Raw genomic sequence first — 123302 nt, forward strand, 5'->3', positions numbered from 1 at the left:
AATCAGAGACTTTGTCAGGTCTGATGGTTGTAGCTGATCGAGACAGAGCCTCTCACTGAGCGTGTGCAGGATGTTAATTAGATATACATTTTCAGGTTTTAACCACACAGGAAGTGATACTCATTTACAATCATTTATTATTGTAGTTTGTAATAAGCACAGGTCAGGTCATACATATATCTGTTCCTGACACTGAATTAAGATTATTTCACTCAGCTTTGATTTACCTGACACATTAAAGTAGAAACTCTTGTTTTATCTGATGTTTTCAGTTTAAATAAAATCACCTCTGAAGATTTCATTTGATGCGTCCACACCCTCGCTCATCGGCATGAGAAAAACGAGTCTATTAAAGTCATTTATTGATGTTAATGTCCAACAGCAGCTCTGACCTCTGCAGCCTCAGGAAACGACGACACAGATACACTGGACAGAAACAGACGTGTCTGATCTCAGGTTAACACCAGGTGACTCAGACCAGCCTGTGTGAGTCCATGTGGGAGGTCGGAGGTGTAATTTATAATCATCCAGCTGCCTGCAGTCTGAGAGCTCTTAACTCTGTCAGCCGCTCTGATTTATATCAGCTAATAACAGCTGCAGCGCTCCTGTTTCTGAGAGGACGACATCGTGTTGTGATTCATGCGGCTCGTTGTTTTATCGCTGCCAGAGTTCAGTTAGGACAGTGTTTGGACTTTATTAAGAGATTTTGTGGAGTTTATTATTCTGACACTGAACATAAACCCACCTCTGATCTGCAGCAGCCGTTTGAGTGGAGGAGGATCAGTTTGAGCAGCGCTCCCTGATTAATCTCCTCAGAGCTGGAGGTTACTCCACCACAGACAGAGATGGTTAACAGAAATAATCAGCAGCTGTTTTCAGAGGAGATTATCATTTATTTTTCAAGCAGAAGTGTCAAACAGGTCTTTGGAATTGGTGCAGTTTTAAGCAGAAAAACATCATATTTCCATACCAGACTCCATTGACAAAAAGACGAATTTTACCAAGCAGAACACAGGAGCTGCTGGAATAGCCACTGCCTCCATCTGTTAGTGTGTCTGTGTTACTGTGTGACTTTCAGTGGTGGAAGAAGTAATCAGATACTTTACTGAAGTAAAAGTACCACTCAGTAACACAGACACACTAACAGATGGAGGCAGTGGTATTCCAGCAGCTCCTGGTTAAATCCCTGTTTTTCTCTATGGAGTCTGGTAGAGATATATGGTGATGTTTCTGGTTAAACTAAAAGCAGCTGGGTGCATGGGTCAGAGAGATCTTTGAAGGATGTTTTGCAGCAGTCCAGTGTCTCCAGAATAAAGAAGTGACATCTCAGTTTATTCCTTTCATTTTGTGACTTCACTTTAAATCACAGGAATCAGAACAGAAAGTAGATCTCAGCACAGCTCAGATGACACAGGCTGTCTGACTCTGTGTGTTAGTCATATGTCCATATGGACGCACATGTGGACATATGTTCATATGGACAGTGTGACACCCCCCCCCCCCCCCCCCAAGGACCAGCTCTGTCCCCCAGAAACCAGGACGCCTCAACATGTGTTAAACCAGGAGGAAGAGTCACTTTCTGGATTTCATGTGATCAGAAGCATTGTGTGTGTGTGTGTGTGTGTGTGTGTGTGTGTGTGTGTGTGTGTGTGTGTTTCTGCCCTCAGTAATGACTGTCAGGCAGGAAATCACAGCAGGGGATTCCCAGCAGTTTGGTGGAGATGCTGGACGCTGATTAGGGACCAGAGTTTTATTAGGGCAGGCAGTGGTATTCCAGCAGCTCCTGGTTAAATCCCTGTTTTTGTCAATGGAGTCTGGTAGAGATATATAGAGATGTTTCTGTTGCTCAGTGTTTCTGTTATTGTTTCCTTCTTCCTCCTTCAGACCAGCTGAAGTCGGTCATGGAGCAGGTCCTGGACTTCGCCGTGCGCGAGCTGACGAAGATCGTAGAGGCCTCGTTCGACGACCTCCTGCTGGAGATCACCAAGATGGAGAGAGAGCAGCAGCTCCTGGAGGAGAAACTGGGCAAGACCTCTGACAGAGGGGGAGGAGAGAAGGGGAGAGAGAGGGGAGAGGAGGGGGAGGAGGGGGAGAGAAGGGGAGAGGAGGGGGAGGAGGTGGTGGTGGGGGGAGGAGGAGAGGATCAGAGAACGACTCTGTGTCACCCAGCGGGTCGGAGGACGCCCGGGAGGAGCTGGGTGAGGTCACGGTGTCCAAGGAGACGACAGAGACAGAAGGTGAGTGAGGAGCGGGAGACATGTTTGTTTTCCTGGTTAAATTTCATCTGCTTCACCTGCTGCAATAACAATAAGAAACCCAGAAACATCTCTGTATATCACCACCAGACTCCATTGACAAAAACAGGGATTTAACCAGGAGCTGCTGGAATACCACTGCCTCCATCTGTTAGTGTGTCTGTGTTACTGTGTGGTACTTTTACTTCAGTAAAGTATCTGATTACTTCTTCCACCACTGAAAGTCACACAGTAACACAGACACACTAACAGATGGAGGCAGTGGTATTCCAGCAGCTCCTGGTTAAATCCCTGTTTTTCTCTATGGAGTCTGGTAGTGGAGTTCTCCTTGAAGGCAGCAGCGGCACAGATGTGTGTATTACACATGCAGGTAACTTGACAGTGATTGGAGCTACAAGGTCATGTGACCACTCATTAGATTAGTCTCACTGTGATCTGTCAGGAGGTCTGAAGTTATTTTGGGTTTATGCATCAGTTTGACCAACAGAGGGCGCAAAACTTTGAAATCCTCAATAAGGTTTACACCCATCTCTTCCTCGTTCTCTTATCCTCTTTCCTCCTTTTCTCTCCTCACCTGTTCTTTCCTCTCTTCCCTCCTCCTCATCTCCCTCACCTCCTCACCTCTGCCCTTCCTTTCCCTTCCTTCCTCACCACCTTTTTCCCTTCTCATCTTCTTCCTCACCTCCCCTCCTTCCTTCCCCTGCTTCTCCCCTCCTTACTCACCTCCTCCCTATCACCCCCCCCCACAGGCCCAGAGCGTCCTCCAGTCCTCTCGGTCTCTCAGGACTGGGTTCCGATCCTGGACAAGGTCTTCGGTCAGAAGTGGTGCAGCGACGTCTGGCAGATTAAGGAGCTCGCCGGGGGAGGAGGTGAAGGAGGAGGAGGAGGGAGGGGTCAGGGTGAAGGACAGGTGGAGCAGGTGGAGCCTCTCCCCGCCCCCTCGGTGACCCTGGAGCCCTCCCCCTCCTCCCCCCAGCAGGACCCCCGCTGGACTCCTCTGGAGGACATGGAAGTTTTTTCTCCTGATGACGACTCTGCAGAGAGGAGCACCGCTAGACCCCCACCTGGACCCCCACCTGGACCCCCACCTGGACCGCCCCTCAGCCCCACAGGTGAGGGGAGTGTCAAGAACTCTGCACACTCAAATGATAGAAAAAAAAACATGAGAAATAAAATACAAAGAAAATAACACAAATGAAATGAGAAGAAATGTGAAAAATATTTAAGATAAAGAAGTAAGTAAAACTAAAATATGGATGACAGTTCTGGAAAAAAAACCCAAATAAAAATATAAGAAACAAAAAACCTGGAAAAAATGAAATGAAATGTAAAAATATCCAAATGTGAAAAATACTGACTAGAGCTGAATAAAAATTTGAAGGAATAATAAGAATATAAACAAAACTATAACTTTAATCTGTGTTGGTGTGAACACTGCCCTCTACTGGACAATCCTCACTGATATGACGACACATCTGCAGCTGATGGTTGTTTTTAAGTGTTTTTATTTTAATGTTCAGAATTTTGAAATGTCTTATTTTTAGATTTCAGTGACTTCAGGCTCTCAGAGACTGTAACTGTGATCATTTTATTATTGACGTATCTGTTGGTTGCTTTTTAGAGTTATGTGTGTATATGTTAAAAAACTGATTAAAGTGTCACAGCTTCCTAACGTCCAACATGTTCTGTTGTCCAGTGTTCTGAATCATGTCTTCCCCCTCCCTCCCCCTTCTCCCCCCCTGCCAGGGTCCTCAGGTCGTCGCTCCTCGGCCTCCATGCTCCACCGTCTCCTGACTCTGCCGTCTCAGCTGCTGGAAGAGGACGAGGACGCCGCCGGTAAAGAAACGCTTGCTGCTCTGGCGACCGATGGCGCCAACGACTGCCGAGACGGCATCGAACCGCCGGGCCAGACCTGCCCGTCACCCCTGACGACCAGGGAGGAGGATGAGGAAGAGGAGGAGGAGGAGGAGGACAAAGGGAGGAAGGTGAGGCAGGAAAAGCTTGAATAATACATTTTAATAAACACCAAAACATGTTTCAGTGATGATTAAATAAAACTTCTTCCTGATCGATCGATTGATGGATTGATTGATTTGTTCTGGTCTCCCTGCAGAAGAAGAGGCGGAGGGTTTGGTCGGAATGTGAGGAGTGTGGGCGGAGGTTCAGTCGGATGTCCCTCCTGAAGGCTCACCGTCAGACTCACGTTGCCGAGAACGCGGCCGCTGAAGCCTCGTCGCCCTCGTCCCCGCCCGGCAGCGCCGGTCACCGCTCCCGCTTTACACTGCTCAGAGTGCGGCAAGAGGTTCTCCTCGGCGACCCGCCTCCACAGCCACATCCGGACCCAGCACTCTGCGAACCGGTCCTGAAACCTCAGCAGGTCTCCCTGGGGCTGAACTGGAAACAGAAACAGGATCATCAGAGACCGACAGAAGCTGAAACCAGAGGAGTTGCAGACCTGAGATCAGATCAGAACCAGAGCTGGAAACAAAGCAAATAAAACGACTCATCTGAAGTGACCTTCACTGTTCTCAGATGAAGCTCAAAGGTGAAGACGGAACAACGAACAGGGGTAGACCGATTTTAGTTCCTTAAAGAAACCTAGAACAGGCAGTTGGTCCTTTTATAGAAGAAGCTTTTAGACATTTACTTATAACTACTGAGCGACTTCAGTATCTCCCAGTTGTGACTTCTTAGTCTTGTAAATATGAAATCCATATTACAATTGCAAAAAAAAATTGCGTGAATATAAGATTTTGTAATTACTGGATGTTTATGCCACAAGAAGTCATAATTATGAGAAACTGAAAACATTAGCGTGAAATAAATAAGTCGTGTCTAATTTCTTTTTCTTTTAATTGATGCAGTGTAACTTTTTATTTATATATAAAAAAAAAATCCCCATTAATCACATTTTAAAATTTTTCTTTTCGTGGTTGCTCAGATTTTAACATCGTAAATTAGGTTTTCACACAAACAAAAAATGTGAACTTATAATAACAAAATAGCGATACCAGGTTTAAGGTACAGACCAGGATTTCAAAACAGGGATAATAACAAATGCTGTGTCTCACTTCGTGTACATTTTAGGTGGTCGCCATCTTGGCTACATAACTGGAGGGAAATGACAGTGACATATGTTAAACTGTGAAAATGGCCGCTAAGGAAGGAACACATCGTCTGTGCAAATTAGATGTTGCATTAAATGGGCAACACACAAGAAAGTAAAATGCTTATTTTCAAGTTATTGAATCAGGTGGAGGATATTTGGCGACAATCGCAATCAGATGTTGCGATCATCTTTTTGGATAAGTGCACGACAGCCATGTTTGATTTGAGACGCAGCAGGAGACTGTAAGGCAATAACGATAAAATTAGTCGGAAAAAAACAAATTACTTTAAAAAATCGGTCTATCCCTCATCATCGGTACTCAACAGAACCAGTCAGAGCATCGCTGGAGGAAGGTCACACGATCAGTCATTGTCCAGGACCAGATGGAGTTCGGGTCAGATAGCCAGTTCTGTTTGGATCCAGTTCCAGGTCTAAGAAAATGTGTGGATTCATGAAGTTCAGACACTATCGAATCTCGTATTAGCTCAACGTTCTCAAAGTTTCAGCTTCCCCCCAAGTTACGATTTTGTTTGTAACTTCAAAAGCTTCAAATACAGAACTCAACCAAACCTTAAAGGCCCTGAAAACCAGTTCAGTCTCCTAGCCTCGTATTGTGAGCAGATGGGTTCGACATGAAGACGCAAACAAATGATAATTCTGAATATTTTTTCCCCATGAATTTAAAAAAACTTCAGATTTAAAAACAAGTCTTCAGGGGATTTAAAATTATTTGAACTTTAGCTGAAATGGATTCATTAAGGGATTCGTAAGGATTTGAATTCAACAAAATAATAATATGGAATCAGAAGCCCTGGACCGGATCACTGGACCGGATCACTTCTCTGAGAGGAGACACTTCAGAGAAAACAAAATAACAAAAATCTGATCCAGGATATGAAACGGGAGTAAAACTGAACCCAGAAACAAGCACTTGATGAGGAGGTCTCAGATCGGAGGTGACGAAGGGAAAAACGACGACATGTTAAAAACGCACATGAACATCTCCTCCTGCTGTACATCACCCTCCTGTAAAATATCCTCAAGCCTGCTCCTGGACGGGAAATGAGCTCCAGCTGCTGCAGGGCAGTTTCACTGAATTATTATTTTATTTGTTATTATTTGCAATAAGCTCGTCTCCTCAGCAGTCGGACAGTCGGAGCGCCATTTCCTGCGTCCTGATCATGATGATGGTGGTTTTTGTTTTTTGGTGTCTGACCTGTACAGCGTGGTGGATGGTCACTCCTGCAAGAAGCAACCTGTACAGCATGGTGGTCACACCCACATGAGGAAGTGACCTGTACATTGTGGTAGACAGTCACTCCCGCAGAAGTAATACATTGTGGTGGATGGTCACTCCCACAAGAACTGACCTATACATCATGGTGGTCACTCCCTGCAGGAAGAAGTGACCTTTGATTTTCTACCTGTTTGTTTTTAAAGTGCCCTTTATTGTTTTTCTTCTCTTTTTTTTAAAAAAAAAACAAACAAACAAACAATTTTTGATTATCGTCAAGTGCATTTTTGTCGTCATATTTTACATTTTGTAGACGATCTCTGAGGATTTCTTGCGTCACTACCTGTACAGGGAAACAAACAGAGGAAGATAAACTTCATCCGTGTTTGGACTCGTTGAATGTGAATCTCAGCAGTTTGTACCCTTTTTACGTTATGCTGTACAGTTTTTACTTTTCAGAAAAAACTGATGATAAAATGAGAGGAGAGCAAGAGGAAGGTTTTTAAATCTTACATCCTTCCTTCCCTCCCTTCTTCCCTTCCTTCATCCCTCCTTCGGCTTACGGTTCAGTTTGGTTCAGTAACCTCATGTTAACACACAGATACCTCCTGATGGACAAACAACCACACAAGGTTTCCTGCTGGGAATTACACTACTCACAATAAGTTAGGGTTATTGTTATTTACATGAGTGCCCCAATATGTAAGGCACATTACGTGGAAAACACAAAATGAGGTGTGTCTATCACCCCAATACAATTGCCTCCCTATCCCAAAAATATCTGAAGTGTATGTATGACATCCACTGAGTCTGTCACAATATCCCTAACTTATGGTGAGTAGTATATGTTTTTCAAAATTTTGCTACAAATGACATTTCCCTGGCTTCAGCCAACAATTATTTTCTCTTCTTTACTTTGACTAATCCGATCTGTATGGAGGCCCATTTCTGGCAAAAAGACAAAAAAGTAAAGTATCAGAAAAACAACAGAAAATCTTGAATCTTTTAATAATGAATTAGAAATCAGAATAGACATTTTAATTTACTAATTTTTTAAAATTATAAATTTAAATCTCAAATTTGATTTAAAAAATCAGGTTTTGAGATCCCAAGTTAAAACTTTTAATTTTAGTGAATCAGGTAAATGATACTTTTATTTCTTGATTACTTGACTCTTTTTTTTTTTTTTAATCATTCCTAACATTTCACAAATGTTTTTCTTTTCCTGGCAGAAATGAGCTTCCAAAAATACTGACAAAAATTGATCTGGTGTCTTCAGACTATTTACTCAGTCGATTCAAAAACTCAAAGAAAATAACGATTCGACAGTAAAAACTGTTATTTACCTTGTAAAAACTGGAACTAAATAATATTTAATATATATAAATTGACTGAACAATTTTAACAATTAATTTTCTGTTGACAAATTAATCATAAAGTTAACATTCACAAGTGTAATTTGATGCAGCAGCATTCATAGACCAGCTTCCTGAGCCACTTGTTATTCATGAAATTTGGACATTTAACCTTTAAATTTGATAGTTTCTAATAATTTTGCACAAAGTTTGATATCCTCCACTGCTGTCGAATTTTTTTTTAGAAATTTAGAAATGTTTTTTTTTTTTATTTGAACTTATTTTAATCAAACAACTTCGGTGAGTTAAAAACAAGACTGAAAACATAATATTTATGTTGTGACCATTTAATGTTCTTTTCCTCTTCTTGTCTGTTACAGAATAATAATAATTAGAGCCTTTGGATCAATAAGTTCTGCTCACAGATCACTTATGTTGATGCCAGTGGCAGGAATGCATCTGAAGGCAGGAACACACCTCCACTGTGTCAAAATTATCAGACATCTGAAGGCAGGAAAAAAGAAAAGCTGCTTGTGGCGGATTTTATTTGAAACAATGTATGTTTTTAAAGTGATTAATCAATTTGGTAAAGGACAATCCTGGTATTTTTGAATCTGGGTCTCATTTTCCATGTTTTTTGGTGTGATAGGGACAAAAAAAATTTGGAAGACCCATTTTCAGAAACAATGGAGGTATCCTTTAAAAACGAACACACCAGACTCTACTCAGACTAGTGATAGTTTTTATTTGAATCACTATCTGCGTCTATTTGAACTTTTTCATCTGTTTCTTTGCTGTTAAAAGGCTCAACACTGGCTTTAAACCTTTGTAGCATTCACACGACAGGAAGAGACGGAGGGATGATGGATTGCGAGTATAAATATATATCCTGGTATAATTTTCGTGTATCGATGTTGTTTCTGCTCCGCGAAGCTTCAGCACGAACAATCAGCTGTTTCCATCGTTTTTACGCTTTGTAAATGTGCAAACTGAGACTTTTTCTAGTGAGACGGTGATTCTGTTTTTACTCATTTAAACAACAACAACAACAACAACAAAATATATATATAATTAAGCAATATGAAGCCCAGACTCTGCTGAGCGGGCGGAGTTTGATGTGTCGAAGAACTGATGGAGGGAACCTGTTCACAGCTGTTGGTGAATGTTCATCAGCAAAAAACAAAAAACCAAACAACAAAAAAAGGAAACAAGGCAACATGAAACAAAAATCATCAAAAAATATCTTGAATGAAAAACTTTTGTTGGATCATGAACCCAGCTGTTCTTGGGTAAAAATCTTACTTTAATTTGATAATATGATAATTAATGCTTTACTGTTTAATTTCCTGTCTTTGCCTCTGAACGCTGCTTAAATAACTAAAGCTTGTTGTCTGCTTCGCTAACATCTGAATTACTCAACCGCTTTTCTGCAAACTCCGATCTTTGTCTTTTTTATCTGATTCATTGCACTTTCAGCCTCCATATGTGTTCACATACCTCATTTTTCTTGTAAAAATGTTTTATTTCCACCTCTTTCCACACAGACCTCATTACCTCAGCAGATGTACAGCGATATTGATATTTGATTACAATAACGTGTATGTTTGATTTTTTTCCGTTTCATTTTGGGTGCGTCTCTTAGAAAAAAACGGAGCCTGAAGCTGTCAGGTAAAACCAACACAACTGCAAACACACAAACTCCTCAGGTTTTAATACAGAAATCTGTTTTTAACTATTTTGCCTCCCATGTTGGTTTGAGCCCTGATATACTTTTTATATAAATATAACAAAAACGTGTATTGTCTTTTGGCACCTCAGTAGCTCTGTACTTTTGAATCTCATAAGTTTTCTCAGGCTGCCCTGAGATATGGAAGCTTATTTACGCCAAGACAAGGAAAATGGACAAAAAAGAAAAAGAAATAATAAAAATGAAAATACTTTATCATAATTTATGAGATAGTACCTTTCCCTGAGTATATTTTTTGTTAATCTTGTTAATCTTTATTTTTTTTCTTCTCTTGGTAGAAATGGGCCTCCATATTGAGATAATATTTCTGATTATTTAGAGAAACATTTGCTTCTTTAAAATGTATACATCATTAGCCCCAAAAAATTGTTGAAACATTTGGTTTCATTCTGTTTTTAGTTTGTGTTCTTGATCGACGTTATCAGGATAGTATTAGCACTTTTAAATTATTAGTTATAAATCTCTTAATATGGAAAAAGAACAGCGATGAGTTAAGTGTTAATAATAAAGGCGGGTGCAAATAAAAATAACATAAAACATAAACATGGGAGGATAAAAAAGTTAAAGGAAATGAAAATATAAAAGTGCAACAAAACACAAGCAACACAAAATAAGCACAAGTAAAATAATCAGTTACATGTTTTTTTTCATCTAATGCTTTGGTGCATTTTTTTTTATAAAATACGCACAACAAATGAGTCTGCAGATGTTCAGTTATGTGGTTTTTACAGGACAGCAGCTGCTTCACTGCACTGTGTACAGATGAAATGCATACAGCTGCTGTCAGAGGAAAACCTTATATCTCCAAACTAGCTGGAAAAGAAAGAAAAAATGACTATAAAGGTGAAAATTAGATGCATGGTGATTATGGGGTTTTCTTGCGACAGCAGCAGCAGCATCATGTAACCTGTTTAACCAATCACTGCTCCTCCTGTCATTGTTTACAAAGCCATAAAAACAGAGAAATGCATCTGGTTGAAAACACTAAAAAAGGGAAACTGGATTATAATGAAGTTTAGTAGAAATTAAAATGATTTCATTAAGAAGCTCTCAAGTAATTTTTTTATTGTTTATAGCATTATCTATTAAATAGATATTTAAGTGTTTACTGCAGTTTGTCTGACTACGTAGTAGATTTTGGTTACGATACAAATTTTTAAGGGACATTCTCTCAAAATAAGCGACAGAAATCTTCTCTTCTGTAAAAACCTTTAACTTGAACATTTCAACACAATGAAACAAGAGCTTTGAAGCTGGTTTTATTAAATGTTCAGATTTCGGTTTTGGAAATTGTAGTGTATCTATACAGTAGTGTACTGGATACACTACTGTATAGATATTTAAAAAATAATTACAAGATATGTTCTTGTAATGATGTACAGATATCATGAAAAATTTAAAAACTAAGATTCAATATCTGATAATTACCAGAAACTGTCTTCAATTTGCATCTGTTTTAATGATAGTCAGTGAATTATTTCGTGACTTTCTAAATAATTTCAACCAGATGCGTTTCTCTTCATAGATTGTTTTTAAAGGAGGTTGTTCAAATAAATTAACGTGTCAAGCATCATATCATTTATTCGCACTGAGACGCATTCAGACGCCATTCGTATGTGTACATATCACAGAGCACGTCACAATTCCTGTGATTTATATTTTTTATTTGTTGGCAGTTTTCTGAAAAGTGGTTGTGTGGTTCCCATGTGGAGAGAAGACGATCTTATTTTCATTCCAGCCTCTTTGTTAAAACTCCAGGCTGTGAATGAAGGGAATTGACTCTGTGGGGAAAAAAGGTAAAATAAGTTTAGCAGATGAGTTTCACTGGGAGCCAGAGGGACCTTAATCTTTTTAAAAAATGTAATCTGAAAGGGTTCCTGAAAGAAACCCTTTTCGGTCAGTTTGTAGAAGTACAGCTGGAGTGAAACTTCACGCTGGGGTTCCTCAGGGAACGATCTAAGGTCCTCTTGTTGTTTGATGCAAACGTAAGAATGAGATGATGAAAGGGATGTTTTTAGTGTTTTTGTTATTTTCATTTTAAATTGTTTTACTTTTATGGCACAGGGAAACATATTGATCAAATCCTTGAGGGTTGGGTTTTTTTTTTTAATTATTTTAATTTTAATTCTGTTTTTACTCCCTGTATAATCTTGATGAACTGACTTGCTTCATCTCCATGTTTGGATTTTATGCAATACTTTTGATAAAATGTGCCCTTTTTTGTAATTCAGCACTCTAATTATAAAACCAAATCTAAATGAGTTTCCTATTTAAAATTTTAAAAAGTGCTGGAGTCAAGTGATCAGAGAGTCGGGACAGTTCAAATGGAAAAATCTCATTTCCATAGTCAATGTGAAAATGAACTCAGAATTGATATGACCTTTTTGTGACCAGTGTCAGTTTTGAGTGAATTATTGCCAACGTTTTACATCTTAGTGAATATTCACTGATGTGTTTGGCTGTTTTACCTTGTGCCCCATGTTGATCACAGCTGCACCGTCTGAATGTCATTTATGCCAAGTTACAACTGTCTGCCAGGACGATGAAGGCGATGGTGATGGCGTTTTTTTTTTTCTTTAATTTTTATTACCCGTTTTAGTCAATGACAGCGGGTACTTTTTAGTGTTAAAATTCCAACAAAACCAATAAATGTTCACAACTACCCAGCTTTGTCTGATGAGTCTTATTTAGTCTGCTGAACAGTCCGACATCTTGGACGATCATCTTGTTAGCTTTGTGTTGGTTATAATGGACTGCATTGGTGACAAGATTTCACAACAGAAAACTGAATGAAAATATCCATAGGATGTTCAGATCACTTCTGACTATGTGTTTCAGTTGCTTGAAGTCAGAATTCGATTTTGTCGATTTCACTGTACGTGAAGTCGATTTCAACTCAGAAAGTGACAACAACTGACTTAAGAATTCAATGATACTGTTTCACATTAAGTCAGTTTTGTGTTTTGGTAACAGAATGACAAACGTAATCAATGATATCTCGTGTTCTTCAGGTGGAGCAGATTTGTTTTGATTCTCCAACAGAGCGTCCACGTTTTTCTGACTTCTCAACTGGAGTGAGGTCACCTCGGAGGTGACGTTACTCCCAGTTCTATAAATTTCGAGGTTGTCACAGCTGCCTATCTGATGAAAGGATAACGCCAGGTTTTTTTTTGCCTTTATTCACAGGACAGTGAGAGAGAGACCGGAAACAGGGAGAGAGTGGGGGAATGACATGCAGTGAAGGTCCAGCCCGATCAGGAGTCAAACCAGGGTCTGCCTGCTCAGACCACTAAGGCCCACTTGGTACGCGCCCTAACCATTCCGCTATGAGGCGCACTCAGGTATTTTTTTTAACCTGGGTTTTATTTTCTGTGTGTTTGGATGTAAATGATTGATGACCATCTTTAACCAGCAGCTCCTCCACAAACCTCAGATCAGCCCCTTTACTTTGAGTTTGAAACTCTTCCCTGAAATAAACTAAAGCTAAATTTGCACATATAATTTTATATAACATTTCCATATTATATACATTTTAATTTTTAGCACTTCAGCAACTGGTATTTTAGAGGTTGTTTTGTAGTTTTTGCGCTTTCTACTGGAGATATTTTAGTATATTTATGTATTATGTATTTTTGTACTGTCTTTGTTCTGATTTGTTTCAATCATTACACCAAAAATGTGAAATTAGAGGCACTGGTTCACTGGGCCACTAATACTTTTTAAGAATTTTTAGAACTCTTAAATTAATTTTGACTGGTACAATCAAAGTTGTATTTATCTTGAAACATAATTTCTACTTGAGTTTTTTGTGGAGATCTTTAATTATTATTCAGAATAGTGAGAATACAGTTTTGACTGGGAGACTGAAAAAAATCATTATTAAAGTGACTTATTAATGTAATGTAATGACCCTCCGATGCTCATTCAGTCCCGGGCTGACGTCAGTAAACTGCCACTTGACCGCATTGACCCGGCGCAGCGGGGCGCGTGCTGCCCGTTCATTCATTCAGTTATGTTACTACAGCGGCGCGTGGAGCTGATCAAAGGAGAAAAAGCTGAGAACAGAACGAGCTCGAGGTGATGATGATGATTCTGTAACAATGTAGCGAGCGCGTACCCGCTCTGCGCGCGACGCTGCAAGCTGTACCCACCTACTACTGTTACCGTAGTTACCTACATACCCGCCTGACGGGTACGTGCACGAGCGAGCGGTGGGCAGGCAGGAAGGAAGGGAAGAAGGAAGGTAAGGAAGGAAGGAGGAGTACCGAAGGGGGGAAAGAAGCGAGAGAGGAAGGAGGGAGGAAAGGAAGGTAAGAAGGAGGGAGGGAAGGAGGGAGCGGAATTAGTCAGTGATAGAGGGGAGGAGAGGAGGAGAGGCGGCGGGTTGTTCTGCCGAAGTGGACGTGGCGGGTCCGGCGGAGTTAGCTACAAGTGACGGACAGCGGACCGAACCGAGGCGGCCATGAATCGGACCACCCGCAGGTAACGCACCGCTCTCCCCGCCGTTATTACCCGCCCGCTCGGCTCCGGTGAGCTGCTTTTCTCGTCCTCGCGGCTCGCCGCCGCTGCGCTCGGTTTCCTGCCTGTTAAACGGGCTCTCTGACAGATAATGCCCGCGAGCGTCTCCGTCGGCCGCCGCGCGGGTTTCGCCGTTGGACACAGTTTGTTTTCTCCTTTTGTGTCGGGGCTGTCAGCCGCTCCCCGCTGCGCCCGGTCAGCGCGTGAGACCGCTGCTCCCCCCTCTCCTCCCCGCCTCACTCTCACTTTCTCCCCCGTGCTAACATCAGCTAGCCCCGCTAGTTAGCTTAGCAGGCTGCAAACGACGTTAGTGTGATAAACAAGATGGCCACTGGCTAGCTTTGCTAGCTAGCAAGACATGGCAGCTTGCCCTGTCTTTGTACGCCTGAAAACCCGCTTTAAACGCGTCTCTCTCCTCTGTCACGAGGCGTTTTCACCCTGAGCGCGAGAATCCGTGAAACTAAAAGTTGTTGGACTCGAGTCGGAGGCTGTGGTGAGAATGTGGAGCGGACAGAAACATCCCGAGAAAAAAATCACCGCCAGATTTTTGGAGTCAGTTCGTGCAGAGGCTGCGTGGCGAGTTGAAAAGGCTACCTGAGTGTCTGTGGACTCAGGTAACCGCCGCGAGACCAACTTTTGCTGCCCCGCGAGAGCCGCCCGGTGCGAGTCCAGCCCGGAGTCTGTAGGACTCAGGACCGTGCAGGACTGTGCAGGGCTGAGCCGCTCCGGCCTCTTTGTGTTGTACTGTCGTACTTTGACGTGCAGAGCTGCCAGCGCTGATACCAGCCAGACCGACTCCAAACTTTTAAGTGTGCGTGTGCGGGGAGGCCGCTGCAGCCAGGACTGCAGTATCTGTAGTAGTAGTAGTAGTAGTAGTAGTAGTAGTAATCCGTGTCATGCACGTTCAGGTGTCCACATGTAGTTTAATATCAGACATCAAACCGTCTGCTGCTGCAGCTGAGTTCAAACTTTACATTTCAGACAAAGAGCTGCGTCTCCTCCCTCTGCTGGACTAAAACTTCTCCTTTAAACAAATAATAGAAGGTTTAGATTTTTAAAGCTTCAGTTTGCAAAGTCCTGATTGTCTGAAAAATAAAGTTTGAGCAAAGATCAAGAAGAACAAAGATTCTCTTCTTTCATTCATCTTTTCTTTGACATAAAACTCTGTAAACTGATCATCTGTCGTCACCTTTGTCTCCTTTGATTGTTTGAGTATCAAACAATCAGTTAATTGTAAAAATAACAGTTGTTTGCAGTCGTCTGTGATACGATGCAGCACCACCTGGAAAACAAACTCCAGCAGAAATAATAAATGACATTGGTGATGTTTCTGAGCTGAAATCCCAGTTTGTTTTTACAGATCTTTAAGTGAAGAACAAACTGTCCTGCTCATGTGATTACGAGCTCCTCGTCACAGTGTCACATCAGACAGAATGAGAGTTTAGTGAATATTAGGGATGGAATAACAGTCGAGCCATGTTAGGATGATTAGTCGTGACGTCATCGTTAAAATGCCCTTCACCCAAACCAAAATAATAATAAAGACACTGACCGGGCACGGTGTGTTCAGGTTCCACGAGCCTTTGAAAGCTCCACTCCTTCGACGACACTCAGAGGAAATGAAATGATTGAAGTCACCAGAGCAGTTATTTGTTCCTGTCGTTTACTGTCACACGAGCGTAAACTTTAGTTCAGCGTCTTTATGAAGTAAAACAGAAATCTCCTCCCACCACCCAAATAACACGTCGATTCTTTAAAAAAAGGTGTCGACTGTTGATTCCTAGTAAATATACAGAATACTGAATAAAAAAATGTATCTATTGCTTTTAAGTGATAAAAGACAACCCACTCAAGTCTCTGTCAGTTTCCGTGTTGATTTTAAAATTCTTTTGTTTTTAAAGCACTTCATGGTCTTGCATTGGCATACAGTACGCCCCCTCAGGTCCTCGGGCACAAATCTGTTAATTGTTCCTAAGTTCAGGACACAAACTGACTTTTACTTTTATCCTTTTATTCATTTTTGCTTCTTTATAATATTTATCTGCTTATCTATTTAGTGTTATTTCTCTTAACCAAATTTTAGGACAGTTTTAGTTAAGTCTGCTTTTATAGTTTTAAAATTCTATTCAACTGTTTTTAATGTTCAGCATTGTATTTGTTTTGTCTTTTATAATTTGTTCTGTGAAGCACTTTGTACTGCACTAACCTGCATGAAAGGTGATATACAAATAAAGTTTGATTGATTGAGCTCTAATAGTGAATTCTGAACTGAAGCTTGGTTTTTGAAAATTATATTGCAAACCAAATCGTATTTCTGTCAGAAAAATTTGACATTTTCCAAAAATCGTTCAGCCCTTTGTGAAAGTGTTTTTGTCGGCTTTAATCTGATGCCTCTCCTTAGTCTAACAATAACCAAGAAGTTTGACGGTGACTCGAAAATGTGTTTGATAAGGGTTCAAGCAGAGTGTCAGTAAACGTCACCTGTACTCTCACCTGTGTCTCTGCAGGCTGGTCCCAGTCAGGTGTGGGTGGTGACGCCGTTGGACTCCCAGAGGAGGCTCTCAGGGACACACCCCCTACCTCCTGGCCCCTCCTCTCTCAGGACAGGTAGATCTCTTCAGCGGCAGAGGGGGGAGCGGAGGAAGGAGTCAGGGAGGAGGAAGTGGAGGAGGATCTCAGCGATACTTCAGGTGTTGGAACAGAGTGAGGTGAGGAGGGTTATCTCCGCCCTCCACCATGACGGACTTGGAGACCGAGTGTCTGAGCCTCAGCCTGCCCCCCGAGTGCGGCTCCCCTCCGCCGCCCCTGGACCCCTCCCTGCAGGTGGACTGCGGCCCGGGGCCCGCCTCCTCGGCCCCGACGCCCACCCTGGCCCTCCTCTCCTCCGACTGCCCGACGCCGACGCTCAGCTCACTGGCGGCGGAGATCGCCGAGCCACTGGTGATGTTGCCATGTGTGAAGAGCGAGCCGGAGGATGGGGACCTGGAACCCATCAGGACCGTGGACCTGTCAGAGATCCAGCCGCTGTCCACTGCTGAGCTGGGCCAGGACCAGATCAAGATGGAGATCAGCGGCCTCGACTACATCAAGTCCGAGCACCATGGTCACCACGGCAACCATCACCTGGGCCCATTTCACCACGGCGATGTCACAGAGCTGGACTACAAGTCGCACTATGAGCCCAGCTCTGTGTTCGACTACATCTCCCAGGTAAAAGATGGACCCTGGTCACACCTGGTCACAGGTAGATTCAGATGTGTTTCACAGCTGAAGTTAGCATCACCCTGGTTCCCAACGCAAAAAGCCAATTGGATTTTTTCATCGGGTCTTGGATTATTAAAGGATGGGTTTTCATGTTAACATCCCCGACAACCTCTGTAGTCTCATTTAGACACTCGTTAGCAACCGCCTTTTTTAAGACACGTAAAAGCTTCAAACATCAGGAGTGGGGGATTTACTGACCCATTTTATGTCGGAGAATAAAACCTGAAAATGTCTTGAGCTTGTGTTAAAACCACAGACCTTATTTCAGACATTTAACCAGAAACACACTGACTTTGGGACGAAGGTACTATTGCCAAATGAGTCCTAAAGTGTAAACCTTTTTCTGGGCTTCAGAACTCATTCCTGCAGCTCTCTGTAAAGTCTGTGGTTTTTATTCTCGTTTTATTCTCCGACATAAAATGGGTCAGTAAATCCCCCACTCCTGATGTTTGAAGCTTTTACGTGTCTTAAAAAAGGCGGTTGCTAACGAGTGTCTAAATGAGACTACAGAGGTTGTCGGGGACGTTAACATGAAAACCCATCTACTCACCAGTCCACCTTTACAGCCTCGTTGTGTTTCTACTCACGCTCTTTCAAACTCTCACTAACTTTCTAAGAAGAAAGGCTTTTGTAGAAGAGCTCAGAGCTAAATGAAATGACCAGTTGGAAGCTTAGTGGTGGAGACGTTGACGTCATGTGACCGTGGTGGTAGTTGGTTTATAGCCTAACATTAGCTTCTTACTTCTGAGATGATTAGCTTCAAACATCAGAACAGTGGTATTCATCTGTGAAGATTATCTGATCAACTAAACCTGAAGGATCAGAAACTTTATTTTATTTTCTGCAGTAATCAAAACCAGCGGTAAAATCCCATTGGTTTTTTGTGGAAGGAACCAGGTTGATGCTAACTTCAGGGTTGGAGTATAAATACATTGTCCCTCAAAAACTCAGTCACGGTGGTTGTACCACAAGTTGTTCTGACGTCACGCTGGTAAGGATATGTAACAGATATATATTAAAAATTGCAGTATAAGAAGCATTGAATAGATTCTGCTAAAGACGTTAATCTGAGATTGTATTTACTCGTTTCTCTGTCTTGATGCTTCAGTCTGGATCTGATCCTGATGGAGGATCAGCTCCTGCTGAGTTCAGTGTGTCTCCAGATCTTAAGATCATTAACTGACGGCTGCAAATCCTTTTCAAACAAATACCTGCTTACAACTGAACTGGTTCACACAGTCAGCTCTCTGCTCTCAGTCAGCTTGAAACACTGTAATCTACTACACCACACTCTCTGCCACAGTTGCACATTCTTTAGTTTTCCTGAACAAGATATAACCGGACTCTGAGGGTCTGAAGGCTGCTGGGTTTCACACTGGGTCGATACCACGGTGAGGATCAGACATTTAGTTTAGTTTCAGATTCTTGGGTCAAGAAAAAGTGAATATAATACATTTGGTTACTTAATTCACTACAGTTAATTGCTAAAGACAGAAATAAACATCAAACACAACAGATTGTCGACACTAGAGGAGGTGTTTGTATCTGTCAGTCTAATTTCAGCAATCTTGTCTCATGATTGTGCAGGTGAGGTAGAAGAGAGTTCTGAGTTCAGAATCTGTTTGGTCCTGAAGAAAATTATGATTCCAGAGCTGGATAAATGTCTGAGACCTAGTTTGGATTTTGTTCAGGTTTTGGAATCAGTTCATGGTGATAATTCAACTTGAACAACTGTTTATGATTCTGGAGTCTGGGTTGTCGATTTAATCTTTAAAATGTCTGGAAATATTACAGAGTCCAAGTCCAGTTTACTGTCTCATCAAGCTTGTTGTTTGGTCCATACTAGAAATTGGCATTTGAAGAAATTTCCTCGATCGATCATCAATCATCAATTGTTGATTAATTATTATTATTTTAATTATTTTTAATACTGAAAATGCCCATGACAGAAAATAGGCTGCTAAAGAAACTGTGTTTTTCAAGAAGATAGTCCAACAACAATCATCTTAAACAAAGTCTTTAAGTTGAACTAACGTAAGATCTGCAAATTTTGCCCATCCCTTGTCCAAACCAAAACAGCAGGTGTGAAAGGTTCCTCAGACGGCAGTCTGGACCAAAGGACCTAAATTTGGTTCGACCAACAGAGGTGGTTTCATTTGGGATCAAACTTGAACCATGATTTGGGTCGTTTGCAGCGTGAAAACACGTTTTTCGGTGGTTCAGACTTCAGACTAATTACAGGAAATTGAGACTCATCACCTGTTAAGCATTAGAAGAAAAAAATAACCTGAAGCAAAAATGAGCCTTGGAAAGGAGGAAAAGAAATATTTACTTCTAGTTTGGTCCAACCACAAAATCAAAAGTCAACTTGCAAAAAATGCATAAAAATGCCCACATTTTTTAAGGATATTTTCTGCAAGGATGAGTTGGACTGGCGATCTGGGACCAGAGGTATCTGTTGGGGTTGGAGAGTTTTGCTTAAGGACAAGGGCACAGAGGCTTTCTGACCTGTTAGACTGTAGTTGTTCTTACATGTGGCAGTGCTTTGCTTAAGGACACTTCAGCACAATGTGCCATGGTTTTTGTTTTTGTATTCTCATGCTGCCCAAACTGCTGTAGACATTAGGTTTCTCTGCAGCGTATAAGCCACAGATGAGCTGTTAACGATCAGTTTTAGTCTTAGTTCTAATGGCTGGTTTGTGGTTTTTATGTTAACAGAGGATGTGACCAGTGATGTTGACGCTTAAATTTGAATTACAAAAAAATAACTTTTGCCACATTTAGAGAATAGAAGAAGCTGGAGGTCCAACAACAGCCAGTAGGTCCTGGTTCAGTAGGTCAGTCAGTGTGATTGGATTCAGCTGCCGTGAGCTTTCTCTGTGGTGGAGAATAAAACTGAAGACTTCTTGCTCTGACTGAATCTGCCTGTTTTCTCATTCCAGGTGACAGATACTTTGGAGTACATTAAATCGGACCACCATGTGGACCTGCAGTGTTACTACACCACTGAGTTGAGCTCCCTGAAGTCAGAGTACCCAGAGTCCAACACCATGTCCACTCACCTGCAGCACAATGGCCTGGAGTCCATCCACATGGCCGAGCTCCGCACCGAGCTCAACAAGCTCCGGCCCGATGCCCTGTTGATGGATGGCATGGGCAAACTGGACCCTGAATTTGGAGGGGGGGCACTGTATGAGCTGCAGCCAGCTGAGGACAGGAAGACGTCCACCGAGGCGACAGCAACTGGGCAGTCTGGAGCGAGTCTGGTTATCACAACCAAAACCCAGTGCCCGACGGTGAGGAAACCTCGTAACATGCAGGGGGAGAAGCCTTTCTCCTGCACACAGTGCGGGAAGAACTTCAGCACGCTGGGAAACCTCAAAACCCACCAGCGCATCCACACCGGGGAGCGACCGTACACCTGCTCGCAGTGTGGCAAGAGCTTCGGCCAGGCGGGAAACCTCAAACGACACCAGCTGATCCACACGGGCCAGAAGCCGTACGTCTGCGCCCACTGCCCCAAAGGCTTCACCAAGGCAGACGACCTGCGATCGCACCAGCGGCTGCACACCGGCGAGCGCCCGTTCATCTGCATCACCTGCGGGAAGAGCTTCGGCCAGTCGAAGGAGCTGAAGGCTCACCAGCTGAGCCACACGGGTGAGCGGCCATACTGCTGCCAGCACTGCGGCAAGAGCTTCACCAAGGAGACCAGCTACCGCAACCACGTGCAGATCCACACGGGCGAGAAACCCTTCACCTGCTCGCAGTGCGGAAAGACTTTCAGCAACTCCGGCGTCTTAAAAACCCACGAGAAGATCCACACGGGCGAGCGGCCATTTGGCTGCACGCAGTGCGGGAAGAGCTTCGGCCGCCTCGGGCACCTGAAGGCTCACCAGCAGATCCACACGGGGGAGAGGCCGTACGCCTGCCCCCACTGCGGGAAGACTTTCAGCCAGTCGGGTCACCTCAAAGCACACGAGCAAATCCACAAACGGGAGCGAGCGGACACGGCCAGCACCAGCAGCAGCAGCAGCAGCACCATGGGCAGTGACAGTAGCTAAAACAAACTCCATACCCTTTAACCTCGCGGAAAAACAAAGTATTATTCCTTTTTTATAAATACTATCTATAAATTTTTTTCCTTATGAATTTTTTCTTACATTTTCATACCTTTTGTGCTCTTTTTGCATTATATATGTGGGCAGGGTGGACTCTGACTGATTTGCTCTTATGCAAGTGTCTGTGTGTGTGCACATGTTATGTACTGTGTGTCTGTGGGTGGGTGTGATACTGAGGGGCTTGTAGATAATCTTTAAACTGGTCTGTCTGAGCTGTACTGAGGGTAGACTCTCTCTCTCTCTCTCTCTCTCTCTCTCTCTCTCTCTCTCTCTCTCTCTCTCTCTCTCTCTCTCTCTCGAGGACCAAGTACCAGTACTTATTTTTTGAGTACTTACTGATACACAAGCACAAATACTTCAGTGGCCAAGTTTGAGTACTTTCTTAGTTTTTTATTACTGAGACTGACCAGGAGCCTGTTTACTGATAATGATCCATCTCAAACTTTATTCTTTTTTTCCAATGCTTTAAAATGTTTGCACGAGTTTCCTGACGTGTTACCTCAGAGCGAGCGCAGGTACAAGAGGAAGAGCTTCATTGACGTCAGCTGAGTACACTTTAAAATATTTGTTATACTTTATGTATTAAACATACATATGTCAGAAAGCAGAAGAGTTTGAAACAACATAAAGACATTTTTGCTTTATCAGAGAATAAACAGAGTATCTTTAGAGTTTCGTAGATTGAACGATTGATCGGTTAATCATGAACATGATCAGCAGGTTAATCAATGATGAAAGTAATCATTATTTTACAGACCTGATTCTCTTTGATGTGCTGAAAGGCACTTGTGATCTTTTATAAATGCTAAATTGTATACGCTGATATATCCATAGGGATGGGTTCTAGCGTTCTGATGCTCAGCATCAAGATAATATTAGACTGTTGGTGAAGATGATTATTTTGGCACTGCTAAAGGAAAAAAAAGAATCTTTCATTGTGAAATTAGTGATTTGATTAAATTTGAGATAAAATGTAATTTAACAGAAGACAGCAGTGTAGACTTAAACATGAACAAAAAACAGAACTTTAGTAAAACATCAAGTTTTGTTTATTCCTTCATTTTAAGAAGCTCTGAACCTGCTGTGATCGTTAACGCCGTTGGGAAACTCGTTAGCTTAAGAAGGTTGATCAGATGGATGTTTTTGGTGAACGGCGCCTGGTTCGGATTGCTCAGTAGTAAAAGTACTTCAACTCTGGGGACATTTCAGTCTTTTGCCAACAAAGTGCAAGTACTTTTTGAGTACTTGCTTCCAGTTTACTAGTATTTTACTTACAGGTGTGGGTACTCGCAGGCATACACTCTGTTACTGTATTGTTAAAAATCTGATGATATAATTTTGATATTTGTTATTGACCAGTATTGATTGATCAGGACATACCACAGTGACTCTCTTTGTTGTTTGATAATCGGCTGATACGACATCCCTTTAGTTTTTGTAGCAGAAAAATTGAAATCATTCCAGCTCCAACAGGACCAAACACATCAGCACAAAGGAACCCAACCCCCAAACCCCCCGTCCAGATCGCTCACTGTGTACAAATCTTCTATTGATAATGTCATTCCTAAAAAAATTAATAAAATTATTCAGAAAAACAAACAGGAGCAAAAAAAGACAAAGGTGATGCAGCATCTTGTACTGGAAGAAGAATTATTAAAGAAACTAATGGCACGTCCTGCTCTCTGGGGTTTCTGTCTTTTTCTTTTTCTTTGGTGGTTTTGTTTTTGTTTTTTTCAAACCCCAAGACTGAAATGTACAAATGCAAATAAGAAAAAAAGCTCAAATTCTGCCTTAAATCCCAGAAGTTTTCTCTTTACCAAATACCAAATTATTCTGTCTTTAATTTTCCTTTTGTGTTTATAAATCATGTTACGTATTCACTCTAAGCTACAGTTTCTCTTCAGGCAGTGATCGATGGTTCACTTGTGCTGTTTTAACAATATGTGGAAGTTGCTTGTTAGAACAAGAAATTAGATCATCATGTTAAAATGAGAAATGTTAAATTTGAACAAGATACTGTGAGTGGGTTTTGTGAAATAATGAAGTTTAAAAGTTTCTTGTGCAAAGGGAATTATTGTCTGTAGTAATTAACTTTGACTTTGAAATATGTAACAGGAAAACTATGACCTGAAAAATTTGATTTATTTCAGACCTGAACCCAAGCTGAGCACGAAGCCTCATGCAACAGTTTGGGCCAAACCAATAAGGCAGATTTAAACATAATTACTGGATATTATGTCATGATAGTTATGTCTTTATATAATTTGGATATGGTTAACGTTTTAGATCAGTGACCTTAAATCCTCAGTGATCTCTAGTGTTGGTCAGGTGATTTCCACAGCAGCTGGTTTGGACTAAGCCTCTGAGTTTAAGTCAGGTGTTCCTAACTGTTATTGAACTCTGGACTGTTTCTGTATTTTGCTGAATCTGTTTCCTCTTTAGCCTTGTGACAAATGTCCTGAGGTGACTTCAACTCATGCTTCCCTCTCAGTAGGTTGATGCTTCCTGCAGCAGGTTCTTCAGACAGGTGTAGCAGAGGTAAGAGGTCAAGAGACCTTGTAATTTTGACCCTTCCTGTACTAGTTTCTGTTTGTTGTTGTCTGTTTTCTCAGTGAATGTGGTTCAGGTGACCAGTCTGGGATGGAGGAGCATCTGCTGCTGAGTGATCTCTGAACTCTTCATCCCACAGTGTAGGATACTGTTCAGTGTAAACAGTGGTGGGTAAAGGTTGCACCGTACAACAGAGTCCTGCTGCCACCTTGAGAAAAAAATACTCAATTTGTAGATTTCCCATTTTGAAGTATTAAAGTTTGTCATTGTAACAACATATTCCAAGGCAGGCACACTGTTATAAAGTATATACCAATGTAATGTAAAGAAAAGTGAGAATAGATTAATATAATAACTATGATGATAATTTAACTCCCACATAAAGGACAGCCTTATTACATCTGCGTAATTTTGCCAAAATCAGGCACCTCCTGTCTCAAAAGGATGCAGAAAAACTAGTCCATGTTTTTGTCACTTCAAGGTTGGACTATTGTAATTCATGATTGTTTGGCTGCCCCAACAAGTCTCTAAAGACTCGATTACTAACAGGACCTAGGAAAACAGATCATATTACTCCTGTGTTAGCTTCTCTACATTGGCTCCCTGTTAAATTCTTCTCCTCACCTACAAAGCCCTTAATGGTCAAACACCATCGTATCTTAAAGACCCTATAGTTCCCACTAGAACTCTGTGCTCCCAGAATGCTGGTTTACTGGTGGTTCCCAGAGTTTCTAACAGTTGAATTTGAGAGGCAGAGCCTTCAGTTAACAGGCTACTCTACTGTGGAACCAGGAGGCAGAAACATCCTCTGTACCTTTTAAGAGTTAGTGTCAACCACTTCTCTTTGATAAAGCTGATAGAGTTGGATCAGACCTGAACCTGGACCTAGTTATGCTTATATAGGCCTAAACTGCTGGGGGCTTCCAAAGGGCTTGTAAATTGCCCTTGAATAATATTAATTATCCAGTTTAATAGGAAACAAATGCCTTGATGCTGGGTTCTTGTTTCCAAAGCTTTCAACCACACCTCAAGGTCTTTCTCAGCAGGTGGAGTTACTCAGTTGTCATTCAGGCCACTGAGAAGGTCATGAGATGTGGTTGAAAGATCTGGGAACAGGAATGTCTGAACTTGTGTTGGGATGTATTTATTTTTTGTCAAAATTAAGCTGAAGTTCAACAATTTTCCAGCTTTGTTTTCTCCTCAGAAACATTCAGACACATCACAGTTTGGTGAGTTAAGTTGAGTTTTATTCCTTGAAACATCAGACTGAAGTTTTGGCGGCACGGCAGTAAAACCGTCTCCAAACCAAACCAATCAAGGAAGTTTAAAGTTTCCCCTCACAGCTCCACAATCTGTGACCGATCGTGAATTAACTACAGTAGAAAACAAGTGTGAAGTGATAAGACTAGAAACATCTCTCCGTCAGGTGGAGGTGTTCTCTGTTTAAGCGTGCAGACAGGTGATAGGCTGAGATGTGACTTCGCCCCGGGTCAGACAGACATGATTGGTGTTAGATGGTCTCCTCAATGACCTTTGTGATGACTTTGGTGGTGGTGGTGACGGTGGAGGAGGAGGAAGAAGAGGATGACAATGAAGCTCTGAGAGACAGAAACAAAAGATTGGAGAAAAATGGTTTTAGTCCTGGTTTAACTTTTACTGAGGTGGGACGATTGATTCACGATTTATTAACTTTCTCAGAAGTACGACTGGTTTTAGTCGTAGTTGAATTTCCTCTGAGACAAGACAAGATTTAGTCTGGTTTAAGTTTCTCTAATGTAGGATTGGTTTTAGCCGTAGTCTGATTTTTCTGTGAGGAAGTTCTGGATTATGTCCTGGTCTAGCTTTCTCTGAGGTAGGACTGGTTTTCATCCCAGTTAAATGCTCAATAAAGACAAGCCCAGATATCCACCACGTTGGACTGAATCTGTGGTCTTACCCGACTCCCTCTCCGTCCAGCAGCCTCCTGTACTCTGCGATCTCCATCTCCAGTCTGGTCTTGATGTCCAGCAGCATCTGGTACTCCTGTCCCTGTCTCTCCAGGTCAGCCCTCAGCTGTACCAGCTGCTCCTCCATACCGCTCACCTGCACAGTCACACAGGTGAACTCTGCCTCAGTGCTGATGCTTTAATGGAGCAAACAGACTTTGATATGACCTCCGTCAGTCTGAACCACTCACCATCATCTGGAATCCGTTCATCTGGGAGGCGTAGCGGGCCTGGATCTCAGCGAGCTGGGCTTCAAGAGATGCTTTCTGCAGGGAGGGAGACGGGTTAGAGGAAAGAAGGTAACTAAGTACAATTTTCACGATACTTGTACTTTGAGTATTTCCATTGTATGCTACTGCTACTCCACTACATTCATCTGACTTTTCAGTTTACAATTTAACGATAAAAACACAAGTCTATAAAATTATTTATTAAAGATAAAACTAGTGGTCTCCAACCTTTTTGGCTTCTGATCTCTCATACAAAATCAGTGCAGTCAGGTCTATAAGCTGTTAACACTTCAACTAAAGGTTATTTCTCCTTAGACACAAAAACATAAAACGATCAAGCAGAGAAACGACTTGTCGACTCAGCTCCTGAATGAACAGTTTGAGGTGTCCAAATATATGGTTTTAACACAAGAAACATTTCTTTGACCCTGGTGAGTTCCTCAGGGATCAGTCCTGGGTCCTGTTTTATCAGTCTTCAGTTCGGCTGCGTTTCTTGATATAATATGTGATGATATCCAGCTTTATGTAGATATATATTTGACTTAATAGAATTTTTTGATGTCTCTGGTCTTTGCACCAAATCACAGCAGCTGTTATCAGTTATTGTGATTTTCAGCTTTCATTCCAAAGGCTGCAACAAATTACCCAAATTATTTTAATAAAGTGGATTTATATGATGTCTCACCAAGCTCATCTGTGACTGGAGCTCGATCTCCAGAGCCTGAAGCTGACTCTTCACCTCCTTCACCTCTGAGGTCGAAGACTTCAATGTCATTTCTGTGGTTGCCACCTCCTTATGGAGAGCCTCCGTCTGAGAGGATGAAGAGGAGGAAGATAACAGGTTATTAACACATCCAGGTTTGTTTGTTCCTCCTGTAACCAACAGTTTTCCTCCTCACCTTGGTCTGGAACCAGGACTCCAGGTCTCTGCGGTTCTTGGCGGCGACGCCCTCGTAGTGCTCCCTGATCTCCTCCATGACTTTGGTGAGGTCCTCCTGAGGAGCGGCGTCAACCTCCACGTTCACCTGACCGGTCATCTGAGTGCGCATGGACAGCAGGTCCTGCAGAGAGAGAGCCACAGGTTTCAGACTGGATCAGGACTCATTAATAAGTGTTTCCTGGTTGGATTCACTTCTTTTCACAGTGTCTTGTTACCTCTTCGTGGTTCTTCTTCATGGACACCAGCTCGTCGTTCAGGCTTTCGATCTGCATGCTCAGGTCGGTCTTGGCCACTCCCAGCTCTCCCAGCAGCATCTTGAGCCCAGCGATGTCGGCCTCCACTGACTGACGCATGGACAGCTCGTTCTCAAACCTGAACAAAAACAGTTTAGGGTCAATAGGGATCAATAAAACTTAAAATAACTTCAGAACTTGTAGTTTTATGTGAGTCTTTATAAACAAATCTGTGCAGTATAACACTGAATTAAAAAACAAAACAGGATAAAACTACAGTTCGACTCAAAGAAAAGGCTTTATGATAAAAGTGAATTTGTAATTATTGATGGAAAGATGCTACAGCTTGAATTTCATCCCTAAAATTCATCATCTTTCAAACTGTTTTTTGAGCTTTAAACTCTCCAACACTGTCACTATATTTTTATTTTTAATGTTTGCAGTGGAGGCTCTCAGTTGAGTTTTCTCTGTGAATCCACCTGCTGCAGTTCCAACAGCAGCCAGCAGAGGGAGGGATGCTGCAGAAAATAACACTTTGAAGTGAAGTAACAGTTACTGACTTCATTCTGAAGTCGTCCTGAGCCAGCCTGGCGTTGTCGATGCTCAGCAGCACGGTTCCTTTGGCGAGGATGGCGGCCTGGATCTGAAAACAAACAAAAACCAGATCAGGAAAAAAAAAAAAAAACTCAGAGGGAAACTCAGATTTCTTATTGTAGTGACATTTTTCATGTGTGTTTCACCTGGATCTGTTACACACAGGTGTGGTCGACCTATTTCTATTGAGTCTGCCGCAGCCAGTCAGATTGTCAGACATATTTCACACCTGTATGACTCCACACAGTCACAGCAGGTAGAGTTTAAAAGCTGCAAATAACTGTTATTCTAAGTATCAGTTAATAAACAAAACTGTGTGTAGTGGTTTGCACACCTGGCAGGATTGTCATGTCATGTTTGTGTGCAGCAGCTGGGTGGTGTTTCAGAGGTGTGGAAGCTTCACCTGGGTAACTTACACACAGGTGTGGTTGACCTGTTTCTGTAGACACATCCGTCCAGTCGCTGATACTCACTGTCTCAGGTCACTGAATTATGTCTTTCATTGTTTAAATGCTTTTCTTAAATTACTGTTATTTTTTCCCCTTCACTGAATTTATTTAGTTATTATTTTCTCTGAATTTTTATTTTCTCACTTGAAAAGTATCAAAAAATATAAAACAGTGAATCATGAGATGTCACTATTTAGCCTTGTTTTGTTGTCCTTCATTATGGAAGCCGGGAGCTGCCTTGGTCAATATTAAATATTTTTCTTGTTCCCTTGAGAAAACTATCTTTTCAATTTTTCTGAAGTTTTCCAAAAAACTTGAACTTGAGATGACTGACCCACATGGTATTTAATTCACAATGTTATTTATTTAATCAGCTCACAAGTTTATTTTATCACTAAGATCATAAAATAAAAAACAATTATAGAGAAGATATATTTTAATTAATTCCCGATTTTACCTTTTTTTCAAAATATTTGTCCCTTTGTCACAGGAAAATCTAAATTATTGCAACTTTGGCAGCTTTTGTCTTCCACACACTTTTGTTTTTTCACTGTATTGGATGTTTTTGATGGTTAGATTGTAGAGAGAGCTAAAACTACAGACCCCACCCTGAACACCATCACCCATGATGCCCCTCTTCCTCACCTTTCCCTGCAGGTCTGCAATGGTGACAAAGAAGGCGCTGTAGTCTCTGGTGGTGGGTCCGACCTTGCTCTCCACAAACTGTCTGATCTTCAGCTCCAGCTCGGCGTTGGCCTTCTCCAGGGCTGCCACCTTGGCCAGGTAGGTGGCCAGGCGGTCATTCAGGTTCTGCATGGTGAACTTCTCGTTTCCAATCAGGCTGTTGTCCATCCCTGCTCCTCCACCAAAGCCTGCACCACTGCCGAAACCTGCACCACTGCCGAAGCCCAAGCTTCCAGCAGCACCAAAACCTGCACCTGATCCACTGCCGAGGCCGAAGCCACCGCCGGCAGAGAAGGTCCTGCTGGCCTGGGAGACCCTAATGCCAGAACCTCCTGCTCCTCCTGACATGCTGTAGGAGCTCATGCCGCCGCCGCCAATCATGGACCTCCGTGTGGACATTGTGGACATCATTGTTATGATGCGTAGAAGAAGAAGAGGGGGTGTTGCAGGTCTGTCTTCTCCGGAGCAGGGAGTAGTTGAGGAGAGAAGTGAGGAGAGATGGATCAGTTTGCTCTTTTTAAAAGTGGCTCAGGTGGGCTGAGCTGCTGCAGGTGAGGGGCGGGGTCGAACATCCACACCCACTGAGGTGGAATGTAACTCAGTACATTTACTCCTGTATGTTGTTCATGTCCTCAGGTGTAATTTGGAGGTATTTGCACTTCACTTGAGGAATTTTTCCTCCTTTTTTGCCATTTTCTGCTCCTTCAAACTTTGACTATAGATGCAGCTCAGTCGTCCGTGCCTTCAGACCTTCCTCTTTAGACCAATGAAATGCACATTTTTAGGTTTATCTTCAATTAAGACACATTTTAAAGTTGTTTTTATTCTCTTGCCACTAGATATGTTTTGTCTTTTAATTTGTCTTCTGACCAAGACCACCGAGTTCACAAAGGGTAACACATCGGACACAAGTTAAGACCACCGAGTCCCACAAAAGATTAGAAATCAAGACTACCAAGTTCAAAAACAGGTCTCTGTACAAGACCACCGAGTTCCATAACAGCTTGTAAGAAAAGACCACAAGTTTCCAAAAAAGTCACGAATCAAGACCACTGAGTCCTTAAACAGATCACAAGTCAAGATCATGAGTCCAACGACAGGACAGGAGACAAGGCCACTGAGTTCAAAAAGAGGTCGCAAGTCAAGACCAACAAGTAAGTGCAGTAGTTATTGCTCAGTAAAAGTAATACCACAGTATAGAAATACTCTGTTAGAAATAAAAGTCTTTTACTTAAGTAAAAGTTCAGTTCAAGTTCAGTTTCATTAATAGAATTAATAGAAACATCCAAATACCAAAAGTAGACGTTCTCATTATGCAGAATGACTCATTTCAGGATACATATATTTATATTATAGAATCATCTGTTAGATATTGATTTATTGTTGTGTTCATCTCTTTAGTGTTGCAGGTCATAGTAATAAAATGGAATACAACTATAGAGTATTAAAGTTATATAACACCTCGTCTCTGGGTGGTGTTATATAACTGTGCATCCAGTCCCTGTAGGCGTTAACACTCTGCACCTCTCAGTACAAAGAGCTCACAGTTTGATGGTGGTGGAGGGAGGGGTGGGGTTGAGGGTGGCGGTGGTAGCTGAAACACCCCCTGGCATCGAGTGTTCACCTGCCATCTGACAGCGTCCTTCTTCAGGTTTACACTGTGGGAAAACGCCTGTGGCTGACAGACGGCGTTGGTTTGTTGTAGTTGACCTGCAGATCAGCTCCAACAGTAAAATGCAAAACTCCTGCTACACAGAGTTTATAAGCTTCGATATCTGCCAACTTAAGTGTAAATGCCATCAACTGGCATGTGAGTCACTGTAAATGCAAGTTTCTCCCAGTAAATATCTGCACAGAAACCGTCACAAACAACACTCAGGCGTCTGTTTTAACAAAGTAAGCACATCGAGCATCTGCATCTAGGGTGTGTCCAAATCTTTCTAGTTTAACAGCACAGGAAGCGTCGGGCGCATGGTTCAAAAGAGTTGTATACAGACCATACAAAGATTTGTTTTGGGCGTAACAGTCGTTTTCCGCTGCCTCAAAATAGAAACCCAACAACAAGCCTGACCACAATTCATTTTACGACTGAATGCGAATGAATGCATCTGTTATTTAAACAACATAGGCACCTGGCGTCATGTAAGATCAATCCCTAAGAATCTGGTGATGTCTTGTATATGAACCATGTTTCCATCAGGTTCATCACCAGCTGTAAAGTTTGGACTCTCCACTGTGAGTTACTCTCTGTGGTAGGACGTCCTGCTCTGCACTCGTACACTCTGTCATTGGTTCACCATTATATATAAGGAAATTTTGGACCTGCTCCCAAGTTACACAGGGCTACAACTAACAGTTTGACCAACTGTCCAAAACTCACAGATTCAGTTACTTTGATGTAAAAAATAGAAAAACTGCAAATTTAAGACAATTTGAGCTGAAACCACAGAGTGACTGTTTTCGCTCTAAACTTTTTATTGAAATGATCATTCACTTTTCAAAGTGGTTGTTTGAGCTCTTGTGATGTTTATCTGTGGTTTATAAAACAAGATCTAAAGGTAGTATAATCCTCAATTTTTCATGATTTCATTGCTGATTTATGGACACATACGGTGTGACTCAGGCACACAGAGTTAATCTGCTGATCTGGCAGCAGAGAGTTTTGAACTGAGGAATGAAAAGATCTGATTGATGTGCAGCACTTTGCTGTCACATGTAAAAGCCTTAAACCCTGCAGCCAGTGAGGAACTTACAACCCTGAATGGTGAGAGTGATTTGCAGGTGTGTATGTCTCTGCATGCCAACGTGCAGGCATTAATAACTCCTATATGGACATTTACACCTGCAGGTAGAAGTCAACTCTTCTCTCTGCTGCTTCTCAAAATTCAAACTGTCAACTGAAGATTAATTTCAATGCAGTTAAAAATCACAGTGCATTATTTTAGTGGGGTTCACTCTGCAGAGGATTAAAGTTTATCTGCAGATGTCACCAAGAATTGGACGTGCGTCCTTCCCAGGGCTGCAGTGATTAAATGCATATTTATGTGGGAATATGCATCATGAAGGAATAATGTTATTGAAATATTAAAGGTATTATGACTAGATCCAACCTGAAGTTAGCTTCAGCCTGGTTCCCTCCACAAAAAGCCAATGGGATTTTTTCATAGTGTTTTGGATTATTCCAGAAAATAAACAGTGAGCAGCTAAAGTTTCTGATCCTTCAGGTTTAGTTGATCAGATCATCTTCACAGATGAACACCACTGTTCTGATGTTTGAAGTAAGAAGCTAATGTTAGGCTATAAACCAACTCCACCACGGTCACATGACGTCAACGTCTCCACCACTAAGCTTCCAACTGGTCATTTCATTTAGCTCTGAGCTCTTCTACAAAAGCCTTTCTTCTTAGAAAGTTAGTGAGAGTTTGAAAGAGCGTGAGTAGAAACACAACGAGGCTGTAAAGGTGGACTGGTGAGTAAAGGTGGACTGGTGAGTAGATGGGTTTTCATGTTAACGTCCCCGACAACCTCTGTAGTCTCATTTAGACACTCGTTAGCAACCGCCTTTTTTAAGACACGTAAAAGCTTCAAACATCAGGAGTGGGGGATTTACTGACCCATTTTATGTCGGAGAATAAAACCTGAAAATGTCTGGAGCTTGTGTTAAAACCACAGACCTTATTCCAGACATTTAACCAGAAACACACTGACTCTGGGACGAGGGAACAGGAAGTGCTAACATGCTAACATGCTAACTGACTTCCTGGTTTCAGGATCATTCCTATTGCTCTGTATATGTTCAATAGTTGTTGATATAGTTCACTTAAAATCATAAATGTTGACCTCACAGTGGCGCAAGAGAAAAAGTCACCAAAGTCATTAGGGTTCATCCTCTAGGACCACAAATGTCTGTTAAATACAGTCCATCCAGTGGCATTCAGCTTCACATTAACTCAGTTCAGTAACACAGTTGCATTCTGGGGCCACTCCGAGTTCAATAATTTGCTCAAGGGCACTTTGATACAGTAGATTCTGGTTGGATTACTCCTCAGTTCTCCCACTTACGCTAGTTTATCCCTGTTGGCGTCAGGCTGTCCTCTGTGACCACACCTCAGCCTCAAATAAAGCTTAAGCTCTGCAAACCATCTGCCAATCAACATCAACAATAAGCTTTATTTTCCCTCCAAGGTTCAGGAATCTGAACCATGAGTTAAAAAGATGAGTCAAAGTCAACAGATGACTTGATGCCTCTGTTGTTTCAACCTGTTCTCACGGTTCACAGTTCATGAGATAGTGACAGAATATGATCTATTGATTTTGTCTATGTGGACACGAATTTGCCATTTTTTTTGTGACAGTGAGCGCAACTTTTAAATTCAGGTTGTTCGCTAACATAGCTAACATTAGCATTAACAGCTGTTTACTTCAGCCATCTTTGTGTTTATAAGACAAGAGGTTAGAATACATCTTCTGGGCAGAGCTACTTCTTCATCCTCTCATGTTGGACTGAAGAAATACTACTATGTTTCTTGTAGATCGGTGAGTAAACAGCTGCTAATGCTAACGTTGGCTATGTAGCGAAAGCAAAAACTTGCATATAGCACCTTTAAGCCAGTGACTATCACTCAGTTAGAAGGAGATCGTACCTGCTCACCAAAGAGCAACAACGAGTGACCAACAATGATCTCTAAGCTGAGATTTTAAGGTTAGATCACATCATGTTGAAACTACTCCACTACCACTGGTATTCCACTACCTTCAGAGAAGAATTTGCAATGGGCATGCTGTCATATCGTAAAAATGATCATATTTCTGACAGGTATAGGTCGACAGAGTTATATAACAACAGAAGGGAGTTAACAGGAGGCCTGAGGCAGGGAGCGGCTGAACGGTAAATGTCAGGGATATAAATGTCAATCAAATGACTGATTGTCCATCTAACCCTCTGAGCTCTGATGTGTTCTGATTTTCACTTTGCTCATAAAACATTTGTAAAAACCTGTTCTTAGTGTTATGAAACATTTTTTTTCCATTTTATTTATTATCATATTTCTCTTGGAATTAAGCTGCAAGCCAGTGTTTTAATATGAGGGAAGACTAAACTCTGTGAGGGCGGTAGAAGTACTAAAATAACTCATAAAGCCTGAGGATCATTGAAACTGCTTCTACTCTTTACTCTGTTTAACGATTTGGCATTTGAGATTTAGACATTTCTAATGCTGCAGACACACCTTGACTGGACACTTGTCCTTCTGTGGTCTTGTAGTTAAACTTTCTTTAGGTAGTTTGGACATTTTAGGGGGAAGTGTGAACATTTTGTCTATTTTCATTTCTACAAAGAGCTGTTGTTTGAGGGTCAAGATTTAGGTTTAGGGTTGAAGGATAACTCAAACCTGGGCCTTATTCTCCATGTTTTTGGGTGTAAATGATTGATAGGGACCAAAGTCTTTGGAGTTGGTGCAGTATTGATCAAGAACAGAAAGCTGCTGCAATTTAATCCAATGGACAATCGTCCACGTCAAAGTCCGTCCACTAAAGTTCTTGTTTTGGTCACATTGTTGTTCTAAGTGTCTGACAACATGATGAGAGGATTCCTACAGAGACAGAGCTTTTTAATTAAAGAGGAAGATCCTTTTACTTTAACCAGAAACATCTCTATATCTCTACCAGACTCCATAGAGAAAAACAGGGATTTAACCAGGAGCTGCTGGAATACCACTGCCTCCATCTGTTAGTGTGTCTGTGTTACTGTGTGACTTTCAGTGGTGGAAGAAGTAATCAGATACTTTACTGAAATAAAAGTACCACACAGTAACACAGACACACTAACAGATGGAGGCAGTGGTATTCCAGCAGCTCCCAGTTAAATCCCTGTTTTTGTCAATGGAGTCTGGTAGTGATATATAGAGATGTTTCTAGAGGTTATCATCTGATTATAAATGCCAAATATTTGGACTTAAAGTAAATATGTTTTTGTTTAATCAGAAACATCTCTTTATATCACTACCATAATGTGGTGTCTCCACCACTGGTGATTTTCCATTTAGGATGAACATATAGGAGTCCTCCAGAGAATCAGTGTAAGTCAACAGAATGTCCTCACAAGTGCAGTCATACCAGCCCTCTGTAGACATCCAGCTCCTCTGCTGTAGGGCATAAACGGCTTTTACTCATAAGTTTCAGCGAAGACTCGATTCACACAGAGAATCTTAGAATCAAGTCGGTTCCTGTTTTTCAGAGAAAAACAAAACAGGCGTTCAGCAATAACACAAACAGTAAGGAAAAAAAATAAGAAATGAAAAAGAGACTGTTCATCCTAAGCTTCCTGCCAACATTGGAGGGGTCAAATAAAGAGGATATAAAATGAGGCCCAGAAGGATGATAAGGAATATCTCACCTCTGATGAAAAGTTGAAATCAAATCTATCTTGATCCTGGGCGTGAAGCGGCCTGCAGAGTTGTTGCCGCCGCTGCTGCCAAAAACCCTGAAGAAGTTTTTATGAATAGAAACTTCAGGAGAGGTTGAAAGACAAACAGTGACAAGAGAAGTGACACAAGAGGAAAAGAATTACAGTTTAAGCCGAGAGGGATTCATGTCCCTGGTTTGACCAGCAGGTGGTAGCATCGTCAGTCTTCTGGGTTCAACTCCAACTGAGAGGTCAGAGTTCCTGAGTCATTTCACCTCCTTAGGCCTGAGCATTGATTTTGTCTGCATGTTTAACTTCTCCTGGCTTTGTGGGATCAGTAGGACACTGCATCGTCACTGCAGGACTCTGTTAAAACAAGCTGCCGTGATGAGAAGATTTTCTGTCTTGTTTACAGAGGCAGAGATTAGTTATGTTATTGTGTCGTTTCCTTCCTTTGTTGTTCGAAAACAACCTTTAAAAAACTATGAAAACCTGATTATTTTTCTTCATATTTTACTTTTCATGTCATGCAATCTTACAGAAGCCCAGAGGGGCCATTCAGTTACTACTTGAATTACTTAATTACTACTTAATTTGTCATGTTTCTTCTAATCTGTCAGATCTGACAGAGACAGCTGTGACTGGAGGCTTCGTGTTTTCATGTCGTTCGTCTCATCCTCCTGAACGTGATTTCTCAGAAACACAGATGGAATTTCTTTAAATTTGGTACAAACGTTCACTAGGACTGTTACCTGCAAGTTAATTTGCTTCCTGTTTAGGTGATTGTAATCATCTGTTTATAAAAGGGTGAAATTGTGTGCTGGGTTTTACACTTTGAAGAAGGCTGTTTGTGGGTTTTCAGCTTTTTAAAATATGTATGTGTCTGTTATTTTATGAATTTCATCATATAGTAGCATCTGTCTTTTAACTTGTGCCTTGGATTTTGTTCACACTGATGAAGACACAGTTGTGTTACTGTCTTTGCAGTTAGAAGCTGTGAATGAATCACTTAGTTTCTGATTCACCTGCACACATATTCATGAAGCTGTTTTCATTTCCATCATGTTTTCGAATCATCTCATTATCTCAGGATCAAGAGATTAAACTGCATTTTATTGTTACTCACTCTACTCAAAGCTACCAGACTCCATTGACAAAAACAGGAGTTTCACTGGGAGCTGCTGGAATACCACTGCCTCCATCTGTTAGTGTGTCTGTGTTACTGTGTGGTACTTTTACTGCAGTAAAGTATCTGATTACTTCTTCCACCACTGAAAGTCACACAGTAACACAGACACACTAACAGATGGAGGCAGTGGGATTCCAGCAGCTCCTGGTTAAATCCCTGTTTTTGTCAATGGAGTCTGGTAGAGATATATAGAGATGTTTCTGGTTAAACTAAAAGGATCTTCCTCTTTAATAAAAACTTATCTGACAGAGAGACAGACAGTGATTTAATGTGGACTCTCTTTTTATTGTTCAAACATCAGATTCTCTCATGAACATCTGTGAATGTCAATGACGATGGAGGTGACCTGCCGTCGTCCTGTGCAGCAGCTCAGCGGACCAGGGCGGAGGAGGCTGTGGAGGAGACCACCTTCCCATCAACCACCTCCTCTACAACTGTCACCACCTTCTTGGTGATGGTGGTTGTGGAAGACGAGGAGCTGACACTGTGGAAACAGAAGACAGAGGAGTGAGACTGGCGGCTGAGGAGTGAAGTGAATCGTCAGGTGTGATTGAGTGTCACCTGCTGGCGGCCTCTCCGTCCAGCAGCCTCCTGTACTCGGCGATCTCCATCTCCAGTCTGGTCTTGATGTCCAGCAGCATCTGGTACTCGTGTCCCTGACGTTCCAGGTCGGCTCTGAGCTGCACCAGCTGCTCCTCCAGGGACGAAACCTGGAAGAAGAAGAGGATTTGCAGGTTTGAGTCGTAATCACGCCGTCCGACTGAACCCTGGTTCAGATAGACCAGGTAGGACTGTTCCTGTCTCACCTGCATCTGGTACCCGGAGAGTTGCATGGAGTAGCGGTTCTGTGTCTCAGCCAGAGTTGCCTCCAGTGACGTTTTCTGCAGAGGAGACACAGAAGAACTCAGAACCAGGTGTTTTACTGAACCCACTTCATCTGTGTTCGCTTTGTTCTGGTGGTCATGTGACCCTCACCATGCCCAACATGGACTGCAGCTCAATCTCCAGCGACTGTAGCGTGCGTTTGACCTCTGTGACCTCTGACCTGGACGTCTGGAGTGTGGCCGTCTGAGTGATGACCTCTTTGTTCAGAGCCTCCGACTGCACAGGAAAACACAGACAGGTCAGATCTACACACCACCTCAACGTAAACACCTCAGAGAGCGATGCCGGGACCTCACCTTGGTCTGGAACCAGTTCTCCAGGTCCCTCTGGTTCTTGGCAGTGATGGCCTCATAGTGCTCTCTGATCTCAGCCATGACTTTGTTGAGGTCTTCTGATGGAGCGGCATCAACCTCCACGTGGACCTGACCGCTCATCTGGGTTCTCATCGCCAGCAGCTCCTGCAGACAAACACCAGGAAGAGGTGAGTTTACTGTCGTCTCTCTTCTTCAGTCTTCATATTAACGGCTCCTGGCTGTTCTCACTTAGATTAAAATACTCCTTCGGTCAACGCTGCACTTCCACTAAATATTATTTTGTTGACTGCAGATGTACAAGTCCTAAATAAATGATTCCTTAGTTTTCAAAAACCTAATTTATAATGGAGTCTTGGTGGACTTGTAGTTAGGACTAGAGCTGCAGTGATTGATTTGATTCATCGACAGAAAATTAATCTACAATAATTTAGATCCAAATCAGTTTTCTCTGTTTTATTTCATATTAAACAGAATATTTTGGACTGTAGTCGCCTTCAGATCTGCAACTTCCTGACATTATATCCACTTGTTAAGTCTGATGTCACGACCGACTAAAGCTAAGGTGAATAAAGCTGGACTTAGCTAGCTATCTTCACTATTTTTGGGCAGCACTTTGGACTACCTGGTCCCTACCGGGTACCTGCTTTTATGTTAGCTAAGTTAGCTAGCTAATGTTAGCACCCGCTGGCGTCAAACTTTTTTTTCTTGATTCGTTACTACAGCCGTTTCCTTTTCTCTGTCTTGTCTCAAGGAAAGCAGTAGAATAAGTTGGACCTGTAAACAGACTCTACAATCAATATATTAATAAAAGATGAACAGTTTTAAAGAGAATAATCTGAGCTGAGATGGAATTATTTTACTCTTCCCCCTCGTTTATAAAATCTGTCAGATCCAGCCTTTATGAAAACGGCAATAAAAACAAATTTAGGTTGCACACGTCTTTTCCCACCGACCTCCTCGTGGTTCTTCTTGAGGAAGATGAGCTCCTCCTTCAGACCTTCGATCTGCATGCTCAGGTCGGACTTGGCCAGGTTCAGCTCGTCCAGGACTCTCCTCAGTCCGGCGATGTCGGCCTCCACCGACATGCGCATCGACAGCTCGTTCTCAAACCTGCAGGAGGAGGAGGAGGAGGGTGGATGATGACTGTGACGCTCGTATAAACATCATAGAGTCTGTAATTACCTGTCACATAAATTACAACAACATAAACAGGTATACAGGTACACACCTGTCAGGTCAATGTCACTGTTATCATGTGTATCGAGCATTAAGGTAAATATTTACAGTGCGTACGTGCAGGTGTATTTACCACTGATATTCACTTTATATCACTACCAGACTCCAGACTGAGCAGAACACAGGAGCTGCTGGAATACCACTGCCTCCATCTGTCAGTGTGTCTGTGTTACTGTGTGGTACTTTTACTGCAGTAAAGTATCTGATTACTTCTTCCACCACTGAAAGTCACACAGTAACACAGACACACTAACAGATGGAGGCAGTGGTATTCCAGCAGCTCCTGGTTAAATCCCTGTTTTTGTCAATGGAGTCTGGTAGTGAAAGAAAGTGAATATCAGTGGTGCGAACAGGTCGACTGTGTCACTGTGAAACAAACAGACTTGGTGTTTTGTTTTCCTGAAGTGTGTCAGAGTTTTAATAGGAACAGGTTTGTGAGTGTGACTGAAGCCCTGAGGGACGAGTTGTTACCTGCACGATCAAACATGAACATCACCTCCATTATCTCACCTGTCAACACCTGACACTGTTCATCATCACTGCTACTGTTCACTGCTCACAGCATTTATACTGCTACTACTACTACATCCAGTACTCGTCTACTTTCACTGATTCATCCAACCTTTACTACTACTACTACATCCAGTACTCGTCTACTTTCACTGATTCATCCAACCTTTACTACTACTACATCCAGCATGCCACTTATACTACTATTACTACTTTTACTACTACCACCTTACCAAGTAATTATTATAGTATTGATCATAGTGATTTTTTTCCCTTAATGTTTTTATCATTTATTATTATTATCGTTGAATTATATTATTATTTATTTTCATTCAGCTCATAGTTTCTTGGAGAATGAGGTTCTGGGTTGTGTTGGTGGGGGTCGGGGGGGAGTTTGGACTCACTTGGTCCTGAAGTCGTCGCCAGCCAGGCGGGCGTTGTCAATGCTGAGGTGGACGGCTCCGTTCACTTTGATGCCGTTCTGAATCTGGAGACACACAGGTTTCATCAACACAGGGCGAGTAACTGAGTACAGTTACTGAAGTATTTCCTTTGCTGCTTCTTGATTCATCTACTCTGCCTCATTTCAGAGAAACTGTCTGTTAATTTAGCTCTAATTAATTCAGTTTGCAGATTCAGATTAATGATCAAAGTGATGAACACATTAATTAGTCAGTAACTAGAATCTAATACACGATTACTTTTGTACTTCATGTTAATGTATTTTTATTTATGTAGAATTTAGAACGCAGGACATTTATCAGATTATCTTTTACTATAATAAAAGTAGTAATAGTACAATGCAAAAATATTCTGTTACAAATAAAAGTCCTGCCTCAAAATGTACTAAAAGTAGGAGCAGCTCAAAAATGTCATACGTAAAAAAAATCCAAAAAAGACAGTTTTATTACCGTAAAACTAATTATTAAAAAAACTTTTTTGGTTTGTAATTTAAATCAGCCGTTGTGTGTATAGTTTTCTGTCAGCTGAAATATGAAAAACAAATGTATTTAAAAAAAAACAGGTGAAAATATTATTTTATTCCGGTAATGTCTTCACCAGGATTTATTACCTGACCATATGTCATTCTATAAATTTAAACCTGAAGTTGCAGTAAAGAAGTACAACAGTATTTAGAGGACTCCACTGTGAAAAACCTAAATTTACAACATCAATATCTGTTTGTTTTTAGGATGTAGTTCTGTCATCTGAGAAATGGTTAATCGATCGACAGAAGACTAGTCAGAGACTGTGGTGATGATCGATTAATCACTTCAGCTCTCTCTGGACTACCTGATTACATCCCTCCACCTGCACAGGTGACCTCTGAGGATGAGTCTCACCTTTCCCTGCAGGTCTGCGATGGTGGACGAAGAAGGCGCTGTAGTCTCTGGTGGTGGGTCCGACCTTGCTCTCCACGAACTGCTTGATCTTCAGCTCCAGCTCGGCGTTGGCCTTCTCCAGGGAGCGCACCTTGGCCAGGTAGGTGGCCAGGCGGTCGTTCAGGTTCTGCATGGTGAACTTCTCGTTGCCGATGAGGCTGTCGTTGGTGCCGGACACGCTGTAGCTGACAGAGGACGAGTAACCGCCGCCGCCGCCACCCATCATGCCGCTGAGGCGTCCACCCATGGAGGAGGAGGAGGAGATGCGGACGTCGCAGCCTCCAGCTCCACCGTACACGCTGCCGCTCCTCATAGACATCCGTCCACTGCCGCCACCGAGGCCGATCATGGAGCCGCCGGAGCTCCCCATGGAGGTCCTCACCGACCTGGAGGAAGAAACGAAGGTGGAGTTCATGATGGATGCTGTGCTTCTGCTGCGACACAGAGAGTGAAGAGCTGCAGGACTCTCGCCTCCTATTTAAACCTCCTGTCGTCAAGGAGCCATCAGTCACTCAGAAAATACTTGGATGACAGGTGAGGGAAAGAAGCCAGGTATGTTCCTGATCTGGGTGTGACAGGGGATGGTCAGGGAAAAATGTAACCTTCAAGCCCAGTTACATGCCTGACAATCATGTGTTTATCTTTGCCAGACTGTAAGGTCTCAGGAAGCTCCAGGGTTTGTCCGACCTTTAGATTTAGATTATTAGGCAGAGCAGAGCTGCAGCAACAGGCAGGAAAACCAAAGTTCAGTCAATCAGAAGTCAAGTATTCTGCTGTAAAACTTTTCTAAATGACACCTGATCCTTCTGTGGAGCAAGTGGGTGGTGGAGATAATTACACAGTAAACTCAGCTTAAAGTTAATGACAGCTTACAAAGTCACATATCCACTGTTATTATAATCAAACTAAAGCTATTTTATCACACAAAGAAAATGTGTGTTCACACGATGTTTTCCAAAGTAGTACATTTGTTTGTATGCAGGGAAGCAAGTCTGTGAATCTACATGACAAGTTTTCCTGGAAATGTGTGTAATGACTGAGAAAATTCAGTTTAAAGAGAATTATAATCATGTGGTTTGGACAAAGCATGAGGAGCTAAAACCAAACAGGAGCAGCCTAACTGATCCATGGGCAGGGCGATTTATAACCATGTCCAAAACTCTTTTGTTCACAAAATGAAATCATGTTCATTCACACACAGTAGTAGCCATCTTGGCTTTGTAGCAGAAGAGGAACCAGTGACGTATTTTCAATCTTGTGAAAATCGTTGGTGCATGAGATGGAAAAAACACAAGAGATTAAAATGTTTATTTTTAAATCAAGTGAGCGAATCAGCCGGCAACACCTGTGGTCATATGACGCAATCACCATTTCCTGTCAGTGCACAGCAGCCATGTTTGATTTGAGCCAACACTACCCTGTTGAAGTTCACACTCTGCTCCACTGAGTACACAGAGTACACAGAGTACACAGTACATGTAAGAGTACGACTGCATGACGGCCCATGACGAGCTGAAACAGAAAACACAAAGATACAAACTTCAGACTTTTCGCAGAATCAGTCCCTTTTGTCAATGGAGTCTGGTAGTGATATACAGTACAGCTGCACTATAGTTATATATTTACAGTTTATATACTGATCATGAGGTAGAATCACTGTTTAACCTGGTGAAAAAAGTTTCCTCTCACCTTTCATGGTGTCAGAGCAGTTTCTTTTTTCCACCTCAAGAAAAGTCTCAATGACTGTTGTAAGGCAGCTCCCTGACCCCCACCTGAACTATACTTCATCTGTTTTCCTCCATTAAATAACTTGTGTTTGCACAGTTTAACTATTTAAACCCTCACTCTCTGTTTATTACCACCTCTCCTCTTTCCAACCTTTGTCAAACCACACACCCAGCTCACAGCGTCCTATCTTTCATCACAGAGGCTCAAAAGAGTCATTCACACCCTGATCAACACCGCAAACAATCCACATTTCACACACCAAACAAGGGAAAATAAAATAATAGCAAAACTGGCTGCAACGCTTGGTTTGCAGCACTCAGTGCATCTTAGAAGTCGTATGTTAACAAACCTGTTTCTACACCCTGCACCTGACCTTGAACCCCTCATCGGTTTCTGATGCATGACTTTCACTGCTCGATGACACAATGACAGCAGGTGCAGCAGAGCCATCACTCACACCTGGGTACATGTTACCTCTGACTCTCCTCTGCAGGTTCATTGAGTCTCTCTGTAAACGTAACCCAGGTCAGAGCTCGTTTCCAGCTCGGCTCACCTGCCAAAACTATGATGCTTCAGGTTATTCAGGTGTGTCAGTTGTACAGAAAGTTTGATTCTACTACTTGAAAAGATTGACACTTTCAATAACGAGATGATAGACAGTCACAGTTTACTGCAGTACAAAGTACAAACTAGTTCTTACTCAGTTCTTACATAACTAGTTTCGTTGAGATGTTCGTACACTTTCTGCGAATCTGATGGCCTTCTTAAAAGTTTCTACTCGCTAAATAAACGGATATAAAAGTAACATTTTTGAAATTAATAAATCAAAGTAGAAAAGGTAAGTTAATACTAGCTGCCAGGGCTAATGTTAATTTGACAGGGAAAGTTAAAGTTAGTTACACAGACAAGCTCCTTGAGTTAGCATTTGTTTCACAAACATGAGAACTGAATGTAAGCTGTTTTTTCAGCTAGCTTGTTAGTGTATCATGAACTTGTGGGGGGAAAGCTAACTAGCTACTGGAGCTAACATTAAACTGTCTGGACAAACTGTTGTTAGATGGAGTCAACATTAGCTACACTTACTGACAGGATCTGCTTTTAGTTTCAAAGACTGACAGGGGAAGCTAATGCTAACTGCTAGAGCTAATGTTAATTTGACAGGAAAACTTAATGTTAGCTTTTTCAGCTATTTCAGCTAGCTAGTAAGTCATATCGTGGAGGAAAAGCTAATACTAGCTACTGGAGATAACCTTAAATTGTCAGGACAAGCTACTGTTAGATGGAGCTAATGCTAGTTCCGCTGACTGACAGGATCTGCTGTTAAAGATCTGACAGGGGTAAGCTAATGCTAACTGCTAGAGCTAAGAGACTGTCTCTAATGGATGGATGGATGATAAATAAAGGAGGAGTAATCTGCATACAAGAGTACAACAAATACAATGATCTAATCTGAAAAATGAACTTTTCATCTCTTTCAGCAGATTTTATCTCAATGAGGCCAAAATAAAGGGATGGGTTACAAACTTCAAATTTAACTTCCACTTTAAGGCTCCTAGATATTTCCTGCCTTTTCACTAACTTTCTGCCTGAGCGTGTCATTGTGACAGTTTCTATTTTGAGGGCCTGTCCTAGTCAGCATATTAAATACATTTACCTCAGCTCTATTCACAAGGACCTGCACTGAGCATTAGCATCTGACAGCGCGCCCATTTTTACCACACAAGGAACAATTTCTCAGTTAATTTTCTGAACAGACCAGCATCACAGTAACTGTCACTGATTTATTGCTTCTCAATCACTGACACAAAGCCTGTCATTGAGGAGTTGGCTGTGAACCAGTCTCTAATCCTCAGGCCATTTGGATCTATACCAGAATGTGTCTTTATCATTGTGTCACAGATGAACTGCAAATTGCAGGGGAAACTGGAAATTAGGTTTAATTTTAAGGGAGTGGCATGAAAACATCCTCACAGAGGAGAAAGAAGGAACAATTTTAACAGCCACAAGAAAGTTAAAGGACAATATTTCAGGCCTCGCTCAAAGTCAGATGAAAAGATCAATATGTGTTTGGTTGTGTTCAGTACAGGACTGATTGGATGGATGAAAAAAATGTTTGAAGATGTTTTGAAAGGAAACAGAAGCTTTCTGTTTAAATCTTTTTGTTTCATTCACATATTTCACAGGGAAACGTCATTCTGTTAGCGGTTCAGGGTTCAACGGTTCAACCTGTAAGCGGGAAGCGCGTCAGCTAATTGACAAGAAGGTAGCAGCAGAGGCTAAATAATGTTTAGCAAGCTAAAACAAAACCAAAAAACAGAAGGGAAAAGAGGCAACAGGATAAGTGTAGATAAACCTGGGATAAACTGACGAAATTAGATTTTTATTCGTTCTTCATCGGAGGCTAATGTTGGCTCGACATTGCTATCTAGCTCCACACATGAAGCAGCACGGATGAACCTGCAGTGGGTGAGAGCAGGTGTCTGTTTGTTTTGAGGCAGGATCATGGGTTTAAATCTGTAGCAGTGTAACTGCCACCTCTCACCTGTTGGATAATGTGCACCTGTTGTAACCGTCTCTGTGATGACATTAGCTGCTGTGACACTGATGATGAATTAATTCTATAAATGCAGGTGGTTGTGTGATCAGATGCCGTCATTCATTCATAGTGTGCAGGCCTGTAATGAGCCGCTGTGCTTCTGTTGGTGTTAGTGTTGATTTGTTAGCCACTAGTTGCTTTGACGCCATTTTGTTTGTTTATGTTAGACCTTAGCAAGCTAAATGTCTTAATTATTTCATATATAATTTAAGTTGACAATTTTGTTGTGAGGACGTGGTATCGCTGACTTTACAGTTCACAACAATACACAGTTTCACAAACACCGCCTCTGATTGGATGATTTTAATCAAAGCTAACGCACCACAGCAGACCTCGGTAGAGTTCGGTGAGGGTGTTATTCCACGTTTGACCGCGCACACCGACTGACGTTGACCAGGCGTTACAACCCAGAGGGGCGCTGTTTGACTCATTTAAACTATAAGTACATAAGTAGATTTAAAGTATAAAAAGTAAAATTATACATGTATAATATATCAATAGTATAGAGTATTAATACTCTATGAATTGATATATTAGGCGTTTTAATGTTACTATTTTGTCCACTCCACAGTCTGAACCTCTAATAATATTTCAAATTAAAGATAATTTCAAGGTAAAATTCTCCATTCCTCACATCAGAGAATATTTGACATCTCTGAATGAAAATTAACTGTACATGTCAGTGTCATTATTTCTCTGGAAACTGATCAGTGTAAGTGATTAACTGAAATTTATTGGCAACATTTTTTTTTTAGAACTGGTTAAACATTTGAATAATTTTTAAAGCAAAAAAGCCAAAAAAAAAAAAAAAAAAAGTTTCTCAAATGTGAATATTTATTAGTTTTCTCTGATAGTGAAAACACATCATCGAATGACGTTTCACTTTTGTGTGACTTGTGATAGGAATAATTAATTGATTACTACTTGTTGCAGTCTGACAGGTCTCTTATGATAAAATAATACAACCTTTCTGTCTGTTAATGACTCAACACAGCTTTACAATAAAATATAAATTGAAACAGTTCAGAGTTTGAAACTAGAGTCTCTCTATAAGACCGGGGCTACGTGATGGATGATGAACGACCTGTTATAGTTGATATTCTACGAACAATCCTGATAAATTTACAAATGTAGACACAGATACTTTGGAATAAACCTGGGGCTTTGGGGATAGAAAAGTATGTCAGAGTTTTAATGAAATACAGCTCTTGTTTGTTTTGGTTGATGGAGCTGCAGTTTCTGACTCTGGCCACATGAGGTCAGTGTTCACCAACTCAACGTGTTACTGTAACCAAGCAGGTCTGATGTCACCGCTCACCTGTCAGTCACTGAAACAGGAGTGTTGAGTTTGTTTCACTGGTGATTTAACACTCAGACTGTGGCTTCCTCAGGATTTATTCTAGGTTTAACAGTTTTCACTTTCATCTTTTACTTTATTACTCACATAAATTCTTGTGTTTGTGATTCCGAGCTCATTAAAAAGACGACATCAGTATTTTATATCTCCTGACACTGTTATAATAATGGAAACTCATGACATTACCGTCTTTATTATTGTATGTAATGCTCTTATATTACTTGGAATCCAGTGTTTAAACCTCTGATCTAAAGTGCTTGGTCTGTCAGAGACAGAGCTCTTTCTTAATGTTTTCATGTTAGTTTGAGCCATAGTTTTAGTGTAAATTGTGGGATACTACCTGTTCACATAAGTATTTTGTTACGTACAGTGAGGCTGTGAATTTCCCGTCCTTGTACATATCGCTCTAGATTTTTTCATTTGCCTCTAAGCCCTCAGCACACCAATAAATTATTGGTCTAATCTGAGCTGCATGAAAATACTCCCAAAGGTTTGGCAGTGCTGTACCTCCTTTACAAATCTGACAATTTAATTCAGTTTAAATATAACTCTCTATTTATTTTAATTTCTTTGTTCATCTCTTTTTATTTATTTTTTATTTTTCCTACGTTTGACTTTTCCTCCATTTTTTGTTTTATCTTCTTTCTGTAACTTTATCAAATTGTTTTGTTGTTTGTGTTTGTTTCTTTACTTCTGTCGGTAAAATAAAATCACACGAGCCACAGAGACGATGTCAGACTTTATTTTTATTGTATCAGTCATAGATTCAGCTTCCAGATTCCAGACTCTGACTGGTTGAAGGTGTTACTGGTTTTATTGTTGGTCTAACTGCTGCTGGTGGACACCACCTTTCCTGAGGAGTCGACTTCCTGCACGATGGTCACCACCCGGGTCGTCTTGGTGGTGGTGCTGCTGCTGCTGCTGCAGAAACACAGAAGAAAAAAAATCAGTATATTTAATTTGTATGTATGAAAGTAAAATGATGTGTCATAGTTTTGGAGATGGTGTGTTTTTATTTCTATCACTCCGTACCTGACTGTCTCTCCATCCAGCAGCCTCCTGTACTCGGCGATCTCCAGCTCCAGTCTGGTCTTGATGTCCAGCAGTTCGGCGTACAGGACCCCCTGGCGCTCCAGGTCGGCCCTCAGCTGGGCCAGCTGCTCCTCCAGAGCCACCACCTGCCTCTGGTAGCCGGCCAGCATGTTGGCGTACCGGCTGTTGGTCTCGGCCAGAGTCCCTTCCAGAGCTCCTTTCTGTTAAGGAGGAATGACGGTGGGTCAGTCAGTTTGATTTTACTGTAAAATAACCCTTTTAAAGAGATGATGATTTAGTGTATTTAGTGTTTTCTCACCTTGCTGATCTGAGCCTGCAGTTTGATCTCCAGAGTCTGAACGGTTCGTCTCAGCTCTCCGACCTCAGACTTTGTTGTCTGCAGAGTCTCAGTCCTCACAGCCACCTCTTTGCTTATCTCAGTCGTCTGTCGATCACAAGTATTGATACTATTGAAGGAACATCTTTGACTTTTGGTCCAGTGGTCAGACCGAACAAGACATCTAAAGAGTTTTCACTCTTTGCTTCAGTTGACATTTTAAATAAGCAGCAGATTAAGTGATAATTGAAATAACTTTTAGTTGCAGCCTCAGTTCAACCAATAACTCTCAAAAACTAAAACTCATTAAACTTAAAAGGTAAAACTTTTAATTGAAATAAGTCAAACCAAAATTAAAAAGGCAAAACTAAAAAGTTAATAAATAGTTTATAATTGAAAAAGCTCAGTGAAATTTATGAAATGTAAAAGTTTAAAATAAGTTATAAATGTACAAACTGAAACTTTTAGAATTAATAAATTAAAAAGTTACAACTTTTAAAACTGATATACAAACTGAAATAAAAAACTTAAAACTTTTAAAAACTAAAAACTTTAAAACTTTTTAACAAGTTAAAAGTGGTCTTGGTCTGTAGGGGGCAGCCTTGATCACATTAAGAGGAGGAAACAGATCTCTGTGGTCTCACCTTGGCCTGGAACCAGGTCTCCAGGTCTTTGCGGTTCTTGTTGGCGACGCCCTCATAGTGATCTCTGATTCCGGCCATGACGGTGGACAGGTCCTCCTGAGGAGCGGCGTCCACCTCCACGTTCACCTGACAGCTCACCTGAGACCTCAGAGCGAGCAGGTCCTGCAGGAGGATGACAGTGTCATACCTTTGTGTCTTTATCTGTCTCAGAGTCATGTTTTAATGTTTCTGGTTTCACTGGGCTCACCTCCTCGTGATTCCTCTTCAGCTGGATCAACTCGTCCTTCAGACCTTCGATCTGCATCTCCAGGTCGGCCCGGCTCAGAGTCAGCTCATCCAGGACCTTCCTCAGACCGGCAATGTCGGCCTCCACCGACTGACGCATGGCCAGCTCGTTATCGTACCTGAAAAGTCACCAAAATGAGGTCATGGTCGGTCTGAATCTTTAAATCATGGTGAAGACCAAGCTCACAAAAAGACCAATGAGTCACTATTGTGTGTTTCTCGTCCTCACTCACTTCACTTTGAAGTCATCGGTGGCCAGTTTGGCGTTGTCGATGGCGAGGACGAGGGCGGCATTTCCACGAGTAGCTAAGTAGATCTGAGCAGAGAAAAGAAAACCTCTGAATTAAAGCAGTTTTTGGGAAATACTTAACTAGATCTTTATTAAAGGCTTTATGCCTTTAAAAAACAACAACAAAAAAAAAACATTAGTGAATGCATGGGGCCCTGAGGCCACCAGGAGCTCCAGCAAATTACAAGTAGAAAGTAAAGCATAGTTTATGCAGGGTGGATCAGGGTGTTTTAGAGGTCCCTAAAAAACGAGTTTGGTGGGACTTGCCTGTGAGGATGTGCTGCCTGACAGACTGAACTCAGGGTAAAGAGGCCCCAGAGAAAGAGATTTTCTGTGTTTGTGTCCTCACCTTTTCCTGCAGCTCTTTGATGCGCAGGTGCAAGGCAGTGCAGTCATGACCCTCCGGTGTGACCCTGCTCTCCAGGTACTTTCTGATCTTCAGCTCCAGCTCGGCGTTGGCCTTCTCCAGAGAGCGCACCTTGTCCAGGTAGGAGGCCAGCCGGTCGTTGAGGTTCTGCATGGTGGCCTTCTTGTCGGCGGAGATGTCATCGGCCATGCTAGCGGCACCTGCGCCAGCAGCAGAGGATAGGGAGAAGGAGGAGGCCTTGGAGACACGGACTCCAGATCCTCCGGCTCCTCCATACACACTGCCGGCCGCCATGCTGCCGACCCGGCGGGAGGAGGAGGAGGAGCCCAACATGATGGGGTTCCTCATGGAAGAGGACACGTAGCTGCTGCGAGTGGAGAAGGAGGTCATGGCTGCTGGTCGGCTGGATGTCGGCTGCTGGTAGGCTGCTGGGACGTCGGCTCCTTTTAAGCCTCCAGATGAAGCTAGGTGTGGTGGTTGGACAGGTTAAGATGCCAAACATGCCGGGGGGTGCAGCGTCGTCCCCGGGGCCCGGAGAGCCAGTGAGCAGGTGAGGTCCAGCAGGTCGGGTTGGTTCAGAGACAATAGAGAAAGTCTCAACACTTTCTCCGGGGGGCTCCGGTGGCCAGGGCCCCTGTGCCTCCAGGTGACACCTCAGAGGCCTCTTCACCTGATGGACCGGTCCTGTCAGTCCACATGGAGCCCTGAGGACCAGACATCCAGTCAGACCTCAAACGCCTCACAGGTTTGTCCAGAGATGGGAGTGTCAGAAGGTTTGTCTTTCATCTCACTCTACATATCTGCATATCAAGAAATCCAAGATGTTTTCAGGCCTAAAGAGGTAAAACTGTCTAGTGACAGTAAAATAACGATAGAACAAAAGGCAAATGTCTGAATAAAGAAGTCAGTAAAAACAGCTGTAAAAACCTTTTAACACAATTAAACAAGAATTTTGAACCTGGTTCAGATGTTCTGGAATTTAATCCAAATTAATTCATTTTTCATTTAGAAAAACACCTTATTTACATATTTAAACAGACAATTTCCAAATTCTTGTGATACAAAAAATAATTGTCTTAATGTGAGTCATTAAGTTTTATGGTGTTTTTCTTTTTTCTATTTTAACCTTTCAAATGATTAAGTCATGGTGTTTCACAGGCCAGAGGAGGTGAAAGAGCTAAATTTCATGTTGAAGAGGTGGATTTTTTTAGTTTTTGCCTTTGTTCCTAAAACTCCTGTGTTTTTATAAAATATTCACATTGAACAACTTGTAATCGTCTTTAACACAGAACCCAGCAGAGTTATAAACATGCAGAGAACCAAACCGTGTTTATTTTCTTAACAAAGTAAAGTCTGTCATTCTTTGCTCTGTAACCTGTCGGACTGGTTCCAACCAACATCATGCACCTTTGTAGCAGACTTACGAGGACCAACCACTATCTGACAAATGTGCTGCCTGAGGCAGCGACGAGTGTTCACTCACATGAACATGTAAAGAATGAAAGAAAATCGATGTTTGTTTTAAAGTTAAAGGCTCTCAAACCAAACAACTCATGCAGGATTCTTCAGGTTTAGTGGGACAACAGGCCTGATACAATGAACTTTATTTATATAGCATCTTTCGCAGACCAGCTACAAAGTGCTTTACAAGACAAAATGCAAAATGAAGACAAAGGAAAACAAAACCGTTTAAAATTATACAGCAGTTTTAGAGGGAAAAAATAGCAGAAGTGCTACAAATTGGAATAAATTCTGATGAAAAGAACATAATGGTTAAAAATAATCAAGGAAGATAAAAAATAAAAATAAGAATCAAGAGTATGACAATCTATAAAAAGGTTTTTAAAGAAGTGGCTTAAAAGCTTTTAGCCCTGAGAAGGCACATAAAGTTTTAAAGACACCACCTCTTTTTAGATGAGTTAAAATGGAGTATAGATAAATATCACTACATTCTTCAATAAGTACAGATCATTTAATACAATTATTGAGAGTATATAAGCATGATTGATTAAGTTTTGGGGTCAGGGGCTGGACATAAGACAGGTTTTCTATGATAACTGAGGCAGGATGCGAGTCCCTATAAAAACAACGCCGATTTCTGCGTCTGCCCAGTGTTGCTAACCTTGGCTTTTGGTACAGTTTTCTTTGAGTTATCACGATCACTTTTTATATTTTTCTGCTGCTCAACAACAAACCAAGACACTGAGAGCCCAGGTGAGAGGGTATAAACTCAATGCTCCCTCTGTTTGTTAGAAGCTCTGTTACAACCCGGATACCTCTGGTCCTTTGTTGTGATTGGCTGAGCTGCATTCAAAGCCGTTGTTTATGCTCTGTGAACACTCACATATGTTACTGCTTTTTATTTTATAAAATTTTGCCCAACATACGTTACTGTGCAAGTCTTAGGCCACCACTAGCTTTGTTGTTTATCAAAGTTTTAATGACCATCCATATTTATTTTTCAGTCTCTTTATTAAGATACAAACAGGAGATATATGTACACAGTAAAATATTAACAACAAAATGGCTTCTACAGGCAAAAATCTATTTATTGGCACTACTCCCTTGGCACTAAGCACATCTTGAACTCATCTTGGAAGTTCTCTGAGCTAATCTTCTGGTATATTATACCAGGCTTCTATCAGCACTTCCCAGAGTTGTTCTTTAGATTTGGCTGTCTTTCTCTGTCCAGGTGATCCCACACTTCCTCTAGTGAGCTTGGGATCATTATCATAGGGGCAGCTGTGGCTCAGGTAGAGCAGTTGCCCACCAATCAGAAGGTTCGATTCCCGGCTCCTCCAGTCCGCCTGCCGAAGTATCCTTGGGTAAGATACTGAACCCCAAATTGCCTCTGTCATCGGTGTGTGAATGTGTGTGTCTGTGCTAGAAAGCACTATTGTATAGAACAATTGCTGTATGAATGTGTGTGAATGGGGTGAATGTGATCTGTAGTGTAAAGTGCTTTGAGTGGTTGAAAAGACTAGAAAAGTGCGATATAAGTACAGTCCATTTACCATTTATCATACTGAAAAATAAAACCATTCTCAATCAGACGCTTTCCAGAAGAAATGGCATGATGAATTATAACCCGTCTGTACTTTCAGCATTCATGATCCCATCAATTCGAACAATAGCGCCAACAACACTTTTTCTTCCATCTCTCTCCAACTTAAACTTGGATTTGTCACTCCATAATACTCTTTTCCACTGGGCCACGCCCTCTGAGGGGTTATTGCTGTATTTGAAAACCAGAATGACACTGACAGTCTGTAGTTGGTTAACAAAGCTAAAAAAATATTTATTGCTTTATTGTGAAGCCAGTATGTTCTTGCAGGAATGACGACTCAGTTTTGTGATCTGATCTGAGCTGGATAACCCCCAGTCAGGTTTTGGTGGTTGAGTTTTTGTTGACCTAAGAGAATGTAATGTAATAATGTAAAGTTCACCTACATGACCTCAGTGTCCTCACTACAGTATAATAACATATATATAATATATAGACAAGATAATAGAATAATAATAAAGAAAACAGATACACACTCAAATGGCTCAGTTCATCAGAAGTATTTTATTTGTGTATTTCTGAGAACAGTTGGTGTTGTGTTGACAGATGTTGTTGTCTCACAGTGTCTCAGACTTAGAGCTGACCTCTTCACCGTCTACGACCTCTGTGGTGACGATCACCACCTTACGAGTTGTAGAGGTTGTAGAGGAAGAAGTGCTGCAGGAAAACACAGAAACAGGAGCTGTGTTAACTTCGATCAACAGGCTAACGAAACTTCTTACATGTACCGTTATAATTTTATCTACAGTATGGACTGGTCAGCTCACCTCATCAGCTCTCCATCCAGCAGCCTCCGGTACTCTGCAATCTCCAGCTCCAGCCTGGTCTTGGTGTCCAGGAGCATCTGGTACTCCTGTCCCTGACGCTCCAGGTCGGCTCTGAGCTGGGCCAGCTGTTCCTCCAGAGAGGACACCTGCCTCTGGTAACCTGCCAACATACTGGCGTACCTGCTCTGGGTTTCTGCGAGGGTGCTTTCTAGAGACGCTTTCTAACGGGGAGAAAAGATGGCGTCAAAGATTTATAGACTCAGTCGAGTCTAAATTAAAAATGACCAAGAGATGTTAGAAACCCACCATGCTGAGCTGTGATTGGAGCTCGATCTCCAGACTCTGCAGTGTGCGTTTGACCTCTGTGATCTCAGAGCGTGACGACTGGAGAGACTCTGTGCTGACGGCGACAGCCTTATTGACCTCCTCTGTCTGTAACAAGAAAAAAATGTGACTGTTTAAAACAACGTCTCATAGATCAGTATGCAGATGATACTCTACTGTTTTTTTGTGCACTGAACATTGCCAGTTCTTTGATAATGAGAGGTCCCAGGTGTTGCCTAGGTTTTGCTCGATGAACATATTTTATTAAGGAGGTGCTCCCTGTCTGTTGAGGTAGTTCAGACTTCTTGCTTCCTGTTTCACTAGAAGGTAGTTATTTTTCTAATTAAATGCTGGATGAACAGTTTGTCAGCAGTAAACTAATGTTTTACTGTAAATAATAACACTATCTTATATCATAAAGCCAGTGTCTATCTAATCTAATCAAGATTTACTTGACACCAGCAGGTTTCTAAAGCTCACCTTGGCCTGGAACCAGGACCTCCAGGTCTTTGCGGTTCTTGTTGGCGACACCCTCGTAGTGTTCTCTGATTCCAGCCATGACGGCGGACAGGTCCTGCTGAGGAGCAGCGTCCACCTCCACGTTCACCTGTCCTCCCATCTGAGACCGCAGGGCCAGCAGGTCCTGCAGAAGAACATCCAGATCAACGAAAAGTTAGTTGATGATTAGATTTTTTTTATTTAAATATTTTTTAAATAAAACTTTGGACACTGATAAGTTGAGACTGGCATTTCTTGGAGAGTTTGAGCCTTCAAGAAAAAGTTTCAACATCTTCTGAATTTTCTTTAATCGTACTGCTTTGATAAAGGCATCCTCTATGTCACTGGTTGAAGTACTTCATAATGTATCTTAAATCAGAGTGAGCTTGCAGTTTCACACCCACCTCCTCGTGGTTCTTCTTGAGCTGGATGAGTTCTTCCCTCAGTGCCTCGATCTGCATCTCCAGGTCGGATCTTCCCAGAGTCAGCTCGTCCAGGACCCTCCTCAGCCCGACGATGTCGGCCTCCACACCCTGACGCATGGCCAGCTCGTTCTCAAACCTGTAACGGCAGCAGCATCGGTCACATCAGCTGCTTCATCCAAAACACGAACATCACAATATCAGACACAATACTAATGAGAAGTCAATTCAAGTCAAGTCAAATTTATTTATATAGCGCAATTCACAACAGAAGTTATCTCGAGACGCTGAGAAGTTATCTCGAGACGCTGATTAAATTAAATATTCCCATAATCTGGGGGCTGTAAGCAGCAGCTGATTACTTGTAGCTCCATCAGTAAATTCTGTTCAAGGAGATTTCTGGGTGTGGAAGGCAACAGAAAAATAAGACTTCATCTTACAGCTGTGAGTCATACTGATCTGAACTGCAGCTACTGGTGTTTGGATACTCACTTGACCTTGAAGTCATCAGCAGCCAGTTTGGCATTATCGATTGACAGGTAGAGAGATCCGTTTATGCGGGTGGCGTCAAAGATCTGAAAACAGAAGGAGTACAGATTTAGGATGTTTTTCATTTAATTCACTGATATCAACAAGTCTCTAAAGGGTGAACACAAAGTTTTGTGAGGCAGCTGCACATCTGATTAAAAAAAAAAGAAGATAAGACTATGTAAGTAAAAGTCAAATTTCCCCCTCTTGTTTTAGTGGTTTTCTGTTCATGCAAAACCAGATGCAGAGCCTGAGTGCTGCGGTTGCAGGTGGCCTCGGTGTAGTTTGGGTGTGGCTGCACCTGTATTCATCCCTACAGGAAACAACGAGTCATGTCCGTGTGCGGCTGCAACTGTGCACCTGCCTCAGGGTGTTTCATGTCAGTAAGGACGGAGCTTTTGTGCCGGAGAAGATTTACTTTTAAGCATAAAAAGCTTTCAGACAAAAGGAGCATCTTCAGTTTCATGCAGAGTTCTTATCTTGATATTTTCACATGATCTCATATTTCTAGTCTTTCTTTCTTGTCTCTGCTATAGTCTTAGACAAATCTGAGTACAGAATCAGAACCTGGTCTCACCTGGTCTTGCAGCCCACTGATGACAGCCTTGTATGCAGAGCAGTCGTGGCCCTCAGGTTTGGTCTTGCTCTCCAGGAACTGTCTGATCTTCAGCTCCAGCTCGGCGTTGGCCTTCTCCAGGTTGCGCACCTTCTCCAGGTAGGAGGCCAGACGGTCGTTCAGGTTCTGCATGGCCATCTTCTTATTGTCACTGATGTCGATGGCGTCAGCCAGGTTGAAGCCTCCTGCAGCAGCACCACCGCCAGCAGCAGAAGAGAAGCTCCTGGCAGCACTTGTGCTGGAGATGCGGACCCCATGGCCTCCAGAGCCACCGTACACGCTTGGGGCCTTCATGGACCCGAGGAGGCTGCCCCTGGTTGAGCTGGTGCGATAAATGCTGGCCATGGTAGAGGAGTTTGCCTGCTCTGGATGGAGAGGAGAGAATGCAGGAGAGATGGGACACAGCTCCTTTTATGCCTCCCTGAAAGTGAGGGAGGGGTTCAGAGTCCAGCCCCCATCACATGCCTCAGGGCAAGACACACATGTCGAACCAGCAGAAGGATGTCAAACAACCGCAGCAGCCACAAACCAGTCACAGCAGGAATTTAAAGTATAGGCCTGTTGTACAACAATATCACATCCGCAACCATGTGTTTGCTCTGCTATCTGTATCTGAAATGTCTTTCAGGTGACTCAGTAATGTCGTTTGTTCAGGTGTATCTTCTTCACTGCAAACCTGATGAAATCTAATCTGCTTCAGACTTTTGCACATTTCAAACCTTCAACCCTTGACTCCTCTCTGCATGTCCAAACCTGTCTGCTGTCCCTAAGCTGCTTGTGTTTCTTTGGACCATACAGGACTATAAACAGGCTCCCTTCTCTCTCCTGTTATTGTACAAGCAAACAATGAAATGCTTTGTGTCAGCTCCTCATTCAGCCTCGGTTTGCTGTGACAAAACGCAGCAGGAAATGAGCCGTTATTTACCCTGCGGCTGGTTCACAGTAAAATTAGTTTATGAGAAGTTTTGTCTGAAAAAGAGTCGAAACTCAGATCCAGAAAAACCACTGACAACCTCCATCATGTAATTTGTTAATTAATCTTCATTTAACCAGACAGAATCACGTAAATCATGTTTGTGAAAACATATGACAATCTCATAAAATATTATGCCAAGGGTTTCCAACCTTTTTGGTTTGTGCCCTCATGTCATGTTTCAGATTTCCTAAAACATTTTCCCTTTAAACTGCTCATATAGTTTCTCTGCAGTAACAGTTTGGTAAAGTGTCCAATATTTCACAACCCAACTCCAAAACCTGAGAACAGATCAGTGAATTCAGAATTTTTTTTTATTTCCTCTCTCCTCATATTTATTTGTTGTCCCTTTTTGGGGGTTCGACCCCTATGTTGGGAATCACTGGACTGTACTATAAATCTAACTGCAGCCACTGGGAACATTTTACTGCACAGAACCGGTACTTTTACTTTGGTACTGTCAGTACATTTTGCTATTAAGAAATTTTTGATTGTCCATTTACTTAAGTGTTATTTTGAATCCAGTGCTTATAAGTACAATGAAGTATTTTTATTTTGCAGCCAGCATTGAGAGCTGTAGAAGAAGAATTAGAATACTATTTATTAAAGTTACACTAGAAAGTGTAAAGTAAAAGTCCTGTAATTGAACTTTACAAAGTATAATGAGTGAAATATTGTGTAGAAATCTTGTTAGAGAGGTTGTATTATTTTTATTAATGTGTAAATTACATTGTTGGATTTTTGTTTTTTATTATGTAGCTGTGTATGCTTTGCATGTAAAATGGGAGCATAACAACATATACATTTTGCCATTTTAAATCCCAGTGTGTTAGAGCCATAAAACAAAATCATCCAAAAATGTCCTCACTTAAAAAAATGTCTCAATTTCCAAATAAATCTAAAATTTCTTTTAAAAAAATCTTACTTTTTCTCTGAAAACATTTTCATGTCATGTCCTAAGTTTCATAAAATGTCTCCACTTAAAATATCCTCAGTTTTCAATGACTTGAAATATGCTTCACTCCTGTGTTTATTTTTGTTTTATTTTATCTTGAGTAAATATTTGCTGTTTCTTTTAACTTCTGACTTTAAATTATTTGTTTGTCTTGGATTCTGAGCAGGTTTCCTGAGTTCTTTATCAAGTTTTGTTGGAATAGTTTTCAGTGTAAACCTGTAACACTGAGCAGGTTAAAATGACTCACTCCATCTGAATGCTCGTCCTCTGGTAGTAAAACCAGCCAGTGTGTTTTTACAAGCATTTCAAACTGGCACGCACAACACAGGCAAATCTTCAATGAGTGTCACCATGGTTACCTGGCCTCCTTCAGTGTTGATGTAATGAGAGTAAATACGCCGGTGGCTGTTTTAAAGTGGAAGATCAACTCCAGCTGATTACAGCTTTACAGGCTGCAGACTTCTGTAGGGACTTAGTTTGTGTGTAAAGTTGTGTTTTTGTAAGGACCAGCTTTTTTTTTTTTTGAAAGTTAAGACATTTTTTAAAAGATCAGGACATTCCTTGGAAGTGAGGACACGTTTTTGGAAAGTGGGTATTTTTTTTAGTGAAACTGAGGACATTTTTTTCATGTCCTCAGTTTGCACTTGATTTTAGGGTTAACATTAGATTTAGGTTTAATTCAGATTTATTTTTCGTTGGACAGTGCCCCTGCTACAGTCAAACTGTAAAAAATGTCCCCATAGGTCAGCTGTGCCAGCGGTTTATCACATCCCATAGTTGTTTATTGTTCACCGACCTCTAGTGCCTATTATAATAATGACAGGAGAAAAGGAGGATGTCAGGTATTGTAATATAAAGGCCGACAAAGCACAATGAAGGTCCTCTCATTTTAACCTCTTTGCCTAAAATTAATCAAGTAGTTTTTGTACCTAAACCCAACCAAACCATGACTGTTCCTTAAGTTTTGTGTTTTGTTTTCTTCTGACGACAAAGGCGCAGTATGCCTTCAACAGGTCGTATCGGGGTTATGGACAAATGATTTATATGGTTGTGTTCAGACAGTGATGGCCTCCACTCTTCTTTTATAAATTAGAGCCAGAGGCTGTGTTGATTAGATAAACAACAATCCTCACAATCAGGGATGTAGCCAGGATTTTAGAGATACTGTAGTCATGGGTACAAACTGAAACAAACAACCTCATCCACCTGATAAAGTTTTGGCTTGTCACCAACCAAACTCAATTAAATTTTCTAAGCATTGAAAGAAAATTCTCCACATTTTGCATTTTTGCCTGTTTTCTTTCAGTCTCCAGTTGTGCTCCTTATGATTTGTGGTCTCTCTCAAAACTACTATGTTAAAAAAAACAGTGACATTTACATAGGTTTAAAAAAAACAAAGACCAATGAAGTTATTTTTCCACATTATGGTGAGTAAGATAAACTCCTGCAAACCTTTAATACTATTTCTCTCTCAAGTCTTTTGGACTTACATTTTTACTAGAATCAGTTAGGGATGGGATAATATATGATTTTACCACCCGTTGCGGCTTTTAAAATACAACAAATTCATTGTTGTAAATTTCCACCATCGGAATAATTGTGAATGGGTATGATTGTTAATATCATGACGAATTACTTTTTTAAAAATCTGTTTAGCCAACATACAGTCCTGTAGTGATTTTTGAATTGCCACAAGGGGGAGCTGCATCTTTCCAGTCGTTACAAAATACTAAGCCTGTCACCATGAAGGCTCGGCTCGCCCACTGTATCCCCCGCAACAGAAAGTTAAATTGGGTCGAACAACCTCCAGTTTGAGCTCCTATCTGTATGACAACCATCTATCCATCAGTGTTGATGTTTATCTAAATGTTTGTTACATAATGATACTGTTTTCATCACCAGTGAATTAAGCTAATGTTAGCCAGGTAATGTTAGCTATGTAGCTAAACAGCAAATAGTGGAGTTGCGGTCTCTGGAGAATTGACTGCCGTTTACCACAGCTTTTCTTTTATTGTCAACCGTAACATTAATTTGACCACAGCCTATAAGGAACAGTTAAAATCATTCTAAGAGTTGGGGCACCCCCATAGCTGAATGGTTGGGACATGTACCGCATGGGCCTTAGTGCTTTGAGCAGCTGGTCCCCGGTTTGACTCCCAATCTGGTTGGATCTTTGCTGCATGTCATTCACGTTTCCTGTCTCTCTCTCACAGTCCTATCTAATCAAATCTAAGAATTTAAAGTATATTTTAATGATTATTGCAATAATATCTATCACAACTATGCTGGCCAGGATAATCGTGACATGCCTAGAATCAGTGTCCTTTTAAATTGTCATGGGCTGTTTACTGCAGGGAAAGAGATGTTTATATTTTACATTACGTTTTTTGACAGAGCTGTGGCCCCGTGCACAGGTATCTCATATTTGTTTTATTGTTAGTGAGACGGTTGATATTTTGATGACATAATATCTTAAAGAGTGAACTATACCTAATCGGGTAAAGGAAAATAATCACATTTTAATGGTAAACTAAATTTTTTTTTTGTTTTTTAATTATCTTATTCCTGCACATTGTTAACGCCTGGGGTGCCAACTTCTTGATGCTGCACCTAGCGGTCATTAGAGGAACTGCAGCCCCTTTAGGTGAAAAACAAAAACACAATAGAAGAGGTTTTATTTTGAAAGCGCCTCAGCAGACTTTTATTTGCATGTTTATGTCTGTGTGAGAGCAGAGAGAGCGCCTCCTGCTGGTGCTCACAGGGCCTCGGAGATGGTCTCTTTGGAGCTCACCACCATTCCATCCACCAGCTCCTCTACGACAGTGATGATTTTCTGTTTGGTGACAGAGGTGGAGACGGGGGCTGCGGAGGCGGAGGCGGAGGCGGAGGTGGAGGAGGACATGGAGGAGGACATGGAGGAGGAAAAGGCAGATGAGGAAGAGGCGCTGCAGGAAAGAGAAACAGGAGTCAGATTTTGCGGTTTTGTCAGATTTTTTCTAGACATTCATTCTCAGTTAATTTCTACAGCTGCAAAAAGTCTTTACGGACACTGATGCACAACAACTAGCATCATTTCACAAAATCCTTTTGGTGCTTATTTGAGCCTGTAATCTTGGGATATCTCAAACCTGGAAATAATAATGAAGAAATATAAAATGTACTTTGTCCCTGCTTCATTTTATTTTTGGGGCAGTTTGTCAATTTTAATGACTTAGTAATCAATTACTGAGCTTTAGTGTCCTTAGTGCCTTAGAGAGGTTGGATATGAGAACAAAGTCATTCTCAGAGAGCTAAAGATGTCTCACCTGCCGCCGCCCTCTCCGTCCAGCAGCCTCCTGTACTCAGCAATCTCCATCTCCAGTCTGGTCTTGATGTCCAGCAGCATCTGGTACTCGTTGGCTTGTCTCTCCAGGTCAGCCTTCAGCTGCACCAGCTGCTCCTCCATCATGATCACCTGGTTCTGGTAACCCGCCAGCTGCATGGCGTACCGGTTCTGAGTCTCAGCCAGGGTGCCCTCCAACCCGGCTTTCTGCAGAAGAAAGAGTGAGAGGATGGTTCAGTTTGTTTATTGCCTCAGAAAAAATCTTAAATGATGACAAGAAAACGTGTCCTGAGATTCAATGCTCACCATGCTGAGCTGCGACTGAAGCTCGATCTCTAGGCTCTGTAGCAACCGTTTGAGGTCTGTTATCTCTGATTTGGATGTCTGGATGGTTTCTGTGCTGGCTGCTACTTCTTTGTTTAGTGTTTCTGTCTGTAGAGAGGGAAAAGACAACAGCATGGTCATAACATGTTTACTGGCAGAAATATTCATTTACTACTCAAATATTTCAGTTTGGACCAACAAATGTGACAGAACATCACATTCTCACCTTTTGTTGGAACCAGGCCTCGAGGTCTTTGCGGTTCTTGGCGGCGATGGACTCGTAGTGTTCTCTGATCTCTTCCATGATTGCCGTGAGATCCTGCTGAGGACCGGCGTCCACCTCCACGTTGACCTGACCGCTCATCTGATTTCTCATTGCCATTAGTTCCTACAAACCAACAACAATACGGTGGAAGTGAGGATTCAGTGCTCACAAAACCTTTATCCGACTGCAGCAATCCTTCTTCCGCTAAGATGTTTCTAGTGTCTGAGGGAACTGTTTAATAATCTCTGAGAGGACACCAACCTCCTCGTGGTTCTTCTTGAGGAAGATCAGCTCCTCCTTCAGACCTTCGATCTGCATCTCCAGGTCGGACCTGGCCAGAGTCAGCTCGTCCAGGACTCTCCTCAGCCCAGCAATGTCGGCCTCCACCGACTGACGCATGGCCAGCTCGTTCTCGAACCTGAGCAACAAACATGAGGTTCATTTCTAAATCTATACCACTCTCACTGGATCAGAGATACAACTTTTCTTTGTTATTGATTATTTATTGGTCATTGGTCATGCCAAACTTCGCCAGAGTTGTACAGATTTATTTTGCCTCCTCTGATCTCAAGATCTGCATCAAGTTTTGCAGTTTTAAATCTTGATGTCACTGGCCTTTAATGCTAATTTCAGATTCACTTGTAGCCAAACAATAATGAATGAATTCACTCACTTGAGCCTGAAGTCATCGGCAGCCAGCTTGGCATTATCAATGGAGAGGTAGATGCCACCGTTGATTTTGGTAGAGTCCTGGATCTGGGGGATGAAAGAGGAAAGAGATGCTGTTAGATTTCAGTCTTCGCTCTTAAAGTTCTCTGTTCAGGTTGGTGGACAAAGTAGCAGCAGACAAAAAACATGATATTTGATCTCAGTTGGAGCAGAGGTTAAAGGTACATTTTCAGATTTCTTTTCAGTCAGCAAGTGTTGACTGTTGTTTATCTCACCATTAAACCTGAGCTCTGATGCTGTGACATTTCCTAAATCATTTCTCTCAATGTTGTTTCTACAGGAAGTTCCTGTTCAACAGACTTTGATGGTGAGCCTACCTTTCCCTGCAGGTCTGCGATGGTAGCAAAGTAGGCACTGTAGTCTCTGGCGGAGGGGGAGGCCTTGCTCTCCAGGAACTGCCTGATCTTCAGCTCCAGCTCGGCGTTGGCCGCCTCCAGCTTGCGGACTTTCTCCAAGTAGGTAGCCAGACGGTCATTCAGATTCTGCATGGTGGCCTTCTCGTTGGTGGAGATGTCCATGCTGTTGGCGTCACCGCCGCCGAATCCAAAACCACCAGCTCCACCTCCTCCGCCACTTCCTGCACTGTAGCTGTAGCCAAAGCTAGCTCCACCACCGCCGCCTCCGCCATGCATGGACATGGAGGAGCCACCGGTGGAGATCCGGACATAATTGCCACCAGCACCGCCGTGCATGGACCTACTGCTGCTCATGTAGGCGCCGCCGCCAACAGATCTGGTGCCTCTGTGGAGGGCCATGACTGTGTCTGGTGATGAGGATGAAGGAGGCTGTCTTTCTGCTTCAGCTAGAGAGGAGAAAGTGGAGAGCTGAGAGAGAGGCAGATTTTTTATACCATTAGATGGATAGGGGAGGAGGAGGAGGGTGGCAGAGGGCAGGATGGAGAGCTGGTGCCAAGCCGGGGAGGAGACACATGTTTTTGTTTGACACATAAACACAGTTAATGGGCGGCGGGTGTGTCTGAGAAATGTGGAATCCACCCATCACCTGTACAATCACCTGCTAATTTACTTTACATGCAGAGAGATCCTCATGTCAACTCAACACTCATCAAAAGAAATAAAAGGTTGGGGCAAGTTTAGACCTGGAAGACTTTTAGATACAACCACAGATTTAAAGTTTACTCCCTGCATGAAAATTCATGTCCATCTGTCTGTGCAGCTGTAAAAGATTGAGTGACCTTCCTCAGATTTTCCACATTCTGCTGTTTTACGAGTGTTGGATGAGTAGATGGTGGAGACAGAGCCAGACTGGATTAAAGAGTAAACCACTTGTTTGATCAGGATGAGTCGTCGTCAACCGTCTAATCTTGAATAAACAGAGCTGACTATAAACTGAGGCAGAGGAGCAGCTGATTATCTATTGTTAGGAACAATAAAAGAACCAAAGCTGAGGGTTAAAACTCAAGTGGCAAAGATCCAATGACGAGTCTGTAAAAATCAGGAAATGTTAAGTTAAACCACAGAGATTAAGAGAGATTATTGTACTTAAAGATGTTGTGAAGGGTTTTAACAAAACAAAATCATCACCGCAAACAACAGAAATATTTACCAAGATGAGCTTTGACACAGGAAAAGAAAGGACAGATGATACCAGTGTTTCTGAGCCTGTTTCCAAAGACGACCATTGACCAGTTCATTGCATTGATCTGATGGAAGAAGTCCAGTTGTTTGGAAATATACAGCAACTAAGTGCTTAAGCAAATTTAAGGTACTTATACACTACTTGGGTATCTCATCTTTTCTACTTTATATTTCTACCCTACTGCATTTATCCAACAGCTTTTTATAGAAAATCGGTGCCTGGTTGTGTCTCCTTGTCCTGGTCCAGATGTCTTCAGATGAGTTGTTAACAACTTCACCAAAGTCTTTTCACCTCTAAACCTCTCACATGCATTTTTTTCTATAACTGTTAATGATCCACAGATCAAAGTAAAATCCATAAACTGAAAACTAGGGCTGTTCTGACGATTAAGATATTTAATCACAGTTGATTGTCCATAGTTAACTTGCCATTAATTGCAAATTAATCACACATTTTTCCTATTTTCTATTCTTAATGTACCTTAAAGGGATATTTTTCAAGTTTTGAATACTTAATAAAATACGGGAGTAGACACATATGCTTGCTTTATGCAAATGTATGTTTATTATTTTTGCAGCAATCCAAAACAATGACAAATACTGTCCAGAATATTCTCCATCAGTTAGTATTTGAGACTCGACATGCTCTGGTGGTAACTCACTTCACACTGATAGTAAATGTAAATAACTTTGGTCTTGTGGAGAGAAACATCTGGCAGGGCTTTGACCATAAACTTGTCATTCAAAAAACCCTTTTCTTTATCCGTTTCTGCTCAGGGTTTGTTTCTGCTCGCCAGCCACAACGTTACTGCTCCTGATTTCTTAAACTACTGGGCAGGTTATGAATCAGAACTTTTCTTCTCTCCTCTCATCTTCTCATAAACCCAGGTGTCTATCTGGTGACCCTGTGGCGGGGCCAGACCCCCAGGTTGGAAACCACAGAACTAAACTATCTAACTTAAAGTAGTTAAAACCAGCTCCAGGCAGACGGTGATTGACAACTCACTCTCTTCATGTGTTGAATCAACAGAAACTCAAACATTAGAGCAAAAGGTGAACAAATAAGTAAATATGTTTAAGAAAAATCTCTGGTTCAAAGGCACAAGAAGCCTGTGGATGTAATAACTGGAGGAGAGAGGCCAACTGCAATTCCCAGGGTGCATTTCACTGTCAACATCTTATGCAATCTGCAGCATCTTATTTTGAACTCTGAATCAGTCTTGGATGAATAGATTTCTGCAGTGATGATGTGTTTCTGTAGTCCAGCCCTGGAGTTAGCATCAGCCTGGTTCCTCCACAAAAAGCCAATGGTCCAGGTTTAGTTGATCAGATCATCTTCTCAGATGAACACCACTGTTCTGATGTTTGAAGTAAGAAGCTAATGTTAGGCTATAAACCAACTACACCACGGTCACATGACGTCAACGTCTCCACCACTAAGCTTCCAACTGGTCATTTCATTTAGCTCTGAGCTCTTCTCCAAAAGCCTTTCTTCTTAGAAAGTTAGTGAGAGTTTGAAAGAGCGTGAGTAGAAACACAACGAGGCTGTAAAGGTGGACTGGTGAGTAGATGGGTTTTCATGTTAACGTCCCCGACAACCTCTGTAGTCTCATTTAGACACTCGTTAGCAACCGCCTTTTTTAAGACACGTAAAAGCTTCAAACATCAGGAGTGGGGGATTTACTGACCCATTTTATGTCGGAGAATAAAACCTGAAAACGTCTTGAGCTTATTTCAGACATTAAAAAACCCAGAAGTGCAGAACTGCAAACTTATTTCCAGGTTTTAGGCTCATTCCTCCAACTGCAGCTACAAATCTGTGCTCTTGGATTTGTAATCTGTGCCCACAGATTTGCAATGAAAACAGATTAATGTGTGTATCTACCTGTGATTCAAAAACCTAATCACAAAAACCTAAAACCTCAGATACATCGAGTAAAATGAGCTAAAATTCCTCTGTGCTGTAGGGAATATATTTGTTGCAGAGACTTTGGGGACTTTAAACATCTTCAGAAGCATAAAGTTTCATTTAATTTTGTTGAAAGCAGCAGTTTATTTCCACATAATCATCAGTGTCATTGTCATGTTGTGTAATAGACATTTTTACAAACTGGAGCAGCCACATCAGTAGATTAACTGGATGTGTTAATGCGTCCTGGAGCAAAGTCATTTAGTTTTAATAATTTACCTGCAAAATGTTTTCTGTGCAGTGTGGGTGTAGCTGCATGGTATTCTGCTGCAGGCGTGTTCCCATCATCTGCAGCTGTTACTCTCAGGCTGCAGGGGAAACTGACAGGTATGTACAACACCCAGTCCTTTTCTCCTTAACTCATTAGAGCTAATCATTTGATTTCACCTGAATTCTGAACATGTTTGTTTAAGAGGCGTATAAACTTTTGTCTGGCTCTGAAAGGAAGAAAAATAACAGTTGGACAAGACAAACATAAGGACGATATTTAATTGTGACAACTGTCAGCAGGGGATACCGCCAAAATAAAAGCACATAAAATATAAGTCATATAAGCAACATAACAGATAATAAATGTCTGAATAAGACTGAAAATCAGTCTTCAGCTGTGCAGACTCATTGGGAGAAAACCTTTGTTTGAAGTTGTAGTTTTTAAAGTTTCTTGTAGTTTACCTGCAGGGTGGTTATTATCTGCTGCTTTAGGATTTGGGTCTTTAAATTTTATTGTTTGGACAGAAAAAAAAATTACAGTTTGAGGAAGTTTATCTGTGGGTGTTAAACCCGGAAACAGACCTGTTATCAGATATTTGATCACTGATAGCTAACGTTAAATAGGCTTTGTGCCCTGATGCCTGTGGTTGGATCACAAGTACCTATAAGCCCTTTCAAAGTCACTTTAGCTTTTAGCTATAGCTCAGAGTCTCTACAGCTGTCTCAGATTAATGCAATGTTAGCTGATATTTGATCACTGAAAGTTCAACTGTGCAAATTTTCTCGTCTCTTGTACTTTTTTGTCAGTGTGAGGGCTTAAAAATCCTGGATTTAAGAGCAATAAACCTTTCACAATTGTTATGCTATCTTACCTGTTAACTCATGTCTACTTGCTGATGTTCTTACTAGTGTGTTCTACTTAAGTTGGTTGAGCTAAGCTACTAATCATGCTATTGCTGATAGCTCAGCCCTACTATTTATGGTGTGCTCCAGTTGTTCTTGAAAGTCAAAATTTCCAAGGAAACCAGCAAAGTATGTTAGGAACATGATACCTAGGAGACAGTGTTGGATATTCACACTGCAGGAATGTTCATTTTCATTTTCTTTGGTTGAGATTCCCACTATATTTGGATGGAAACTCTCTGGGCAGATTTTCATAAATAAGATGATCTGGTTTGATGCAGCATGTCTGGGTTTTGCAGAAGAATCCGGGATCAGTATCTGTCTCATGATCGGAGTGAGCGTAGACCCTGTTCTGCTGCATAATGTCAGAAGATATTCAGGACCACAAATCATCCGCTAACACACAGTGACAGGTGAATGGCATCAGCCCTGACATCTATTGTCTTATAACACACAACCCTCCCTCTCCTGCCTCAGGGAAACCTGCCCGGCCCACTGAGCCTGTTCCAGCTCGCCCCCTCCCACCATCAACCTGTCAGCCTTCACCTGAATCCTCCGCCTGCAGCTCCAACCTTACATAACAGGTAACCTGAGAGGACCCGCCCTCACCTGATACTGGGGGCGGAGCTTATATAAGGTGTTGTCACCTGCGGGTACACACAGGAATGTCTCTCTGACACTGTAGGTTAATGAAAAAAATAAGGTCAGTGCATGAGATATAAGTAAAAGAAAATGGGATGAACAGTTGTGTTCTTGGTTGATTTATGCTCTTTATGATTCTTAATTTTAATGTTCATCATTTATTAGTGTGTTGTTAAGTTTTGTTTTTGTGTATTAATTAGAATTCAGACTTAAAACCAGCCTCTGCAGCTGAATTGTATGCATCAAAGCCTAAAATAAAATGTCAAAGGTTTCTTACCGTTAGTGTTCAGCTTTTACTCCTGTTCAAAGTCACATTCATGTTAAATACCAACATGAAACATAACATGAGGTGAGGAGATCTTTCCCAGAGCAACAAAATCTCTTGAATTATAAATAATTGTAGGAATTTTCTGGCATTTTCAGTCTATAAAGAAAGTTTATTTCTGTAGAGGAATCTGACCTCTCTGCTGCTGCTGGTGGTGGTGGTGGTGGTGGTGGTGGTTTACACATTCAACATTAAGAGTGGCTGTTTGACACGTGTCAACACTGTAAACACAACTGGTATTATCTGACTTCTAGTGCAAAACTTTCACACTTTATGTTCAGTGAGATGACACAGATGTAGATGCAGCACACGTCAGAATATAACTGATCGCCTCAACAGTTATTATTGGAGTGATGTGATAATTAATAACCTCAGCTGCAAGTTTGTGTCATCTAGAGCCTTTATTTACAGATATAGTAACCACACAGACACATACTAGGGTTGTAACCCATTCTGTATAATACAGGAAGTGGGAAATAAAATGCTTTGTGTCTTACTGGATCAATATGAGATTGAGTTAGGAAGGTGGCACTCATAGTAGAAAATGAGATCTTTAACTGCTTCTGTATCAGTTACATTACATTACATTACATTACATTGACCAGACACTGACAGACAACAATGGATATATTTCAGTTTTTTGATTAAAGTTATTGTTATTACACCTTCTTGGCTGCAGGATAAAACCAATGTTAAACTTTCTGTATCTGATGACCACTGCGTAGAGTCTGAACATCAACTGCACGTGAATCCTTCAAGCAGACTAGAAAGAGAATAATAAGAATGACTACATGTTCGTAGTATCATGTCTGCAGAGGAGTGCAACTGCCAACCAACCAGAGCTGGATGGACTTGCTGGGTGGGGGCCTGGGGCAAAAACCTGCTGGCCTTGATTTACCCCCGTACTTCCACCCTCCAGCCACTATTCCCACATTTATTACTTTATGTATGTAGCCTGTCATCTCTAGGTTGTCAGGTATTTATGGTTATCAGGGATATGTACATGAGTGCGATATATAGAGAATGTATGGAGGACGATGGGTCCAAATCAGGATAAAATAAACAGCTGCTGCTGTTACTGATCGTTTTCTCACAGGTGAATCTCAGTGTCTGATAGAGGAATTTAAAAGTCTTGGCTGGGAGGCATCTTTGTGCTTACTTTGTGTGTTTACTGGGAGGGGGCAGTACCTCAGGTCGGGATCTCAGGTGTCTTTCTGAAAGCAGCCGGAGTCTAAATGTGGGGCAGAGTGTTTTTTATTCTGTTCTTGTACGAGCACTGGCCACCACAGTCTGATAGAAGCTGCAGGAACTAATGTTAAAGGATCACAGCTTTCTTAAGAAGTACAGTCTGCTCTGTCCATTTTTTTACTCATTTAATGTACATACTTCTTCCCCTGAAGAAGGGAGGTGAGGACGTGCACTGCTCCAGAAAACATACATATCTCAAACAGAGACAAAAATCAAAATTCAACCCACTTTAGCTTCATCAATCAATGAAGCATGAGTGCACAGTGTCTATGATCCACACAGATATCATACACACTGAGCTGGGTGTGGTGTCCACATGTGAAAGTTGCTCTGTTTGTGGATAAACTTTACTAAAGAAGTAAAACCTGATGATGTTTTTCTTCTTGGAAGTTATTTCTTTAAGGCTGAGACTCAGACCCAATAGATTTATGTTAGATAACAACCAAAGATTCTTCTTCCTCCTGCTGCTGCTGCTGCTCAGGGTGTGACAGCGCCTGAATTCTTCCCGTCAATCAGCCCGGGGCTTTCTCTCCATCTCATAAATTTTCTTCTTCCTCTCTCTCCTTCTGCCATTATCCGACCATCAATCATTCACTCGCCTGTCATCGTCAACATTCCTCGTCAAATTGTTCGTCAGCACTTTGCACAGAGACCCCTGCTTCAGTCACGCTCTGCCGCTTTGATGCCGCTCTGCAGATACAACAACTGCAGGTTAAGAACCTAAATCCTGCGGCTTTTGATGATAAGCCTCAGTATTTAAAACATTAAATCCTCATGTTCTCACAAACCTCGTCTAACAAAACACAACTGAAGAAAACTACAAAATGCTGAAGAATACTGGACTACATGCATATCTTGATTTGCTCAGTTTAATCCTATGTTGTCAGCTTTCCTGCTTTTTGTGTGATTCTTTGTCCTTAAATGCCTCTTTTTAATTCTCAGTTTGTCTCTTTACATCTCCGACAGCTGACACTCTGCAAATATCTTTATGATTTGTTCCAACCTGCCCACTTCTCTGTTCTCCGACCTCCACCAGCACATTTTTTTTTTTTTACCATAAAAGGAAATGTTAAAGTTATTTTTACCTGTGGCTGTTTTTCTTTCTTTGGTCTCAAGTTAAGTTGAAGTTCAGGTGAACCGGAGTCTGATTTGTGGCAGACATGGTAGTCTCCTTTTGAGGATTCAAACTAGAAATGACTGAAACTTCTGGAGTAAATGAACGTATCCCAGGAGGAAACCCTCAGTCTCCTAGAAATTCTCCTGCCTGTGGTTTAGACTAAAATGAATTGACCTTTACGTTGGCTTTGCCCATCTGTGTGGTGTGAGGATAGGTGTAAGCAGGTGGGAGGTTCATTCAAACAAGGCAGGTATTGTGAATTGTGTGTATTTTGGTGGAGGTTGGTGGATTGCTCCCACGGGTGGAGGAAGAGTTGTTGCCCCAACCGAAGTATCTCAAGGTCTTGTTCAGGAGTGAGGGGAGGATGAAGCGGGAGATCGACAGGTGGATTGGTGCAGCATTTGAAGTAATGTGAACATTGTACCAGTAGAGCCAGAGCCAGCCACAAAGCTTTCAATGTACCAGTCGATCTACGTTCCAGTCCTCACCTATGATCACGAAATCTGGGTAGTGACGGAAAGAACCAAGTCGTGGATACAAGCAGCCAAAATGAGTTTCCTCCGTAGGGTGTCGACTTAGAGACAGGGTGAGGAGCTCGGAGTAGAGTCAAAAGGAGCCAGTTGAGGTGGTTCAGGCATCTGGTTAGGATGCGCCTTCCTTTGGAGGTTTTCTGGGTATGTCCAACCAGAAGGAGACTCTGGGGTAGACCCAGAACTCTATGGAGAGATTATATATCTCATCTGGTCTGGGAACACCTCAGGATCCTCCAGGAGGAGCTGGAAAGCATTGCTAGGGAGATGGAGGTCTGGAATAATGTTAGTCTGCTGCCACCGTGACTTGATCCTGGATAATCAGAAGAAAATGGATGGATGGATGGTGGAGGGCTGTCTAACTGTCTTTTATTAAGGTTATGATGCAGATGCTGTTGCATCACATTTTATGGTACAATGTGTGAGATCGAGTAGAAAAAACGGAATAGTGTTGGATTGATGCTGCTGCTGATTTTCTCCCTCTCGCCTCAACCGGGTATTACTGCTGTCTCCACTTCCTGGGACTGTTGTTTCAAATTAAAAGCCCTCTGAAGAGTCCTGTAATTGCAACTTCATGACATTCCAGTGGTGACAATAATTTTCCTGCCACTACAAACTGTAAACAGCAGATATAGAGTTGGCATCTTGTCCACAGCTCAGTTATGAAATCCTCCTGCTCCATGTCTCTCCTGTCTTTTATTCACCAAGACCTGTCTCCAGAGACGGCAACTAACACCAGTGTCACATCACTTCTTTTCTTCTGCTGGCATTAGCATGCTGACCAGTTAGCCCCAGCCTGTCCCATCTCATAACACCACTTTGCGATAGTTAGTAGCTGTAGTGTCAGGTTTGTCCCGAGGCCTTTCACTAACCAAAACAAAACAATGACTGAAGCTGTTGGCGAGTAAACAGCTGTTAATGCTAACGGCTATGTAGCAATAGCAAAAACTTACCTATAGCACCTTTAATTTTTATTAACCACATCTTGTCTTAAGTCACTTTTTCTATGTTAAACCAGACTCCTAAACTTTAACCAAGTGTTGCCAGAGCTTGAACATAACCATTAGAAAGTGTAATAACGCTGTAGTCAGGTATTTTATATTTTGTGTCTCAGAAACGTTATTGAATATTGCTTCAGGTGATGACTCAGTAATGAGACCAATTTTAATGATTATAATTACAGTGGATCAGTTTACCACAGACATGACCACCAGAGGCGAAAACTGAAGGGAAGGAGAAAATATAAGAGGATGAAGTTTCTTAATGTGTAACAGGTACATGTTGTACCATCAAACACTTTAGACACACAAACCTGAATACAATAAGGCCTGACAGCAGATCTGTTTCTGTTCATCTGCTGCCAAGTTTCTGTTCTGACGATGATGAGAATCTGTTGTGTTATTTAACTGTTCCTGCCAACATCATCCAGTTCTTCCACTGCTCTGTATGTTTTACCTCTAAGTCTTTGTGAAATACACCCTGGTATGTTAATCTGCTGTCGTCTGCTGCTCATACCATGGAGGTTTTCTGCAGACTGCACATCCAGAAAGTCTGTAAAAATATACTAAACTAAAATCTGTTCAAAGATTCAGAAACTGTAGCATTGTTGCACCAAACTCCAGTCAGTTTTTACTGGATTTTAATGAAACCTGTTTTTCACCAGCCAGAAATACAAACATGTTTAAGTCCTGGAGTCCTGTAATATTTGATTTAGAAACTTTTGCATTCATACACCAAACTCCAGTCAATATTTACTGAATTTTAGTGAAGCCTAGTCTAGGCTAGTCTGGGACAACATGGCAGAACGCTGCTAACCTAAAACACTTTCTGTCTCCAGGTTTTGGATGAACGGCAGCTGGAGAGATAATTGGTTTCATGATGTGTTTGATCCAGGTCCAGGTGTTGTAACTGTGTATTAAGGTTGTCATAGGTGTGCCGTTGGCATGGCGACACACTCTTTGGCTGAGATTAAAACAAACTGCAGCGACCAACTGGAATCAAAGCAGATCAATGCAGATTAAAGACAGTTAGAAGATGAATTTATGAGATTATTTTGATCAGTAACGTGTTAGTACGTTGATGCATGTATGAACCTGTCTGTGTGTTCTCACAGGTATTTCCCAGAAGCCTGTTGGAACAGAGCCGTCAACATGTGAGGTATGGAGGGAAAAAACACACACATACCTGTGGAGTATGTGGTTGTGCAACAGCACAGTGACCTTCACTACAGAGCCTCAGCTGAGACCGAAGAAGAGTCATGGGTAAATCTGTTTGTCATGATGAGCTGAGTTGATGAACTGCTGAGTTCACTGAATTTATTGAGTTAAAGTGTGAAGAAACACAACAGATTTCCCAGCATCAGGGCTCCAGACTGCAACCATTTTGCATCCATTTTTGGAGACAGTGCGACTAGATTTTACACTGGAAGACCTGTAATTACCCTACACAGCATTGCCCATCTTGGAGTTATCTTCGATCAGGATATGTCCTTTAACTCACACGTAAAACATAATGTGTAATATCACAAAAATCAGACATTTTCTGTCTCAAAAAGATGCAGAAAAACTAGTTGGTGGATCTGTTAATTCCAGGCTGGACTACTGTAATTCATTATTATCAGGCTGCCCCAACAAGTCTCTAAAGACTCTGCAGTACTGACAGGAACTAGGAAAACAGATCATATTTCTCCTGTGTTAGACTCTCTACATTGGCTCTTTGTTAAATCCTCCTCCTCTCCTACAAAGCCCTTAATGGTCAGACACCATCATATCTTAAAAATCTCATAGTCCCCTACAATCCCACTAGAACCCTGTTCTCCCAAAATGCTGGTTTACTGGTTCCCAGAGTTTGCAGCAGTAGAATTGGAGGCAGAGCCTTCAGTTATCAGACTCCTCTACTGACTCCTCTACCATATTCTTATCTCATAACTAGATGTTAATAACTCAGTATCTTCCCTTTCCCATAGTTTCGTGCTCACTTTACATGTCTACATAGAATCTGCATGAAGCTACGTTCATCTTTCCCTGTAAAGGTCAGTAAGTCCTTTATCACACCATCTGTTCAACAAGCCTTAAGAAATTGTCCAGTCTCCTGACGTGTTTAATAACATGGTGCGCTGGTTAATCTGAAGGAAAGCTGCCTGTCTGTGGTCTGATGTTTTATCACCAACAATATTTATTAATTTCAACAACAAAAAACATCCACAATTTACAGCCTCCACATGATTATAAAGAAGGTTAAATCAGTATCTATCTCTGCCTTTAAGCAGATAGCTCCTCTGTAGGTAAAGTTGAGTCTGATTATCTCGGTTTGCTGTGGATGATAAAATGACATTGAAGAAAAGAGAGAGAATTAAAAGATCTGGACTGAGAAAACCCTAACACACCTCTCACTGTCACTCACATGAATGTGTAGGATTATTTTATTTTCTGTCGTATTAAAAAGCAAGTTGAATCATTCCTGTAGATTTAAAAAAACATTTTTCTTTAAAATAAAGCAGCATGTTGTTATTTCTAAAACATCAGTGTCACAGTTAAAATGAAAATATGTTTTCATTTTCAGTCTAAACTCATCTGTTTTGATTAAAGCTGGATCGATCAGCTTCTTAAATTCCTCACTCCTCTGAACATGCCTCGCCTCGTTTCTGTCCAAGTGTTTATCTCTGTAGGCTGAGAGTGACCTTTGACCTTGACATATCCAAGGAAGGAGAGGCTGCGGTGGCTGCATGTTGGAAATCATTGATCAGTGATTGATCCCATGTGACAGAGTTTACAGGCACTGCGTAAGAAACAGTGTAATTGTTGGGGACTACTTTCAGCGGCGGATTAATCCACATCAGAGATCAGTGAGTATTTGGGGCAGTGGGATAATGTGAGTGTGTGTGTTTCTCTGCTCTTATTTCTGCAGTGTGGAGGAGAGAAGGTGATAATGATCTGAGAGAAGCTTTAGGGCATTTTGTCTCCTCAGTCGTCGTCTGATGGGAGGTTCCACTCTGTCCTCTGAGGATCCGCCCACATTCACTCTCTCTGGCTTCTCTTTAAACTTTCCTGTTTCCTGTTTTCCTGAAACGAATGTGGACAATTTTTATTAACAGGCTTTTTATTCTGACAATAAACAGTCAGTACATGTTCTTTAAATACTTAACACATTGTTCTATTAATGTCAGATTTCTAATCAATTTTATTTATGTTACAGTACTTGCCTTTTACTTCTACTTTCATACCTCTCTTACTGAGTTTATTGTCACTTACTCTTCAATAAAGATGATTCCGGTCTGTTTTCATTAATCAGCACATTTACAATGATTTTGAAGGAGGAGAACATTTTTAACAAAACATGTTTGTAAAGCAGCTCAGTATTTGCTGAAACATGTCTGACATTTTGTTTTCTTTGCAGTGTGTAACATGTATGATTAAAGTTTACCCACGTGTTAATGTCCAGCTGGAGTGTCTTCATCCTGAAACCACAGGACTCACTTCTCTTCAGTCCTGGATGCTTCACTGGGCACAAACACCTGTCTGTGCCACTTGCACCTGGACAGGTGAGGGAACATGTTGGAAATATCAAGCTCACATAAAGCCACCATTACTGCCCCCAACTGACCATCTGTGGAAGGTACACATCATTGTTTTTTATCAGTGAGCTTCAGAATCAGATGCTGCACAATCACCTCCTGCTTAAACAAATTACTCGATTCACTGAGTCCAACAGATGTTACAACATCATTTACATGACTGAACTCAGTCATCCCAGCTGGTCAATCTCTCCATCACAAGATCAACATTAAGATCTTCTCTTTATCTCTTACCCCAACAAGTCAGGAGAGATCTGGTGTCATGTTTGATGATCAGCTCTCCTTCTCTGACCATGATACATCTGTCTCTTGGTTGTGTCTCGCTGCACTATACAACATAAGAAAACTCTTGGTACAGGCCACGATTACCATCTAGTCTCTCATCTTCTGTCCAGGCTTCTGCTCCTTCTCAGACATTGTGTTCCTCCAAGGATCATCATCTGGCGTCACCATCCCTGCGCACAACGTGTTCTCAGTCCAGACTGTTCTGGTCTGTGGTTCCCTGATGGTGGAACCAGCTCCCAGATCCTGTCAGAGCAGGAGTGTCCCTCTCTGTCTTCAACAATCTCTGAAGACTCATCTCTGTTGAGAGTTCCTCCTCTCCTAACACCTCTAACATCCCGACACGACCAACTAACACTGTCAACTTTTTTACTTTATTTAGCTCTCAGTTCTTACTTCAAGGTCTTCTACTGCTCTGAAGCTTCAGTGGCCTAAGTTGTGGACTGTAATTTTGTTTTAACCTCAGAGAGGAACACTCCTTGAACAAGCAGAGTTGCAGCTCTGTGAGTTTTTGGACCATGAAACTAATGTAATATCATTCTCTCTCTGCTGCCACCTGCTGGCCAAACAGGGCTCCTTTAAAACAACAACAAGCCTCATGTTTGCTCAAAATAAGACCGTTGGGGTTTTATCCAAATGATTTTTTCCCAGATATTTATCAGACATTTTTTCTTACATTAGACAAAAGAATAAATAAATGAAGTTAGGTTTCACTTGTAATTATAACTCAATTGTAACCATTGCTGGTCCAAGGTTTATGATTTTATTATTTGATAAATTTAGGACTGCCATGGATAAAATACGTTCTCGAAGCAACAGCAGACAAGGGCTTATCATTTTAAAATAAGAAATATGGCAAAAAATGACTCAGGTGATTTATCATTTTTATTTCCAGGATTAAAATTTACAAATCAGATATGAAATTTAATAGAAACCAACAGATGCAAACAGAAAAATCAAACACCACAGAGTTAGATGACCAGAGATATAAAATGTGAACATTTCCAATAAACCTAGCTTCTGGTTTTTAAAGTTTTTATGAACTGACATGTAAATTATAAAGGTAAATACCAATCAAACAAAGTGATGATTATTGAAGGAGGTGATTCATAATGTGAACAGGACCCACTGATGCCGATACACCAAAACAACGGCTGTAAACCAGATATAAAACCAGGATGTTTTAAAGTTAAACACAATTAAAAAAGTTCTTGATATATGTAGTCAGATTTTCCAACAACAGATCAGGAAATACTTTGAATGAAAGAATGAAGAGAAAAATGTGAAGAAAAATAAACTAAACTGCTGATTTTACACACCAGTCTCTCAAAGACAAAAAATTAATTAAACCAGATAGTTTTGATGCAGATGTTATTGTAACGGTATCTGACGTTCAGAGTGTCAAACAGTTCTCTAAATTTGAAACAAACACAATTTATTCCTATTTTTAAAAAATAAAAACTGAATATAACAAATGTATTTGTTGGCTGTTTATTCAAAAGAAGATATTTGGAATCTTCTTGTTGTTACTTTTGTTTGTGTGCAGGTGTGATGTCACTAAATTCCACCACAGATAACCAATCAGAGACGCATGATGTCATCAAGGCCATCAGGATCGGCGCTTGTCACCCCAACGCCTGTGGTCAACCAACGCTGGACGAGAGGAGAGGTAGCTGCAAGGACGAGCAAAGAGCAGATTAAACCAAATTCATGTGTATTTATGTACTCATTGGTGTGTTTTTGTTTCTGACATGTTGTTATTGTTGTAAATTCTCACCTGCAGCCTGTTGCTGTTGTTGAGACCTCTGAGTTTGTTTTCGTTTCTCCTGACTTCTCTCCCTTCCCGCTGCTGAGATCGTCAGTGCTGCCATCTTACAAACACTGATTCTCTCCTTGGTGCCTCCGGCTCCGCTGCCAGTGCTCCTGATTGGCCGGTCACTGCTGCTGATGACCCTTCCCCCTGTGCTATTGGTCCTCCCTGACCTGGAGGAGCTGCTGATCCTTCCTCCAGTTTGGCTACTGATTTTGTCGTTGCTACCTGGGCCGCTGAGTTTAGACCCACTCCCGGCGCTGCTGATGCGATTCCCACCTGCCCCTGAACTGTTCAGCCACCCACCACTACCCCCGCTGACAGTCATCCTCCCTCCGGGGCTTGGGGCTCTTTGGCTGCTGGATTTCCTACCTCCACCTGATTGCCCTGCACTCCCTGCACTGCTCCTGCGTCCACTAGCTGAGCTGTAAACAGGTTTCCATTCACCACTGCCAGTGCTACCCATTCTCCCAGAGCTGCTAATCCTGTGGGTGCTAGGTGAGCTGCTGAGTCTGCCACCGCTACCTGAGCTACTTAACTTGCCACCACTTCCTACACTGTTGCTGCGCCTAACAACACTACTTAAGCTGAGTCTACCACCACTTCCAGCACTACTACGTCTTGGTCCACTACTTGTGTAACTACTTGGTGGGCTGATTACTCGACCATCATTACTGATGATCCTGCCACTGCTCCCAGCACTACTAAATCTTGGTCCACTACCTGTGTAGCTACTTGGTGGACTGATCACTCGGCTGTCAGTAGCGCTGATCCTTTCACTGCTACCAGCACTACTCAGACGTCCAATACTCCCGCCATAAACTCTCCATTCCCCACTCCCTCCACTGGCAAACCTCCCTCCTCCTTGTGCAACTGGCGGGCTTGTTGCTAGTTGTGTAGCCACTGACACACTCTCTTTGCTCTCTGATTTGACCATGCTATCGCTGCCAGCCAGGCTGCTCACACGTCCAGTACTCCCACCATAAACTCTCCATTCTCCACTCCCTCTGCTGCCAAATCTCCCTCTTTCTGGTGGGTTTGTTGCCAGGATCATGGCAGTTGGCAGACATTCTTCAGTCCCTGTCCTGGCTAAGCTGTCATTGCTAGCTACACTGCACGTATGTTTAAGACTGCCGCTGTAAACCATCCACTCTCCGTTCCCTCTACTGCCAAACCGCCCTGTTTCTGGTGGGTTTGTAGCTGATTCCGTGGTCACTGTTGGGCTCTCTTTGTTACCTTCGCTGGGTAAGGTAATGCTACCATCCAGGCTGCTTTTACGTCTGAGACTGCCTCCGTAAACCAGCCACTCCCCACTTCCTCTACTACCAAACCTTCCTGTTTCTGGTTGGCTTTTTGAGTCGGTGGCTACTGATGGGCTTTCCTTACTCCCTGTGCTGGGTATGCTCGTTCTTGTATGTCCCAGACTCCCACCATAAACCATCCAGTCTCTACTGCCACCCCTAAATCTTCCCTGTTCGCCTGCTGTAGCAGCAGATTCTGCATTACTACTGACTGTACCTGAAGAATTAGCAGCTGTGCCACTAAAAGTAGCTGCAAGATCACTAACCACACCACTGTTGCTAGCAGGTATACCTTCTGAATTGCTAGCCACACCGCTTGCATCTTTTACACTTTTCCGATACAGGCCTCCAAAACCAAGCTGTTCTTCTTTGTCTGCTATGATGCTACGACCACCTGGACGTCCAAGCTTCTCACTTCCTTGACTGGTTGGTCTAGACGTGATGGTTGTACCAGTGAGAGTACCCCTACTACCCTCGTCACCTTCAAATGATCCAAAACACAAACTCTCCCCATCTTTCACTGAAATGGTGACTCTTCTATTTATGCCCTTTTCTGGCAAAGATTGTTCTTCACAAAATGATAAGGACTGGCTTTCCTCCTTTGTTGAGAGAATGTATTTTTCAACTGGTCTTACATGTGCATTTGCCTCAGTTAGATTCAGGCACACTTCCTCGTCTTCTTCTTCACCATTTGGACTTAGACACCCCTTAATCTCAACTGGACTCAAACACGTTTCTGTGTCGTCTGGGCTGAGATACATTTCTGGGTCATTTGGACTCAGAACTAAATTGGGACTTTTGATGCGGTCTTCTAGATCAACTGGGCAAAATATCTGATCTGCCATGCTCAATAACACTTCTGTCTCGACTGGACTTAGGCATATTTCTGGACTCAAGCGTGCAAATGTTTTTGTTGGGCTCAGGAATACATCCGTTATCCTTGGACTTAAAAGCTCGTCAGGGTCAGATGAACTCAAAGCCACACCAGAATCTGTTAGACTCGCAGACTGTTTTGGCTCTGTGACACTCAACAAATCTTCTTGACCTGCTAGAGTAACTGACTCAGGAGGGGCCACCTTTACCTCACTGGTATCATGGAAACCGTTGACTATCTCTTCCTTGTTCATTTCTAATTCTATTGTCTTCAGAATATCTGTTCTTGTAGTTTTGCTCTCAAAGTTGTTGTTGCTGTCTGAGCCACTGGATGAAGAAGTTATGATAGTGAATCCTGTATCTGCTGTATCTGCATCCTCCTCAACTTTGTTTTGTTTTGTTGACTCACAACACTGGGATCCAGACACCTCGAATGGTGTGAGGACAACATAATCTGTATCTCTGTCAGTTTCTGATTGAGTCTTGAACTTTGAAGACATAACCTGTGCAGGTTCTGGTTCCTTATCTTGGGTGTAGTTGTCAATGTGATTCATTTGAGTTAGAATATTAGTTTCTGTCTCTTTCTTTAATTCTGCAGCAGTTTGTTTGCTGTGATCAGACATGACTGTCTGTGATCCTTGCTCTATTTCTGTCTCTACATTAGGAATGGTTTTGGTGATCTCTGTTTGAATGTGTGTCTCTATTTTATTAGCTTGTGGACTAGCTTCTTCAGTAGTTTGTTTGGAAGTAAAAGTCTTTTCCTTATTAATTTCTATTTCTGTTGTCTTCAAAATCTCTGTACTCTCAAGGTTTTTGTTGCTGACCAGGCTACTGGATGAAGAAGTTGTAATGGTGAACCCTGTATTTGCATCCTCCTTGACTTTGTTTTGTTTGGTGTTGGACATATTGGACAGTGCTGAATTTTGATCGGATCTTGGAACAAACAAAGCGTCTCCTACTCCTAGTCTTTCTTTGTCTTCCTTCTTTTCTTGCTTCTCTATGTCCTTTTCATCCATCAGGGCCTTCTCCTCTGAGACCTCACTGGGAGCCTCCTCAAAAGACATGACCTGTGCAGGCTCTGGTTCCTTAGCTTGCGTGTAGTCCTCAGTGTGATCCATTTGAGCTGAAATATTAGTTTCTGTCTCTGCAGCAGTTTGTTTGCTGAAATCAGACGTGGTTGTCTGTGTTACAAAATGTGGTCCTCGCTTAATTTCTATTTCTGCACCAGGAATGGTTGTGGTTATCTCTGTTTGAATGTGTGTTTCTGTTTCATCAACCTGCGGACTAGCTTGTTCGGTAGTTTGTTTGGCGGTACAGGTGTCTGGTGTAGTCTGAACACCAGATTGTATGTCAGGAACCAACATGGTGATGCATGTTGTTGCAGAATTTATCTCAGTTTTCAAGGCCTTGACAACACACCCTTTGTCCAAACTCTGACTAATCTGATCCACATGACTGGATTCCCTCCCAGTCTTTTCGGGAATAGCTACTGTTCTCAAGTTTTTGCAGTTGTGCAACAAGTCAGTCAGATTTGTGTTAATCGATATCACTGGTGAGTTCTTTGGGTGCTTACTGTAGACCCTGATTGACTGGTTGGTGGTCACTGTTTCTGAAAATGGGGAAACCACAGATGTTTGTCTGACAGTGCAGATGTTGCCTCTAGAGACGGTCTGAACGTCCATCTTCCGAAGATTTCCTCCCTGAACACTGACTACTCTGTCTGATGCAAATTTTCTGGAGGCAGCAGGACTGGTTGAAGCATGGAAAGACGTGATGGTTGGCTTGGACTTAAAGTGAAGACTTGAAACTCTGTGAGAACATATAAACACAAAAGGAAGAGCAAGAACAGAGCACAAAGGCATGAAACAAACGGGTAATGCATCCATTTCTTAAAATGTCGCAGGAAGTTTTCTGGCAAGGACTTTGGTGATTCTAATGAACAGTTAAACCTGATGTGCCCTACAGTAGGCTGAGGGTAATGTGCAATATGACAGGAAATTAACTGAAATTAACTGAAAAAAAGTTTTAGCTCTTCCGCTACCAATTACCGTATGTATTCTCAACTTTTTTGATTTAATTCTTGAAAGGTGTTGCAAACTGTTGTTCTGTTCTGTGTCTGTTGGGAATAATGTTTATTTGTTTTATTATAACGAGCACTAGTAACTAATCAGTCTGTGTTTACTATTTCCACCCTGATAAAGACCTTGTGAGGTTTGAAACATTTTAAAACAATATGTCAAACAAAATACTTTTCTCTCTCCTCTGCCTGAAAAATATTTATTTTCAAAAACTCTGGAGGTTAAAGAATTAAAATGTGGATTTAAAGAAGCTAAACCACTGGTATGGACCTGTAAGGCTGATGATGTGCATTACATTAGACACAGAAAAGCTCAGCATCTATTTATTAGATTTCATTGTTAGCTCGTACCCCTCTCGACTCAGCCCGTTCAGCAGCCTCCTGTACTCTTGTATCTCAGTCTCCAGCTTGTTCTTGGTGTCCAGCAGGGCCTGATGGTCTTCAGCTTGCTGAGCTGCAGCCTGCAGCACTGAGTCCAGATCTGTGCACAGACCATCTGCTTTCTGCTGCAGGACCTCGAGCTGCAGGACAAAGGACTCAGTCTGCTCCTGACCAGAGTTCTCCAAAAGGATGTTCTGTATGGACAGAAAGACAAATGATACATGTTGGTGTTGTGCGGAGGATAGTCCTTCTTTAGAGAACTAAACATCAAGATCTGTTTTTAAAAGTGCATTTAAAGAGTTGTGTATTTCAGCCACAGACATAACTACACAATGAGTCTTTAATGAAAATCGCTGTGAGCAGGGTTTGAACCTGCGTAGGGAACCCCCATTGGATTTCGAGTCCAACGCCTTAACCACTCGGCCATCACAGCTGCTCACTGAGTCTGAGCTGAGATCATACTTCATCTATAAAATGAAAGGTAACTTTTCAAAAACTTAAAAAAATGTCATCTAAGCTGGTGAGCAAATACCTTTTTATTTTTAAAGCCACTGTCTGTAGAGTTTCAATATCCCTTACTTTGGCGCCATCTGCTGGTAGAATCAAGAACAACCCAAGATGGACTTAACGAGACAAAGGGAGCACCATGGGTTTAAACAAATTTAAAGGTCTGTTTAGTCTTCTGAAGAAATTTAAAACACTCAAATCATCTCAGCGCTGCGAGCAGGGTTCGAACCTGCGCGGGGAAACCCCATTGGATTTCAAGTCCAACGCCTTAACCACTCGGCCATCACAGCTGCCTGTTGCCTGGACTGTAATCAGTCCATCGGATAGACCAGAAGCAACCATTATCAGACCAAAACCAAGAGGAAGAAACATGTACAGAGTGTAATGAAGACTTAAGAAACTGAGACAAAAATAATGTTGTAAAACCTGTAAAACAGTGTTGAGACTGAGATTTCGGGGCCCAGATGTTTGTGTTACACTGCCTTATTTAAGCATAACAATGGAAAGAAATTGTGTCTTTCTGTTGTATAATACAGGAGAACTTCAGTAGCTGTATCTAACCAGGGCCTGCAGTCGCTTCAGCTCTTCGTCCAGACTGGCTGCTGTTCTCCTCAGCTCCACCACCTCGGTCTGGACGATCTCTGAAGGGTCAAAGGTCATCTCTGGAGAACTCAACATGGACACCTGAACACAACACACCCAGAGAGATGTTTTACATGTTCAAAATACACTTTTCAAAATAAGAATGTGCTGTGGATGTTTGTCTACCTGGTTGTCAAGCCAGGTCTCACTCTGGTTCTTCTCCAGCAGCATCACACTTGTCTGTCTCAGGTGGTCCAGCTGCTGGATCAGGTCTGACAACTCAGGTCTGTGCATCTCTACAGTGACTCCCCCTGACACCTGGACCAGGAAACCCTGCATATCCTGCACAGGTGGACAGGAAGTGTGACGTAGCTGCAAGTATGTGTGAATAATCCAGGTGGGTGTTTTATTATTTTACCTGTTGATGTTGCATCTGCAGCTCCTTCAGATGTTGTGTTTGATCGTTCAGCAGGCTCTGCAGCTCCGGCACTTTCTGGACCTTTAACTCTTCCTCCAGCAGTCTCAGGTCGTTAAGCTCTGCCTCCACATGACCACGATGCTCACGCTCCTTCTCACACCTGTTCAGACAGCAGAGGATGATGGCATATGTCTGCACATGTTCTGTATGAGTGTGGTGCTGTGTGTTAAAAGTGTGTGTGGCTCTACCTGGCTTTGAAGTCGAGGGCGGTGAGCTCTGCACTGAGCAGCTGCAGCCTCACCTGAGCCTGGGCCGAGAGACATTCACTGATCTGAGGAGAGCGAGAGGGAGGGAGGAGGAGGGAGAGGGGGAGGGAGGGGTAGAGATCACCTGGGTGAGGTTTGATGTTATTTTTAGAAAAGCTTTATCAGCAGCAGCTGTGGTGCAGCTACATGTCGTTATACAGCTGCTGTAGAAAAGTATCAGGACTTGAACTTGAGTCACACGACTTGGACTTGACTCAGACTCGAGTCATGAGTCAAAAAAGACATGATGCACTAATTAAGTCATAAGAAAAGTGTGCATTTTATCAACTCTATTTTTACTCACAACAGACTCAAAACATTCAAATGGAATTAAATTTGGTGACTTGAAGACTCGAAACACAGAGTTAACAACTTGAACTTGACTTGACTTGACTTGCAACTGGTGAGTGTTCACTTGGGACTTTTTGGTTTTTGACTTGGATTTGACTTGGGACTTGTTGATCATCACTTGGAGCCTGGCTGGGGGATAAGTTGGCCTTGACTTGGGTCTTGAGTTGAGATTTAATGGTCTTGACTTCGGACTTGTTGGTGTTGACCTGAGACTTGATTACGTGAATATATCAAATGTGGAACTGGTCTCAGGTTGGTGGTTGCACCCCACCTCAGAGGCAGACCTCAGGTCAGCCAGGTCTTCAGGTCCTGGGGGGACCTGGAACTGTTCATTAATAGAACCTCTGTTGTTTTTACCTTTTGAGGTTCAGGTTCAGTCTCTGACATTTAGACTCGTTTCGACTTGTCTGACCTTTAAACAGACACAGAACTTCCTGACGAGTCTGAACCTGAGATCCAGATGTTGAAATGCTGCATCTCATTTTAACGTCGGTTCACCTGAGTCTGGTCTCGTTTAAGTCTGAATGTGGTCCTGGTTTAGTCCCAGGAAAAAGTAAAATGTCCTCAGTGTGGGTTTAAATCTGTTAAGTTCATTATTTACATTTTATTTAATATTCTTTTATTTATTTTGTTTTTTCTAGATTATTCAATTGTATTCAAAATCAATAATTGTGTTTTAGTGTGATATACTTTGTTTTGCTTCATTTACTTTAAATTTTATTAATTTAATTTGTTTTATTGTGATATCTTGTTTGTTTCTTTACATGTTATTTTTACAGTGTTGTTGAGCTCACCTGGTCCTGCAGTAGTGACGTCATCCTCAGGTATCCATCCAGCTCTCTTAGCTCTCTGGGACACTTCCTGTCCAGCTCCTCCTGGATTTGACGCTCCAGCCTCTGATTGGCTGCCTCAAGACACTGTACCTGCATCCACCGACCAATCAGAGGAGAGGGGTGATTAATCAGCATCACTCTCACCTGAGTCTCTCTTTTCTTTTCTATGTTTCTAAAATGTTTCCTCAGAACATTTTAAATGCCGGATTTTACCAGGACAGAAAGGTCCTTAATTATTTGTTAATTAAACATGTTGTATGTACGAAAGGTCAACTTTAAATAAAAGTCTAAAATACAGATGATGTGTCCTTCATGTTCTTACAACTCTGAATATTTTGATATTTATTTTTTATTGACCTTTTATTAGCTTTAGATCAAGGAAGTTGTACATTTGACTAAGGGCAGAACTCCAAGGTTTTCTTGTCTTAGTATCGTGTACAAATCTTTGCTGATAGAACTAATTTTTGATCCATAAAACAAACTAAGTCAAATAAAAGTTACTTATAAATTACTTTATATTCACATTTAAGCCACAGTTTAATTTTTCTGCTGCTGCTGATGAAGGTTTTTGTGTGATTTCACATCAAGAACATTCTCTACTTTTTTCAGCTCATGCAGAACTACATTGGATTATCTGCTATTTTTCTGTTCTTTTGCTCTTTTCACAATTTTTAATCATCACTTTTAAACCTCAGTTTAATTTTGGAATCATATAACAAACTTTGTGGAAACTCAATTCAAAACTCCATTGAGAAATCAGCCATTTTTGCTCTCTTTCTCGTGAAACAATAACTGATATTCTCCTCTACATTTCAGTTGAGTTCTGTGTTCCTGTGTTGCTCTCTGATCCATCAGAGGAGATTTTAGTGTGTTTCCACCTCATGTGTGTCCTACCTGCTGCAGGTACGACGCCAGCCTCCTGTTCAGCTCCTGCAGAGTCTGTTTCTCTCTGGACAAACAGAAGCTCCTGCTGCTGTCCGGAGCTGCAGCAGCCGTGCTGTAATGCACCGAGACTCTGGGTCCATGATGAACACGGTAACCCAGAGCTGCCTGCGACGCTCTGCCTGCACGGAGAACCTGCCACGGCGTCATCTCATCCTCTAAAGTTTGAATTTCCTCAGTTAATAAGAGAGAAATGCAGGTTTTTCTGTTTTATTCTGCTGCTGTATGTCTTAATCTCATCCTCCAGCAGCTGTCTAAACTCCCCGCTGTGGAGCTGAAGCCTCAGGCGTCCCAGAGGGCGTTTCTATCACAGGTGTGTCAGGACTTGAAGGAGCTCAGGTTTAATCTGCATTAACCTTTAAATCGTGATATTTAGAACAGGTTTTGACAGGACGGCGGCCCTGCCCTGTAGACAGTTTCACTGTAAAGTTCAGAGTGTGTAATCAAATCTAAATCAGGTTTTCACTTGTTGTGCAGATGTTCTGGATCACTGAGCTCTGTAACCTGAGGCCAAATGACAGCAGCTCAATGAGAGGAGGATCTTCAGTTGGACAATGAAACTGTTGTCTGGCTTCATTCTTCACTCGTAAAGGTCAGTGCTGATGCTCTTCCTCCATCCATCACCCAGAGAGGAGCTCGTCTTTACTCTGAGGGAGGGAACTCTCCAGAACTTAAAGAAGCATGGATGGATAACTGAGGGGCCTCCCAGGCAGAGGCCCAGGGGCCCATTATCTGTCTCTGAGTCAACTAAATTTTTTTTTATTTATTCTGTCATTCACATATCTACATTTACATTTTACCTGCTGGCAGATGTGGAACAAAACAAGTACATTTACTCAGGTATAAAGTGCTTAAATTTGAGGAACATGTACTTGAACCTCCAGCAGTGCAGTCAGAATACTGCAGCCTGTTTTCAATGCAAATCAGCTCCAAGAGTCAAGATTCACTTCATCATCCTACATTGTAGGAAATCTGACTTGGGCCACAATTAAAACATTTCACACACACAAAAGACAAAGTGGGACAGATACAGGGAACAAGAAACACATCGAAGAACACAAGAGTCAACACATAAATTAAGGTTCTATGACTGGAAACATGGACTGATCGTTTCCAAATGTACATCAGTGAAGTATTTTCTAAAACTAAGTTTCAGTTTATTATTTCTGCCTTATTTCATCTAAATTTAAGAACATAAAGCTGTTTGGACTCGGTGATAACAGGAAGTGTCTTTATAACAATGGGACCTACAACAACAATAAAATAAAGCAGTTAAAATTCACCACATCCGCTGTACGTCGGTGTATTTATTTAGTGTATTATTTAACACTTGAGAGATGAGACGGTCTACAAAATACTTCTTCATACTGTGAGTACATTTTGCTGGTAATACTGTTGTTACTTTTACTTAAGTACATACAGGACTTTTACTTGTAACAGTATTTTTTTTACATTGCTGTAACATCAATTTTATTATACATATTTAAATTGTCTATAAACTTCCACTGAAAACAAGAATCTCATTGATTATTATTGATGTTCAGTCTCTATCCAGCAGGTGTCGCTGAAGGACTCACCACCTTTTCTTAACTCAACACACGAAGTAGAACCATCAACCAATGAGAGCTCCGCGTTTCCCGTGCCGGCGCATGCGCACTGCAGCTACAATAATTTTGTTGATATGTCTGCCGCTGGGTTTTAATGATTATTTCTGCGGGTTTTAGGGCTTCACAGAAACTGTCCCCCCTCAGCCCGGCCTGATGGAAAACCCCAGAGACCTGGTGAGTTGTGCGGCTCGTTTGTCCGGCGGAAGCCCGCATTTGCTTCTTTGTTGTGGCTGTGATAGCGGGTCAGAGCGGCGGTACCGCTGCTTCAAAGCAACCGCTGATAGAAAATCAGGGCAAAACTCCATTGAGAAATATGCTATTTTTACTTTCTCCTGCTGTGCGAGAACATTGTGCACCGAAGTGAAAAGACATTTAAACTATTTATTTTTTAGTTTAATGCACCTTTTAATTCGGAATATACAGACTGCCCGAAGTAGCACTTAAATCAGTGAAAACTTAGAGATTTATAATTATTTCGCCTGTTGTTCATACAGTCTCCTTCCAAAACCCGATTGAAAAATCCCGCGATATTAGGTTTCCTCGTTTGTTGACAAAGACACATGTCTTACTGACCAGCTTTTTAAAATTTGTTCACCAAATCAGACGAGACAGCCTTTTAATGTAATCCGCCAAGCTGCATGTTTTTAAATGAAATGTCTCTTTTGTTTTCACCTCGCTGTTTCCCGCTACATTCACCACAGTGCACAGTGTAGAGCGGCGACTGACAAGGTGAACCTGTCAGAACAAATGTGGTTTCATTAACAGGCTGTGTTGCTAGGTGCATTTAAAATTAGCCGAATTAAATAGTAGCGTCAGCTGATTCATAAACACCCTGGACTTGTGTTATATGAACCACAGGTCGTTGTGTACAGTCGAAGAAACTTGGAATTGACTGGATTCTGGAGGTCATTTGGTGTCTGTCTCCTGTTGCGAACAGGAGTCTCACCGCACTGCAGTGATGCTGGCAGCAGGTCACATAAACTCTCTCACGTTAGGCACTGAATGCAACAGCTGTCAGTTTATTTAGAGTCATATACATTTAAATATGAGTGTGTGAATGAACCAGAGTTAGTTTGTTCAGCATGTTGGGATTAAGGTCCATTAGATTCTGATGAGTCAGGTTTATTCCTCATTATTTTATTCTAAAGGAGATTAATGGTCATTATCCAGAAAATCCCTAAAAATGACACCAAGTAAAAGAGATTAGAACCAGAATTATACAGTGAACAAAACCCCAGGATTATGTGTTATGTAAGGCATCATGGGAAACAGATATAAATGGGGGTGTGGCTGTACACCTGAGGAACTCCGTGTACCTGTCTGTGCAGAGACGACATGGCATCGACACCTGTTGGTTTAACAGCTCCTGACAGCATGTTTACACCTGACATTTTACCACAGGTGTGATCGCTCGATGATGGCTTCAACTTCCAATCATTTAAATGATCATTCCTCTGCAGAATAATTATGTTTGTTAATTGGTCAAAACTGTTCATCAGGTTTCCCCTCAAATGACTGATTTACTGTCTAATTAGATTAAGATAGAAATCACTTGAACATTATCAAAATTTGTCAGTGGGTGTTAGGTGCCAAGGTTGTCCCTTGTCCTTGATCCTGTTTGTGATGTTCGTGGGCAGGATCTCAAGGTGACAGGACAGTGCAGAGAGAGGTCCGGCAAAGGTCCAGGAGTCGAACCAGGGACTCGGTGCTCAGGGAACTATGGACAATGTCGTACACACTCTAACCATTCAGCTATTAGGTCACCCCTAGATGATATGGTTCAGCATGCACTGGGGTGGTTTGTAGCTGAGAATGAAGTGGCTGGGATAAGGGTCAGCGCCTCCAAGTCTGAGGCCATGGTTCTCAGCCAGAAAATGGCAGATTGTCCCCACCAGATGATGCCGCTCCAGGTGAAGGTGTTTAAGTATCTCAGGGTCTTGTTCAGGAGTGAGCAGAGGATGGAGCAGGAGATCGACAGGTGGATTGGCACAGTGTCTGAAGTAATGTGGACGTTGTACCAGACTGATGTGATGAAGAGGCAGCTAAGCCTGAAGGCAAAGCTCTCAATGTACCAGTCGATCTACGTTCCAAACAAGATCTGGGTAGTGACAGAACAAGTTAGAGACAGGGTGAGGAGCTCGGAGTAGAGTCGCTGCTTCTTTGTGTTGAAAGGAGCCAGTTGAGTGGATCTGGTCAGGATCCTCCTGGGGACCGTATTTGGAGGTTTTCTGGGCATGTCCAACTGGGAGGAGACCCTGGGGTATATCCAGAACTCTCTGGAGGGATTATATATCTCATCTGGTCTGGATCAGGATCCTCCAGGAGGAGCTGGTAAACATTGCTAGAGAGAGCGATGTCTAGAATACTCTGATTACCCTGAGTGGAAGAAAATGGACTGATGGAATGGATGGTCGATCAAAACTGTTCGTGATCAATTGTCTGTCGATTGACTAATTGTAATGTAGTGTGTAGATGATAAACGGCACCGATTTGAGTTATTATATGATACAGTGTTTAACCGGCACTGTACTGACTGTGTCTCCTCCGCCCTCAGGTGGAGCGTCCATCCAGCAGGAAGCGCCGGGACTCGTTCGGGATGTTGGACGGTCTGGAGGAGGACCGGAGCAGCTGCAGCACTGAGTCCAGTGGGGGGAGCGGAGCCTCCAGCCCCGAGGACAGCGAAGATGAAGAGCTAGGAGGAGGTGGAGGTGGAGGTGGAGGAGGAGGAGGAGGAGGAGGAGGAGGTGGTGGAGTGACTCAACTCACCCCTACCTCCTCCTCCTCCTCCTCCCTGACGCTCATCAAGACCAACGGACAGGTGTACACCTACCCTGACGGGAAGGCAGGCATGGGTCAGTACAACAGAATCACATTTTCAGACAGGGTTTATAACCGTAACTTCAGAGAGAAATCAGTGTAAAAGCTAGTTTAAATGTCCACTCTGTCTTTGTTTAAAGTGCTATAAAGACAAATTTACAACTTAAACTCAGCACACCAGAATATTCCAGGCTTTTGTTGAATGTCCAAAGACGACTGTCAAAACAAGAATTTTGAAAACGTCATCTTTCTAGAAACTGTGATGAACTGTTTTCTGACCAAATAATTATTTGTTAAAGTGAAAGCAATAATAAACAGATTAGTTAACTGCAGCCATACAGTGAGGACACAGTTTCCTACCTGCTGCCTACCTTCTCATTTCCAACATAACATAGTCCCAAGATGTTTAACAGACAAAACACAGGATCTATGTCAAGAAACTAAACAATAAAATCCAGAATCCAGAAGTTTGCAGTTTGTCTCAGTTTCCATGTGTTTTTCCTCAGCAACGTGTGAGATGTGCGGGATGGTTGGAGTCAGAGACGCTTTCTACAGTAAAACCAAACGTTTCTGCAGCGTCTCCTGCTCCAGGAGTTACTCCTCCAACTCCAAGAAGGCCAGCATCCTCGCCAGACTGCAGGTACAAACGCAAACACAGAGACATGTCTGCTGTTAAAATTAGAATGAACTCCCCATGGTTTTATGACTCTGCCAAACAGTGTAATGAAGATCTGAAAATTGTTGTTTTAAAGGGGAAACCTCCCACGAAGAAGGCCAAGGTTCTTCAGAAACCGCCTCTGATAACCAAACTGGCTGCCTACGCTCAGCATCAGGCCAACCAGCAGAGCGGAGTCAAAAAGAGCGGTGAGTCTGGATTCTAACAAACTTTATCAAAAATCGATTTAAAGGATCTGGATCTTATTTTCCCATGTTTTTATGTTTGTTGTGTGTTTGCTGTGTAGTTCCTGTGGAGATGTTTGACTGGGGTCGTTACCTCGGTGATGGAGATGTGACGGGAGCGCCAGTCAGCTGCTTCAAACATGTGAGTGAATTCAATAAGAACTTTATTATCCCTCCGAGTCGATGACGCACTCGTAAACATGATATCTCAGAAACACCTTGAAGGAATTTACCCAAATTTGGTGCAAACATTCACTTGGACTCAAAGATGAACTGAGCAGAATTTGTTGGCTCTTTTGTTGTTGTTTTTTTTTTAATGTTGTGTCCTTTGTATCGTTGAGGTCCCGATGGGGAAGTCATGGGGCGACATCAGCGAAGGCGTTCGAGTCGAAGTCCCAAACACTGACAGCGGTCTGCCAATGAAGGTTTACTGGATCGCTGGCATCATTAAACTGGCTGGTATACACACACACACAAATTGTTTAAACAGATGTTCTATCCAAAACCATATATATATATATATATATATGTATATCACTACCAGACTCCATTGACAGAAACGCAGAACAGAACAAACTCTGTTAGTTTGTTTGTTCCATGTTGGTATCACAGGAGGGCAGTATAACACCTCCTCAGATCACTGCTGTATTTGAGTGATTCTGACCTTTGACCTCCTTAGTACTGGTCCCAGTCCCGTTACATCTTCACCTCTTCCCTTTTATTGTTATGTTTTCAGGTTGTCTGTCACATTCTTCTGAACGTCTTAGAAACACTTCTGGGCAGTTTCTTGAGATTTGGCCAAACCGTTCACTTGGGCTCAAAGATGAACCGATCAGAATTTGGTGTTCAGAGGTCAAAGGTCGAGGTCACTGTGACCTAACAGAACACTATTTTTGACTGTAAGTCACATGTGAATTAACTGCGACTGGTCTGCTGATGGAGGTAAACAGCATAATTCTAGTCTCTGATTCAAACCTGAGTCGCATCATTAGCGATGTTTCGTCCTCAGACAGTGTGCAGGAAAATTACTGCCAAAAACTGTGGCACATTATCCTGGGAATCAGAAACCCTCCACCAGAATAATTAAACACCAGAAAATGACGTATTCTTATTGTTGAGGAATAATTGTCTAATTTCCTTCTTTTTCCACCTTCTCTTGAGAGTGAATGTTTATCATGATGTTTTATTATGTTACAGTAGAACTGGTCAAATTACTGAGCTGTTGTTAATTCATTCAGGACTTTTTATTTTATACAGAGCAGAAACAAATGTTAACATACAATGTTGCTTAAACAAGAGTTTTAACGCATGATAAATGGACACAGAGACACAGTGACAGTGTGATAGATCCACTGAGTAATTCTTCATGTTCAACAGGTCAGTTCATTCAGTAGATTTGTTTTCAGTTTGACACTGAATCATACGTCTTATATCAAACCCTGGGAAACAGACCAGAGACTAGAACGTGGATGAAATCAGGTCCAGTTCGAGCTGTGAGCAGGTGACCGTCTGTGTGTCTGCAGGTTTTAAAGCCCTGCTGAGGTACGAAGGCTTCGACAGTGACTCCACCAGAGATTTCTGGTTGAACCTTTGTGTGCCGGACATCCACCCGGTCGGCTGGTGCGCTGCTGGAGGAAAACCCCTGGTCCCCCCTCAGAGTAAGACACTGACTGTTTAAAAACCACCGTGATGAAGATCACGTTTACTGATTTACAGGAAGGAAAACATGACACGGCAAAAAGTAGGTAAAAGGTAAAACCCTACAGTAAATGAATAATAAAATGTTTGTTTTCAGCCCTTTTGCACAGATTCACCAACTGGAAAACTTTCCTGATTAAAAGACTGACGGGATCTAAAACACTGCCGCCAGACTTCTCCTCCAAGGTCAGACATAATCCAGACTTTAGTTACTAACCTGAACCTTTAACTTTGTTCATAACCTTAGTGGGTTTAGAGAAGAGCTACACGTTGTCCAGCTTTGTCAGAAATCAGAAGTGTTTATGCCGATTATCAGATTCAGAAAGTTGTAAAAGTGTTTTTCTGAAGCTGTTTGTCCACCTGACAAACGGCTCTGACATTTTTTAACCTTAAAATCTGAATACTCAGACGTCAGGAGAGAACGTTCCAACGTTCCTGTCACAGTTTTTTATTTATTTATGTATGTAGTTATTTTTTGAGGACACTTACTTGTCTTACTTGTCAACATCTCCTCCTTCAGGTGCAGGAGAGCATGCATTTTCCCTTCAAGAAGCAAATGAGGGTAGAGGTGGTGGATAAGACTCACCTGTGTCGGACTCGGGTCGCTCTCGTCGAACAGGTGAGACTCTGGTGAGGTCTGGGGGTCTTACAGCCAGGAGTTTAAAGGTGCTTTATGTACATTTTTGCTATCGCTATGTAGCCAGTGTTAGCATTAGCAGCTGTTTACTCACTAAGAGGTTCAGCCATCGTTGTGCTGGTAAGACAAGAGGTTAGAATACATCCTCTGGGTAGAGCTAGGTCTTCCTCCTCTCATGTCAAGAGTCGCTTGAGTGGTATTACAAGATGGGACGGGCCAGAGCTAGCTGGTTAGCATGCTAACTTCAGTTGAGGAAAAGAAGTTAGTTGATAGAAATAGAAGCTAAATAAGAGTTAACATTGGCGTTGCTGGGGACATCTCTTAGTGAGGAAAGGACTACAATTTGATGCTGAACTCGCAGCGTTTCTTCTAGACTCTGTAAACACCTGCTAATGCTAATGGTGGCTAAGTAGTGATAGCACCTAAGTAGTGATAGAAACCTACATATAGCACCTTTAAATGACATCATAATCTTCATGTTTGTGGTGCAGGTGATCGGTGGTCGTCTCCGTCTGGTGTACGAGGAGTGTGACGACGGGACGGACGACTTCTGGTGTCACATGTACAGTCCTCTGATCCACAGCATCGGCTGGTCTCGATCCATCGGGCACCGCTTCAAACGATCTGGTGAGTCAGCTGATCAGAGCTTCACCAGCTGTTCTCTGACTGATTGGCTGCTGAGCAGGAAGTGGACCAGACAGGAAACCAAAACTAAATGAGGCTAAAGACCTTTTTATTAAAGAGGAAGAGTTTAACCAGAAACCTCCAACTGTTAGTGTGTCTGTGTTACTGTGTGGTACTTTTACTTCAGTAAAGTATCTGATTACTTCTTCCACCACTGAAAGTCACACAGTAACACAGACACACTAACAGATGGAGGCAGTGGTTCTCAATGGAGTGTGGTAGTGATATAGAGAGATGTTTCTTTTTGAAACGATCTTACCCTTTGTAGTGTTTTTATTTTACAGTGTTTTACCATGATCTAAGTACTGACTCAGTGCTGGGTCCATCTGTTTGTTTCCAGATGTGTCGAAGAAGCTGGATGGTCAGGTGGACGCTCCCGGTCAGCTGTTCGCCAAGGTGAGAACCTGGGCAACACCTGGAACTCATTTGAACTTCATGTGATTTCTCACTCTTGACTTTTAGTTTTCTTTGGAAAGAGGGAAAAAGAGAGAGAGATAAATGACAACAAAGCTCTCTGTATGCCCACTATCGGGCTCGTGCGTAATCACTACCAGACTCCATTGACAAAAACAGGGATTTTACTGGGAGCTGCTGGAATACCACTGCCTCCATCTGTCAGTGTGTTTATGTTGTTATTTGACTTTCAGTGGTGGAAGAAGTAATCAGATACTTTACATAAAGATGGAAGCAGTGGTATTCCAGCAGCTCCCAGTAAAATCACTGTCTTTGTCAATGGAGTCTGGTACTGATATATAGTGATGTTTCTAGATCTTTTTCTCTTCATTAACTGATTAGAAATGCTAAATATTTGGACTTAAAGTGAAGTGTTTCTGTTATTGTTTCCAGAAACATCTCTAACTCTTAACCGCTATAAGTCACATGCTGATTAGCTGTAACTGTACTGTGGCAGAGGCATACAGCGGCGATGTAGTAATTCTGGTTGGTTGATGAGTCCATACCCTGCTGCAGGTGTGTGTGTTTACATGGAGGTGTCCTGTGTGTGTGTTCAGGTGAAGGAGGTGGATCAGAGCGGCGCCTGGTTCGAGGACGGGATGAAGCTGGAGGCCATCGACCCTCTGAACCTGTCCGCCATCTGTGTGGCCACGGTCAGGAAGGTGAGGACCACGTCCTTATTTATTCATTGTGTTAATGTTACAGCTGGAAAAACCCTTTAACTTCTCCTCCTGCAGGTCCTGGCTGACGGGTATCTGATGATTGGCATCGATGGGTCGGAAGCGGCCGACGGTTCAGACTGGTTCTGTTATCACTCCACCTCTCCCTCCATCTTCCCCGCCGGCTTCTGTGAGATCAACGACATCGAGCTGACCCCGCCCAGAGGTACAGCTGCTTCCTCTGGACACAGAAACACTGCTGTGAACCACCTGAAGTGACTCTTCTCTCTCTCCGGTCTCTCAGGTTACACCAACCTCCCCTTCAGGTGGTTTGAGTATCTGAAGGAAACCAAGTCTGTGGCTGCTCCGGTCAACCTCTTCAACAAGGTGGGAACAGACTCTCTGAAACTCTGCTGATAAAAGACAGGAATAATGATTTGGTAAAAAATATATATCCATGTTTTTTTTGTTGTAGCTTCTCCAGGTGGAGCTGCTTTTAACTACATCAGGTACAGTTTGATAGTTTCCAACCCAGGGATCAGGGCCCTCCAAAGGGTCAGTAGATAAATCTGAGGGGTCGTCATATGATTCATGGGAGAGGAGAGAAGAATCTATTCTCAGTTTCTTGAATTTCTTGTTTTTTTTTAATTGTGAAATTAAGGAAACTTTTTCCTCTTTGAACCTGTGATTTAACACTGATTTAAATCAATATGAAATAATCAATATAACTTCACCCTTTAGCCTCTATCGACTCACCGGCATGTCTGCATGTAATTTTAGTTTTTATTTACAAATCTGCAATAACAGCTCAGAAACATGGTTTAAATGTTGCAGGAATCTGTAAACTCTGCTTCATTAGTCTCAAAACATTGTGTGTCAGTCATTGAAAGACGATGAATGAGCGTAAACAACATGAGCTTTGCCTCTTTCAAAACTCAAAAAAAAAAACATATCACAACATCTCATTTTAGATGTTTTATGCTCTTATCTACTATTTTATTCAGATATTTTATTACTTTTATGAAGCTAAGACTTTGGCAAACCCATTTCAAACACCAAAACAAATCATTCACATGAGTAAAGGTGAGTTTTCACTGAAGATCAAAGTTCAGATTTTAAGCATTTGGGCCAAATTATTTTTGCACATTTCTCAAGGACAAACAGGAGCCTCGGGACTAAAGCTGAGACTGAGCTGGATGTTATGTTATATACATGTACCTGTAAAAGGGGAAATAAATAAACTGTAAAAATCAAGAAATCATGGGCAACATTCACCGCTGGAGCTATGTTTCAGTTCATTGTGTTGCTCTGAATGAAACCCTTCCTATCCTCCATCAGGACGTCCCCAACCACGGTTTCCGTCCCGGTATGAAGCTGGAGGCCGTGGACCTCATGGAGCCGCGGCTGGTGTGCGTCGCCACGGTGACCCGCATTGTCCACCGGTTGCTACGGATACACTTCGACGGCTGGGAGGACGAGTACGACCAGTGGGTGGACTGCGAGTCGCCCGACTTGTACCCGGTCGGGTGGTGTCAGCTGACTGGATACCAGCTGCAGCCTCCAGCTGTCAACGCAGGTAACACACAGGTGTCTCTGTGGATGTTACTCCATTTGTCTTTTGTTTTAAACCCTGAGCTCTGAGCAGCAGCTGTGGTGTAAAACTTTCTGTGTAGTGAAATGAAATTAGATAGAAAATAAAAATGTATGTTTGTTTCAGGAGCCAGAGATCTACAATCAGCAGCATCTAAACAGAGGAAGAAATCCCAACAGTACAAGGGACAAAAGAAAAGTGAGTCTTTTTAAGTTTTAACTGTAACTTCTAAAAAGATAAAGAATATGATCCAATATTCTGAGTTTAGATTAAAATGTCTTATACTACAACATATTTCAGAAATTAGAGATATCTCAGCTTTAGATAAATATCAGTTATATCTTAATTTATAGAGCCAAGATGAGTCCTCTCCTTTCTCTGGAGGATGTTTAGAGAAAACAGGATGTAGAGCTACAATGATTAGTCAATTAGTCAGTGGAAAGAAAATTCATTGCCAATTGTTTTGATAGTTGATCTTTCAAGTCATTGTTCAAGCTAAAATGTCAATAAAAATATGATGCTTTTATGTTTTCAATTGTGAGAATTTGCTGTTTTTATTCATATTAAATTATAATTAATGTGATATTTTTGGTTGGTAAGAAAAATCAAGACATTTGATTATGTCACTTTGTGCTCTAAGAAGGAGTGACATGAAATTTTGACTGTTTTCTTATGTTTTATAGACCAGTCAATTCAATCAATTAAAGGATGAAGTGAGAAAATAGTTGCAATAATAATGTAATGACTCAAAGTTCTGGAGTCGTCCTCACTAAATTAGATGCAGCAGCAGTAAAAAAAAATGGTTTCACTGAGTTTACCTCCATGTTTCAGAGAGAAAGTTGCCCATCGCTAAACGACCTGTCAGCCTCTCTGGCACCGTGGTAACAGGCGTACCCAGGAACCTATCAGGAGATGAGAACGAAACTCCGCCAGATTACCCATCACCCCCTACTCCAGCCTCAGCAGCCCAACCCCTCTCTGCAGACCCAGAGAGCAGCCCTAACACTGAGGGGGGAGCAGGTATTTACAGGCAGACACCTGTGTTTAAATTTCTATTCTTGTGAAGACCTTTACAAATACAGGACTAAATCTGATTCTAACCTGAACCTTAAAACCAGGTCTGTACCTTCAAACAGATGAGAAATAGAGGGACTGGCTTAAATGTTCTCTTAGTGCAGAAATGTCCTCACAAGAGATGTCCTTGCAATGTTGAAAGGCCTCGCAATGCAGAATTGTCTTCACAATGTAGAAAGCTCTCAACAGTGTAGAAAGGTCTTCACAATGTAGAAAAGAAAGGTCCTCATAATGTGGAGATGTCCTCATAATACCGAAGTCCTCACCATGCAGAAAGGTCCTCTTGATACATAAAGGTCCCATATTGCATAGATAAAATTCACACTGCAGTTTGTCAAAACTTTGAAAAACAGATGCTTTAACATTTGATTAAAATGTAGACTTTAGCATGTTAGCATGCTAATGTTAGTATTATATTCCTGGATAAAACAACAGGGTGAAGGTCATAAACTTGATGATTTACAAACTACTACTATTTTTAAAAAAGCCTTCACATTACTGTGAAGTAAAGATAATTTTATGTATTGGATGATTTTCTTAATTCATAATTTTCTGACCTTTTTGAGAGTGTTTTAATTCCACATAGAATGTAGTTCAGGACCCCTTTCACAGTCACACCAGTTAAAAAAAAAAACAGAACACCAAAACTAAGGCAGGAATTAGAACAGGAATTTATTGACATTTCTGTCACGTTTTTGTCAGTATGTCCCAGCTGTACAAAACACTATAACTGTAGAAATGTTAAAACTAATGTGACTTTCTGAGGCAAGCAAGAAAAATAATTCAAATTAAGACTTTTTAATGTATTTTAAGGCCTTTTTTGTTGGAAACTGAACAAGTTTTGAACAGTTTGGATTTTAACATTTGATTGACTTATTAAAATACTCAGTGTCCATATTATGGCAGAGAGAGGACTCCTACTGTTATCTTTGTTTCTGCAGGTTCACGGATTAAAGAGAACGCTGAAGGAACAGAGTTGTGTTCTGAAAGGACTGAAACAGAAACCAATGGATCCTCTGGAGATTTCTTCACCAACCAGGATCAGTAGTAGGACTCATCCATCCTCTCCTCTCTCTGCCTTTTAACTCTCTATTCGTCCATCCATCTGTCCATTCATCCTTCTCTTTTCTAGAATTATAAATCTCAAGCCTCATGAAATCATCTACTGTGATTAAATCTTTTACATTCTTTTTGGACACTGGTTTTTTTGCCAGTCCTGTCGAGCGTTCTCCATCCGTCCATCTATAGTGTTTACTCTTCAGTGTTTCCCTTTTTCTGTTAGAGCCTGGACAGACCAAAATTCATCCACTCACTCAAAAAATTCAGTTTGTGTTGGAATCTTGGTGAAGTCGTCAGAGGCGTAGCTACCATTTTAGGACAATGACGCCTTGTCCTGGGTGGGAATTTGGAGTTTACATTCTACGTTTTAGAACATGGAATCAGTTACAAACAGCTGGTTCTACAGTTTAAAGAACTTTTGTATAATAATTTTTTTCACCGCCAAGATCTGTGTCATTTGTACGTTTGTGTCGTGTGTTCAAGGGTCAAAACACTTGACGTATTAGTAATGATACTGGATGCTGTGTAATGTCATGTTGAGATTAACAGTCATTTAAAAATTGTGTGTGTGTGTGTGTGTTAATGTGCGTGTGCATGCTGTGGTTTCGATTCTGGATTGATCTGATTCAGCTGTCAAGACGTCGTGAAACTAGAAACCAGCCAACAAGGGCTTGTGGCAGTTACTGTTTCTGTTTTTGGAATCACTGCTGAAAGTGTGCAGCGTTATGGAATAATGTTCATCAGGCCACTACTACAATCTAATTTAAATTAGATAATCAATTTGATATAGTATATTCTCAGTGTGTACTCAGCTTCAGTGTGGCTGAAAGTTTAAAACCAGCTAAATGTTAGTGAAATTAGGCTTTAGGTGCTTCATCAAAATTCTTGTCAATGTAAACATAGTCTCCGTTAGAAAAAAATGAATACTTTGTTTTTTTCCAAAAGACATCACTTCAATTATAGTCACATGTCTACAGTAAATGCAATAAATCAATGTCCAAACAGTTTCAATAATAAATATATGTAGGTCTGAGTCATTTTTAGCACTGGTGCCAATTTAGTACTTAGTTTCAGGACACATAATTATTCCAAAATGTCTTTTTTCTGCATTTACCAAAAAGTCAAACTTTTCAAATATATCATAGTTTAATGTGGTCCTCACACAAACTGTAAAATATGAAATAAAATATTATATAAATTGTTATTTAAGTCAGTAATTATCCTTTGAAAGTTTTATTAAACAAGCCTCAGACTTAGCATATGGTGCTAAGTTTCAGTACTTGAATAGAGTTTGGTATTGAACTGAGTACTGAAGACAGTGTAGCACCAAAAGTTAGCTTTGAATGTATGATAATCATAATGTTGCTGACTTAGTCTTAATCAGATTGTTTCTGATTTAAATCATCATTTTGATGGTAAAACTCATCCATGTGTCCTCACGACTTACCTAGTTGATGAACTGTTGTTGCTGGTGAGCTAACTGCTAAAACGCAAACTAGCAGGAAAACGTTAGAATTATTCAGTCTGAGCTTTTCTCTGTCTTCTCTTTAGTGGACTATTGATTCTAGTATTGTGTTCCTCATTTTTTATTAATTAGGGTTACTAAAAGAGGGAAAAACAAAAACTCTTCAAGCTAGTTTTCAAGCTAACTGTTAAATAAAACTGGATTATAGCAACACAGCTAACAAGTCACATTAGCTTGCCGCAGGTTCAGCATTCACCAAAACTGAACATAACACAAAAGATTCAAAAGAATTGACTTTGCCTGTGATAAAATCCAGTTGTGTTAAATCCAGTAAAATTAACTCATACACCATAACATTAAGATAAACGCAACTGAAAAACCCCACAAAAACTGATGTTGAAACTCAGACTTGTACTTAACTTTTTTTAATGTTCAAATCAGTCCCAAATCAGTTGATAGTGAAAGAATGTATGTTTTTTTTTAAATTATTGCAGCAGTGTGTAGATAGAAAAGGTTTAAGTTAAAATCCCTGTGTCACTTAAAAGAATATTATCTGTGTTTTGTTTTTATACTGGGCAGCTTGTTGGTTGAATGTATTGAACTGTATGAATGAGAAGCAGGGTCAAATTTCCCTTGATACACAGCAAAATACTTCTTACAAGTTAATTGTAGTTCACAAGCTGAAAGAATTTTATGTACTTGTTCATTTCTAAAGTATCGATACCTCTCAAAAAATGGTTAAGGATTAAAAGAATCTTTAGGATGTAAAAGTTGGTAAACTAAATTATATAATAGAGATTATTTCAAAGATGCAGACTGTAGAAGTATATTTGATTAAAAGAAAATTGTAATAATACAGATTATCACATTCCAAAAAATAAAAAAAGTGATGCAAACATATAGCACAAAAATAATTTAACAAAAAAGATGTGTAACAAAGTAATAAAGTTTATTTGATTAACTGTTTTTATTCAAAGCTTATTGAGCTGCAGGATCTCAAAGAAAAGAGAATAAATAAGTGTTTCAAATTGAACGCTACAATGATGTTATACAGACAAATATTTAGATTTATTTAATTATCATCTATGAAAGAGCACTGCATTCACCTAAAGATGTTTTTTGTAATTATAATTATGTTAACGAGCTTAACTTAGCATGTTAACATGAATTTTAAAAATATTGGGTGTTTACATGCTCACATAACATTTCAGCCTGCAAATAACAATTATTTTCATTATAGATTAATCTGCAAAAGACATAAACAAAGTGAAAATATTCATTCTAAGCTTCATTTTTATTTGTGTCAATATGGCTGATAAGAAAAAATCTTTCTTGAGCCACAAAGTAAACATGACAGACCCAAATTATTTTCTATTTGTTGGTGCTCAGTATGATGACATGTTGATTTTAACTTTTTCTCTCTGTGATGTTCAGTGTTAGTTTTGTCTCTGCTTGTATAAATCTGAATATGTCAAGAGTGTGTAGAAACAATAAGATGGCAGTAATGTAATTTATAAATGCTGTGAGTGATTTTTTTATAACAAATTTGAATGTGAATATTACATAGTTTTTGTGCATTGAATACAAATCACAGCCCTATCCTGACTTGTTGTCAGTAGTCTGATGAACAACAATCAAAACCTAAAAGGTCTAAATAGGGCCTTGAAAGTCCCCTTAATTTTAGATAATTCCTTTGGTAGTTAACATAGAGCAACTACAGTGTAAGTGACAATCTAATCCACTTAGTAGTGTTGAACTATTATCAAAACTATGACAAAAATATTTGACAACCTTTTTTGCCCGCAAAAAATAGTAAGGCTAGAGTGAAATAGAAATTTAAATGAAAGCAAAATGTATACAACTTTTTGTTTCTTAACAGTTTTTGGACACCTCCTGTATCCATGAAATCACATATTGTACAGTAGTAACAGTAGCCATTTTAAAAAAAGAAAAAACTAACTGAAAATGAAATATCTTTTAGTTTTTGTTGATTGAAACTAACAATAAATGACTACAATGTGATGTGTAAAAATACTTAAATCAAAATCGAAGTCCCAAAATCTTGAACACTCTTGCACAGTAAACTAGTGGCTGTTTTTTAAATTCCCCACTTGTTAGTCGCACTACTGTGTGTATGTTGTCTGTTTGTGTTTGTTGCCTTTTTGTATGTAAATCTCCGATAACGTCAGATTGTCTTATTTGTATTATGGTGCTATCTATAGACGATATATACACATTTGATAATGTTTCTATGGAATGATACTGACAAAATTGTCTTGTGAAGTTGTTCTTGTACTTTGGATGCAGCTGATTGCAAAAGATTTTTGTATAAGGAGAAAATGATTGATGATTTGTGTGTTTAAAGTGAAAGTTGCTGAATTTAAAGGAGAAATTTTTGCTGTGACCTGAGTACATGATTTGAATCCTTTAATTCAGCAGTTTTCTCTGTCAGCTTGTGATGTTTTGTGTGTATGTCGGCAGCTGGAAGGAGGATTTTATGGGTTTTATAGGATTCTTGTAGGGTTATCAAGTGACTTACTAAATGGCAGTGTTTTCTTAAAACTGTGGTTTGGGACCCAGGGACAAAAAAGTGTTTTAATGAATCTAGAAGCCAAGACTGTCAAGTGGTTGCTTTTGAGTTTTTTTGTGCTATAACATCTGTTATCTCCAGACAATGATATAGTTAGATCGCAGATACAAAGTTTGGTCAAGTTCGGAACTTTTGAGGTATTTAAATCAGGCATCTGAGAATGGCTATAAAATTTTGCCCCAGAACCAGGACTGAAACCAAGATTGGATCAGGTACAAAATTGGAATGGGTACAAACTTCCAAGACAAGATTGGGCACAAGATTTTTAAGGTAATGAAGTTAGGGTCATGGGATTATTATCTTGAGATTAGAGGTCTTGGGTTGGGCTGTAATTGTTCGATCAAACCTAAAATTGGACTCATGGAAAACATAACCATTCCTCATGTACAGAAATTTATTAAGACCTGATAAGATTCAGATAATGTAAGAATGTATGTGTAATGCAATGCAGAGTTTTCCAGAATTTACCAATGTCAATGTTTTTGTTGGACCAGAGACCTGCGGCAATAGATCAGGACAGTACCACACGTGGTTTACCTGATTTGACTAAATGTAATTCAGACCCTGGTCTACATGGGGTCCTGAATTGTTCCCTGATACTAGGAACCAAAAGGACCTCAGAACCTTCAAGTGATGAGCTGTAAAAACATGATTTGTCATTTTAGGAAAACCAAATAGTTAAGTCATAATCACAGAAAACCTTATGTTGAAATAACAAGGTAACTAACTGAAAAAAACTATTAGCAACCATGGCCGCTTGTAACTTCTGATTACAACTCGGGCTGCTTTTATGAACACTTTCCCTGTGGTAATGAAACAATGTCAAAATAGGCAAAAAAGCTTTGTCTTTTGTTTTCTTGCTATCTGTAGAATTTTCAGTACTTTAGTTAACCTTTAAGACAGAGCCAACAGAAAACAAAAAGCAGAAAAGAGATTTTTCATCCAAGATTTTTTTACATTGTGTCAATGGTAAAAAAAAAAAAGTGAGATCTTAATAATCCGTTTGTGTCCCACACTGATGAGATTTATGAAAAGCTGTCAATACTGTTAATGTTCATGTTGTCCACATGTTCATGCTGTGAACATGATGTGTACTGAGCTCTTATCAAAAACAAATGTTTTAAAAATATGTATAGATATAGTTCTATATACTGTACATGTATGAGAGAAAATGTAGTTATGTACTGATGTTAACTTTCATGAAGCTTTTTTTTATACATCGTGCAATTTTTGGCAGCATGATTGTGAAGAAATTATTACATTTAAGTGTAAAATAAATGATCCACTTTACATTTTTATGCAATAAAAAGAAATTGAAAAATTTTGATTTTTTTAAAAGTTGTTTTATTTTTGTAGTTATCTCTTGCCACCTTAACCTGGTGGTGTACGTCCTGGTGTGTTTTCAGGGGCAATAAAGTCCTGCAATGATGATGTGTTTCTGTGGTCCAGTTCTGAAGTTAATTATTCTTTCACTGTGTTTTGGATTATTCCAGAAAATAAACTGTGACCAACTAAAGTTTCTGATCTTTCCAGGTTTAGTTGATCAGATAATCCTCACAGATGAACACCACTGTTCTGATGTTTGAAGTAAGAAGCTAATGTTAGGCTATAAACCAACTACACCACGGTCACATGACGTCAACGTCTCCACCACTAAGCTTCCAACTGGTCATTTCATTTAGCTCTGAGTTCTTCTACAAAAGCCTTTCTTCTTAGAAAGTTAGTGAGAGTTTGAAAGAGCGTGAGTAGAAACACAACGAGGCTGTAAAGGTGGACTGGTGAGTAGATGGGTTTTCATGTTAACGTCCCCGACAACCTCTGTAGTCTCATTTAGACACTCGTTAGCAACCGCCTTTTTTAAGACACGTAAAAGCTTCAAACATCAGGAGTGGGGGATTTACTGACCCATTTTATGTCGGAGAATAAAACCTGAAAATGTCTTGAGCTTGTGTTAAAACCACGGACCTTATTTCAGACATTTAACCAGAAACACACTGACTCTGGGACGAGGGAACAGGAAGAGCTAACATGCTAACATGCTAACTGACTTCTGGGTTTTAGGCTCATTCCTGCAGCTCTCTATGGTCCGTGGTTGGGTATCCCATGGCAAACTGGTGCCAGGGGAGGGTCCAGACTAAGGGTGATTCACAAACTCCATTGATGCAGTGTTGGAGCTGGAGTACCTGGTCCGGAACAGGGAAACAGGGGCCTGAAAATGTTTGATAACAGCGGGAACAGTGAAAACTGGTAAGTGTTTTGTCTTGATAAACTGACACCTTTGACACCAGCATTATCAAAAGCGAGCTGCAAGTAATAAAAGTGTAACTTGGATTCCTCTGCTACTCCATCCAGGCCTGTAAAAAGAAAGACGTGTCAGTTATCAGCAGACAGTCTGCATGTGGTTCTGGATCTGAGCCTGATCTGTTTCCCTTCTGGACGTTTGGACTCCAGCCAGGAGGGCTGAGGTCAACAGGGTCACCTGATGTTTGGGATGGATTTATAGCCAGATGTCTGATATTACATTACTGATATTCAGCCAGAAACATAGATTTACTCCTCTGCCTTCTAAAAACAGCTGCTACTACAGTATGTATTAGACATCTGAGACACTGTACTCCAGATTTCTATCAGTGAGGTAAAAGAGACTGACTCTATACTGGAGTTCACTCTTGCCCTTGTTAATATATCTGCTGCCCCAAATACTTATGAAAGCATTGAGGATGTATTCATCCACTGCTGAAAATAGTCCCTAACAAATGCATTTCCTCCTTTTTTATTGATGCTTTTTTAAGGAAAGAATTGGGTTCAGCTTTTGGGATATTAAGTTAAGTTAAACTCCTTAATTTAATGTCTTGACAGGTCTTGAACATTTTTTGTTGTGTAAAATTGGATCAATCGAAGACTGGTTTGGTAATAATTTAAAGACTTTATCCAAGACTGTATTTTGGTACAAAACTGGGGTCGGTGAACGCACCACTGTGTCAGAACAAAATCTGAAGGTGATACTCTTTTATTTGTGACTATTTTCTGACAAACTGAACATGAGCCACATGTAATCTGTAATAGCCAAGCTAATGAGCACGCTCCTGTAACACACTGCACAGATCACATAAACTATCACACAGAAGTTAAACTGACTTAGGAATTTAAAATACCCCAATGAAAACTGTTGAGAATCACCAACAGTGTCATATCAGTGACACTGGGCTTTTTCTGAGCTTTTGAAAAGTTTTACAAAGATTAAAACATAACAATATAAAATTCAAAGGGTAATATTTGACTTTGTTTGAAGCTGGAGGTGTCTGGTCAACAATTTTACAGGTGTCTCTTTTACAATGGTGGCCTGTGGGGAAAATGCTTTTTCGGCCGCGGCTGGCCACTGGAGAAATGGCTGCGGGGCTGAGCGGCGGCACCGTCTCAGGCTCCGATGATACATCCATGATCCCGGCCTGATCCTCCCTGTGATGTATTATCAGGCCAATCAGAGGCGGTTGCTAGGCGGCACAGAGTCATCTAGCCAATTGGCGTTTTCTCCGTTGGCTTATGTGAGCTGTCATTGGCTACATTGTGTGTCGTCATTGGTCATGACCTTTCAGGGAGGAGCTCAGAGAGGCAGAGAAACGAAGCCGGAAAACAGATTAAAACCAGGTTTGAACGTATCTTCTGTTTGTCAGTACCGTGAGAAAACTGAATCACTGAGGAAGTCTGGATGTTAAAACAAACTGCGGAGCTGCTGTTTTCGACTGCGGCTGGACGCTGAACACACCCGCACCGCGAAGGTAAAGCTAAGGAGCGAACTATAGCTAGCGGCTAGCGTTAGCGTTTGCGTTAGCAGCGAGCGTTAACGTTAGTCTTCTCTTCTAAAGACAAGTGTTGGTCTTATTTCCATTTTCAGTCCCCGATAAGTCGGCATCCCCGGCGTTGTCCATAACCTCAGAGACATTGTGCACGATCACAGAGAGTCTTTGAACAATAAGGAAGTTCTTTGAGACCAGGACAGAGGCCTCCAGGTAATTCACAAACAGTTTTACATCAACTGTCCAACACAGAGCACTGACATTAAAGTGTTTCTGTTCAGTATTCAGTATATCAGAAAAGTGTAATCATAAAAGTAAATGATGATTTTCCTTTGCATGTTTCTCTTTGATTTCCTCCAGGTGTCACCACTTCGTCCACGACGTCGTCCACCATCGCAGAGACATGGTCCACGATCAGAGAGACATTGTTGAGGATGAGGGAGACATCGTCCACGATCAGAGACATTGTCCACGATCGCAGAGACCTTGTCAAAGACGAGAGAGGCGTTGTCCATGATCAGAGACATTGTCCCATGCTTCGCAGAGCTCTGCGCAAGAATCGGTAGAGACACTGTGGTTCCTCGATTCGACGGCATGACCGCGATCAGGAGACATTGTTAATGATCAGAGAGACACCGTCTATGATCTCAGAGACATCGTCCACGATCACAAAGACATCGTCAATGATCACAGAGACTTTGTCCATAATCTCAGAGACATTGTCCGTGATCACAGAGACGTAGTCCGCGATCACAGAGAGACATCGTCCAAAACTTGGTATGTAATTAATTTAGTACCGAATATAATAAGAACTGGTTAATGGTGTCTATTAAATCTGAGAAAGTACTAACTGTAATCGCTCAGAGCTCAAGGTGACGTTTTCAGATGTCTCGCTTTGCTTAATTAACAGTATTTACTATTTATCATATGACAAAGAAAACTTAAATTCTCGCCTCTCAAGCCTCTGTCTTGAAGCAAATATTTAGCATTCTAGGTTTTAAAAAAATCTGCGTCAGAATAGTTGTCAATGTTTTTGTCTGTGGACAGAGTGACTGTAGCTCTCCTCACCTTCTCACCAACCTATATCAAACACATCAGAACCAACAAACGCTAAACGTTCTGTCTTGGATTGTTATTGTTCAGGATCAGTCAAAATGGGATTGAAAAATATCTTAACTTCAGTTTGATTGGACATGATGAGAAATTCTTAATCATGTGTATGTGCGAGACACACTAGACTACACCGTACTGTTTTCATGGTTAAACTGTTGGTGAGGAATAGGTAGTAGTGTATTGATCATTTTCCTTTGCATGTTTCTCTTTGGTTTCCTCCAGGTGTCACCACTTCATCCACGACATCGTCCTCAAAGACTGAGACGTTGTGATCGCATTGTCCATGATCGCAGAGACCTTGTCAAAGATGAGAGAGACGTTGTCCATGATCGGAGACATTGTCCATGACTCGTGGTGACTCGGTCCCCGATAAGTCGGCATCCCCGGCGTTCATTGAGGCATTGTCGATGATCACAGAGACACCGTCTAGGATCTCAGAGACATCGTCCACGATCACTAAGACATTGCCCACGATCGCAGAGAGTCTTTGAACAATGAGGAAGTTCTTTGAGACCAGGACAGAGGCCTCCAGGTAATTCACAAACAGTTTTACATCAACTGTCCAACACAGAGCACTGACATTAAAGTGTTTCTGTTCAGTATTCAGTATATCAGTAAAGTGTAATCATAAAAGTAAATGATGATTTTCCTTTGCATGTTTCTCTTTGATTTCCTCCAGGTGTCACCACTTCGTCCACGACATCGTCCACGACATCGTCCACCATCGCAGAGACATGGTCCACGATCAGAGAGACATTGTTGAGGATGAGGGAGACATCGTCCACGATCAGAGACATTGTCCACGATCGCAGAGACCTTGTCAAAGACGAGAGAGGCGTTGTCCATGATCAGAGACATTGTCCCATGCTTCGCAGAGCTCTGCGCAAGAATCGGTAGAGACACTGTGGTTCCTCGATTCGACGGCATGACCGCGATCAGGAGACATTGTTAATGATCAGAGAGACACCGTCTATGATCTCAGAGACATCGTCCACGATCACAAAGACATCGTCAATGATCACAGAGACTTTGTCCATAATCTCAGAGACATTGTCCGTGATCACAGAGACGTAGTCCGCGATCACAGAGAGACATCGTCCAAAACTTGGTATGTAATTAATTTAGTACCGAATATAATAAGAACTGGTTAATGGTGTCTATTAAATCTGAGAAAGTACTAACTGTAATCGCTCAGAGCTCAAGGTGACGTTATCAGATGTCTCGCTTTGCTTAATTAACAGTATTTACTATTTATCATATGACAAAGAAAACTTAAATTCTCGCCTCTCAAGCCTCTGTCTTGAAGCAAATATTTAGCATTCTAGGTTTTAAAAAAATCTGCGTCAGAATAGTTGTCAATGTTTTTGTCTGTGGACAGAGTGACTGTAGCTCTCCTCACCTTCTCACCAACCTATATCAAACACATCAGAACCAACAAACGCTAAACGTTCTGTCTTGGATTGTTATTGTTCAGGATCAGTCAAAATGGGATTGAAAAATATCTTAACTTCAGTTTGATTGGACATGATGAGAAATTCTTAATCATGTGTATGTGCGAGACACACTAGACTACACCGTACTGTTTTCATGGTTAAACTGTTGGTGAGGAATAGGTAGTAGTGTATTGATCATTTTCCTTTGCATGTTTCTCTTTGGTTTCCTCCAGGTGTCACCACTTCATCCACGACATCGTCCTCAAAGACTGAGACGTTGTGATCGCATTGTCCATGATCGCAGAGACCTTGTCAAAGATGAGAGAGACGTTGTCCATGATCGGAGACATTGTCCATGACTCGTGGTGACTCGGTCCCCGATAAGTCGGCATCCCCGGCGTTCATTGAGGCATTGTCGATGATCACAGAGACACCGTCTAGGATCTCAGAGACATCGTCCACGATCACTAAGACATTGCCCACGATCGCAGAGAGTCTTTGAACAATGAGGAAGTTCTTTGAGACCAGGACAGAGGCCTCCAGGTAATTCACAAACAGTTTTACATCAACTGTCCAACACAGAGCACTGACATTAAAGTGTTTCTGTTCAGTATTCAGTATATCAGAAAAGTGTAATCATAAAAGTAAATGATGATTTTCCTTTGCATGTTTCTCTTTGATTTCCTCCAGGTGTCACCACTTCGTCCACGACATCGTCCACGACATCGTCCACGACATCGTCCACCATCGCAGAGACATGGTCCACGATCAGAGAGACATTGTTGAGGATGAGGGAGACATCGTCCACGATCAGAGACATTGTCCACGATCGCAGAGACCTTGTCAAAGACGAGAGAGGCGTTGTCCATGATCAGAGACATTGTCCCATGCTTCGCAGAGCTCTGCGCAAGAATCGGTAGAGACACTGTGGTTCCTCGATTCGACGGCATGACCGCGATCAGGAGACATTGTTAATGATCAGAGAGACACCGTCTATGATCTCAGAGACATCGTCCACGATCACAAAGACATCGTCAATGATCACAGAGACTTTGTCCATAATCTCAGAGACATTGTCCGTGATCACAGAGACGTAGTCCGCGATCACAGAGAGACATCGTCCAAAACTTGGTATGTAATTAATTTAGTACCGAATATAATAAGAACTGGTTAATGGTGTCTATTAAATCTGAGAAAGTACTAACTGTAATCGCTCAGAGCTCAAGGTGACGTTATCAGATGTCTCGCTTTGCTTAATTAACAGTATTTACTATTTATCATATGACAAAGAAAACTTAAATTCTCGCCTCTCAAGCCTCTGTCTTGAAGCAAATATTTAGCATTCTAGGTTTTAAAAAAATCTGCGTCAGAATAGTTGTCAATGTTTTTGTCTGTGGACAGAGTGACTGTAGCTCTCCTCACCTTCTCACCAACCTATATCAAACACATCAGAACCAACAAACGCTAAACGTTCTGTCTTGGATTGTTATTGTTCAGGATCAGTCAAAATGGGATTGAAAAATATCTTAACTTCAGTTTGATTGGACATGATGAGAAATTCTTAATCATGTGTATGTGCGAGACACACTAGACTACACCGTACTGTTTTCATGGTTAAACTGTTGGTGAGGAATAGGTAGTAGTGTATTGATCATTTTCCTTTGCATGTTTCTCTTTGGTTTCCTCCAGGTGTCACCACTTCATCCACGACATCGTCCTCAAAGACTGAGACGTTGTGATCGCATTGTCCATGATCGCAGAGACCTTGTCAAAGATGAGAGAGACGTTGTCCATGATCGGAGACATTGTCCATGACTCGTGGTGACTCGGTCCCCGATAAGTCGGCATCCCCGGCGTTCATTGAGGCATTGTCGATGATCACAGAGACACCGTCTAGGATCTCAGAGACATCGTCCACGATCACTAAGACATTGCCCACGATCGCAGAGAGTCTTTGAACAATGAGGAAGTTCTTTGAGACCAGGACAGAGGCCTCCAGGTAATTCACAAACAGTTTTACATCAACTGTCCAACACAGAGCACTGACATTAAAGTGTTTCTGTTCAGTATTCAGTATATCAGTAAAGTGTAATCATAAAAGTAAATGATGATTTTCCTTTGCATGTTTCTCTTTGATTTCCTCCAGGTGTCACCACTTCGTCCACGACATCGTCCACCATCGCAGAGACATGGTCCACGATCAGAGAGACATTGTTGAGGATGAGGGAGACATCGTCCACGATCAGAGACATTGTCCACGATCGCAGAGACCTTGTCAAAGACGAGAGAGGCGTTGTCCATGATCAGAGACATTGTCCCATGCTTCGCAGAGCTCTGCGCAAGAATCGGTAGAGACACTGTGGTTCCTCGATTCGACGGCATGACCGCGATCAGGAGACATTGTTAATGATCAGAGAGACACCGTCTATGATCTCAGAGACATCGTCCACGATCACAAAGACATCGTCAATGATCACAGAGACTTTGTCCATAATCTCAGAGACATTGTCCGTGATCACAGAGACGTAGTCCGCGATCACAGAGAGACATCGTCCAAAACTTGGTATGTAATTAATTTAGTACCGAATATAATAAGAACTGGTTAATGGTGTCTATTAAATCTGAGAAAGTACTAACTGTAATCGCTCAGAGCTCAAGGTGACGTTATCAGATGTCTCGCTTTGCTTAATTAACAGTATTTACTATTTATCATATGACAAAGAAAACTTAAATTCTCGCCTCTCAAGCCTCTGTCTTGAAGCAAATATTTAGCATTCTAGGTTTTAAAAAAATCTGCGTCAGAATAGTTGTCAATGTTTTTGTCTGTGGACAGAGTGACTGTAGCTCTCCTCACCTTCTCACCAACCTATATCAAACACATCAGAACCAACAAACGCTAAACGTTCTGTCTTGGATTGTTATTGTTCAGGATCAGTCAAAATGGGATTGAAAAATATCTTAACTTCAGTTTGATTGGACATGATGAGAAATTCTTAATCATGTGTATGTGCGAGACACACTAGACTACACCGTACTGTTTTCATGGTTAAACTGTTGGTGAGGAATAGGTAGTAGTGTATTGATCATTTTCCTTTGCATGTTTCGCTTTGGTTTCCTCCAGGTGTCACCACTTCATCCACGACATCGTCCTCAAAGACTGAGACGTTGTGATCGCATTGTCCATGATCGCAGAGACCTTGTCAAAGATGAGAGAGACGTTGTCCATGATCGGAGACATTGTCCATGACTCGTGGTGACTCGGTCCCCGATAAGTCGGCATCCCCGGCGTTCATTGAGGCATTGTCGATGATCACAGAGACACCGTCTAGGATCTCAGAGACATCGTCCACGATCACTAAGACATTGCCCACGATCGCAGAGAGTCTTTGAACAATGAGGAAGTTCTTTGAGACCAGGACAGAGGCCTCCAGGTAATTCACAAACAGTTTTACATCAACTGTCCAACACAGAGCACTGACATTAAAGTGTTTCTGTTCAGTATTCAGTATATCAGAAAAGTGTAATCATAAAAGTAAATGATGATTTTCCTTTGCATGTTTCTCTTTGATTTCCTCCAGGTGTCACCACTTCGTCCACGACATCGTCCACCATCGCAGAGACATGGTCCACGATCAGAGAGACATTGTTGAGGATGAGGGAGACATCGTCCACGATCAGAGACATTGTCCACGATCGCAGAGACCTTGTCAAAGACGAGAGAGGCGTTGTCCATGATCAGAGACATTGTCCCATGCTTCGCAGAGCTCTGCGCAAGAATCGGTAGAGACACTGTGGTTCCTCGATTCGACGGCATGACCGCGATCAGGAGACATTGTTAATGATCAGAGAGACACCGTCTATGATCTCAGAGACATCGTCCACGATCACAAAGACATCGTCAATGATCACAGAGACTTTGTCCATAATCTCAGAGACATTGTCCGTGATCACAGAGACGTAGTCCGCGATCACAGAGAGACATCGTCCAAAACTTGGTATGTAATTAATTTAGTACCGAATATAATAAGAACTGGTTAATGGTGTCTATTAAATCTGAGAAAGTACTAACTGTAATCGCTCAGAGCTCAAGGTGACGTTTTCAGATGTCTCGCTTTGCTTAATTAACAGTATTTACTATTTATCATATGACAAAGAAAACTTAAATTCTCGCCTCTCAAGCCTCTGTCTTGAAGCAAATATTTAGCATTCTAGGTTTTAAAAAAATCTGCGTCAGAATAGTTGTCAATGTTTTTGTCTGTGGACAGAGTGACTGTAGCTCTCCTCACCTTCTCACCAACCTATATCAAACACATCAGAACCAACAAACGCTAAACGTTCTGTCTTGGATTGTTATTGTTCAGGATCAGTCAAAATGGGATTGAAAAATATCTTAACTTCAGTTTGATTGGACATGATGAGAAATTCTTAATCATGTGTATGTGCGAGACACACTAGACTACACCGTACTGTTTTCATGGTTAAACTGTTGGTGAGGAATAGGTAGTAGTGTATTGATCATTTTCCTTTGCATGTTTCGCTTTGGTTTCCTCCAGGTGTCACCACTTCATCCACGACATCGTCCTCAAAGACTGAGACGTTGTGATCGCATTGTCCATGATCGCAGAGACCTTGTCAAAGATGAGAGAGACGTTGTCCATGATCGGAGACATTGTCCATGACTCGTGGTGACTCGGTCCCCGATAAGTCGGCATCCCCGGCGTTCATTGAGGCATTGTCGATGATCACAGAGACACCGTCTAGGATCTCAGAGACATCGTCCACGATCACTAAGACATTGCCCACGATCGCAGAGAGTCTTTGAACAATGAGGAAGTTCTTTGAGACCAGGACAGAGGCCTCCAGGTAATTCACAAACAGTTTTACATCAACTGTCCAACACAGAGCACTGACATTAAAGTGTTTCTGTTCAGTATTCAGTATATCAGAAAAGTGTAATCATAAAAGTAAATGATGATTTTCCTTTGCATGTTTCTCTTTGATTTCCTCCAGGTGTCACCACTTCGTCCACGACATCGTCCACCATCGCAGAGACATGGTCCACGATCAGAGAGACATTGTTGAGGATGAGGGAGACATCGTCCACGATCAGAGACATTGTCCACGATCGCAGAGACCTTGTCAAAGACGAGAGAGGCGTTGTCCATGATCAGAGACATTGTCCCATGCTTCGCAGAGCTCTGCGCAAGAATCGGTAGAGACACTGTGGTTCCTCGATTCGACGGCATGACCGCGATCAGGAGACATTGTTAATGATCAGAGAGACACCGTCTATGATCTCAGAGACATCGTCCACGATCACAAAGACATCGTCAATGATCACAGAGACTTTGTCCATAATCTCAGAGACATTGTCCGTGATCACAGAGACGTAGTCCGCGATCACAGAGAGACATCGTCCAAAACTTGGTATGTAATTAATTTAGTACCGAATATAATAAGAACTGGTTAATGGTGTCTATTAAATCTGAGAAAGTACTAACTGTAATCGCTCAGAGCTCAAGGTGACGTTTTCAGATGTCTCGCTTTGCTTAATTAACAGTATTTACTATTTATCATATGACAAAGAAAACTTAAATTCTCGCCTCTCAAGCCTCTGTCTTGAAGCAAATATTTAGCATTCTAGGTTTTAAAAAAATCTGCGTCAGAATAGTTGTCAATGTTTTTGTCTGTGGACAGAGTGACTGTAGCTCTCCTCACCTTCTCACCAACCTATATCAAACACATCAGAACCAACAAACGCTAAACGTTCTGTCTTGGATTGTTATTGTTCAGGATCAGTCAAAATGGGATTGAAAAATATCTTAACTTCAGTTTGATTGGACATGATGAGAAATTCTTAATCATGTGTATGTGCGAGACACACTAGACTACACCGTACTGTTTTCATGGTTAAACTGTTGGTGAGGAATAGGTAGTAGTGTATTGATCATTTTCCTTTGCATGTTTCGCTTTGGTTTCCTCCAGGTGTCACCACTTCATCCACGACATCGTCCTCAAAGACTGAGACGTTGTGATCGCATTGTCCATGATCGCAGAGACCTTGTCAAAGATGAGAGAGACGTTGTCCATGATCGGAGACATTGTCCATGACTCGTGGTGACTCGGTCCCCGATAAGTCGGCATCCCCGGCGTTCATTGAGGCATTGTCGATGATCACAGAGACACCGTCTAGGATCTCAGAGACATCGTCCACGATCACTAAGACATTGCCCACGATCGCAGAGAGTCTTTGAACAATGAGGAAGTTCTTTGAGACCAGGACAGAGGCCTCCAGGTAATTCACAAACAGTTTTACATCAACTGTCCAACACAGAGCACTGACATTAAAGTGTTTCTGTTCAGTATTCAGTATATCAGAAAAGTGTAATCATAAAAGTAAATGATGATTTTCCTTTGCATGTTTCTCTTTGATTTCCTCCAGGTGTCACCACTTCGTCCACGACATCGTCCACCATCGCAGAGACATGGTCCACGATCAGAGAGACATTGTTGAGGATGAGGGAGACATCGTCCACGATCAGAGACATTGTCCACGATCGCAGAGACCTTGTCAAAGACGAGAGAGGCGTTGTCCATGATCAGAGACATTGTCCCATGCTTCGCAGAGCTCTGCGCAAGAATCGGTAGAGACACTGTGGTTCCTCGATTCGACGGCATGACCGCGATCAGGAGACATTGTTAATGATCAGAGAGACACCGTCTATGATCTCAGAGACATCGTCCACGATCACAAAGACATCGTCAATGATCACAGAGACTTTGTCCATAATCTCAGAGACATTGTCCGTGATCACAGAGACGTAGTCCGCGATCACAGAGAGACATCGTCCAAAACTTGGTATGTAATTAATTTAGTACCGAATATAATAAGAACTGGTTAATGGTGTCTATTAAATCTGAGAAAGTACTAACTGTAATCGCTCAGAGCTCAAGGTGACGTTTTCAGATGTCTCGCTTTGCTTAATTAACAGTATTTACTATTTATCATATGACAAAGAAAACTTAAATTCTCGCCTCTCAAGCCTCTGTCTTGAAGCAAATATTTAGCATTCTAGGTTTTAAAAAAATCTGCGTCAGAATAGTTGTCAATGTTTTTGTCTGTGGACAGAGTGACTGTAGCTCTCCTCACCTTCTCACCAACCTATATCAAACACATCAGAACCAACAAACGCTAAACGTTCTGTCTTGGATTGTTATTGTTCAGGATCAGTCAAAATGGGATTGAAAAATATCTTAACTTCAGTTTGATTGGACATGATGAGAAATTCTTAATCATGTGTATGTGCGAGACACACTAGACTACACCGTACTGTTTTCATGGTTAAACTGTTGGTGAGGAATAGGTAGTAGTGTATTGATCATTTTCCTTTGCATGTTTCGCTTTGGTTTCCTCCAGGTGTCACCACTTCATCCACGACATCGTCCTCAAAGACTGAGACGTTGTGATCGCATTGTCCATGATCGCAGAGACCTTGTCAAAGATGAGAGAGACGTTGTCCATGATCGGAGACATTGTCCATGACTCGTGGTGACTGGGTCCCCGATAAGTCGGCATCCCCGGCGTTCATTGAGGCATTGTCGATGATCACAGAGACACCGTCTAGGATCTCAGAGACATCGTCCACGATCACTAAGACATTGCCCACGATCGCAGAGAGTCTTTGAACAATGAGGAAGTTCTTTGAGACCAGGACAGAGGCCTCCAGGTAATTCACAAACAGTTTTACATCAACTGTCCAACACAGAGCACTGACATTAAAGTGTTTCTGTTCAGTATTCAGTATATCAGAAAAGTGTAATCATAAAAGTAAATGATGATTTTCCTTTGCATGTTTCTCTTTGATTTCCTCCAGGTGTCACCACTTCGTCCACGACATCGTCCACCATCGCAGAGACATGGTCCACGATCAGAGAGACATTGTTGAGGATGAGGGAGACATCGTCCACGATCAGAGACATTGTCCACGATCGCAGAGACCTTGTCAAAGACGAGAGAGGCGTTGTCCATGATCAGAGACATTGTCCCATGCTTCGCAGAGCTCTGCGCAAGAATCGGTAGAGACACTGTGGTTCCTCGATTCGACGGCATGACCGCGATCAGGAGACATTGTTAATGATCAGAGAGACACCGTCTATGATCTCAGAGACATCGTCCACGATCACAAAGACATCGTCAATGATCACAGAGACTTTGTCCATAATCTCAGAGACATTGTCCGTGATCACAGAGACGTAGTCCGCGATCACAGAGAGACATCGTCCAAAACTTGGTATGTAATTAATTTAGTACCGAATATAATAAGAACTGGTTAATGGTGTCTATTAAATCTGAGAAAGTACTAACTGTAATCGCTCAGAGCTCAAGGTGACGTTTTCAGATGTCTCGCTTTGCTTAATTAACAGTATTTACTATTTATCATATGACAAAGAAAACTTAAATTCTCGCCTCTCAAGCCTCTGTCTTGAAGCAAATATTTAGCATTCTAGGTTTTAAAAAAATCTGCGTCAGAATAGTTGTCAATGTTTTTGTCTGTGGACAGAGTGACTGTAGCTCTCCTCACCTTCTCACCAACCTATATCAAACACATCAGAACCAACAAACGCTAAACGTTCTGTCTTGGATTGTTATTGTTCAGGATCAGTCAAAATGGGATTGAAAAATATCTTAACTTCAGTTTGATTGGACATGATGAGAAATTCTTAATCATGTGTATGTGCGAGACACACTAGACTACACCGTACTGTTTTCATGGTTAAACTGTTGGTGAGGAATAGGTAGTAGTGTATTGATCATTTTCCTTTGCATGTTTCGCTTTGGTTTCCTCCAGGTGTCACCACTTCATCCACGACATCGTCCTCAAAGACTGAGACGTTGTGATCGCATTGTCCATGATCGCAGAGACCTTGTCAAAGATGAGAGAGACGTTGTCCATGATCGGAGACATTGTCCATGACTCGTGGTGACTCGGTCCCCGATAAGTCGGCATCCCCGGCGTTCATTGAGGCATTGTCGATGATCACAGAGACACCGTCTAGGATCTCAGAGACATCGTCCACGATCACTAAGACATTGCCCACGATCGCAGAGAGTCTTTGAACAATGAGGAAGTTCTTTGAGACCAGGACAGAGGCCTCCAGGTAATTCACAAACAGTTTTATATCAACTGTCCAACACAGAGCACTGACATTAAAGTGTTTCTGTTCAGTATTCAGTATATCAGAAAAGTGTAATCATAAAAGTAAATGATGATTTTCCTTTGCATGTTTCTCTTTGATTTCCTCCAGGTGTCACCACTTCGTCCACGACATCGTCCACCATCGCAGAGACATGGTCCACGATCAGAGAGACATTGTTGAGGATGAGGGAGACATCGTCCACGATCAGAGACATTGTCCACGATCGCAGAGACCTTGTCAAAGACGAGAGAGGCGTTGTCCATGATCAGAGACATTGTCCCATGCTTCGCAGAGCTCTGCGCAAGAATCAGTAGAGACACTGTGGTTCCTCGATTCGACGGCATGACCGCGATCAGGAGACATTGTTAATGATCAGAGAGACACCGTCTATGATCTCAGAGACATCGTCCACGATCACAAAGACATCGTCAATGATCACAGAGACTTTGTCCATAATCTCAGAGACATTGTCCGTGATCACAGAGACGTAGTCCGCGATCACAGAGAGACATCGTCCAAAACTTGGTATGTAATTAATTTAGTACCGAATATAATAAGAACTGGTTAATGGTGTCTATTAAATCTGAGAAAGTACTAACTGTAATCGCTCAGAGCTCAAGGTGACGTTTTCAGATGTCTCGCTTTGCTTAATTAACAGTATTTACTATTTATCATATGACAAAGAAAACTTAAATTCTCGCCTCTCAAGCCTCTGTCTTGAAGCAAATATTTAGCATTCTAGGTTTTAAAAAAATCTGCGTCAGAATAGTTGTCAATGTTTTTGTCTGTGGACAGAGTGACTGTAGCTCTCCTCACCTTCTCACCAACCTATATCAAACACATCAGAACCAACAAACGCTAAACGTTCTGTCTTGGATTGTTATTGTTCAGGATCAGTCAAAATGGGATTGAAAAATATCTTAACTTCAGTTTGATTGGACATGATGAGAAATTCTTAATCATGTGTATGTGCGAGACACACTAGACTACACCGTACTGTTTTCATGGTTAAACTGTTGGTGAGGAATAGGTAGTAGTGTATTGATCATTTTCCTTTGCATGTTTCGCTTTGGTTTCCTCCAGGTGTCACCACTTCATCCACGACATCGTCCTCAAAGACTGAGACGTTGTGATCGCATTGTCCATGATCGCAGAGACCTTGTCAAAGATGAGAGAGACGTTGTCCATGATCGGAGACATTGTCCATGACTCGTGGTGACTCGGTCCCCGATAAGTCGGCATCCCCGGCGTTCATTGAGGCATTGTCGATGATCACAGAGACACCGTCTAGGATCTCAGAGACATCGTCCACGATCACTAAGACATTGCCCACGATCGCAGAGAGTCTTTGAACAATGAGGAAGTTCTTTGAGACCAGGACAGAGGCCTCCAGGTAATTCACAAACAGTTTTACATCAACTGTCCAACACAGAGCACTGACATTAAAGTGTTTCTGTTCAGTATTCAGTATATCAGAAAAGTGTAATCATAAAAGTAAATGATGATTTTCCTTTGCATGTTTCTCTTTGATTTCCTCCAGGTGTCACCACTTCGTCCACGACATCGTCCACCATCGCAGAGACATGGTCCACGATCAGAGAGACATTGTTGAGGATGAGGGAGACATCGTCCACGATCAGAGACATTGTCCACGATCGCAGAGACCTTGTCAAAGACGAGAGAGGCGTTGTCCATGATCAGAGACATTGTCCCATGCTTCGCAGAGCTCTGCGCAAGAATCGGTAGAGACACTGTGGTTCCTCGATTCGACGGCATGACCGCGATCAGGAGACATTGTTAATGATCAGAGAGACACCGTCTATGATCTCAGAGACATCGTCCACGATCACAAAGACATCGTCAATGATCACAGAGACTTTGTCCATAATCTCAGAGACATTGTCCGTGATCACAGAGACGTAGTCCGCGATCACAGAGAGACATCGTCCAAAACTTGGTATGTAATTAATTTAGTACCGAATATAATAAGAACTGGTTAATGGTGTCTATTAAATCTGAGAAAGTACTAACTGTAATCGCTCAGAGCTCAAGGTGACGTTATCAGATGTCTCGCTTTGCTTAATTAACAGTATTTACTATTTATCATATGACAAAGAAAACTTAAATTCTCGCCTCTCAAGCCTCTGTCTTGAAGCAAATATTTAGCATTCTAGGTTTTAAAAAAATCTGCGTCAGAATAGTTGTCAATGTTTTTGTCTGTGGACAGAGTGACTGTAGCTCTCCTCACCTTCTCACCAACCTATATCAAACACATCAGAACCAACAAACGCTAAACGTTCTGTCTTGGATTGTTATTGTTCAGGATCAGTCAAAATGGGATTGAAAAATATCTTAACTTCAGTTTGATTGGACATGATGAGAAATTCTTAATCATGTGTATGTGCGAGACACACTAGACTACACCGTACTGTTTTCATGGTTAAACTGTTGGTGAGGAATAGGTAGTAGTGTATTGATCATTTTCCTTTGCATGTTTCTCTTTGGTTTCCTCCAGGTGTCACCACTTCATCCACGACATCGTCCTCAAAGACTGAGACGTTGTGATCGCATTGTCCATGATCGCAGAGACCTTGTCAAAGATGAGAGAGACGTTGTCCATGATCGGAGACATTGTCCATGACTCGTGGTGACTCGGTCCCCGATAAGTCGGCATCCCCGGCGTTCATTGAGGCATTGTCGATGATCACAGAGACACCGTCTAGGATCTCAGAGACATCGTCCACGATCACTAAGACATTGCCCACGATCGCAGAGAGTCTTTGAACAATGAGGAAGTTCTTTGAGACCAGGACAGAGGCCTCCAGGTAATTCACAAACAGTTTTACATCAACTGTCCAACACAGAGCACTGACATTAAAATGTTTCTGTTCAGTATTCAGTATATCAGTAAAAGTGTAATCATAAAAGTAAATGATGATTTTCCTTTGCATGTTTCTCTTTGATTTCCTCCAGGTGTCACCACTTCGTCCACGACATCGTCCACCATCGCAGAGACATGGTCCACGATCAGAGAGACATTGTTGAGGATGAGGGAGACATCGTCCACGATCAGAGACATTGTCCACGATCGCAGAGACCTTGTCAAAGACGAGAGAGGCGTTGTCCATGATCAGAGACATTGTCCCATGCTTCGCAGAGCTCTGCGCAAGAATCGGTAGAGACACTGTGGTTCCTCGATTCGACGGCATGACCGCGATCAGGAGACATTGTTAATGATCAGAGAGACACCGTCTATGATCTCAGAGACATCGTCCACGATCACAAAGACATCGTCAATGATCACAGAGACTTTGTCCATAATCTCAGAGACATTGTCCGTGATCACAGAGACGTAGTCCACGATCAGAGACATTGTTCATGATCGCAGAGACATGGTCCGGTATCAGAGAGATATTGTTGAGGATCAGCAGATCGTTGTCCATGATCAGAGACATTGTTAGTGATCACAGAGACACCGTCTATGATCTCAGAAACATCATCCAAATCTTGAAAAGTACTAACTGTAATTGCTTAGAGCTCAAGGTAATGTGTTCAGATATCTTTTTTTGTTTAACAGTATGCAGACAAAGTGACTGTAGCTCTCCTCACCTTCTCACCAACCTATATCAAATACATCAGAACCAACAAACGCCAAATATTCTGTCTTGGATTGTTATTGTCTGGGGTCAGTCAAAATGGAATTGAAAAATATCTTTAGTTTGACTGGACATGACAAGAAATGAATTACGTGTAGGTGTAGGTGCACGACACTAGATTACACCATACTGTTTTCATAGTTAAACTGTTTATGATGAATAGGAAGTAATGTATTGACCATTTTTTTTGTATGTTTTGCTTCAGAAAATGTCAAAAAAAGTCATAGTATAGTATGATATCAAAAATGTGAAAAAAATGTCATTATACTAACACATCAGAAAACAGTCAAAAAATGCCATAGTATATTAACACATCAACAACAGTCAAAAAATGTCATAGTATATCAAGGCGTCAAAAATGGTCAAAAAATGTCATAGTATAGTAAGATGTTAAAAATGGTCAAAAAATGTCATATTATTGTAAGGCGTCAAAAATGTGAAAAAAATGTCATAGTATAGTAAGGCATCAAAAATGGTCAAAAAATGTC

General features: G+C 41.6%; 8 protein-coding genes, 2 long non-coding RNA genes, 2 other non-coding genes and 2 pseudogenes across 15 annotated transcripts in view; 6 read left to right on the forward strand and 8 right to left on the reverse strand.

Moving 5' to 3' along the window:
• LOC108891021 (uncharacterized) overlaps nt 1-3202 on the forward strand; it is a 10105-nt gene extending 6903 nt beyond the window's left edge. Inside the window, exons 2-3 of the mRNA XM_018688122.2 lie at nt 1885-2237; nt 3005-3202. Of these exons, the coding sequence (XP_018543638.1) occupies nt 1885-2237; nt 3005-3202 (551 nt within the window). The remainder of the gene's footprint in view (nt 1-1884; nt 2238-3004) is intronic.
• Nucleotides 3132-5375, forward strand: LOC108891023 (zinc finger CCCH domain-containing protein 4). The gene is made up of 3 exons (XM_018688124.2): nt 3132-3367; nt 4002-4240; nt 4369-5375. Exons 1-3 carry the CDS (start codon nt 3262-3264, stop codon nt 4750-4752), a joined length of 729 nt encoding a protein of 242 aa, XP_018543640.1. The 5' UTR covers nt 3132-3261; the 3' UTR covers nt 4753-5375.
• An 8469-nt stretch (nt 5376-13844) lies between these two features.
• On the forward strand, nt 13845-23271 carry si:dkeyp-113d7.1 (uncharacterized protein LOC407709 homolog). Of its 3 annotated transcripts, none has more exons than XM_018688119.2 (3): nt 13845-13943; nt 16726-17428; nt 20425-23271. In XM_018688119.2, exons 2-3 carry the CDS (start codon nt 16955-16957, stop codon nt 21541-21543), a joined length of 1593 nt encoding a protein of 530 aa, XP_018543635.1. In that variant the 5' UTR covers nt 13845-13943; nt 16726-16954; the 3' UTR covers nt 21544-23271. The 3 variants fall into 3 exon arrangements, with proteins under 3 accessions (XP_018543635.1, XP_018543634.1, XP_018543633.1); XM_018688118.2 differs by having other exon boundaries at nt 13929-14010; XM_018688117.2 differs by lacking the exon at nt 13845-13943 and adding an exon at nt 14017-14182.
• A 2104-nt stretch (nt 23272-25375) lies between these two features.
• LOC108891020 (keratin, type I cytoskeletal 13) lies at nt 25376-29769 on the reverse strand. Its single transcript, XM_018688121.2, has 8 exons — nt 29227-29769; nt 28099-28181; nt 27521-27677; nt 27265-27426; nt 27051-27176; nt 26327-26401; nt 26087-26232; nt 25376-25748 (listed from the first exon to the last, which is right to left on the reverse strand). The coding sequence occupies exons 1-8, from the start codon at nt 29674-29676 to the stop codon at nt 25661-25663; spliced, it is 1287 nt and encodes a 428-aa protein (XP_018543637.1). The 5' UTR covers nt 29677-29769; the 3' UTR covers nt 25376-25660.
• Nucleotides 29770-37121: 7352 nt separating this feature from the next.
• On the reverse strand, nt 37122-41654 carry LOC108891013 (keratin, type I cytoskeletal 13-like; annotated as a pseudogene).
• A 5786-nt stretch (nt 41655-47440) lies between these two features.
• On the reverse strand, nt 47441-50552 carry LOC108891015 (keratin, type I cytoskeletal 13). Its single transcript, XM_018688114.2, has 7 exons — nt 49802-50552; nt 49397-49479; nt 49126-49282; nt 48879-49040; nt 48217-48342; nt 47898-48118; nt 47441-47786 (listed from the first exon to the last, which is right to left on the reverse strand). Exons 1-7 carry the CDS (start codon nt 50207-50209, stop codon nt 47690-47692), a joined length of 1254 nt encoding a protein of 417 aa, XP_018543630.1. The 5' UTR covers nt 50210-50552; the 3' UTR covers nt 47441-47689.
• A 2816-nt stretch (nt 50553-53368) lies between these two features.
• On the reverse strand, nt 53369-56451 carry LOC108891014 (keratin, type I cytoskeletal 13-like; annotated as a pseudogene).
• A 4187-nt stretch (nt 56452-60638) lies between these two features.
• Nucleotides 60639-63426, reverse strand: LOC108891012 (keratin, type I cytoskeletal 13). The gene is made up of 7 exons (XM_018688113.2): nt 62924-63426; nt 62551-62633; nt 62139-62295; nt 61839-62000; nt 61595-61720; nt 61272-61495; nt 60639-60911 (listed from the first exon to the last, which is right to left on the reverse strand). Exons 1-7 carry the CDS (start codon nt 63359-63361, stop codon nt 60722-60724), a joined length of 1380 nt encoding a protein of 459 aa, XP_018543629.1. The 5' UTR covers nt 63362-63426; the 3' UTR covers nt 60639-60721.
• Nucleotides 63427-66420: 2994 nt separating this feature from the next.
• Nucleotides 66421-77478, forward strand: LOC108891037 (uncharacterized). Its single transcript, XR_001962231.2, has 7 exons — nt 66421-66500; nt 67764-67870; nt 73262-73409; nt 74114-74179; nt 74801-74992; nt 75544-75688; nt 76117-77478. It is a non-coding gene; the product is annotated as an uncharacterized LOC108891037 (long non-coding RNA).
• On the reverse strand, nt 76871-86673 carry LOC108891036 (uncharacterized). Its single transcript, XM_018688146.2, has 9 exons — nt 86336-86673; nt 85403-85531; nt 84201-84283; nt 83953-84112; nt 83721-83876; nt 83514-83636; nt 82416-82639; nt 77781-81796; nt 76871-77676 (listed from the first exon to the last, which is right to left on the reverse strand). The coding sequence occupies exons 1-9, from the start codon at nt 86531-86533 to the stop codon at nt 77585-77587; spliced, it is 5181 nt and encodes a 1726-aa protein (XP_018543662.1). The 5' UTR covers nt 86534-86673; the 3' UTR covers nt 76871-77584.
• Nucleotides 82797-82878, reverse strand: trnas-cga (transfer RNA serine (anticodon CGA)). The gene has a single exon. It is a non-coding gene; the product is annotated as a tRNA-Ser (tRNA).
• On the reverse strand, nt 83161-83242 carry trnas-uga (transfer RNA serine (anticodon UGA)). Its single transcript has one exon. It is a non-coding gene; the product is annotated as a tRNA-Ser (tRNA).
• A 1341-nt stretch (nt 86674-88014) lies between the features above and the next one.
• On the forward strand, nt 88015-104938 carry LOC108891038 (MBT domain-containing protein 1). Of its 2 annotated transcripts, none has more exons than XM_018688147.2 (18): nt 88015-88164; nt 90545-90842; nt 91314-91447; nt 91560-91671; nt 91770-91849; nt 92049-92166; nt 93231-93365; nt 93503-93591; nt 93926-94024; nt 94534-94669; nt 95067-95122; nt 95737-95841; nt 95917-96064; nt 96143-96225; nt 97177-97414; nt 97556-97627; nt 98261-98449; nt 99445-104938. In XM_018688147.2, the coding sequence occupies exons 1-18, from the start codon at nt 88144-88146 to the stop codon at nt 99549-99551; spliced, it is 2220 nt and encodes a 739-aa protein (XP_018543663.1). In that variant the 5' UTR covers nt 88015-88143; the 3' UTR covers nt 99552-104938. The 2 variants fall into 2 exon arrangements, with proteins under 2 accessions (XP_018543663.1, XP_018543664.1); XM_018688148.2 differs by lacking the exon at nt 99445-104938 and adding an exon at nt 96314-96347 and having other exon boundaries at nt 98261-98401.
• A 2269-nt stretch (nt 104939-107207) lies between these two features.
• On the forward strand, nt 107208-108321 carry LOC127142977 (uncharacterized). The gene is made up of 3 exons (XR_007814140.1): nt 107208-107396; nt 107513-107627; nt 107775-108321. It is a non-coding gene; the product is annotated as an uncharacterized LOC127142977 (long non-coding RNA).
• Nucleotides 108322-123302: the final 14981 nt, after the last annotated feature.

This window comes from Lates calcarifer, linkage group LG11 (assembly GCF_001640805.2).
Source record: "Lates calcarifer isolate ASB-BC8 linkage group LG11, TLL_Latcal_v3, whole genome shotgun sequence".
Classification (NCBI taxonomy): Eukaryota; Metazoa; Chordata; class Actinopteri; family Centropomidae; genus Lates; species Lates calcarifer.

Coding starts and splice junctions, on each gene's coding strand:
- LOC108891012 (XM_018688113.2), bottom strand. CDS start 63,361: ATGGCCCTCCACAGAGGCACCAGATCTGTTGGCGGCGGCGCCTACATG. Junction 62,634..62,923: donor TCGCAGACCTGCAGGGAAAG/GTAGGCTCACCA, acceptor TTCATCCCCCAG/ATCCAGGACTCTACCAAAAT. Junction 60,912..61,271: donor GACGGAGAGGGCGGCGGCAG/GTGAGACATCTT, acceptor TCTTTCCTGCAG/CGCCTCTTCCTCATCTGCCT.
- LOC108891023 (XM_018688124.2), top strand. CDS start 3,262: ATGGAAGTTTTTTCTCCTGATGACGACTCTGCAGAGAGGAGCACCGCT. Junction 3,368..4,001: donor ACCGCCCCTCAGCCCCACAG/GTGAGGGGAGTG, acceptor CCCCCCTGCCAG/GGTCCTCAGGTCGTCGCTCC. Junction 4,241..4,368: donor AGGAGGACAAAGGGAGGAAG/GTGAGGCAGGAA, acceptor GTCTCCCTGCAG/AAGAAGAGGCGGAGGGTTTG.
- LOC108891020 (XM_018688121.2), bottom strand. CDS start 29,676: ATGATGTCCACAATGTCCACACGGAGGTCCATGATTGGCGGCGGCGGC. Junction 27,177..27,264: donor AGTCCTGGTTCCAGACCAAG/GTGAGGAGGAAA, acceptor TCATCCTCTCAG/ACGGAGGCTCTCCATAAGGA. Junction 26,233..26,326: donor TGAACGGATTCCAGATGATG/GTGAGTGGTTCA, acceptor GTGACTGTGCAG/GTGAGCGGTATGGAGGAGCA.
- LOC108891036 (XM_018688146.2), bottom strand. CDS start 86,533: ATGACGCCGTGGCAGGTTCTCCGTGCAGGCAGAGCGTCGCAGGCAGCT. Junction 84,284..85,402: donor CGTCACTACTGCAGGACCAG/GTGAGCTCAACA, acceptor CGCTCTCCTCAG/ATCAGTGAATGTCTCTCGGC. Junction 83,637..83,720: donor AGACCTGGCTTGACAACCAG/GTAGACAAACAT, acceptor TGTTGTGTTCAG/GTGTCCATGTTGAGTTCTCC.
- si:dkeyp-113d7.1 (XM_018688119.2), top strand. CDS start 16,955: ATGACGGACTTGGAGACCGAGTGTCTGAGCCTCAGCCTGCCCCCCGAG. Junction 17,429..20,424: donor TGTTCGACTACATCTCCCAG/GTAAAAGATGGA, acceptor TTCTCATTCCAG/GTGACAGATACTTTGGAGTA.
- LOC108891015 (XM_018688114.2), bottom strand. CDS start 50,209: ATGACCTCCTTCTCCACTCGCAGCAGCTACGTGTCCTCTTCCATGAGG. Junction 49,480..49,801: donor TCAAAGAGCTGCAGGAAAAG/GTGAGGACACAA, acceptor TTCTCTGCTCAG/ATCTACTTAGCTACTCGTGG. Junction 49,041..49,125: donor TGAAGAGGAATCACGAGGAG/GTGAGCCCAGTG, acceptor ATCCTCCTGCAG/GACCTGCTCGCTCTGAGGTC.
- LOC108891038 (XM_018688147.2), top strand. CDS start 88,144: ATGGAAAACCCCAGAGACCTG. Junction 91,448..91,559: donor GCATCCTCGCCAGACTGCAG/GTACAAACGCAA, acceptor GTTGTTTTAAAG/GGGAAACCTCCCACGAAGAA. Junction 93,592..93,925: donor CGCCAGACTTCTCCTCCAAG/GTCAGACATAAT, acceptor CTCCTCCTTCAG/GTGCAGGAGAGCATGCATTT.